The sequence below is a fragment of the Nicotiana sylvestris genome, chromosome 3, assembly GCF_000393655.2.
Source record: "Nicotiana sylvestris chromosome 3, ASM39365v2, whole genome shotgun sequence".
Classification (NCBI taxonomy): Eukaryota; Viridiplantae; Streptophyta; class Magnoliopsida; order Solanales; family Solanaceae; genus Nicotiana; species Nicotiana sylvestris.
This window is the reverse complement of record NC_091059.1, coordinates 174,705,296-174,849,474: the sequence shown is the minus strand read 5'-3', so window position 1 is coordinate 174,849,474 and position 144,179 is coordinate 174,705,296. Positions and strand designations below refer to the sequence as shown.

Below are 144,179 nucleotides of genomic sequence, written 5' to 3'. Positions count from 1 at the left end.
AAATTAGTATGTATTCAGTTTATTTCATTGTTTCTGAAATCAGTAGATATCATGCCTATAGGTTTTCGTCTAACACTTAGGCAAGCCATAGGTAAATTTATAAACTGAATCAGATTTTATTGGCTACAACCAGTAGGCGGGCCTGATTCGGGCTTCTTATCTGAACTATGTAATAAATCAATCTGCCTCAACCTTTAAGTTTTAATCAGACCTTAAACAGTATGTGTAAGTCATGCTAGATTATGTGCTTTCTTTTAAAGGAGGTATGTTTGAGCCTTTTTCATTTGTTTATATGCTTCCCCATACTTGCCATATATGTTTTGTTTATGGCCTTAGTATTTTTACCTTTTGAAACCACAAGTAAGCCCAATATCCCTTCCCTTTAGGATTAGTAGTCCTAAATGTCTCCGGGACTGATAAGGATTGGGGCGGGAAATAGCATGCAATAAGTAAACGAGACCATTCTGCGCTTTAATACCTTAACGAGGTGGGAAAGGGTAGATATGGATATGATGATCACACGATAACATCACGTGTAGCGCCTCACTGAGGAGTGATTATCGGATGTTGGGTGGGGTGATCCATATTATTTATAAACCTAGGACCCCATTCCCTTTGTTTCTTTGATTCTTTGCTTCTTTTTCAAATTTTAAACTATTTCTCTAAGGAAAAATCAGTGTCCTTTTTGTTCTTTCTAACTTTGCTCATTTGTAACCATTACGTGAAAATCCTCTCTTACTAGGAGTTTTATTTGCCTATGTGTTATTTGCACTTAAGTCACAATAATTGTCTGGCCGGGAACCACACTAGTGGATCCTGAGGGGTGCCTAACACCTTCCCCTTGGGATAATTTCAAGCCCTTACCCAATCTTTGATTGTTCAAATCAAACCTTTCTTAGTGTCCTAATGCACTTAAATCATTAGGTGGCGACTCTTCAATTCAAACCTAATTCCCGAAAGGAAATGAGTTGTCCTCCCAAATGTCATAAACTCGATTTTGCATGAAAAAGGGGGCGCGACAGAAGGTCGTTGCCTCGGGAGCGGCATCCTTACTTAGGCCAGACGTAGGGGCCGTTTTTATGGCAGATGCTATTATGGCGGGGAGGTCCCCTAGGGCCGAGGAAGTATACCAAGGCGGGGAGCCTACACGGGCCGCTGAAGGTGGTACCTGGTCGGTGGTCAGAGGAGATGGTGCGGTGTTTGCAGAGGATGATGGTTCAGGCTCGAACATCGATCCCGAAGAGGTGTGGGCCTTTTTAGCGAGAAATATTCACGTGGAAGTGAGGACGGAGGGTCCTAACCGACAAGTAATCATTCCCATGGGTTATGATCTTTTGGCGAACTCTGAGCAGGCAATGTCGTCCTCCGCCCCCTTGTGCCGCTTCTGAGAATGCGGCGCTTTCAGGCGTTGAGTGATGCAGAGCTATCACAGAGTATTTTCGACATGGCCTTTCAAGTAAGTGATTATTCTTTTCCTGTTAGGATTTGTTTCGCATGCATAATCTACTTATGCTGACTTTCTTTCCTCTGCATGTCAGACTTTCATTATGGAGATCAAGCGTAGCCGGAGGGATGAGCAGAGGACGACCATTTTCAAGAAGGTGACCTCCAAGTACGAAGAGTACTGTACCAAGCACAGTGCGTTGGCCGATGTCTTTACTCAAGATAGCGAGTTTCAGCTATTTTGCGATGGGCTTAAACAGAAAGAGAAAGAGTTGGCGCAGAAAGTTGAAGAGCTGAAGGAGTGGGATGATGAGCTGATGAAAGCCATAGGTCGATACAACGAGCTTGAGGCGGCTCTTAAGGCCAAGGATGATGAGCTTGAGGTGAGCAAGATGGTGATGACCAAGAACACTGATCTTCAAGCACGGGTGGCTTCTTTAACTACTGAGCTTGGTCAAAGGGAAGCGGAGGTTGCCGATATGAGGGGCGAGTTGAGCGTTAAAGTCGATGAATTGACTTATGCAGAAAAATCCATGGTGGCAGTTATATCTGAAGTAGCGGCCTTGGATGATGCCCCCCGTGTTTGTAGGTCTGAGCAGGATAATGAGGTGGAGACGTCGGTGCTCAAGGTAGCGAGGTTAGAAGAGCGGATTCAAGATTTGGAGGCGGAGTTGTCCAGATTGAGTGGACAAGTTGTTGCTTTGAAGGTTGAGGAAGTGCGACGGCAGTCGCAACCATCTACGTCTCATACTTCTGTTGATCCCGTATCTGAAATACGTAAAGTAATAACAAGAGGATCAAAATGTGGGAAAGTCAAACCGTCGGTATGTTGTCTCCGAGGTCATTGTATCGTTCATGAGTGATTGACTGCTTCAATTTGTATGTGGTGGTGAACTTCACATTGTTGATCATTGCTTCATCGCCTCCACTGATGATCATTTGGATGGTGCAGGTGGGAGAGGGTGGGCCATGGTGTTGTTCACGTCTTAGCCCGAAGTTGGCTCGTCCACAGTCGCTCATTATTCCCCTTAATGCCCTTGGTTCAACATGTTTACTACTTATTGCCGTAGAGCTATACAGTCCTCAATTTTGTGACCCGCTCTTGGTGAAATTCATAGAGGACGTTCGACTTTCGAGTACTTGGGTCGGACTTCATCTTTTGTGGCCATTTCACCTTTGTGCCAAGTTTCTCTAGTGTGTACACTACTTCTGAAGGGGAAACACAAAAATTATGAGCAGATAATAGTGGTGGCATACCTCTTTCGTTTCGCTAAGTCCCTGTGTGTGGCATGGATGGCCCTTCTATGTGTTGAGGAGACAGTGGGACGGCTGTTCTGACGTAGGGTTGATGTCTTTCTCGGTTGAGACAAGGACCTGACTGATCTCTTCGAGTCGTTATGATGATCTTTTCTCGACTCAATTTAAACTGATGTCAACCGTTGGGTCGGACCGTTAAGGTCGTCCTCGTCGGCCCTCACCTCGGCGCAGTAGGCATTGTGGATTTCTTCCCAAGTGGTGGGAGGGTACTTCATGAGCCTACTTAATAACTTTCTGGTTGCTCTTGACCCATTCCTGTTCAACTCGTTCTTGAAAGTTTCTACCGGCATCCCTTCTGATAGATTTGGTAGGCTCATTCTCATCCTGTTAAATCGGACGAGGAAGTCCCTGAGTCCCTCGCTAGGCGATTGCCTAACGGCGAATATATCATTCACCCTGGCCTACGCCTTTTTATCCCCTGCATGGGCGGTGATGAACTTGTCGGCCATTTCCTCAAACCTTGCTATTGACCGCGTCGACAGTTGTGAATACCAGGTTAAAGCTCCCCCGTTAAGGTTTTGCCAAACTTTTTCAGTAATACTGATGGTACTTGATCCTTCGAAAGGTCGTTGCCCTTCACCATTGTGACTTAGTGTATGATGTGATCTTCGGCGTCTATAGTACCATCCTATATCTTCAGGTACAATGGCATTTTGAAGGTTTTGGGAATGGAACGTGGAGCCGCTTCCTCGTTGTACAGTTGTTCGACAAACCGACCAACGTCTCATTTGGTAGCAACTTTGGGGCGCCTGGTATCTTATCAACCCTTTCTTGATGCTCCACCATCTGGTCGCGCAGTGCCTTATTTTCATTTTCCATTTTCTTCAAAATGGTTGTCAGTGCGTCATTGCCTGCATCAACAGTGGTTTAAGTGTTACCTGTTTGGGGGCGGACTGTTCACCGGTGATCGTTGTGACATATGCTTCTGCGGTGTTTCTATTCTTCCTTTGAACGGGTTTGTCGAGTATGTTGTTTAGAGTACTCCTGAGCCATTCTTCCAATAATTTCCTTACTACTTGTGGTGTTTCCTCGGCCATGGATGTTGACGCTCCTCTCTCGCGTGAAACAGTTACACTTTCATGAGGGAGAGGTGAGTCACTCCGCCTGAGCGTAGCGTTTGGTGTCACATTCTCGTCGTCTTCCCTATCATCCTCGTTGATAGTGTTCAAAATATTGGTAGTGACACCTTCTATGGCTTTCTGTCTTGCCTCTCCTTTTCCTGCCATCGTTAGTTTGTACAAGCGAAGAAGAGATAGGCTATCTTTTTTGCGATCTAGAAGGGACTAAAATTTCAACTAAGACCTCCCTACATACGACGCCAAATTGTTTAAGCAAATAAGTGCTAAACCAATTAATAATAAATCAAAGGGCAAATCTTAGTTGAACTTAATAAATTCTAGACCGAATAAAATAGAGCACATGTGTAACGAGTAGTGCTCAATAGTATTAAATAACAGATTTATTGCACTATGATTGACAATAAATATGATAGCAATAATATGTAATAAATGTTAATAATGACAATGAATGCAATTGGAAAGGATCTACCACCCAATTATTATATGATTGAGATGCTCCTTTTCTCTGTCTGGGACGTGGAAAAGTGAGAAGTCAAGATGGATATGAAATCTTGAGATTTATGGATAAATATTGAACAACGTGTGCTCGAATAAATCATTGAATAAGACAACTTCTTCGTATATTCTTTTGTCAGCCTTTACAATATGTTCATGTTCAAAAACGAAAATCCCCCTTTTGTTCTCTATCTCTTCCTATTTATAAGGGACAATTGCCAAAAACCCTAAAAAGTACATCATAAAGAATATCCAAAGGAATATTCTCTATGTCCACTTCTGAACCTATGCTACTGTAACTCTCTCATCTCGGCTGCTCGCCTTTGGCACCAGCCCTTGTGAGAACGACCTTCAGTCATTATATCATGGTCGACCTCGTCCTTTGTCTTACTTGTCCGTTACCATGGTAACCAGATTTGGACCTATACAACTAGGTCACGACTTCTCTCTCGGCGCATGTTGCTAATATGCGCCAACCATGGCAAAAGCAGTAACAGGCCTAGGATTTTGTACAAGAGGATTCAGTGAGAAATCGCGATAGTCAATTGTATAAGTGCACCAATAAACACCATGTGCGTAATGCTCTTTTTTTTCATCGCATTCTTTTTTTTAGAGTTGGGAAAATTTTTATTTAAAAAAAATTATATTTACTTTAAATGTGTAAAATTTATCTATATAAATTAACAAGTTTTATTTCAAAAAATTCAGCAATATTAACCAAAAAGTGTTTAACCAACTTAAAAATCGTATTATAACTCTAAAAAATATAAAGTACAAAGTTACAAACAAAACACATCAAATAAGAGAACCAAACTAAACTAATTAATCCAAATGATTAAATAAAAAGATATTGTACGCCAAACTAAAATTTTGAGTATAACACAAATTAACAATTTCAATATAAACTAAACTAAGTTAAATTAAAATATTACAAGTAATTTGAATAAAGCACTCTCATTCTTTTAGGAATACTTATGAAAAAGAGAACTAAAATGCAGTTTAATAAGAATAACAAGGAATCATAAAAAGTAGAAAAATAAAGACAAAAAAAGGAACAACAAGGCAACAATAAGAAAACTAATATAACCCCTACGATTATAATAGAAGTGATGAAGTCTAAAATGAATTCAAATGTGTGTTCAAAATACAGGTTCAACAAAAAGGGGGAAAGCTAAAAAGAAATGATGCTTAATTTCAGTGCTTTAGCAGAGGTTCGAACTGGCAACCCTCGGGTTTTTATGAACCCACTTGACTATTTCTCTGCAACTTCTGTTTGTGTCAAGTGGGTTCAAGTCTTTAGTATTTATACATATCATTTTTTTATGAAATTCACAAGTAAAAATAATTATTTTTTTCGACTAAGCGAATTCAATTGAACCCCCTTCGTACAAGGTGGGTCCTCCCCTCTGGGCAAAAGAGCTCGTGTACCATCCCAGAAGGTTCTAATGGCGTCGATGAACCAACCTACAACCTCAAAAGGATTGAATCAAGCTAAGAAAGGATAAGTACCGACAGAAAGTAGTGAAGGAGGAAGCAAAACTCAGACCCAAAATGTGATGGAAACACCATAAGTGAAATTAATGAAACAGTAACCCAAGCTACAGTAATCAATGAAACAATGAATATTAATGAGAAATCATGGACTAATGTGGTCAAAGGAGCAAGCAATAGCCAAAGACTATCCCGAGCTGATGAAGTTGAAGAAACGGAGGAATTTGAGAAGAAAAACTCAATTTGGGACAATTTGGACATAGGGAAAGTCTCAAATGCAGGTTTCAAGCTGGATCATGTTTCGCCAAAGAAGCTAGGTGAGTCTATAGTATGTGAAACTGAAACAGAGGATATTAGTTCGGAGATTAACTATTGGAAAAATGCAGTAGTGTGTTATATATTGGGGGCACACCCCCTTTCGTTGTGCTAAATGGTTATATTTGACATTTATGGGCAAAATATAGTATTAACAAAATTGTTATGCTAAAAAATGGTATAGTGATAGTTCGATTTGATACGAAAATTGGGAAGAATGAAGTCATTCAAGATGGAATCTACCACTTTGATAGCAAACCATTCATAGTGAAAGCTTGGTCACCAGACATGGAGTTTACAAGAGTGAAGTTACTTACACTGCCCATTTGGGTGAAGATGCCAGGGTTAGATTTTAAGTACTGGAGCCCTAAAGGGCTCAACAAGATAGGTAGTGTGATTGAAAGGCCTATAATGGTAGATAAAAACACGAAGAAGAAGACTGATTTGAATTTTGTCAGGCTGCTCATTGAAGTAAAGGTAGATGTTGCTCTGCATAAGAAAATCTGGTTTAGAAATGAAAAAGGGAACTTAATATAATAGAAACTAGTGTATGACTTGAAGCCTACACTTTGAAAGTTTTGTAGTAAATATGGGCATGCTGAAGATGATTGTAGGAAAAAGAAAGCTCCACCAAAGGCACATGAGGATGAGAAACATACAATCGAGGAACCAAAAAAGAGGGATAAACAACAACAGGAAGGAGCAGGTAGTCAACAGAGAACGATAGTACAACAATCTAAAGAGAATGGAGGCACAAAAAATAAAACAGATGGTAGATTGAAGGGAAAGATTACAGAAGTGTGGGTTATACTACAACATACAAATAGACAACAGTCAAATGTAGTGCAGCAGATCATGAATTCTAACAGCTTCCAGGCCCTTGATGATACAGGTCCAAGTAAGCAAGCAAGCAAACTTGATATGGTAAAAGATGGTGATCCAAACATTCCGTCTTCTGGGAATGGATAACCTACTAATATGGAACCTGAATGGCCCTAATAAGCAAACGAATGTGAAACTCCTTTGTAATAGACAAGAAGTTGGCCTAATTGGTCTTTTGGAAACTAAGATCAAAGCCAGTAAAATTGAAAGAATTGTAAAAAAATATGTTCAGTGGCTGGAAGCTGCTTACTAATTTAGAGATGCGTTATAATGGAAGGATTTGGCTAACATGGAGAGCAGACTACTTCAAAGTCACACTTAGAAGTATGAATGCTCAAGCTATTACTTGTGAGGTGCATGACATTACACAACAGAGGACCTTTCTCCTAACTGTTGTCTACAGTAGGGAGGGTGGGAAGGAGTTATGGAAGTATTTGAAGACATGAAGTGTAGGAAATAAGCTACCATAGATTATAACTGGTGATTTTAACTCAGTACTACAGAATGATGATAGATTAGGTGGTAGCCTAGTCACCTTAAGTGAAGTGTATGACTTCCAATAATGCATAGACATGACTGAGCTGATTGAACTACCACAAAAAGGCAACAAATACACTTAGAATGAGAGACAATGTGACAACATGATTTACTCAAAGATAAAATGGGTCTTTGTTAACAAATAATGGCTAGGCCATATGCTTGCATGCACAACCACATTCCTGCTAGAAGGGATTAGTGAGCATGTCTATTGAGCTTAAAACTGTCGAATATGATGAACATCACAAGAAAACTATTTCAGTATTGTAACACATGGTCCCAGCATCCTGAGTTCCTAAACACTATAAGAGAGGTGTGGCAAGAACAAATGGAGAGATGTGAGATGTTTCAAATTGTGAAGAAATTAAAAAGCCTTAAGATGAAATTGAAAATGCTTAATAAGTACCAACATAAGAATATTATAAAGGAAGTAAATGACGACAAAGAAGCTTTAGAACATGCACAAAAAGATCTGCAAGGGAGGTCAGGAGATCCAAACCTACAATCAATTGAGAATGAGAAGTATCAGAAATTTAGGAGGTGTTCCTATATAGCTAAAAAAAAATTGCAACAAAGAAGTAAAGCAACATGGTTGAGGCTAGGTGATGATAATACAAGATACTTCTACTCTGTTATCAAGCACAAGAGACTGCAGTAAGCAATTACTCAACTGATGGACAAGGAAGGAGTACTACAAACTGATCTTAAAACTATAACAGCAGTTCTGGTAGATTTCTATATGGAACTATTGGGGACAAAAGGAGATCATAGGATCAAAGCCTTCATAAATTTTCTCCACAGTGGCCACATACTAACAATGGCACAACAATTGGATTTGGTGAAGCATTTCAATAACAAGGAAATTAAGAATGCTTCGTTTAGCATAGGGAGCAACAAAAGTACATGTCCAGATGATTATAGTAGTGACTTTTTCAAAGCTGTATGGTGCATTATAGGAGATGATATTACATGGGCAGTCTTAGAATTCTGAGCTACTAAAGCAATTGAATGCTAAAATGATCACACTGATCCCTAAAGTTGATGTGCTTCAGAAAGCTGTCCAGTTTAGACCCATAACATGCTGCAATGTGCTATACAGGTGTATCTCCAAGTTGATACGCAAAAGGTTGAGGAAAGCAATTACTCCTCTAGTTGCAGAAAATCAAGCAGCATTTGCGGAAGGGAGATCACAAGTGCACAATATTCTCATATGTCATGATCTGCTCGGACACAACAATAGCAAGACTACACCTAGATGTTTGATGAAGATTGACATTAGAAATGCATCTGACATGGTTAGTTGGGAATTCATTGAGAAACAATTATTACACAAATTAAACAGGAAGTAAAGGAAAGATTAGAACATAGGAAATTCTCTAGAGTACATAGCGGTAATTTTTTGATTCAGAAGTTTTGAAACTAGTTTTTTTTTCTTTTTCCCGGGGCTAGGAATTACTCAACAACCTTCGTATAGAAGGTGGTTGTAAATTTCGAGTGCTCTTTTCGGTGTATCAATTTGGATGGTTTATGGTAATATATTCAGAGTTATTACAAAAAAAATAGTTTTTACTCGCTTCATTTAACGTGAACTTTGTTCGATTGAACACGTAATTTTAGAAGAATTTTTTTTAATTTTTTTAATTTATAATTTGAATTTTTCGAAATTGTAAAATCGTACATCTAATTATTAAGATTAAGATGTAAACTTTAAATTAAATTAATTTTAAATATTAAAAGGTATCGCATAATATGAAACGGAGAGCAATTATCTAAGCGACTTACACGAGGCTCTTAGCATTTGAGAACGTATTCGTCACCAATTAACTAATTTTATGCTACAAATTTTCACCACTTTTATGAATTCAAATTCCTCTAATTAATAAAATGTTTAAACTTTCATGCAGCTAGTTTTCCGTCAAACTAGCTTTTCAATTTAGTTTTTTTTTCTCTCATTATACTACAGTAAGACTTCTCTATAACAGTCATCTTATATAATTATTTCACTATAGCGACTAAGTTTTCTCCGCAACTAATTTTAAATATTATGTTATAATATAGGGAAAAGGTCCAAAATTGCCCCTCTACTATGGTATATTGTATACTTCTGCCACCCGTTATATTTTTCGTCCAAAATATTATAACGTTTCTCCACTAACCCTAACGGGTGGCAGAAGTATACAATATACTGTATATTGTATATTGTATTGTATACTTCTGCCACCCCTAACCCTAACGTTTCTCCACTGTGACAGTCAACCCCTCTAATATTTTGTCCATGTTAGCTGCTAAGTCAGTTGAATTTTCAAGCTTTAAGCCCAACGAATCTAGGTAATGGTGTTCTTCAAAAGTTCTACTCCAAATCTTAGTGAATTTTCAGCTCCACAAATACATAACCACCTGAATTTAATTCCCAATAAACAATAACATATATTTTTCTCCCCAAATTTGAATAATTTTTTTTCCAACCACAACTTCGATCTCCAAGCTAACCTAGCACTAGGTGCTAGTAATGTTCAACTCACTTCCATCCAACAACCGTCAAATAATTCAAACACAATCAATAGAGCCTCATTTGTTCTTATTCTTTATTGAGAAATCAGGCGTTTAACTTAAAATTATCCAAAATAGAAAAATCGTGTCTACTTCATATTTGTTCTTCATGGTTCGCTTCTAAAATCTGATATCTCACTACTTCTTGTTTTTTGTTGAGAAATCTGGTGTTTAACTAAAAATTTATCCTTGATCTATTCTCTTGAAACTTGGATTTGGAAGTTGGGTTTGAAATGCCGTCACTGATATAGCGTTTAGAACTAGGCCACCATTGCCGAGCTTAGAACCTCGAATCTGGGTTTGCATTTTCGGAGGTCTGAGGTATGTTTGTTCTGAATCTGATAAGCAAATCGTCGAAGACCCCTCGAAATCTGGAATTATAAGCAAATTTGTAAAATGCGATTGACGAGTCGAGGCTCCCAAATATGGAAATTCATCGAAGTTATGACTCAAATCAATTGGGTGTTCAAATTTCTTGTGGGAAATACCTTTCGAAGCTTGTACTGATATTTGATTCCGTTTGGAGAAGATTCGAATAAAATAATCTGCTCGGTCTCTTGGACATTCGAATTTGAGGTTTAAAAAAAAAGAACGATTGAAATTGAATTTTGAATAACTCTGCTGACTTGGCAGCATGCATAAGTAAAATATTAGAGGGGCTGGCTGCCATAGTGGAGGGACGTTAGGGTTAGGGGCAATTATGCGAACTTTATTAACAGTAGGGATAGATTTGGACGAAAAGTATAATTGGTGGCAGAAATAAACAATATACCATAGTAGAGGGGTGATTTTGGACCTTTTCCCTATAACATATGCTTTCTATAAATGCACTTCACTATAGTAGTCAAAAATTTCGGAACCACCGAGACTGTTATAAAAATGTTTGTCTATAATATGAAATTAATGAGTATTACATATTTAACAATATTTTGAGTGATATATTATCCTATAGAATGAAATAAATGAAGTATATAAAAGTGAATGCCAAACCACCAAAGGATGTGGTGCAGTGGATGAGACTGCTCCTCCCTTAATCAGAGATCTCGGGTTCGAGCCCTGGTATGGAAAAATCATCTATTTACGGGTTCGAGCCCTGAATATGGAAAAATCCTTGGTAGGAGCGCTTCCCCCCGAATGGGGCCCTACACGACGTAAATCCGGATATAGTCGGGTTCCAATACGGGTACCGAATACCGGGTGAGAAACCAAAAAAAAAGAATGCTAAGTTTTAGGTTTAGGACCATATGTGCCTATTCTTCACATACATAAATATAGAGGACCATAATGAAACAACCCCCAGTACAAAAAGGACCAAACTGAAAGAAACCCAATACATAAAGGACTAATTTGATCATTTTCTTCTATCAGATAAGCCAGAGAACCAAAGATGAGATTTATGCGGCTCCTCCGTTTACTTCCCAACCATCAGTTCCACTGTTACGTGCCTCAGGCGATTTTCACCACCTCCGCCGGCACGACCACCCATCTCCACCGTACTATGGAAACAGCCACCACCGAGGCCATTAACCCATCCAATACTCGTCTGGGATGGATCGGTACCGGTGTAATGGGCCGCTCTATGTGCGCCCACCTGATTAACGCCGGTTACACCCTCACGGTTTTCACCCGTACACCATCCAAGGCCCAGGAACTGATCTCCATGGGAGCTCACTGGGTTGCCTCCCCAAAGGCCGTCGCTTCCCAATCCGACGTCGTTTTCTCTATTGTTGGCTACCCTTCCGACGTTCGCCACGTCATCCTCGACTCAAACTCCGGTGCTCTTTCCGGTCTGCGTCCCGGTGGTGTCATAATCGACATGACTACTTCGGAACCTTCCCTGGCTGTTGAAATATACTCCGCCGCTTCTGCCGCTGGCTGCTCCGCCGTCGACGCCCCCGTCTCCGGAGGAGATCTCGGAGCTCGGAATGCTGCTTTATCCATCTTCGCTGGTGGAGAGGAATCCATTATCTCAAGGCTTAACCCGTTGTTTAACCTTGTGGGCAGAGTTTATTACATGGGTGCCCCTGGAAAAGGGCAGTTCACAAAGCTGGGAAACCAAGTAGTTATTGCTTCGACTATGGTGGGACTATGCGAGGGTTTAATTTACGCCCATAAAGCTGGTTTGGATTTGAATATGTATTTGAATGCGATTTCAACAGGCGCTGCTGGCTCAAAATCTTTAGACTTGTATGGGAGCAGGATACTTAGTAGAGACTTTGAACCTGGATTTTATGTGAATCATTTTGTCAAGGATTTGGGGATATGTTTGAGGGAATGCCAGAACATGGGCCTTGCTTTGCCTGGGCTGGCGTTGGCTCAACAGCTCTATCTCTCCCTTAAAGCTCATGGTGAAGGCAATTTCGGTACCCAAGCTCTCATTCTTGCGCTTGAGAGGATTAACAATTTGCCGCTGGCTTCCTCTTCCTCTGTTGGGAAACCTTAGACAGTGTAATAACTTTGATCCTTGACTGGGGCCAGTATCTATTATGTACTATCTGTTTATGACTGTTACACATACAGACAGTAAGAGTTTGAATAATTTCTAGTGTTTTTATAAGAGAGAGCACTATTTCTTAATGACTGAATTAGAGAATTTTGAGGCAAGTCAAACCTTATGGAGTAAAAACAACAGAATATGGCTCTAAGAGCGTGAGAATACATTTGCTTAGTTGTAAACTAGGACACACAAGTTCCTTTGCCTTAAGATGTCACTGCATTAACTTCCCCCACCGTTGAAAATCAATAAATCCGCTTTTTACAGTTTCTAAACTAGGTGGATAATGAGTCTACCTCTACGCTTCTTACTTGAATACTATACTTGATTCGAAGTCTCACATGCACCCGGTAGAGGCAGAGCTAGAGAAGCAAATACGGGTTCGGGGTCCTATATTTTTATTAAGAAATTTACTAAATATGTATAAATATTTAATTACGAAATCAGTAAATAAACCAGCTATAAGCCTCTGGCACCCACTACCACATTTGAATTATAAAACTTTTACCGTTGAATGAAAGCCTTGGGGGCATCTTGCTTTATTGTAGACGGATCAAACCAAGTACATTGTATGAACTTTGTATTTTGATACATCATAGCTGTTATAAATGGTCCTAACTCTAACACGGGGCTTCGGCGAAAAGTGATTTTCTCATTCATGTAAATTTGAAAAGACTAGAATCCGGTAACTTCATTAGTCCTTTCCATCACTGAGCTTATCATCATTATCTTGGCCGAAGCTTCTTTATATCAAGATTCAGTCCTTTGTGGATCAAAGTTTTGGTGTAGCAAGTGCTCATGTCTTCATTTTCTAAAACTAGCTGGGGCTGTCTCTTCTGTAAAATACTCCTATCTGACATTCTTCGCTGAGCAAAATCTCACCATCCAAATTGCACATACAGAGTGTAAGATGATAACATATCAAATCAGCTGAGAAAATAGAACTATTTATATTCTGCCTGGACATGATGAAGATTATGTAATCAGATTTTGAGATGGTCATTTCTTATCTTGTCCAATTTATTAGTGGCAAAGCATAAATGATTCGAATGATAGAAATAAGTATTCACTGAAAAATAAGAGAAACCGAAGAATAATGCATCGAAGGCGCCAAATCTTATGGATATTTAAATGCTGCTTTAGCTAGAAACTCACTGTATAAGGATAAAAATAGATGTAGCAGACATGAAAAGTGAGGTTACAGGCAGTAAATAGACTATCTCAGTGTGTCCGTCTAAACACAGGCATTAGTAGCAACCATGAAGAGCTGATTCAAAAGGGAAATACCTTCAAAACCTTGTATAACTCTTCGAATAAAATCATAATGATTTGGTTTATTATAAATTGAGAAGATAAGTCGAGCTTTTGGATATAAGCCATGACTCAAACAGAAACAATATACATATGATAAGTCAAAAAAAAATAACTTCTTAATTAATAGCACGGTAGTCTTACCAATGAAGCGTATGGCTTGAGCACAGGTTTGACAAGCTGCCACAATGGTTTGAAGACAAAAGGAGCATCGACAAAAAGAACTTGACCCAATCGTCTTGGATAATAGTAGTAGAATACATCAAACTGTGCCAAAATGATTAGAGCGAAATTAGCATGCAATTTTAAACTGTTCAAGATCTGATGAAAATTACTAAATACTATATAGTAAACACAACGAGAAGGTAGAGAAGATGACAATAACAAAGTCATCTATAGGCCTGTTATCGACCCACTTGACAGAATTGTTGTGAAAATGAAAAGAAGCTGGTTGTATACGGTAAAATCGGATGGTCCAATTTTCCATCGTTATGCTGCCTCGACGGCTCGAAATCACGCGTGAAGCTAGAGCCAACAAAATCTGTCAGGCTAGTCTGAGCCCGTATCGTGGCATTAGTTAGGTGTCCCATCTCCATATCTTTGTAATAAATGCACTTGTACTATGTTGGGATTCCCCATCTTATATAAAAGAGATCCTTTTCATTTTGTAAACATTCGTTGCTCCATACTAAATATACAAAAACATTCGCTCTGCTCTCTAACATATTCTCTTGATCTTATTACTTCATTTATTGCTCATATTTATTGTGTTCTATTCATTGTTCTTCATTTATTGCTTATTATTGACCATAAAGAGCCGCCTTTGATCTGTTTATAACTGTTACTCACCATCGACCACGTCCGATAGCTCTCAATCGAGCTTCAGACTCGACCCCGAGGCCCTCCAATAGGCAAGCTCGAGGCCCCGATTGACAGCGATTCGGTTTGATTAACACCTCGTTCTTAAGCTCTTATTTCGATTCTAAGTCTTTCACATAGCACCAATTGCCTAACAACTAGCATAAAATAGATCACATACTTTTAGAACCACTAAATCAAATTTAATTGTAATTATCATTTTCACGGTAAATAGTTTGGTGCCCATCGTGAGGCTAAAAGTAATAGTGATTATTTTCTTGCTGGTTTAGCTACATAACGCAAGTTATCTTTCACGCTTTTTCTTGCCCAAGATCTTTGATTTCCGGTCAAAATGTCCGACTTAATGAACAACAATCTTGAGAACCACGAAGAAAATGGTGTAGATGTTCCAGGTGCTGGTGTACAATCACGAAACCCTAAGAACGCACCAGAACCGATTCCCGTGGACGCGGTCTCACGCGATGCTCAACACGTCGATGTAAGCTCACACACTAACAGGAGCGTGCACCAAGGAGACCAACAAGAATCTCAGGAAACCCCAGCTAGGGAAGAATGGGAGGTTAGCCTTCACGTTATTTTTGAAATGTTGTAGGCACAACAGCTAGCGATTGCTCAGCTGCAAAGTCACCAGAAAACTCCCAGCATAGTTGCGCCGGGGATGGCTCCCCCGGCCGAGCAGGTACCGGAGAGGTCAAGCAACAAAAAGACGGTAGCCGACCCCGCCATTGTAAAGATGCTCGAGGACCTCACCAAAGAGGATCGAATCGGGCGAGAAGAAGGTAGAAGCCAACGACAAAAAGGTCGAGACCTACAACTCCAGGGTCGACCAGATTCCGGACGCACCCCCGATCCTGAAAGGTGTGGATTCGAAGAAGTTCATACAAAGGTCGTTCCTAGAGGAAGCGGCTCCAAAACCTATTCCAAAAAAGTTCAAAATGCCATACCTCCCAAAATACAACGGGACCTCAGACCCCAATGAGCACGTTACTGCTTACACTTGCGCAGTAAAGGGAAACGACCTAAAGGACGATGAGATCGAGTCCGTCTTACTAAATAAGTTCGGGGAAACACTCTCAAATGGGGCCATGATGTGATATAACAACCTAGCTCCTAACTCCACAGACTCATTCTCTATGTTGGCCGATTCTTTCATAAAGGCACATGCCGATGCCATCAAAGTAGCGACAAGGAAGTCTGACGTCTTCAAGATCAAGCAGAGGGGGAACGAGATGCTGCGAGAGTTCATATCTCGCTTTCAAATGGAACAAATGGAACTACAACCAGTCTCCGACGACTGGGCAGTATAGGCCTTCACTCAAGGCCTGAATGAGCGAAGCTCACTGGCTTTGAAGCAAGTGAAACAGAATCTGGTCGAATACCCCAATGTGACCTGGTCAGAGCCCACAACCGATATCAGTCAAATATCAGGGTCAAGGACGACCAACTAAGAGCCCCCTCGGGCTCGGTATACCCAAGCAGGCTTATGTAAAAGGAGCCGAAGCCAAAGAAAGAAAGGTACCAGCCATATACCGAAGATAGGAGAAACGCCCCGAGGCGTAACATACCCCGCACTGATCAAAGAATGAACCGAGTCCAAAATCCCCAGGGACTCATCTACAGAGCTAGATTCGACAGAAACACGGGGCCAATAGAGGCACCTCGCTTGTCGAAATACAACTTCAACGTAGATGTATCAGACATCGTGTTCTCCATAAGTAAAATCAGAGATGCCAGGTGGCCCAGGCCTATGCAATCAGATCCTTCGCAAAGAAATCATAACTTAGTTTGTGAGTTTCACAACACGCATGGCCACAAGACCGGGGATTGCCACCAGCTCCGAGAGGAAGTGGCCAAACTACTCAGTAAATGTTACCTTCGAGAATTCCTCAATAATCGGGCCAAAAACCAGTTCCGGGAAAGAGAAGCGGCCAAGAAGAACGAAGCGAATGAGCTACAACACATCATCCACATGATCGTGGGAGGCATTGATGCCCCCACAAGAGCCCATGATGAGAAAAACAAAAATATCCATCACCAGAGAAAAGAGAACTCGGGATTACATACCCGAGGACGCCCTCACATTCAACGATGAGGACGCAGAGACCTTGTCTCAGCCCCACAAAGATGCACTGGTAATCTCTTTTCTTGTAAATACATTTCAGATTAAACGTGTACTTGTGGATCCATGCAGCTCGACCAACATTATCAGGTCGAGGGTGGTAGAGAAGCTTGGACTGCTTGACCAAATCGTACCCACCTCTCGAGTCCTCAACGGATTCAACATGCCGAGCGAAACAACAAAAGGGAAAATCACCCTTCCAGTCAACGTGGCCGGCACAATCCAAAATGCCAAAGTCCATATCATCGAGGGAGACATGAGGTACAATGCGTTGCTCGGAAGGCCGTGGATACTCTGCATGAGAGCAGTACCATCCACCCTCTATCAAATGATAAAGTTCCCCACGAAGGATGGGATTAAGACCGTCTACGGGGAATAACATGCGGCAAAAGAAATGTTTGCAGTACACGATGTGGCTCCGGCACCGGTACCTCCACCTTCGAAGGAGCCAAAGGATAAGCAAATAGTAAAATAGCAATAACAAACTACACTCCCAGCTATCCCCAACTAAGCAAAGTGGGAAACCGTACCACGTTCTTATCACAGGCGACTGAAACGTATCAGGGCCCGAAATACCGCCGGCACACTCTACGCTAAGGTATGACCGTATCCTCTCTCTTTCAATTATATTCTATGCTGATCTGAGTGTAGGTATCTGATCGGAATGGCCAAAACACTCTCCAACTTGAAGGCCTTAGGTTTCGAAAAGCATGCGTTGCACTCTTTTCCTTCGATCGGGTTTATATCCCAAAAAGGGTTTTACCGGCAAGGTTTTAATAAGGCAACACCTACATGCTACCTAAGGAATATCCAACAAGTATTCAAGGCTTCTTTTGCAACCAACCTCAAATACTGGGGGCCATGCCCCCGGAAGGTCACCTACTCGGAGAAGCCAAGATACGCCAAACGGGGGGCTCAATAGAAAAGTAATGTACCGGGACAAACGGTCGAATGAACCGTGTCCGCATAGAACAACCGATCCGCAACAACAAAAACATGTATACTTGTACCAAGTGATCAAAGAATAATTCCCAAAAGCATTTTGCATTTCAAGGAAGCTCGACATTTTTGCAAAAAATGGCCCCCAAAGCCGAAAGACGCCCCGAACACTTGGGGACTGACGTCAACTACTTTAAACAATGCGACGTCCGGGTCGGAGCTCCTAACTTATAAGCCCTCGATGAGGCAACATCAAGATCACAAAGTGGCTCCAGAGCCAAAAACGTCTCGAACACTCAGGGACTGGCATTAAATACTTAAGACCACATGACCTCCGGGTCGGGAACTCCGAAATCGTAAGCCCTCAATGAGGCAATACCGAGTCTACAAGTAATGGCTCCAGAGCCAACAAAACCCTCGATGACTCAGGGACTGTCGTCAATCGCCATCTCCATCGACTTACCAAAACTCAAGGTAGTAAGGCTATATGCGGGCAGCCTCGGTCTCGTAAGACCTACATAAGGCAACAACAACATCTGTAAGACTTCGAGCAAGGCATGAACAATGTAAGACTTCGAGCAAGGCATGAACAATGTCGACATCTGTAACTCAATATCTCTTTTTGTGGAGCTTTGGACTCAACAACTTGTCCAGAGTTTGTTCGAGTCATACGACATTGTCGGGTTGTTGTATCCTGGAGGGGACAAGTCAAGAGTACTACTGTTGGACCGGTGAAGATGCTACGCAGTGGGCTTGAATCTCCTTAAAGAGAGCGAGATATCCGCGCCTCAACCCGAAGAATATTTATTTATTTTTCTTCATCTTATTTTTCAACTGTAATTACTTGTAATATCACCAACATATTATAGCATTGCAAATATTCAATTCAGATGCAGCTTTTATGTAATTTCATGATAATTGAAATGAAGAATTGACACAGTGAAGCAAATCAATTGGCAGGCAAGAGGAACGATATTCCTGTTCTTCTCATCACCATGAGGTAATGGAACGTTCGTAGTAATTTTAGCAATCCAGTTATGATTGAGAAAACCTCGTGCAGCGTATAGTAAATATAGCATTAGAAATTTCAAGCTGGTTCATAGTGAACAAGTCAACTGAAAGGCAGAGGAAGAGTAAGTTCCTTCTTTCAGAAACCAGATGGAAGGAGGAAAAGTAAATCAGAAAACAGCAAAAAGAAGAAGATAGCTGAGGCCTCACGGATGCAGATATCATGCCCTGCAATATAATTTAGTATAAGCTACATGAGGTTTTCCTTTCAATAATCAAGTTCTAGTATGGCAGTCAAATTAACGTGATGATTCTAGTAAAATAAACGATATATTCACAATGGCTTTATGCAGCTTGGAAACAGCATCTTCAACTGAGAATTTACAATCCTTCAGGAACCATAAAATCATCTCTTCCATTTATTCCCACCGGGAGATCTGTATATTCCCTTTCAAGTCTCTCCATTACATCCAGCACTAACGAGATGAATGGAGTGAACAGAGTTTCCAGCATTTAACTAAGAGTTTTCAACGAAAAGAGGCTACTTATCCTATCACATTCAGTAGATCATTTCCCTAATCTCATTGAATTAGCAATAGGTATCTCATAATGTTTCATGGAGTCGCTTATTCATTTGAGAACATTTCTATCGCTTGTCCCAAAGTCTGATACACATTCAGAACCTTGCGGATAATTACTCCAAAACCATAGTATATCAAATGCTTTCGAAGACGTTAGACAACTGAGAATCATTACAGAGAAATTTTAGAGCCTAAGAGGCTGAGAATAAGATGAACAATGAAGGTCGAGAAACTTAAGCTTGTTGAAGAGCTCCTTCTAAGATGACATGTTTGTAGTTAGTACTCTTAACTTTGTAACATTGTGAAAGATGGTCTAAATTCTCTAGCACACTAACAATGTTGAATAGATAGTTAAGGTTCAAGTCGTTCACTCAAGAAAGCAAATAAAGGATCAGCAAATTGACTTCTTGAAGAACCGAAGCAGATACCTAGCATAAATGTAAGCAGTCAAACATCACTCCTATCTATTCAGCAACTGAAAAGCCCAAAGACATTTCATATCCTCTAGTGAATTGAGCATATACGTACCAACACGATTTAGATTAGGTGAATTTTGAGAATCTTTTCACTATAAGAATGACTTTTTTAATTTTGACAAGTTAGAATAAATATGAGGTTTATTGGTAATGAGTTGGGAATTCAATCTGGGATAATATTGCATCACTAATTGAACAAGTTAAACACGTCCTTAAATAAATATATACCCGGTTAGAAAATCTTCTATATTATAATACTTCCTACGTAATTTACCTTCTTTTTTTAATCTAATATAACATGGTATCCGGGCCAATTTGCACACATCTCATCTAATTCCAGAGGATATTCGCTACCTCCCACTAACACTAGGTACCCGATAACTCTGCCTATCAAGGTTCTAGTTTGTCTTTAAAAAAAATTGTGAAATTCAATCCCGGAAATGGTTTTGACTAAAGCCAAGCTTGAGCGGAGAAAGTCAACACAGATAAACATTTTGGGATAAAGTACAAGAATAACACGCATGGTAATGCCAAAGTTCTTTATCAAGGGAATTACAGTTATCCACTCTGTTTTTTGAAGAATTGATCACAGTTCCATTAAACCATAATAGAAGTGCCAAATATACAGAACATGAGCATCATCAACTGTCGTTTGGATTCATGTTATTTTTTTAATTCAATATGTACATAAAGCAACCTTTCATGCCTCTCTGGTCTCTATAAGGGATGCTTACAACAACGATCGAAGAAGCTTCAAGCTCACGCTCAAAATCAGTATGCAGCAACTAGATTGGATTCACAACCACTTGCTCTAGATCCAGTGACATCAACCCAAACTTCATTGACACGCCCAATGATCCGGAAGGGAGAATTATACTGCGCTATAGAGTAGGCATATTCACTTGTAGAAGTAGTGGAGTTTGCCCATGGAGATCTACTCAAGCTCAATGCCAGTTTCTGAGCTTCTTTAACGATATTGCCATCTCTTGCAAATCCTGAAAACTTCCTAACAGCAATGCAATGACTAGTCCATGGATCAGGTTGAAGGTTCAGTTCCGGAAGGGGAAGAGGTGGATCAGTTTGGAACTTCACAGGCAAATACAGTTTAACAAAGTACGCTGATGAGTGAAGAGGACCAGCTCCCGGGACAATACTTGTCAAAATTGGCTTTGTCATATAAATACGAGAAAAGTTCAAATTTGCACCTTGGATGAACTGGAACAATCTGTACGACAATGAGGGAACACATAAGAAATTCAAATGTAAGCTTTCAATTCATCTACACAAACTTGAACTCTGCTAATATCATAGCCAGTCCCAAACTTAGATAAAGTAGGAGGGATGTGGAGGTCATTTGCCAGCTTAAAAATAGTTAAATTATGTTAGATCCTCTGAATACTACAGTTGTTGAGACGTATTCACCTAGACACGTCACCTCAAATAGAACATAATTAATATAGAGGATTTATATTGCTGATCCAAACCACTTCGCGAGTTTCTTGTGCATTGGTCATTACAACTGTATTTGTTCGTATTTGCAACCAAAACTGAGTAATGCCAACTAAAAGAATGTCTCTAAATCTTCATATGCCATTAGAAGAGCCACAAACCTACCTCTGCCACCATTTACTAGAAGCAAATATTCTCTGGTGATTAGGTGGCAATTTTTATTTAGCATATATCATTAGGTAACTGGTTCAGAGATATAGATCTGTAGCAGCACTAATGGCTCGAGAAACAGAAGAAAGAACGAAGCATATAGTTGATAGTGTGTTTAGAAGATAATCTAAAGGTCAAATTGACATCAGAAGACCTCAGTAGTCTATAGTATTTATCTGCCAATAAGACGCTCATATACCTCTCATACTAAAACTTGTCACAGCTTGCTAGTCATAGAAAAATGTATTCTTGATTAGATACTTCCATTTTGACACATGCAAAGCCCACAAATATCTTTTTTTTCCCCTTTCCAATAGAGACTTCAAAACTTCTAAGTAGTCTATTTATTACAACAACAACAGACCCATTATAATACCACAGGTAGGGTGTGGGGAGTGGTGTGTAGGCAGACCTTACACCTACCTAGAGGGATAGAGAGGTCGTTTCCAATAGACCCTCGGCTGACAAGGAAGAAGAGGGTTGAAGAAGAAGAAAGAGGGTAAAATGATGTCCGAGTAAAGTCCACAAGGGAAATTGGTGTACAAAATTAGGCATCATACAAGAAGAAGAAAAGGGGAAAGATTGTTAACCCTCAATATAGGTAACTCCAATTGTCGAAACCAGTGAAAATTACCCATTTAATAAGCAATTACAAAAAATTAGAAAAGGGGGTACCTGTGAAAACCATCTCTGGTGGCTTTTTCGAAGGAGATTTCGTTGACGGGTGCCGTCATCCATACCGACTCCCTGTAAAGTCTGATCTCAAAATCTGATTCAGAGTGCACCACTGTATACTCTGGTGATTCGATCGCTTTGCACAAATCCGTTGAAAACGCAATAGTTGTGGCCGATAGGATTATTATTAAAGCATTTTTCAAGCTTGACTTTGCCATTTTCTGGCAGGAAGGTAAAACTTTCAGTGATAATTTACGATTTATCAGCTTCTTTCGAGGAAATTTCACTCAGGACCTCAATGCATCGGTTTACAATTTCTGGATTTATGATTTAACCCCTAAAGTTTAATCTTCGTCAATATTGTGCTAAAATTGTCATCAAGCAGTTTCCTGATGCATTTTGCTCCTTAAATTGGCTGTTTCTGCACAACTGAGTGTCTTCGTGCAAGCATCGGAAAGAACGTCATGTATACGTATAAAATTTATTGCGTCTAATCCATATAAAATTTGTATTAAATACAATTGAGTTAAATAATTAATTTAGGCTTTACAAGTTAAATTAGTTCATTTTATTATTTTCAAGCTCAAGGTCCATTTCATCTTAAAGCCCAGACTCATGTCACGTGTCAAGTGACATGGCATATCTAGTCAAACTGCAAGTCAAAAAGATGACGCCACGTGTTAAATGATGTGGCAATCCAAGTCAAAAAGCAAAAACCAACCACATGCCGCCAAGTAGCTTAAATGACATGATCCAATCAGAATCAAGCAAGAGAGTTCATATGTAGCTGGACTGTCCATCCTCTACAACTATAAATAGAGAGGTTACATAACTCTCAGAAGAGATTCAGAGTTGGAGAAGAGCATTCCGCAATTGGTGAAGGCATCCACGAACAAAGAGATCAATCATCAAGTGCATAGTTCTTCAACAAAGGAGTGATCAACAGAGTTTTTTCCGGAGATCAACCCGAAACAACAAAGTGTTACTCAACGTTCTTGGCGATTAAATACATCACAAGGAGGTCTGCATCGTCTTACATTCAAGAAAGACGCTTCTCAAGCCTTCGAATCATGGAGAATTTTAGAAAGGAGAATCAAGGGATATATAGAATTGTACTCACAAATATTTATCAATAAAATTTCTTTTTCTTCATATTATTTTTGTTGCAGTTTATTTTCCATACAACGAAAAATTTGTTGCGAACAAATTTTGGCACGCCCAGTGGGACTAATTCTGCCATTCATCTCTCCTTATTGCAAGTTGAAAACTACAAACTTCATATCTACTGCTACAATGACCTTCTGCAAGTGTGATGTTTCATGCAAAGATGCTAATGTTGCCGAATCCGCTAAGCTCAGTCATGTTGGCCCAATCACTCGAAACAAGTTCAAGGCTAGTGGCTTGGATGGATCCGAATACTTCGCCTCCTTGGAGATGCCAAAGAAGAGCAGATCTCATATGATGCTAGTGAACCGCAATCTCTGGGGGCAACACCCCATTCTCGCCGTTTGACGAACTTTCTCAAACAGGCTCAAACCTTGGCGAATTTGAGGATTTGGTGGATTCTTCAGTTTCAACGAAAGTCAATGCCTTGATGACTGACGCAACTAACGTGGACGAAAAGTTCACCATGATAGAACAAACTATAGAGGTCTTGAAGAAATCTGTTGAAGATAAAGACCTTCAAATTGCTCAACTCATGAACAAATTGGAGGCCTATGCACCTGGAGAGTCAAGCCATGTCCCTCCTCATTCACCTGTCTTCACCTCCCAAAAAATAGCTGTTGAGGAATCATTTGCAAAGTTAAACATTCAAAAGGAAAAGCAATACACTTCAGTTGCGGCATTATCTGTCCAACAATTGCAAGACATGATAACAAACACCATCAGAGCTCAATATGGTGGACCATCGCAAAGTTCGTTGTACTACTCTAAGCCTTATACTAAGAGGATTGATTATTTAACCATGCCAACCAATTATCAACCACCAAAGCTGCATTAATTTGATGGCAAAGGGAACCCAAGGCAACATATTGCCCACTTTACCGAGACTTGTAGCAATGCTGGAACGCATGGTGAGTTGGTAAAACAATTTGTTCGTTCTCTGAAGGGAATGCATCTGACTGGTACGTTGACTTGGAACCCGAGTCTGTTGATAGATGGGAGCAACTTGAGAAGGAATTTCTCAATCGTTTTTACAGTACCCGAAGAATTGTAAGCATGATAGAGTCGACATGCACCAAGCAAAGGAAGGACGAGCCCATGGTGGATTACATTAATCATTTGAGAAAATTAAGTTTGGACTGCAAAGATAGCCTTCTAGAAATATCTGTTGTGGAGATGTGCATTCAAGGAATGCATTGGGGCCTTTTGTACATCCTACAAGGGATCAAACCGCGAACTTTTGAAGAACTTGCAACACGAGCGCACGACATGGAGTTAAGCATCGCAAGTCATGGAAAGGCACCTTCATTTGCTGATCAGAAGGAGTTCAAGAAAAATGTTGCATCAAAGAACCAAACCAAAGAATCAATAGCGATAAAAGCAACTTTTGTGAAGGTTACTACTAATCAAAAAGTGAAGGAGGATAAGACCCCGAGTCAATATCCCAAAGAGGAGAATCGTCCCACCTTGAAGGAATTAGAGGCGAAGGTTTATCCATTTCCAGATTCAGACGTACCCACAATCCTTGATGAACTGCTGGACAAGAAAGTCATCGATCTCCCTGAATAAAAAAGGCCAGAGGAAATTGGCAAAGTTGGCGATCCGAAATACTGCAAGTTTCATCGCGTCATTAGCCACCCTATAGAGAAATGCTTCGTCTTAAAGGAGAAAATCATGGCTCTTGTAAGTGAAGGAAAAATCATCATAGACATGGATGAAACAACAGAAGCAAATCATGCAAGTATCGCGCTCGAAGAAAAGAAGTGTTCAAGGTTGCAGAACGCGTCAAGTACCGCCTTCTAACAATTTGGAAGTTTCGAGCCCGTTGAAGTTGATTTTCCAAGGAAAAATCTTGAAGGTTCACTAGAGCTGGGCACTCAATTCAAAGACAAAGACGATGAAGGTTGGACTTTAGTCACTCACAAGAAACAAAAATATCAAGTAGTGTTGAGGCTACAACTTCCCAAGCCAAGAGCAAAAATAAGCGATGTGGATAAGCTACAACTACCAAGAATTGTTAAATCTTCTATTAACAAGAAGATTAACGGTGCCTTATCGCTGATGTTCCGAAAATCCATCACATTGCATTAATTCTTTCTTGGAAAATTCCTTCATGGTGGTCACATTGGTCAACTCATATAGTTTCTAGTACTGATGAAACAAAGGAAAGCAACGATGAGCTTGCTCTAATTAAAACACAAGAACATCATGATAATGTAAAAGTTGTCACATGTTGTGCAACAATTTCCTCTACAGATGATGACTTGTTACTGGGGTCTAAGACACATAACAAACCTTTATTCGTTGTAGGGGCCATTCGGGAATAACATCTCAATCGCATACTTGTTAATGACAGTTCGACTATCAATATCATGCCAAAGATGGTGCTAAAACAGCTCGAGATCTCTATCGATGAGTTATCCAAAAGTAGCCTAACAATCCAAGGTTTCAACCAAGGAGGACAACGAGCCATATGTATAATCCGCATGAGATTATCCATTGGTGAGATGAAGTCAAACACGAGATGAAGTCAAACACCCTGATTCATGTTATAAATGCTAAGACATCATACAACTTGTTGCTTGGACGTCCTTGGATTCCTGAGAATGGGGTGGTATCATCTACTTTGCATCAATGTCTGAAGTACATAAAGGATGGAGAGATAGTCAAAATTGATGCAGATCACTACAACAAAAAGGGGCTTTAGCGGCAATAAAAAAGAGCATTAGCGGCAATAACAATAGCTGCTGCATCATTTACCGGCTATTGATGTTTAGCCGATGAAGCCGGGGTCGGTAAAGCCTTTAGCGACGTTTATCACAAAAGCTGGTAAAAGGTGTGACTTATTGCCACTAAATATCATTTGATTTAACGGCAATTGTTTGCGACAATTGTCATGGCTGCTAAATCCAAGCTAAAACGGCTACTAATGCTCTTTTATTGTCCATTTTTATTGTTGCTAAATTCAAAAAAAAAAAAAGTGTCCCTAAAAGTCCATATCTTTAGCAGTAATTATTTTGTGGCAATAAGATTGGCTATAATATCCCTTCTGAAAACGTATTAGTATGCCTTTTTAGCATCCATTTTAATGGCTAGTAAATTCAATCAAATTACCACTAAAAGTCATCTTTAGAAGCAATTATAATGACTACAATATCCCATTAAATCTACTACATAATAATAGCTACTACATTCGTTCAAAATAGTTCCAAATAACATAACATATTAATGTTAATTCATAAAAACATAATGTATCTCATTAAATCTTAACAAACAAAAGAAAGTACTAATCCAAAATATTAATCACAATAACTTAAAAAAAACTTATATTGTTGGAAGTAAATAGCTAATGTCATTATATATGTCTAATCCCAACGAATAATAGTCTTCAAATAATTTTTGCAACTCTTCATCATGTTGAAATCTGTGTCCCCCTAAATTATCGATCATCATAGTGTATGACGTGAAATTATAAAATAACTATGTTAATAGATGAAATATATGAGCACGGTAGATGTACGCATAAGCAAGCAAATCTTCTTCTTCTACTTTGCACACACACTTACCACGGAAACAGTGTTGTTTCACGGCACCATCTGCAGAAAGTGAATGGTCAGACTACATTCTATCATTTCTATTGGTATTAAATCGAGCATAATTGTAGCTACGCCAGTATGCTGCTAATTTCACTTACATTGAATATCACAAGAAGTCTGAAGTATGAATAAGACTTATCTATACATGGTTGCTTTCAAATTTATTTTTGTGCCATCACTTCCTAAATCACTATTTGGTTGGTATTTTGTAATTTGTGTTTCTATTCATTCAAGCGGAAAGGTGAGAGCAAAGCCTCCCAGTGTAAGATGGTAGATGTAGCTGGAAAATAATTTCATGTCACGATCGCAAAGGTCAGAGAATCAGATATAGAGAGGAAAGAAGTCATCAATATGCTGGTCAATACCCGCAACAACACCTTGCAAGACCTCTTCTATAAAGATAAAAAATTTAATCCATTCAGCCACAAAAAAGTATATAATTATTAATTTAAATAGCCAAAAGTTTTCACAGCAGAAGGCAAGCGGGTTAAATCTGGTAGATTTTGAAGTTATTTCTTTAGACTAGCTATATAACAAACAAGCTCCTCTTCTATTTTCAAACACTATCAATCACTATGTTGGCATGCACCGGTAAGCAAATATTTTTCTGTGAGTGCAACAGTGAATGAGTGAAAGAAGAAGACCGACTAGAGAACACAGGAAGAGATGAACAAGGAATTGTAAACATTCAAGATGTCTACCTGGTAGTCCGAGGCCACTTATAAGACGTGGTTTTTCTTCAGGTAAACTATCCTGTCATCAGTAACACCATAGGCCACCAAAAACTTGAGTCTTCCACTGTATGCAAACAAGTGAAACCATTTACAGTGTACCAAATCCAATATAGGACCATTATAAGCATAACTAACAGAAACCCATTTCTCCGAAACTAACATTAGTTAAAATAAAAAGTTAGCATGAACATCGACCTTCAAGTGAAGAGACTGAATGAAGATGAGTGGCAATTTATGGACCTGAAGGAGATCATAAAGAAAATCTTTACACAATACAGAACCACCTATAACTAGATTACATGTATATCAAATGTGGCACTTGAACCGCTTAATGCACTCTCATGACATAAGCATCAGCACCAAACTACTCCAAGAAATGCAGGACCATAGATGATCCACAACTAATATTAAGAACCCATGTTATGGAATCTTCACTTTGGCTATATGCACCCGATTCGAGAGGGATGACGTGGGTGCAGACTATCGATATGAACCTTCAAACAAACTAAAAACCTGATAAAAGTTTGACTCATGCGGCATTTGAGTCAAACTCAGATCAGTTTACACTTTACATTACATAAGGTGCTAAGTAGTCAACAGAGCTCCTTAAAGTATAAGGGGAATAGCACCCAAAGGTTTGGTCCAAGTAGAAGAGCACGAAATATGTGGTAGGCGCATGTGAAGAGTTTGGATTATGCCAGGGAACTAAGTTTAGTATTTAAGTGGAGAATTTTAGAGGAGAGAGCCCATTATCCACTAAGTTTCGAAGCTGGAAACAACAGATTTCTTCATTTGCCTCACCAAAAAATTAGTACACGGGGAATAGATCTAAAGTAAATTGCTTATCAAGACATCTTACGATCAGAATCCTATCTTTATGCCCATTAGGTAAGTTCAAAAACAGCCTATCCTTGCCTTCCACATTCGTTTCAAGAGCAGAACTTCTTTAGAAGCAAAAGTATTTCCTGCCAAAAGAAAAAGAACAACAACAACAACAACAACCCCAGTAAAATCCCACAAGTGGGGTCTAGGGAGGGTGAAGTGTACGTAGACCTTACCCCTACCTAATGAAGGTAGAGAGGTTGTTTACGAAAGACCTTCGGCTCAAAAGAAGTGAAAATGAAGCAATAAACAGACAGTAGCAACAACCAGGTCCAAAAGAAAAAGAACAGAAGCCTGAAATACCATAAGAGAACCATACCATAACAACACTAAGGAGGGGGTTGCGCTCTCCATGCTTTCCCCCAGTCCAAATCCACCGATCCAAAATCCTGCATTGACCAAAAAAAATTCTAAAGATTAATACGACATTTACAAGTGACCAAACAAATAAATATATAGACATGAGTCCTTTGAATATTTAACTAAAGTAAAATTCAGTGCAACAGAATCACTTGAAAAAGATGGCAGATCAGAAAGGACCAAGATCCCCTCTCTGATAATAGTTGTACGTGTTCAATTCTGCCAAAAAGTCTTTACCGTGAAAGGAAATTCATTAGTGGGTGCAAGATATTTTCAAATATAAAGATACACATGAAACAAAAGAACTTTCTCCGACATTATTGAAGATCAGTTTAGGCATGTCTTAGAAAAAGCTTAATACTTTGGATAGTAAAAATTCTAATTGATTTTATTCGTTATTAAGAGGGTTTCACTTATAATTGCCACATACTCTAGGTGTTTTTTGACCTACACTTTGGAATTACTAATAGGATTGGATTTCAGTTACAATTACGAATACAGTGGGAATAGAAGTAAATGTCCTCTAAGAGAGAACAAACCTTCTACATTCCTCCTAGCAACTTCTTGGGCACAACTTCGGCGCACTTCAACCCTAGAGTCTGCAACAATGGATCCAAACACTGCTCCATCCTTCTACTCGTCAGTAGTTACAACACTTCTTGATGAGATTATGTATAGCAATACTGCAATATACTTGGTAGGTCTAACAACACCTGAATATAATTTTTTTTTAAAGAAAAGGAAATAGGAGAAGGAACAAATAGGATGAACATATGTACCCAGTTAGCAAGATGATATGATCACATTCTATTAGTTATATATACATGACCAAGGAAACACCAAAACTACCCTCCTAAAACATATTGCAAGAAAAGTACAGTACATAATGACAATCTGGATGGATGCGCGTTGCTACATGTGACACTGCTTGCTGAACTTTAATAAATATATATGCAAATAATAATTACAAAATGAAATAGGGAATAATTATATTTGGATGACACCACTTGACAAATGGAGTTGTTCCAATCCAGTGTCATGTCCATTCCTTGTCGTATGAAAAGTCAAGGTTTCAATTCCACATACATGCTTCATGATATTTGTTTTTACAATTAACTAAATAAGAACCCAAAATGACACTAAACACCAACTATATCAGCAAAGATATTCCGCTGAATTCCAAGAAAACATGTGAAAAAGAAAACAAATACAATCATGGCTCTAAAGAAGCTTCATTATTTAGGATAATAAAGTCTCAAAAATCAAGAACTCTTTTTTCTTTTCAATTGCTTAATATTATTTCCCTTAAAAAGAAAAACTACATTGATCGCTCATCTGTTCTCTAGCTTTTACATATTTCTGAGGACTCCATCTCAGACTCCACAATCCTTTTTTACCCTCAAGCCACCTATCACGTGTGATTCTCCAACAGAGGGTAGCTTTTTTTTTTAAATATGAAATAAGTATATTTTTAGATATCTGTTGGGATTAGTGTTAGTAATCTATGATTAGGGGTTTTGGAATGTAAAGATTTACTTTACCACTTTGCTTTGGAATGGAATGCGAACGTATATTTCATTCTAAAATATCATAATATGAGCCAGTTAAACAAAGATTAAGAAATATGAGTAGCATTTTATTCTAACCATGTAGTGCTTACCTTATCGGGATTTTAATTTGCAATCAGTTATGTGAGAAAAAATACACGGGAAAAACTATTATTGATATATTAACAATGATACAACAACAACAACAACCACCTAGTGGAATCCCACACGTGGCCTCTTAACTATAATCCCTTCACACCAATAGCCATTCTAATAGTGCAAGGATCAAAAGAGACCAACTAAGTATTCAGATGCTATATTCATAAGTTTTAGCATTACAACTTACAGCCTTGTTCAACAAAATCCTTCTATTCCGAAAGATGTGATACATCAAAGTAAACATAAATATGCGCAAGTAGCAAGTTTATCAGTAGCAATGACATCTCACTTAGATACATCAGATCTGCAACTATACAATGTGATACACAAACCTACTGCATAAAGGCAGTTGGAACTGCAGCCGCAATAGAAGTTTCAGATACTCTGACAACAGTGATAGGGGATATGCAATTTACCACCAGAAGTGAGGAAATCAGATTTCTTGTATGCAACATTGATATAAAAAGTACAAATTATGAACTCATCATACATATTGCATGTTTGAAACAGCTTCAATCATAATACCATTCTAAGAACCCCAATTTGGAATGTGAAACAATTTCAATCAATGGTGAACTTTTCCATTTAATGAAACAAGTAACTTAGCTGTTTGCCTCTATTGACAGATTTTTTGAACAACTATATCTATTTATACTTAAATTGCAACTCACATGTTTGCCTTTATTGAGAGTTTTTTGGAGTCTTAAGTGGATGGTTCAATGGAAAATAAGCTTAGATAATATTGTTTGCTTTGTGTTTTCTTTTTTTAGAGTACCATTCTGTACCCAACAGCGATAGTACTCAAACTTGCTTATGCATATATACTTTAAAAATTATCTATTCTATCTCAACTAAATTTTCAAAAAATTTAATTCTATGTATACATTGCTGTGATTTATTTCCCGCGGAAAATTCCCTAATTCATAAAATAATAGAGGAATAGCGGGGGAATCAATTCAATCAATCGACTATCAATCTAATAACAGCAAGATATCACAATCGATTTAGCAAACACAAAAAAAAACTATTCTTTTACAAATTCCAAAATGCCATAGTTGGATATCAAGAATCATAAATTGTACCTGGGTGAGCAGAATATTTGCGATAAAGACAAAAATGTGAAGGAGAAGAATAATTTTTGCAGCAATCTTGAAACCTACACGAAAAGAGAAGTTGAAGACGGGAAAAAAGTAAATTATAATACACTAATAATAAAGCATAAATTGGTAAATTCGTATGAGGGAAGTAACTTGAGCAACATTGAATAGTTGCAATTATTGTGCAAAAAACGAAGACAAAAGATAGGCAGGCAGTCACGGAATACTCGAAGAGCGCCGAAATTTTCTGGATCAATTACACCTTTCACCGTAACTTGCCTGCAGCCACCATATGTAGTGTTTCTCATTATAAAAGTTAAACCACTAATGTATGAAATTTGGGAAGAGAGAGGGAAAAAATCCTTGAAGAGCAGTTGGCGATTGATTTTTTGGTTAAAAAAGTTATTGTAAATTGATTTCTAGCAACCTGCTGGGTAAGGAAGGAATTTACCTGAAGAAGAAGAGAAAGTTACCAGGGATTTGGGAAGAAGATAGGCGGAGCTGTGGCAGGCCGGAGACTGTGGCAAGCCGAGTCCAGTGATAGGTTTCCGTACAACAACAACAACTCCAGAAGCGGGTGTGGGGAGGTAATATGTACGCACACCTTAGTTCTACCCAAGGGACAGAGAGGCTGTTTTCAGGAGAGTACTATATTAGTACTATCAATATATTCATAATAAAACAACATAAAATACCATAAAAAATAAAGTAACAACAATATAAGAGATATAGGAAATGCGAGAAAGATGTAAGGTATTAATACACAAAAGATAAAGCACATCATCAGTAGTTGATCAATAGCATTCTAAGACTAATTTCTAACTGGCTAGTCTCACTCTAGTGCGCTGTAAAAAAGACATCACAATTTCCCCTAACCTACAACCTTAATGCTCGATCTCCACAATTTCCAGTGATAGGTTTTCGTAATGTTTTCTTTTTCTTATTTTGGTAGAATCGTATTATTTTCTTATTGGAGGGAATAGTTAATTCACGTCCAAAAATATTGGAGGGAAAGATTTTATTTTACTTGTACGGAGGGAAAGTTAAAATAATAAAAAATTGATTTCACTAAGTGATTTTTTGTGGTAATTTTATTTTTATTGCCACTAAAGAATATCTTTTATTGGCTAATGGTCATGTGCCGCTAATATTTCAGCTTACAAAATCTAGTAGCGGCAACTGCCTTATTGCCGCAAAATAATTGCCGCTAAAGTCCACTTTTGTATCAAGCCCTTCACTAAGACGGAGTCATACTTTGCAGATGCAAAATTCTACCTAGATTCTTATGAACCGAGTGTGGAGAAACCATCCTCAGACGATGAAGCTGATGTCAAGTCAAAAGAAGAAAATGAGGCTCAATGGACTACCACCAAGCTGCCTAAGAAGAGAACAAAAGAAGTCTCCATTAAGTTATCATCATCTGAAGGTGATATACATACAAAGACTGAGGAGCATCTGGTTCTTCGCTATGTTCCATATGAGCGTCGAAAGAAAAGGGCAACCTTTGCTACAGGAATGTACTCCAACGAAGCAAATGAGTCACAAAGATATCCAACATTTGAAGGAGCATATGGCTGTCCCAGTTGCACAAATCCAATCCGTGACTTGTGAGTCTTTTAAAAGCAATCTCCAAACTGATAAAATAAAAGAGCACTATGATCCTAAGGCCTTCATATTGCTTGAAAAGTTTGGTTATGACTTCTCCAATCCATCACGACTAGGAGAACTCAAAGACGAAGTCACTGGTGAAATGATACATGGGCACAATGAGTCCCAAATGAAGTTGAGAAAGCAAGGGCACTACGTCGCCATTCCAAAGTTTGGGTTGGGGTTCAGTTTGGCAGAGCCTTTTCGAATTTCATCTAAGAGAAGCAAAGAGATAGCTTCATCACAATACACCTCGGTAAAGGAGATAAAGGAAGTTAAGGGCAAGAAAATAAAACAACGGGCTTCAGTGTTTGATTGCATTGGAGGCTTAACCCCTCCGGTCTCGGTGTTTGAAAGGCTAAGTCACAAAGGTGAACGTGTATCTTCCAAATATATAAAAGAAGTTTCCACTACCCCAAAGACCTCTGTCTTTTGTCGCCTAGGGACCACAAGTAAGTCACCATCTAGAAAAATACTGTCAAAACATAAGGAGCAAGTCCATGAGGAGCGAGATCATTTTGAAGTTGTTGCTAACAAAAAAAACTGTAGTGCTTTCTCATCACGTATGAAGGTGCAAAGGAGAACCATTGTTTATACTTGCCAGCCTCGTAAAGACGCAAAGAAAGATAAAGAAGCCATGCCGACCATCCAAGGAAGTCAAAGAGAAAAGTCAGACTTTGTGGAACCATCCTATCACATAACTGTAGAAGATAGCCCATGCCTTAACGTTGATGATGAAGTACATGAGGCTCCCCCTCAACTAGAACATGGCGGGCAATCAACTGTGGATGATCTTAAGGAACTCAATTTAGGTACTCTGAAAAATCCACGCCTCACCTTCATTAGTGCGCTTCTTACGCCTCATGAGGAGGAGAAATACTCCAAGTTGTTGACTGAGTACAAAGATGTCTTCGCTTGGTCGTATAAAGAAATGCATGGTCTTAGTCCTAAGGTAGTTGTTCATCATTTAGGGATAAAAAGTGGAGCATGCCCTATGAAGCAGTCACAACACATGTATCGACCCGATCTTGTATCACAAATTGAAGTCAAAGTCAACAAGCTCATCGATGCGAGATTTATTCGAGAGGTGAAGTACCCATCATGGATATCGAATATTGTACCTGTCAAGAAGAAGAATGGTCAAATACGTATTTGTGTTGACTTTCGAGACCTAAACAAGGCATGTCCAAAAGATGACTTCCCGCTACCTATTATTGAACTCATGGTTGATTCTACGACATGGCATGAAGCTATGTCATTCATGGATGGGTCCTCCGAATACAATCAAATCAGAATGTCTCCAAAAGATGAAGAGCGTACTGCTTTCCGAACTCCAAAAGGGATATATTACTACAAAGTGATGCGCTCCGGCCTAAAGAATGCTGGTGCCACCTACAAATGCGCGATGCAAAACATCTGTGACGACATGCTTCATAAGAGGGTTGAATGCTACATTGATGACTTTGTGGTGAAGACGAAGAGTAGGAGTTACTACCTTGAAGACCTTCGAATTGTTTTTGAAAGGTTAAGAAAATTCGACCTGAAGATGAATCCACTCAAATGTGCATTTGGAGTTACCTCAGGAAAGTTTCTTGGCTTCATTGTGCGTCATCGTAGAATTGAGGTTGATCATGTAAAGATTGATGCCATTCGGAAAATGCCCAAGCCAAAGAACTTGAGAGAGCGTCTAACTCTGCATTCATCCCGAGGTTCATCTCTAATCTAGCCGGACGGTGTCAACCATTCAATCATCTATTGAGGAAGGATATCCCTTTTTATTGGGATCAGTCATGTCAAAATGCTTTTGAAAGCATCAAAAAATACTTGCTGAATCCACCTGTGTTAGGGGCGCTATTTTATTATTTTCAAGCCCAAGGTCCATTTCATCTTAAGGCCCAGACTCATGCCATGTTAAATATATCTAGTCAAACTGCAAGACAAAAAGATGATGTCACGTGTTAAATGATGTGGCAATCCAAGTCAAAAGGCAAGAACCAATCACATGTCGCCAAGTGGCTAAAATGACATGAGCCAATCAGAATCAAGCAAGAGAATCCATATGTAGCTAGACTGTCCATCCTCTACAACTATAAATAGAGGGGTTACATAACTCTCAGAAGAGATTCAGAGTTGGAGAAGAGCATTCCACAATTGGTGAAGGAATCCACAAACAAACAGATCAATCATAAATTGCATAGTTCTTCAACAAAGGAGTGATCAACGGAGTTTTTTCCGGAGATCAACCCGAAACAACAAAGTGCTACTCAACGTTCTTGGCAATTAAATACATCACAAGGAGATCTGCATCGTCCTACATTCGAGAAAGACGCTTCTCAAGCCCTCGAGTCACGGAGAATTTTAGAAAGGAGAATCAAGGGATACATAGAATCATACTCACAAATATTTATCAATAATATTTCTTTTTCTTCATATTATTTTTATTACAGTTTATTTTCCATACAACAAAAATTTGTTGCGAACACGTTGAAAGAGCAATGACTTAGTTATTATGATTTTACTACTTATTCTTTTTTCTAGGTGCAGAATAAGCAAAGTAAAGAGTTGTGAACTTTATAGATACTCTCGTTGACCATAGATTTTGACTATATTTTAATATAAAAAATAAAATATTATTTGTTCATAAAATATAGTCTTTGAAAAAATTTTAATTTTTTTTTCTTCAAGTTCCCAAAACTACCAGTTTTTTTGTGAAAGTTTTTCTTCCACTTAAAAAACTTCAATTTTTTCCAAATAAAATGCATGTCCAAACACAACTTCAACTTCTAAAGGTTATTTTTCAACATAATTTCAAAAATTCTTTTTTCAAGTTTCAACCAAATCTAGCTAAAAGTACGTCTGAAATAACTGATAAGATAACTTATCATATATCTTACAATATTGAACAGTATTTTTTGTTTTATAAAAGGTTGCACCATTTCCCAATGGCCTTAAGAAGAATTATGGAACTTTAATTTGAGATGGAAAGATTTATTTGTGTGGAAAAGAATTACAGTATATTGGTTATATTCTTGAACCTTAAGGAGGTGAGTAGTATTCTGAATTTTCTGTAAAAAACTTAAGAATTTGGAGTCAAGCTAAATCTTATGGAGTAGAAAAAACAACAGAATGACTCTAGTAAGAGCGTGATAATAGATTTGCTTAGACATAAACGAGGACACACAAGTAAGTTCCTTTGCCCCAAGATGTCATTGCATTAACTTTTTTCCTTTTGATAACCAACAATAATACACTTTTTTACGGTTTTGAAACTGGAGGGATAATGCGTCCATCCCTCTAAGCTTTTCCACTTGAATACTATACTTGATCCAAAGCAAGATTCCAACTCGTGACGTGCACCCACGACACATTTGAATTGTAAAACTTTTACCTTTGAATGAAAGCCTTGGGGGCATCTTGCTTTATTGTATACGGATAAAACCAAGTACATTGTATGATCTTTTAGTTTGATACATCATAGCTGTTGTAAATGGTCCTAACTCTAACACAAGGCTTTGGAGAAAAGTGATTTTCTCATTCATGTAAATTTTGTAAATTTGAAAAGAGTAGAATCCAATAACTTCATTAGTCCTTTCCATCATTGAGCTTGTCATCGTTATCTTGGCCGAAGCTTCTTTATATCAAGATTCAGTCTTTTCTATTCTTGCGTATATCAAAGTTTTGGCGTACCAGATGCTCATGTCTTCATTTTCTAAAACTAGCTGGGACTGTCTCTTCTGTAAAATACTCCTCTCTGACATCCTTCGCTGAACAAAATCTCACCTTTCAAATTACACATACAGAGTGTAAGATGATAACATATCAAAAGCAGCTGAGAGAACTAAATTTATTCTGCCTAGACATGATGAAGATTATGTAACCAGATTTTGAGATGGTCATTTCTTATGTTGTCCAATTTATTAGTGGCAAAGCATAAAAGATTCGAATGACAGAAACAAGTGTTCACTGAAAAATAAGAGAAACTGAAGAATAACGCATCGAAGGCGCCAAATCATATGGATATTTAAATGCTGCTTTAGCGTAGAGGCTCACTGTATAAGGGTAAAAACAGATGTAGCAGACATGAAAAGTGAGGTCATAGGCAGTAAATAGACTATCTCAGTGTGTCCGTCTAAACACAGGCATTAATAGCAACCATGAAGAGCTGATTCAAAAGGGAAATACCTTCAAAACCTTGCGTAACTCTTCAAATAAAATCATAATGAACTATGGTTTACTATAAAGTAAGAATATAAGTCGAGCTTTTAAATATAAGCCATGACTCAAACAGAAACAATATATATGATAAGTCAGAAAAGAAATAACTTCTTAATTAATAGCACGAAAGTCTTACCAATGAAGCGTATGACTTGAGCACAGGTTTGACAAGCTGCCATAATGGTTTGAAGACAAAAGGAGCATCAACAAAAAGAACCTGACCCAGCCGTCTTGGATAATAGTAGTAGAATACGTCAAACTGTGCCAAAATGATTAAAGAGAAATTAGCATGCAATTTTAAACTGTTCAAGATCCGATGAAAATTGCTAAATACTATATAGTAAACACAACAGGAAGGTAGAGAACATGACATTAGCAAGTCATTTATAGGCCTGTTATCAACCAACTTGACAGAATTGTTGATTGTTGTGAAAATGAAAAGAAGCTGTATTTCAAGGGTGTTATGTTAGAGGAGGCACCAAGAGCAACAGTAAGTATTTTTCAAGCAGAAGCTTTCACGCATAAAGTTTCATGATGTATCAGCATCATGAAAAAAGTTTTACTTGATAAAGCAATATAAGTACCCGCATAGTTTATTCACAAATCAAATCATCCTAAGCTAAAACCCAGAGAGATGAACCATGCAAACAATATTACTAAAGAGCAACTACAGTGGACATTACCATAAAAGTAAGGAACTTAAGATCTGCATTCTCCGTTCCAAACCCTCTCAGATCAAATATACCAAGTATATCTTGTTTACCAGGGGGAAGACCGCTCAATGCCTTCTCAATTAGAAAGACACATAACTTCTCATCTTCATCAGGATCCTGCTTCTGTGGCACCAAATTTTAGTGTACACCATCAGAACTGCAGAACAGTATCTACAGGGGAAAAACTTTATTTCATAAGAAATCTCCAGCTTCCAACGTTCTATTGCTTTTCCACCCAAAATCACAAGTTTCGGAAAACAATTTCCTTCTCCTTAAAATTTAGTAGAGGGATAAGTTTTATATTTTCAATTAGTAAAACAGTGGAGGCATTTTGAAAAAAAAAGTACTTTAATAAATATAAAGGATCAGGTCTACCTAAGGTCAAAAGTTGAAAGTTTTCTTATAGCAAAAATCCACTCAAGAATGAAATAACGAAGAGAAAGTACAAATGCATTTCTTTACATACATCACTAACACTTCCATTTCACTTGCTTTAGTTAAAAAAGTAAACCAAAATTTTCAAGTTTTTACTAAAACAATGAGATGTGGCATGTATGACTTAAGAAAGTCTGATCAGTCAAAAAGAGGTGGGTCCAAAGTTTGGTTCTCTGAATGAAAATCAAATGGCAAAAATACAGCCAAAGTTCTGTCCTTTTTTCTCTTAAGAAGATTTTTGAATAATCCTAGTATTCGTAAAAATCTAGCTTTAAGTAAGCTGTGTCACATTATTACCTGTGGAAAATGCTTTGATGCTTCCACTATCAGGACCGGTCTTCCATAGACATCAAAACAGTCATGCACATATGCTTTTCCGGTTTCAGCAACACTTTTAACTGACTCTTCTGACAAGTCTGATACACCAAATTCATGACGCCATCTCTGATAAGGTATGAAATACATCATTGTTAATATCCCTCCTTACTTTTGAAGCTTAGAGTAACTATTATAGCATGGCAATTATTCAATTCAGATGCAGCTTCTATGTAATTTCACGATAATTGAACTGAAGAATTGACACAGTGAAGCAAGCCAATTGACAGGCAAGAGGAATGGTATTCCTGTTCTTCTCATCACCATGAGGTAATGGAAAGTTTGTAGTAATCTTAGCAATCCAGTGTCCCATGTTTTATGATTGAGAAAACCTCCTGTAGCGTATAGTATATATAACATTAGAAATTTCTAGTCGAGTACAGCTAAAGCCACTTCATGAGAATTGGATTTAAAATCTTTGACACAGTGAACAAGTCAACTGAAAGGCAGAGGAAGACTAAGTCCATTCTCTCCATCATCAGAAACCAGATGGAAGGAGGAAAGCAAATCAGAAAACAGTAAAAAGAAGAAGATAGCTGAGGCCTCATGGGCAGATATCATGCTCTGCGATATAATTTACTATAAGCTACATGAGGTTTTACTTTCAATAATCAAGTTGTAGTATGGCAGTCAAGTTAACGTGATGATTCTAGTAAAATAAACGATAAATTTACAATGGCTTTATGCAGCTTAGAAACAGCATCTTCAACTGAGAATTTGCGATCCTCCAGGAACCATAAAATCATCTCCTCATCATCTCTTCCATTTCTTCCCAATGGGAGATCTGTGTATTCCCTTTCAAGTCTTTCCTTTACATCCAGCACTAACTGCAAAGTTGAAATGTGGCCCCATCAGATTCAGTCACAGCATTGTCTGTGTAAGAAGTGCATACATGGTCTCATGAGATGAACATAGCGAATAGAGCTTCTAGCATTTAACTAAGAGTTTTCAATGAAAAGAGGCTATCACATTCAGTAGATCATGATATGCATTTCCCTAATCTCGTTGAATTAGCTAATAGGGATCTGATAATGTTTCATGGAGTAGATTATTCATTTGAGAACATTTCTATACTTCAAATCAATTTTTATAAAATTTCAGGACATTGGTTGTCTTTAAAGAATTCAATTAAGCTTAGGGGAAGATAAGTTCCAAAACTACACTGTATCAAATGCTTTCGTAAACGTTAAACAACTGAAAATCATTGCATAGAAACTTTAGGGCCTAAGAGGCTGAGAATAAGATGAACAATGAAGGTTGAGAAACTTAAGCTTGTTGAAGAGCTCCTTCTAAGATGACATGTTTGTAGTTAGTACTCTTACCTTTGTAACATTGTGAAAGATGGTCTAAATTCTCTAGCACACTAACAATGTTGAATAGATAGTTAAGGTTCAAGTCGTTCACTCAAGAAAGCAAATAAAGGATCATCAAATTGTCTTCTTGAAGAGCTAAAGCAGATACCAAGCATAAAATCTAAGCAGTCAAACATCACTCCTATCTATTCAACAACTGAAAAACGCAAAGACATTGCTCTTCTAAAGGACTGTTGACGTGGGTGAGCTCTAAACTTCAAATAAAAAGAAGGGGTAGCCCGGCGCACAAAGCATCTCGCAGAGTCCGAGGAAGGGCCGCCCCTTGGGTGTGATGTAGACCCTAATGCAAGCATTAGTGACTAATTACACGGCTCGAATCCGTGACCTATAAGTCACATGGAGACAACTTTAGCGTTGCTCCAAGACTCTCCTTCAAGCTCTAAACTTCAAATAATAAGACAAAAACTGCTTGACAAAAACCGTTATTAAGTTAAAAAAGAAACTTGATTACTTCTCCACCGGAAAATTAACAAACAGATTGCAGCAATTAAAAAGCGAGCACCTTTTGGGATTTCTGAGGGTCCATTATAACACAATTCCGAATACATAACCTGGAAAATCCATTGGGCTTATTAGGAACAATCGGAGTAGCTTTGACAAGACGGCCACCCACTGGAGGTCTAAGAACTAACTGGATTACCATTCTGATGTTCTCTTCAAATTCCCAATTCTTCTCCGCTACTCATATGCCAGCTTATATGTACATAGAAATCTCGGGCAAATTGGGTGACTTTTTCTTTTAGAATGTTAGATACAGAGAACAGTGGGAGAAGAATATAGAAATTGAGGTAAAACACAAGTAGAAAAATAGGTTTCGTGTACGTTATGTCGTTATATGTATGGTGGCGGGTAAGGTGCCACCTGTTCTGGCTCACCCATCTAACCAATGTTATTTTACCTTTTCTTCCACTCTAGTATTTATTTTTTTTAAATTCAAAAAATGTAACTCATGCACACACACTACGGGTGTGTTTGGTTCCAGTTTTCTCATATTTGGTTGGCTTTAATGTTTTGGAAAATATTTTTCTTATGAACTCATTTTCCTCCAATTGGAGAAAAATATTTTCCTTGTCAAGAGAAGGGAAAACATTTTCCAAAACTACTTCTCAACCTTCCTCACCCTCACCAACTCACCCCACCCCCCTCTCCAAAAAAGTATTTTTTTTTATTTCAGTTTTTCCGTTATTACTCACCCTACTACCCCTCCACTCCACCCCCACCTCCCGCACAAAAAAAAATTTCTGTTTTAAAATTTAAATTTCTGTTTTTTTTTTTTCGTTTTTATGCCCCCTCCCCAGCCTCCCCTCCCCCTCCCGAAAAAAAATATTTTTTTAATATATTTTTCAGTTTTAATTTTATTATTTATCGGTTTAAAGGCTCAAAATTTTACAAGTTCCAAAATTCTGAGTTCGAAGGTTTATATGTTTGGAAGTTTACAAGTTTAAAAATTATAAAGTTTACGGGTTTGAAATTCTGTGGTTTTGAAAGTTTAGCGGTTTCAAAAATTTATGAAATTTGTGTGTCCGGAAAGTTGTTGGTTCGAAAGTTTATGACTTCATGTTTATTATATCTAAATTACTTATGAATACTCTTGAAAAGTCATTTTCCTTAATTTGCGTACCAAACAACAGAAAATGAATAAGATTACTACTTATTTTCCAAGAAAACATTTTCCGTTATACCAAACACACCCTACATTGTGTTGTTTTGAAGGACTTGAGGATAAGTCAGTGATTTAAAATCAAAGGGCTTTTAACAATTTGGTCGTTCGATTGAAAATAATTATAACTGCCAGTCAAATATATAAAAGATATATATTTATAATATATAAAATATGCATATTATATATTAATGTACAAAAAAATATATTTTTTGACTATTACTTTGGAGGACGACTATACATAGTGGATTTCCCAAAATCAAACCTTATACCTTAAGAACAGGGTATAAGCGCTGTGAATTAGGAGCAGAGGCGTATTCAGCTTGGGCTCCTCTCCCTAAATCATGTATAATAATGTTATATTTCTTCAAAATTATTTAAATATATGTGTGTGAACCCATGCTCAAAGACTCTTATGGTGTAACTATTATTGGGTGCACCTTTAAAAGTGAAATTAGCGATTCAAATCCCACTCTGAATGGTCTTATTTTCAGCATGGAGCATAAATATGCGTGAAAATTACTAAAATTTCAAAAAGAATATAATTTTGAACCTATAATTTCAACAGTGTAGTGAGTTCATGGGAAAAAACTAAAGTTAAATCCGTCAAATATAAATTCTAGTTGCATCTCTTTACAACAGTGTACCCATCCTCTTGAAATCTTGAATATTTTGCTTTCCTTCCCTTCTTTTTCCTTTTCAAATAGTGTTTGTTCTCCACGAATTTGATGACACGAGCTAAGCATTATTTCCAAAAATATGAGGTGCAGATAATTCTCATTTTATATGACAGGCGTTCCTTCACAAGTATTTTTATGAGAAACTCCAAAAAGGAATTATGTTGAGCCAGTAAATTACGAAAGATTATTCTCTTGTGGGATAGAATTGAATGTCCAGACCACTAGCTTAATAGCTTTTACATTCTGAGGGGTAGAGAGCGAAAGAGAGATTCTCAACAGGGCGACATCAGAGTTCCAGATTTTTGTAGGTTGCTTTAGAACAATGTTCGGAATATGAAATTAAATGCATAAAAACCGCAAAACTGATCCAGGACTTGCATTAAGATAAACCAAGCAATGAATTTGTTACTGAAAGATAAGTGGGCAAATAGCAAATGAAAAATGTGTCTCAAATATCTACTCCTAGGGTACAACTGGAGCTTTGACAAATAACTAACAAAAAAGAGTACAACTGGAGCCACAAATTTCTTCTCTTTCCTTCATTTATCTTGCAAACAACTTGCCTCATAACCGTTACATGAATGTAATAGCCTCTAGTGCATTTTATAATCATATGCTGGATCCTTTGCTTTACAATATGGAAATTGATCTAAGAGACAACATGCCCTTCTGCGCAAATATTGCAGAGGGGCAAACATAAACCAGCATGCAGGTGTATCTGAGATCATCTTCATGTAGTAAAGTGTGGCTACGTTGGCTGCCGAAGCATCTGCTGAAGCTGAATGACCTGCTGCTGCTGATCTGGTGGCAGTGAACTTAGCTGTTCAGGAGTCAGACTCAGTACTTGTTGCAGCAAGGCAGACTCAATGTCCGAGGGAAGCTGCACCTGTTGAAAAACAAGAGCATATCTTCATATAACTAAACTACCATATTATAACCACACCCTGCATGATTCCAAATTTAGTACCAAATCAAGACAATTAGTTGTTTCTATAGAGAAAATAAAGGCATTTAACATAATCAGATCCGGAATTTAGCAGACTGTATCAGAGGGTACTAGTTAGACAATCTTTCAAATCAACATGTCAAGCAAGAAAATAAGTGGGAGTAGAATCATCTAAATTCACTTTTCATTTGCAAAATAATCTGTCTTAAGTTTCTGCAATTGATTAAAAAGAAACAGAAACACTCTAAAATTACCTGACTAGCTTGTTTATCAGAGTTTGACACTTCTGCTGCAGCTGAAACTTGAGTCGAGGGTCCTGACAGGGACGTAGATACACTTGCATCAGGCAAGGCATAACTTATTCCATCATTTAGTCTAGGCAATTTCGATGGCCGGCTAAGAAGATCTAGATTATTAGTTGCCCCTCTCTTTTCCTCAGGCAAACCTGCAGGGTAAGCTGGTCTGGTAATTGAAGATGAATTATTTGGAGCCTGTGGTCCTCGAGACCCTTTATTCATATTATCCATGACACCAGAAACTGCTGAAGGGTTTACCTGTTAACAAAAAATTTATACAAGATCATATTTGTGTCCCTTTGAAAGTACAACACCACTGAAGTAAGTCTTGCAAGAAAGATACACACTGTTCCATGTAGCAACTATCCTATGGACTTCCTGTTTTCATTGCTTTTGGGAGTTATTCAAGTAAACGTTCTAGAAGTAGAAAAGGGGTGAGGAGCAGAGCTTTTATTATCAAAGATAAGCGGCCTTTTGCATAAGATTCTAGTTCTCTTCTCGTACAACTAAAAAGCTATTAAGAGAACCTGATATTTAGACTCTCTTCCTTTCTAAGGTAAAACACATTGTTATTTATTCGTCGGATAATTACTTACCCAATCAAGCATGACAATCGTCTACTTGACCAAAGTAAGTTTTACTGACCTTATTAAGTCATTTCCATGACATTTTAAAAATAATACTTCCACATATTTCATATTTTGCCATTGCCGTTCATTTATTTGCACTAATGGACTAACAGTTCAAGAAAGATAGGCACCTGAAAACCTTGTTCCAATAATGGGGGAAGCGTTGATTGAGGAGGATGATAGTTTGTATTTGTAGTCCCCAGCTGACTATTATATGAAAAATTTGTAGATGCAACTGGCCCAGCTTGTTGTAAGAAAGAAGGATGCATTTGCTGCTTTATAGAAGAGGAAGTTCCCATCTGAACTGGCGGATTAATTGATACATTGACCTGGGGTTGCACAGATGGAAGGATTCTAGAAGGCGTAGGCAACTGACTCTGCAAAATTTGGTTCTGTGCTGGTTGGGCAAGCTGAATCTGAGGCCGTGCCTGGGGGAGCAAACTAGGGGGAAGTGGGGGTAACCCAGGGAGAGACTGAGTTGCTAGTTGTTGACTTCGCTGACCATCTAGCAACAATGGCTGCAGTTGAGGTGCAGTAGATTGCCGAATGTTTGGCATCTGCAACTGCACATTTCAAAGATGATTAGGTGTTGCTCTTTCACAACCTGATGCCTCAAAAAACAACCAAAAAAAAAGGAGAGAGAGAGGCATAAAGAGCCAGGCAATGTTATTAAGAAGAAAAAAAAGTATGGAGTCAGTGAACGAACCATTGGTTGGGACACCATTCCCAGTATTAGCTGTGCCTGCATTCATAAACAAATAAAAACTTATAGGCATGGGATAACACAATAATCATGCAATGCAAAAAGGAGCAATAGTGCTCTCTGAAGCTGAGAACTAGTAACTAGTAAATATAGTGAAACTATACAGAAAATGCATATTCTACTGTGTCTTAGGATAATAAAGATTGAAATTCAAATCAATTAAAGCCATATGTTTGATGTCACTCCACTTCCAAACTTTTAGATAGTGATTATAAATTCTGCCCAGAAAACATTAGCAGGTGGCAGAATAAAAGTCATCAAAGTAACAACCATAGCTCTGCTGCTTATCTACTGTATCTTACCTACAAAAAGAACATATACAAAGTGCTGAAAGAATGAAAAAATAACTAGGCAACGGAAGTGAGCACAAGTGAGAGGAACCCACTTTCCACATTCCTCTCCTTTTTTCTAGTAAGGTAAGTAAATTTTATTAAGGCAAGTACCAAGATGGTACTGCCAAAAAGAATTACTACAAATTTACAAAGGTCACCACATAGCAACTAAGCATTTTCCTACATTCCTCTCCATATGAGTACAACACGAGCGACGCATAGCATGTGGTCCTTTGAAGGGCCCCAATATATTAAGTCCAACTCTTACAACTCTTATGCACATTGGCAAACCGTGTGATAAAGCAGACAGATTCATTGTCCTAATCTAGCACAAAAAGTTTTGAATAGTGGTTTTCTAGTAATGATAAAACAAGCAGCCGAGGATAGAACACCATAAATGCAGTTTCAGAAGCCTTAAGTGGCTGCTTGGCCATGCTGCAGTAATGAATAGCACGAGCACAAAAGCCCTATTGCATCTAAGGGGTCACCACCTATGAAGAGTAGATGATTATTTTCATTATTGAGAAGTCAGCAACAGCAAACAGCTAAACAACAGCAGAAATGTGCAACCACATTAAGCATCTACCATAGTTCAATACCTGAAAAAGAGCTTTTGACAAATTTGGAATTGCTAACAGCAGTTGGCGTGTCTGTTCCTTGTTTTGTGTACACATTACCTGTCATCAAAATTACAATAATCATGTCAAGCAGTTATCCATGAGGATCACATGCACTGGTTGACACGATAATTAAAGGAATTACCAGAATACGACTATTTGGCTAAGTCATTTTTATACCACTCAGTCTATAGCTTTGTATTGTTTCAGTTACTTCTAGCTTAACTAAGAAGAGTGTCTTTGATAAATGAAAAGTACTCAAAGTTTTATCACTGTAATATATTTTTGCAGCAGACTTCAATCAGAGCTAGAAAAATCACGAATAGGAGAGGGATTTAATCAACATCCTGACCTTAAACTCAGACATTACATCATTCAGTTGGCTCCTAGACAATTTGGACATATGTAGTGTTAAAGGATCTACTCCAGATTGACTGAATGAGCTGCCAGTCTGAGCAGCTCCAAGAGCTCCTGCCATAACCGCTGCAGCAGTCATAGCTACTGACATGCCTATTGGCTGATGAAGTGCAGAATCCACAGGGACAGCTGGTCCCCCGATGTGTTTTTTGGGATCTGACAGATATTACAGAAAAAAAGTTAGAATCTAATATTCTATAGAGAAAATAAAATGCTACCGAGCACATGAATCTCATGCTCCCCTCTTTTTGCCTATTGGAAAAGAAAGGGCCAAGAGCAGATCTGAAATTGAAACATACCAATATTCGTAGCCATGCCAGGTCCGCCGCGACCCTGTCAGAAAACAGAAATAAGGTCAACTGAATAGATTTTATTAAAATTAGAGAAAGAAGTATCTGACGAGTATTAAGTTCGTTGTCCTTTCCCCTTTTCTCATTGGGCAGGATTAGCCACAACAGAGGAGTTAGTAATGACATGGTGGTGATACGTGATAGTCCACACGTGTTCAATAAATTACTTGCTTCTGAGTTGGAAAAGTTGACGTACAGAAAAAAAATGATAATACTTCAAACATTAAGTTCTCTCACAATATTTATGCTTCCGCCATCTTCATCAAGAGGAGTTTGAATTAGGGGTGTTTATGGTTCGGTTTGGATCGGTTTTTCCCTAAAAAGAAACTAAACCAAGTAAGTCGGTTTTTTAAATATTTGAACCAAACCAAACCAATTAAGTCGGTTTTTTCTTGATTCGGTTTATGTCGGTTTTTCGGTTTTTTCGGTTATTTGTCGGTTTTTTCTTAAATTAAGACATACACTACCAAACACACATTTCGGCGACCACATTTTCAACGTAACACTATCAAATCAATTGCCCTTTGAGAAATTTATTATTTACCAAGATATATTGATGATAATTGGAAAAAATAGTGATGAATAATTTAAGGACTCAATTAAAAATATATTCTTAACATGAAATAGATTCTTACACTTAACAAAAGAAAACTACCAATTAAACTAGAATGTAAAGGTAAAGAACTATACTAAAAGTGCAAACGATTAATATTTACTATAAAAATTTTAAAACTTTGTACAAAAATATACATATATATAGGTGTAACAATAAATTTAAAATAGCTACTCCTATACTTGGTTTGGTTCGGTTTTTTTTAATTAAACCAAAACCAAACCAAATTTGATCGGTTTTTAAATTTCAAAACCAAAACCAAACCAAACCAAAAAGTATCGGTTTTTTTGGTCGGTTTGGTTTGGTTTTCGGTTTGGTTCGGATTTTCGGATTTTTATGAACACCCCTAGTTTGAATATTAAGAAGTGCTCCTTTTATCTTAATTTAAGAACAGTGTTCTGTTTGGGCACAACTGTTAAGGTATCAGTTGAAGTTTTGATGTATTTAAATGAAAGTGAGCCAACAATATAGATAAGTTAACTTTTTAAAGAATTTGGGCTTTAGTATAAAAATGAGGAAAATTGCACCTTTTTGATAACAAAAAGTTGATAACTTGAACATTGTAGCGAATAAGTCTTCATTTCAATCAAAGAATTATATTGCTGGCCGTTGAAGCCCTCTCGGGTTTACACATTTACATGAGCAAGAGCCTTCTTTATCCAGTTAATGGGGTGGAAAATATTCAGTTAGCTATGATTTTGGGGTGCAAAACAGGACAATTCCTGCTACTTACTTGGGTCTACATTTGGTGGCAAAACAGAAAGCATCTGATGTGTGGCAAAATAGAAGATTTGAGAAGAAATTGGATATGCGGAAAAGCAGTACTTATCCATGGGGGAAAGATTTATTGTTTCGGATAGCACCCCCGGCATTGGTCTAGCAGGAAGAGACAGCGCACGATATTTTGACGAGACTTCAGTGCCATTTTCTTTTTTTGATAATGTAAGAGACTTCAGTGACAATTCCAGAGATAAAAAGCTAAATGCCTTTCCAACCATTTTGGTTGGTAAAAACATGGGGACATAAATGGTCTAAATCAGTTTTTGGACTTCATTGACTCCTTGAGTTCTGTGTAGGAGTCACATCCGACTATTGTAATTTACATCTTCTGGATGCCGCTATCAATGTAAGTATCTTTACTTCATCAAAAAAGTCTTTTTTAACCCAACATAGAAAGTAAGACAGTTAATTTGGGATATAAGGGTAACCAAGACTCTTCCAATTGAACAAACTATATCTCTGAAGCTTTGTTATTATGAACACACTACTTCAACAATTTTATGTGCTAATGACTAGTTTAGATGAACGGATCAAGATAAGACTGGATCAAAATACAGAAAAGTTTGAGTAAGATGTGACCCCAAAAAGTCCACGAACGACTACAAAGAAATTCACAGAAGTAAGTCAGATAGGTGATTCACCATAGAAGCAAAAGTAGAAACTCCAGAGGATAAGTGAGTAAATTGTAGGTAGCTAAAATGGTTAAAGCACCCAGGTACCAGTTTTAATGGTCATTAAACAGGATAAAACCAGTGATATTAATGTTGGATATCCTAATAAAGAATAAGTTCATCCCCAACAGAACCTAATGAAATGCCAACACCGGCTTGTATGAAATTTAATCATTTCCATAATTCCACTAACACAATCATGACTATTCTGAAATAGCCAGTCGTTGAGTAGCATAAAAACCAATAACTTTTGATATATATGGACATTTTAGTTGAGACATGCAGCTCAAACAAACTTGAAAATGGCTGCTCAATCCAGGGACAAGAAATTAAGAGACCAGCTAATGAAAGAAACACACTATACTAATTATTGTCAAGGATGTACTCGTAAGAATAATTGACTAAGGACGTCTAAATATCTTACCTGGTCACGATTTCTGTCAGAATTTTTATCATTTTCAGCAAAATCAACTCTTAGCTGCCGACCATTTATCTCGTACCCTTGAAGGTTACGACGAGCACTCAAGGCAGTCTCTTCATCCTTGTATTCGCAGAATCCATAACCTTTTGGTTTCCCAGTTTCTCTATCAATCACTAATCTGAGGAAGAGAAACAGAACGAGTCAAAAGATGGAAATGCTAGGTAGACGCATCCAAATATGAGAGAGTAAAGGGGAATAATCATCTCTTATTAGACTAAAAAGAACCTCCTTCAGTCGGTCATCCTCCACATAACGCCCTCTAGAAAGAATTTTAAAATCATTGCCAGGGAAAAGTTTTTCGACCAGCTGCAGTAGAAAGTTCATGCATTCATTTTTATACTAAAAACGATATATGCTTTTCTAGCTGTCAAGTTCACTCTATCCATTAGTCACCTCAAATCCTCAATCAGCAAACTAACATATACTTGGAACACCAAATTGCGACGAAAAGGTTAAAATAGTATTTCGTTTTACAATCTTTCCCATTTCTTACATGTACTCGAAATATTAGTGCACTTGAAAGTTCAAAACTTGCAATAGGACAAACTCTTCTATGTCCTGCTACGAGAAACTAATTCATCCGCTTTAACTAAATAAAAAACAAAAGATAAAACAACTGCTGTGTTAAATAAGTGAGAGGGCAAAAAGAAAAAATATACTCCACCTGAAGGAAACAACTGGTCCAACCTCCTCACAGATTTGAATTAGTTGCTCCTCAGTAGCATCATATGGTATATTCCCAACTAAATCACCCACAAAAATAAATCCACATTCAGCTAAATATTTTATTCCAATATACAATTATAGTACAGAAGCAACTTAAATTGGATTGAATTGCCAACCCCCAGTATACCCAGTGGGCTAAAGCTTCAATCTTTTCGAGTAATTAAGCAACACTAGGCGGAATTACAATTATCCAAATAGTATTTCATAAACTAATTGATAGATAAAGAGAATTAGGAAGAAAAAAAGAAGAAAAAACTAACCAAAAACGCAGCGACGCTGGGAATCAGAAGAGGCCATAATTGTTAAAAGTAGAAGAAGAAGAAGGTGAAGCTCCAATGACTCAGCTTCATCCTTTTCCTCTTATTATTATTCATGTCCCGCTCATTCACTGAATTTTCCTTTTCCTTTTCAAACTGGGATTAAGCGGAGAGGGCATTGACCGAGCTCGGGGAACCGGCAAAAAGAAAAGACCGGATTTCCAAAACGGGTCAGGTCAATCGGGTCATGATTCAGCCAATTAGTATATTAATCAATATTGGTGTTTCTTTTATGTGGGTTTCTTTTGGGGTTTTAACGGAATAACGAGAATGCTATGCGGCCAAAAATAATTACCAGAAAATTTTATTTTAAAAGATATTATAATGTACATACTACATAGTTAAGAAAAATTATTTATAAAATACTCATCAAGTATGTACATTTTATACCATCCAGGTATAAAATTCACATATTTTATGCCTTAATAATATATTATTAGTATACAATAGTGTGCTTTAACTATTTTTAGTATACTTTCGACGTATACGATTATGTAATTTGTATATCCTAAAGGTATACAACGTACGAAATTGTGTTGTGTAAATTTTTAATGGACGAACTTTGTAAATAAGCACAGGAGAATAGTTTTTTTGCCCTGTTAACTCTGGTATTAATGGAGCAGATGAAAAAGACGTTAATGGAGGAAAAGGTAAAGGTTCCATATATTCAAAGCTGGTTGATTCAACATTTGGGCCTCGGACAAATCAGACAATTGGGCCTCAGACAAATCAGACAATTGGGCCGCCTGCTCATTTAGTGACAATTGGGCCGTCTGCCAATTTGTATAGACACATCAATTAGATAGAGTTAAAATATTGGATCCCATTCTGGATCTTTCTATTCCCACATGATTTTGTTATATAGGATTCTTTAGGTAGTTATTTTGTCAGTCCTTTAGCCAACACTAGTCAGACAAACTCTATGAAGGTTTTATTGATTATTATTTTATTCTCTTAGCTCATAAGTTGTACAAATAGGTACACATTCAATGAAAGAAGCAAGTAGAAAATTGTTCAATACTCTCTCGTTTACTTCACTCTTTTACATGGTATCAGAGCACACTTAGATTCTGGACTTCTTCTGCTCCTTCTAAAGATGGTGTCTTCATCTGATGCTCCTTCTAAGGATGGTGGTTCTAGCACCTCTCCTACTATTGATGCTAGCCATCCTTATTTTCTTCACCCATCAGATTCACCCGGTATGACTCTCGTCTCTTCTGTTTTCGATGGTCGTGGCTATGGAGGTTGGAGGAGGTCTCTTCTCATTGCCCTTTCCGCTAAAAATAAGTTGGGCTTCATTGATGGGAGTTGCTCTGCTCCTGCCTCTGATTCTACCTCTTTTAACTTGTGGACTCGGTGTAATGATATGGTAACCTCTTGGTTACTCAACTCCCTTTCAAAGGAAATTGTTGTCAGTGTTCTTTACTCCAAATCTGCTCAAGCTCTTTGGACAGATCTTGAGGATAGGTTTGTCCAATCCAATGAGGCTAAACTCTATCACCTACAAAAGGAAATAAGTGACTTAATGCAAGGATCAAGTGATATTGTTGGCTATTTCACTAAATTGAAGCTATTATGGGATGAACTTGATGTTATTTACACTACTGTTACCTGTTCTTGTGCCTGCACCTGTGGTGGCTAGGTGAAATTGGTTAAGTCTCTTCAAGATGAAAGGTTGATTCAATTTTTCATGGGCTTGAATGATACATATTCTCCTGTTAGGAGCAACATCCTAATGATGTCCCCTCTCCCCAACATCAATATTGCCTATTCTCTGTTGGTTCAAGATGAGAGGCAAAGGGAAGTATATGTGAATCCTCAGTTTCCTGGTGACTCTTCTTCTTTCCTAGCCACACGTCAAAATATTTTAGGTCAGAAATCTCAATCATCAGACTTTAAAGGGAGGAAGAATAACTTGATTTGTTCTCATTGCAAGAAACCAGGCCATTCAGTTGACAAATACTATCGAATAATTGGTTTCCCTTCAGATTTTAAGTTCACTAAAACAACAAAGATGCAAGGTGGAATAAGGAGCAATGTTGTCCCAAGGAAATGTTTAACTCCCTTTTGCAAATCAAGTGAGAGGAAGCTCTCTTTCACAAGCTCAGTTCTCTCAACTAATTCAACTCATTCAGAATGTCCAGATCAGTGATACTGGAACCTCACCTTCAGAGCCTTCAGATGTGCAAGCTAATATGGTTCAATGTGCTGGTAACATTTTCCACAATCCTGTGGCATACTTGACCTGCGCTAACTCTAACTTTTGGATCATAGATTTAGGGGCCTCGGAGCATATGTCCTTTGACTCTCAATTCTTCATCTCTCTTGCCCTTTTGTCCACGCCTTTGTTTATTAACTTGCCTAATTCATTTAGAGTTAAGGTCACTCATGGGGGGACAATCACTCTTTATCCTAATCTCATCCTACATAATGTGCTTCTTGTTCCTTTATTTAGAATTAACCTTATATCAGTGCAAAAATTCTGCAAACAAATGATATGCAATCTCATGTTTTCTCCTGCTTGTTGTCTTATGCAGGGCATTTCAGTGTAGATCCCTCTGGTTCTTGGTGAAGCAAGGAATGGGATTTACTTTCTCAATTCTTCTTCTAGTCAGCTTCAGAAATATTTCAGCACTTTAGTAATTTCTAAGTCTAAAGTTTTGCATACTAGTTGTACTTCAACTTGTAGTTCTATTTCCGTTCCTAAAGGAAGCAATCCAGATATAAAATTGTGGTATATTAGATTGAGTCACATTCCATTCTCTGCAATGATAAAGTTCAGTTTCATTTCCTCTATTCCTAACTCTAATTGCATTTGTGAAATCTGCCCCTTAGCAAGGCAATCCAGATTACCTTTCCCTCTTAGCTCTATCAAATCTACTACTGTGTTTGAATTTGTGCACATTGATACTTGGGGACCCTATAAATCACCTACCTATGATGGATACAAATACTTCCTTACCATAGTTGATCATTATAGTAGGGCAACTTGGACCTATCTTTTGAGTGCTAAGAGTAATGCTTTCCATTGTTAAAGTATTTTTAGCTATGGTTGAAAGGCAATTTCATTCTAAAGTTAAGGTCATCAGGTCTGACAATGCATTAGAATTGGGAGGAGGTTCTACTATTTCTGATTTCTTTGCTTCACAAGGAATCATTTACCAAACCTCTTGCACTGCTACTCCTCAACAAAATGGCATCGTTGAAAGGAAGCATAGCCATCTCTTGGAAACTTCTAGGGCTTTACTGTAGCAATCTAAACTTCCTATCATTTACTGGGGAGAATGTTTATTCACTGCTACTTTTCTCATCAATAGATTCCCATCTTCTATCCTAAATGGAAAAACACAATATGAACTCATTTTTGGCAAACCTCCCAATTATAGCTTCCTTAGATGCTTTGGGTGTATTTGCTATGCTTCTACTTTACCACACAATAGGGCCAAATTTGAACCTAGAGCTATGCCTTGTGTTTTCCTAGGGTATCCACAGGAAAGAAAATGGTATAAACATTTTAACCTAGAAACTAGAAAGGTGTTTGTTTCCAGAGATGTACTTTTCCATGAAACTGAATTTCCATTTTCTTCTTCATCTTTCTCAAATCCCATCTTCACTAAAACTCCTTCTATTTCTACTGTACAAGATCCTCCTATACCCTCTTCTCCTGATCCCTCTTCTACTATCTCCTCACCTTCTCCTGCCTCTACACCTACTGTCTCCACCCCTACATCTCACTCTCCTATTCCCACTCCCAGAAGATCACAAAGGGAACACAACAGGCCTGCATATTTGAATAATTTTGTTTGTGACTCTATTTATCTCACTAACTTGACTGCTGCCTGTTTCACTCATCCCCTTAGTCTCCCTATATTCCCATTTGCAGCTCTTTCAATTTCAAACCAACAGCAACTCAACACTATTTCTACTATCACTGAGCCACTAAGCTATTCTCGAGCTGCTATGCACCCTGGATAGCAGAAAGCCATGGATTCTGAACTTGCATCTCTGGAGCAAAATCAAACTTGAGAGTTGGTTGAATTGCCACCCGGAAAGAAGGCTTTACCTTGTAAATGGGTTTACAAGATGAAACACAAATCGAATGGAACTCTTGAAAGATTAAAGGCACGATTGGTCATTCGAGGGGGTATTCAGTGAGAAGGCATAGATTTCAACGAGACCTATTCACCAGTGGTCAAGATGACCACAATTAGATGCATTCTCGCTGTGGCAGTGAAAAAAGGATGGCATATATCTCAACTAGATGTGAATAACGCCTTTTTACATGGTGAGTTACAAGAAGAAGTTTACATGAAGCTTCCTAATGGGTTGCCTTTCACAAATTCTAACCTTGCTTGCAAACTCCAAAAGTCATTATATGGTTTGCGACAGGCCTCACGATAGTAGTACACTCGATTAGGGGCTGCCTTAAACTTTAAAGGTTATTCTTCATCGCTCAATGATTATTCACTATTCTTTAAGAGGTTAGGGGACTCAATTTCTATTGTAGCTATTTATGTCGATGACATTTTACTCACTGGAAATGATCCATCAGAGATTGTAAAATTAAAAGATTTCTTGAATGATGAATTTAAAGTCAAAGATTTGGGGGACTTACATTATTTCCTAGGTTTGGAAATACTTCAAGAACCACAAGGTGTCATCATCAGTCAGCGCAAGTTCACTCTTGACCTCCTTTCTGAGTTCAATTGTGATCATCTTCCTCCGGTCTCTTCTCCCTTGGATCCTTCTTGCAAGCTCTCCATTGACACTGGTGGCTTACTATCTGATACCACTTATTATCGTCGCTTGATTGGCAAGCTCAACTATTTGACGCATACCCGACCAGATCTTTCATTTGCGGTCCAACACGTATTTCAGTTTATGCAAACTCCCTGTGTTCCCCATTTTTCAGCTGCTCTTAGAGTTCTTCGTTATCTGCGCACTGCTCCTGCCCAAAGGCTTTTTATGAGCAAAGATCCTTCCTTTTCCATTCTTGCCTTTTGTGATGCCGATTGGGCTTCGTGTGTTGATTCCAGAAGATCCATTAGTGGGTATTTCAGAAGTCTTGGAGGTTCACCCATTTCATGGAAGTCCAAAAAGCAAGTTTCCGTCTCTTTGTCTTCAGCGGAAGCAGAGTATCGCTCAATGCGTCGCCTTATTGCTGAATTAACCTGGTTGAACCGTCTCCTTCAAGATCTATCGGCACCTCCGACTCTTCCAATTCCTATTCACTCTGATAGTCAGGCAGCTTTACATATAGCTCGCAATCCCGTCTTCCACGAACGTACCAAACATGTGGAACTCGATTGTCACTTTGTGCGACAACAATTTCTCTCTAGATTGATTTGTTCCGTCTTCTTCCCAGCTCGCTGATATCTTCACAAAACCTTTGTCAGGGCCTTCTCATTTTTCCATTCTTGGCAAGTTGGGGGTCTCTTCTCTCCCCTCCAACTTGAAGGGGGAGGGGTGTTAACTCTGGTATTAATGGAGCAGATGAAGAAGACCTTAATGGAGAAGAAGGAAAAGGTAAAAGGTTCCATATATTCAAAGCTAGTTGATTCAACATTTGGGCCTCAGACAAATTAGACAATTGGGATGCCTGCTCATTTAGTGACAATTGGGCCATTTGCTCAATTTGTATAGACACATCAATTAGATAGAGTTAAAATATTGGATCCCATTCTAGATCCTTTTATTTCCACATGATTTTGTTATATAGGATTCCTTAGGTAGTTATTTTGTCATTTCTTTAGCCAACACTAGTCAGACAAACTCTACGAAGGTTTCATTGATTATTATTTTATTCTCTTAGCTCATAAGTTGTACAAATAGGTATACATTCAATGAAAGAAGCAAGCAGAAAATTGTTCAATACTCTCTCGTTTATTTCACTCTTTTACATGCCCCGCGTAAATAGTTATGTAAAAGTCCTTTTTTTCAAGCTTTTCTATGGGTTATTGTCTTCCTATTTTTCCCCTTTATTTCATGAATCTAGTTTTACAAATTTTTATAACTCCACTCCCAGAAAATAATGGTATTTCTTTGTGTGTATCCTTGTCATACGCACTCATATGTAGTGTTTTACTTGATCTATTTTAATAAATAAGTAAAAAGACTTAATTTATATAGTGCATGTTCATCCTTAATATGTTTAATCCCTTTCCTTGTCTCTCTTAGTCGATGATTATGGGTTTCCTGTATTTGTACAAACGAAGCAACAGCGGAAGATTCATTCCTTAATTGGCAAGTTGAGAAATAATATTATTGATGAATAGCTATATTTTAATTTAAACCTTCGACTAATGATATGTTGGTTAAACATATAACTATTCTCTTATGAATTGACAAAAGAACATAGTAGTTTTGATTCTTGATTGGAAAAACATGTAGTTATAGCAAATAAAACAAACTGTTTTTTCTTTTCTAAAATGAAACACAATGTCGTTTTAACCTTTTATGGCTGAACTCATTTCACAATGAATTAGATAGGGATTTTTACCTAGCTATACTATAATACAAACCTATTTATTACCTTTATTTAGGTTCCTTATTAATTACTTTATATACTTATATTTACTAGTTTTATACAAAACTATAATAAGGAGGAAATGAAACATACCTTAAATACTGGGTATCAGTTACACATAATCCCCTACATTTAAGATACTCTTCCTTTTTCAAAGGATTACAAAACATCATCTGTTTTTATACTTAACCACCGTAAGAAATCCACTGATACCCAAAATCATCACCTTTCTTTCATACAAATCAATCAGTATCTCTCTCTCCCTCATACAAATCAAACTATTATCTCTCTAAAATTGTAACATCATATATTTCTCTGAATCAGTTCCACCAACAACTATTAAAAAGCTTCAATTATTGACAAATCCATAAAAATCATCTCTGAAATTGTAGGTGGAGGGGTCTGCCATTGACATACCATTAAAAAGTTTCGAAACTTTGAATTAGATATTCAAATTTTACGAATTTGTGATTTTTTTGGATTGGGTGTTCTTGAAAACGATTGAAAATATCCTTTAGAGTTTATATCTCAATTTTAAGGGAGATTCGTCAAGTTTAAAGTTGGTTTTAGGTTGAATTTCTGATTGAAACTCGAGGAAGAAGAAGTTTCGGAATTGTATTACAATTGTATGATAAATGTATCATAATTGTATCTGAGTTGTATTTGATGCGTCAATACCTAAGACAATTTTGATACAATACTAATACTATTAAAATACAATATTGTATCATAATTTAAGTTTAGAGTTGGTTCTAGGTGGATGTTTTGAATTGAAACTTGAAAAAAATAAAGATCAAAGTTGTATCATAATCTAGAATTGTATCATAATTGTATCGCAATTTGTACCTAAAATAATATATCATACAATGCCGATACAAATATAACACTATATTGTATTAGTTAAGTTTAGAATCGGTCTTAAGTTGTATCATAATTGTGTAAGAATACTTTCGGGATTGTATCAAATTTGTATTTGAATAATGAGTAGTTGTGAGTTCATGACGAATTTAACAGCTTATATCACAAATATATGATAATTATATATATTAATTTATTAGTATTGTATCAGATATTATTTTGGATATTAATGTACCATCTACAAGTTAGATACAATTGTGATACAAGTATGATACAATTATGTTTTACGCATTGATATATATGATACAATTCAAATACAATTATGATACAATTATCATACAATCCCTGAATATTTTTTCATTTTCAGTGTTGTCCGGTCTGCCAACAAAAGAACGATGTAATTGATGATTTAATAATATAAAGTTGTCGCCAATGGTGGGAAAAGAGAAGTAGAGATTCTGGGTGTAGATTAAGGGATTTTGATGTAAAAAAAAAAGGAGAGAGAAGAGGAAAGGGAAAAAAGGAAAGGATATAATTGAATCTCTTAATTGAATACACTAATAATGAGATGAGAGCCTTTTAAGGAGAAATCTACACAAATTGTAAGAAAAACCTAGATACTTATTAAAAACTATAAAACATAAAGAATATTGGTAAATAAATTTGTAATATAGTATAGCTAGGTAAAATCCCATTTAGCTATGAAAGTATTCATACAATTAAGCCCAAATCTGCCAGTTGATTTTTATCTCAATTTTTCCGATTCCATATTCCGATTGAGAAAGAAATGAAAAAGTGTAGATCAAAGGAGAAAAATAATAAAGTTGCTCACATATACTTCAATGGAGTTTGGTTATGAAAAGAGCTAGGACTTAATAACAATAAAGGCAAAATACCTTACCACCCTCCTAAACTTGTCACGGATTATTAGTTACAGTCTTAAATTATTCGTGGTCTTAATTACCCCCGTTAACTAGGCCTTTTGAGAGTCATTACCCCATGTATCCATAGAGTAAGTTATTTCTTGTAATTGTTCACTCTTTTTATTTCTTCTTTTGATGCAATGACATTTATTTCAACTATGTATTTTTACTTTTTCAGGTAAAATATGTAAAAAAGTATATTTTTAGAGCACCATAATTTAGAGCTATATAAAAAATTATAGCCAAAATAATTAATTTCAAACTATGTATTTTTATAACTTTTTAGATGCCTTGACTATTTATTTCAATTGTATAAATCTTTATTTTCAAGTCAAATTCAAAAAAGATTAAGTAAAACTTTATTATTTTTAGCCAAATAAAAAAATTTAGCCTAAATAATATAGTTCTATCCAAGTTTTATTATAAATTGTATTCGAAAAAAATTATCTAAAAAAGTAACATACTTAAAAAGGTAAAAATATATTTTATTTTTCAAAAAAATGATATACAGAAAAATCCACGTGGCAAGCAAGTGCACCCACACAATTTGCCACATCAGCGTTTAGGGTGGTAATGACTAGTTGAGGGGGTAATTAAGACCACAGTTTAAGGCGGTAACCAATAATCTGTGACAAGTTTAGGGGGGTGATGAGGTATTTTGCCAACAATAAATAATCATATTATCATGCTACCCTAATTTTAAACAATTATGTAAAAATCATTTCAAATATGAGAACAAATTTAAAATGTATATTATATTTCCCTAAGTACTTAAACTCACTAACCTTAATTAACCAACACACATAATCAAACGACGTACTAATCATTATATAAAACGTACTAATCATAATATATTAGTTGCAAAAGTATAGTCATATATATAAGGCTTGGTACAGAGGCATGATATAAAAATGTTTCATGCTTATAACTTCAAATAAGTTCCAGAAAGAGGCTTGCTTTAGGATGAAGGCCTGCTTCTTTGAGTGTCACTCCCATTTGATCTACACCATACACTTTCCTTGGAAAGTTTGATATCAATCTGTAATTCCCAACTCCAGGCAAACCCAGCGAATCAATGTACCTAAAAATTGCTTGAATCTTGTCTTTACAGGAGAAGCTATGCTCCCTCCTCTCACCATTTGGAAACCGGATTGCAATCTGCACAAATTTATCAAGAAAATAGAGTATTCTCACCAGGTATAGTATGCAATGGATTTATGTTGTATACACTAATATTACTGTAATTCAACCTGTTATAACATGTTACCTATCATTTACTCTATGTGTCATGTTCAGAGGCGAAGCCACCTTTTGTTATGGGTTGTCAATTCGTTGAAATATTACGAAAAATTACATTGTGTATATAAGCAAAATATCAGATTTTAAATGTATATAACATATATCGAACATCCTTTGTGGAAAAATTTGTTTACTTCTTTCAAGTCAGATCACCCTTGGCTAAATTTCTGGCTTCGCCACTGGTCCTGTTATTACCTATGTGTAATCATTTTTAGAGCATAAATGTATAGAACTTATAGTCACGCAACATCAAGAAATATAGTGCTGTAGAAATTACCTGAGTCATTTGAGCATTTTTCCCAGCACTTGCATTGGTAGACTCTTTGTTCTTACTAGATTTGGATAGTGAAGGGTTTTGTATGGTTGCTTTGGGAAAAGTAGCTTCTTTGTTCTTGCTAGATTGGGATAGTGTAGGGTTTTGCATAGTTGTTATGGCAGAAGTAGCTTCTTTTTGCTTACTGGATTGGGACTGTGTTGGATTTTGTTTATGTTTCGCTTGATTTGATTTGTTTGGGGCATGTTCTGGTTTTGAATTTCGCCGTAAGGGCATTATGTTCTCGAGTCTCTCTTTCTCCTGAAAATGTCAAGAAACTTGGTTTGATCTCCAGCTTTCTCTTGATAAGAAGAAATATAGAGCAAGTAATATACATAAACAGAAATGGACCTGATCAATCTGAAGAGATGCAATGTAAGCTACATCTTGTTCTTCCCTCAGTCGACGATCTGCCCTTAACTTTTCTTGCTCTTTGGCCCTTCCACTGCCAAAAGCCAACCCTTGTTCTTCCATTGTTCTATGTAATATCTCCACCAATTCAGCTGGTGAGACTGGACCCTCCAACTATTCAAAAGGAAGTCAAAAGAAAGATTAAGTACACCATCTAAACTTTCCCCTACTTCATAAAACTTTATCACTAAACTGAATACCAGTGGTTTTGTTCAGTGCTAAGTCATGTAATATAACAGGCCAATAGCTTATTCAGATGGGCAATAAATCTCAGAAGGAGTGTTTGGTAGTAGGTTTTGCAACTCAATATTATTACTTCCCAAAGTTTTGCCTCCTACAATATGTTTAGGTGCTTTCCCTAAATTCTATTTGAAATGTTCTATTTGCATAATGAGTCTTATAGTAGAAATCTAAGTCTTATTTCACCAATCCTGAAGCACAGGAAACTTTTATTCATGCTTTTCTATTTATTCAGGTAAGCTGCCTACATCACATCCTTTGGAGTGATGCACTTTCCTACGTAAATGCGGAATACTTCGTGCGCCGATCTGCCCTCAGCCCTTTTAGTTGTGTCTAAAGGGTAGCCTAATACACTAAACTCCTACTATGCACGAGGTCGGGGAAATGGTTGGACCACATTAGGTCTATTATATGTAGCCTTAGCTTGTATTTCTACAACCGGTTGCTTCCAAAATTTGAAGCTTTAATATCCTAGTCACACGGCAACAACTCTTACTGTTGTGCCAAAGTTTCCTTCTTGGAGTTGTGTCTCCTTTATATTTTTATTTATAAGGTTTGACATAATATTTTTACAAATTAGTGGACAATGCAGTAAGAAAAAGATTGAAATGGCAAAACAATAAACTCCAAATAACCTGTTGCAGCACAGCAATGCTATCTCCAGGAGCAGGAGCCACAAGGGCACAAAAAGGAAAGCTTGAAGCTTTTAGAGTTGTAGCCATCTGCAAACCCTCCCCTCTATCAGCAAGTGCACCCCAACATACATAATTTGCATCAAGAAATTCTACCACAACCTCACAACACAAAGTCTCACTGCAGAAAGTAGGGGTGAAAGGGTGTTGAGGGGAATGAAGGTACACAAACAAGAACTTGTGCTCATCTTTGGCTATCTTTAATGCATCCATGAATCGACAGGCATAGAAAAAGGGATGTTCAGTACCATATTGCTGCTCAAAACTTGTCAAAAATGCCCATTCTTCTTGGACATTTGAATGGTCATTTGGGTAATTTTGTGTAGGGAAATCAAATGGATCTTGAAAAGGAAATTCATAGGGGTGTTGATATGGGAAATTTGGATGAGGTAATTGGTGTTGATTTCTTCTTCCTCCAATTCCCATTAGGTCCATTCCTTGATCCATTACTCTTGAAAATCCACCCATAATGTTACGAGGAAGACTCACCATTCTTCTTACAATCCCATTGTAGGATTGTCCTGTAGCTCTTCCACTTCCCCTTATCATTGAATAAGATTATCACTATTCCAAAAAATAGTGTTGTCTGCTTATGAATATGAAAAGGGTCGAATCTTGATTCTCTATTGGCAAGAGTGAGTTTTGTAAGTGTGAAACAAAGCTGCGTTGTTTGAGGGGAATCCAAGAAATAGAATCAATTAAAGTGACAGAACTTGTTGATATTAGTCAAAATTACCCTATCAAAATCACTTTTGGAAATTTTTCTCTTTATCAGACTTTAACAAAAGTAACTCTGATAATATTGTATCAGGAATTTTTCATCTCTGTCCTATTCTACATAGTTCAAGAAATGATTCATTGTACTGAGAATAGATCTAGTGGTGATATTTTGTGACAATGAGAGTGGTTATGTAGTGTTAAAGCTGTTGAGAAGGAAAATAATGCCTCCATAGAATAAATAAAGAATAGATTTTTTGTCTCAGGAATAACTAAAGTAACTCTGGCCTCTGGGAATATTGTCTCAGGAATTTTTCATCTTTGTCCTCTTTTATATGTGACATTTTTATGGTCTCCATATATCAAGATTAGATTTTAAAGTTAGTTCACTATTCTCTTTTCTCGATCAACAACCACAACTAAAAGACTCATTAAAGCAGACTATAATCTTTTTCTTTTTAACTACCCTGATCTTTAACTTATATATTAAGATGGTTACCAAAAAGTGTTCTCATTTACCAAGAGTAGTAGAAATCTGACACAAATTTTCATCCTTTATGGTGAGGATAGGTATGGCGACTAACACATACTTTCACTATTTTTACTTGTACAAGTATTATAAGCTGGTGGAAAGTAGGGCGTGGCGAATAGTTTAAATGGAGTCAAAAAATGATGTACAAGAAATTAGATTGACTAATGTTCTTTGCTAAATGTGTACGTATAAAACTTTCTTTAAAGTTAGAATAAAGTATACATTAGTGAGAAAAAGAATAGAAGATAATTTGAGGAAAAACATCGAAAAGGAAATAGGTTCTGGCACCTGGCTGACACATTGACTATGCATTCTTCATTTTAGTTTGTTGTTTTTTGCCACCTTTATTCTGTTTGGGAATTGTCTATGAAATGTGAAGATGAGGTTGTGTGTCACTTGCAAAACTTCACACGTGGAATGGCAGGAGATTTGCTAGAACAGCAAGAACCATTAATTCAGAACAGTCATCAAAGCCAGGCCAAAAAAGGACATACCAATCCACCTATTTATCAGTGATGAGGAACGTAGATAAAAAGTGGCTAACAATTTTAGAGAAAATCCAGCACTATGAAAAAAGATTTACTTGTTTTAATCCACTTTTCGTCTTTAGATTTTCACTAAATAGTGTGAAGTGTTAAAACGTTGGAGAGTAAGACAATACTTAAACACTTTTCAGAAAAGCAGCGAAGGAAGAGACTACTCTACGAAAAATGATATTGTATAGCCGCAGTAAAAATAATAGTAAAAAAATATATAATTTGTATATTTTTTGTATATATATTCATTCTATATGTTATATACAAAATTATACAAATTTTATATATTTTTTCGGCTACTAGATGTAAATAGTTTCTTGCACGGGCTAAAAGTGATAATACCCCGTTATTCTATTTCATAATTTGGCTTGCACAAAATGACTAGAATATATGTGTATCTGTATACGGGTAAAATCGGGGATAATGTATACCCAGATTTCCCGGTGAAGAAAATGTAAGAAGGGCATGTACGCACGAGATTGAAATCGAGGCTGGGAGCCCTTCGTACCGAGTTCCATGAAAGGTGAGCGATGTGCTCATCATCGGGCCTGATAAAGTGACGCGCCCCGGACCTAGGACGAGTTCTAAGACCTCGGGAAACACGATAAACGGTTACACACGACGGATAGAGGGCCGTGATATTCGCACCCAGCCGAATATCACGGTGCGGATCTCGCTCAATGTCGGTTACGGATCAGTAATTAACGAGAAAGGAAGAATTTTATCTCTTTTAGACTTACACTAAGGATGAAACTCTCATACTATATAAAGAGAAAAAATTTCTTTTGTAAGGGACATTGTAACCACAAATCAAAGCAACACAAGTTTGTTTTTCTGCTTTTAGCTACTGCTAAAGTTCTTGTTCAAAGTGTTTCGTTCTTTATTCACAATTGAGCTTGAACCAAGGGTCCAATCAGGGACGAGGTCACTGTTCAACTTAAGTTCAAGCTAGGCCATAACATTACAACTAGTTTGATCATTTATTTTTTCTTTAACTCATTTATCTAATTTTCTTGATTATTCGTGTTGAATCAAACCACGTATCCTTAAAACCGCGTACAAATTTAATTGTTATCCGATTTAGACAGTTTGGTGCCCACCGTGGGGCTAAGGATAATACTAGTGATTTGATAGGAATCTCCGTAACACACCCTATTTTACGCTTGTTCTTTAAAGTCTTAATTTCAGGCTAGCCCAAAAATGTCGAACTCTCAATCTGTTCACTTGAACGTTGATGCTGAATCTGGCCATCATGGCAAAATAATAGTTTGGTACCTAGCAACGAGGTACCTCCAACTGATCCCAATGGTGTCCCAATTATCGATCCGGTCGATACTAACTCACAGGTGGCCATCGACACCAATTTGCCAACTGATCCTGAAAACAGTGTTCGCGGGGGACCCCGACAATAGTTCGAAAAGCGCCCGAAGGCGAAGGGGATGTGATAAGCCTATAGGTAATCTTCAAAATATTGTAGGCTCAACAGGCGGCATTAGTGTAACTGTAGAATCAAAGCCATTCCCCCAACAGGGTCGAGCCCGAACAATCCCAGGAAAGCACCCGAAAAATGAACAAATCACCTAGAGACCGGTGTAGCCGAGCCTGGGGTTAATCACGAGATAATGAAAATACTTGAAGCATTAACGAAGCGAGTGAAGTCAGGTGAGAAGAAAATTGAGGCTAATGACAAGAAGGTGGAAATATACAATTGTAGGGTCAATCAGATCCCGAGGCTTCCTCGATGCTGAAAGGACCGGAATCCAAAAATTTATCCAGAAGTCTTTTCCTACAAGCGCGACACCAAAATCGATCCTAAAGAGGTTTCGCATGCCCTACATCCCCAAATACAATGGTACGACAGATCCAAACAAACATGTGACCTCCTACACATGTGCAATCAATGGAAATAATTTGGAGGATGATGAGATCGAGTCGGTGTTATTGAAGAAACTTGAAGAAACTCTATCCAAGGGAGCAATGACACGGTATCACAACTTACCCCCAAATTGCATTGACTCCTTTTCTATGCTTGCAGATGCTTTCGTAAAAGCCCATGTCGGGGCCATCAAGGTCTAGACCAAGAAGTCAGACCTTTTCAAGATCAAATAAAAGGATAACGAGATGCTCAGAGAGTTCGTGTCAATATTCCAGATGGAACGGATGGATCTGCCACTAGCCGCGGATGATTGGGCCATTCAGGCATTCACTCAGAGGCTCGACCCCCCTCTCAACAGTTGAAACAAAAATTGGTGGAGTACCCGACGGTAACCTAGGCCGACGTCCATAACAGGTATCAATCGAAGATTATGGTCAAGGACGATCAGCTCCGAGCCCTTTTCCGGATCTGTTTATCTTATTAGATCTAAGAGAGCCATTGATCAAGAGCTAAGACCGGCCTGAGATCAGTATCAGCCATGCAATGCGGACCAAAGAGGAAACGGATTCGAGAGTCATCCCGCAAGGAACAAGAAGAGAAGCGATCGCGGAACCGGTGGGCGAGGCCTGATAAGCAAAAATGGGTTCGATAGGCGGCTCGGGAGTAGGGAAGCACTGAGATTGTCAGAATACAACTTCAACGTGGACGTTGCCAGTATCGTATCGACCATAAGGCACATCAAAGAGACCAAATGGACTCAACCATTGCAGTCCGACCCTTCCCAGAGGGATCCTAACTTGATGTGTAAGTACCATGGTGTTACACCCCATATTTTTGTACGTAAAAGTGCGTCGTAAGTAAACTAATGTAAGACCAAAGATTATATCATCTTTGGAAGTATATAAAGTAATTTATCATGGTACCTAGAATATTACATATATTAAAGATTATGAACAACAAGTACAAAGAGTGTTGGAAGGTTAAGAAGCTAAGGAATTGAAGAAAATAATGTTTCGTCGAAAGTCGACAAGTTTGGAATATTATAACATGTACTTTTGGGGGTGAGACTAGGGTTCTTAGCATGATAAGAAGGTTATGTTATGATTATATTAGTCGTATGATAGTCGTGTGTTATGTTTTGAAGTCAAGCGAGTTGTGGAACAAAAGTCGACGAAAGTCATCACAAGTTGCATTCATAAGTTTTACTGAAAATTTGGGTCAAATGTAACTGCAGTTTTCTCCCAATATACTTAGAGTTATGGGGTGTTCCACCCATCAAATTGAATATCTATGAGTTTATTTTAACGCATTAAACCGTTTGTCAATACGACCTTGGAGTATAAAGATATATACATTTTTGCGAGACTGCGCAGGCTGCTAGGTGACAAGTAGGTGTGTCACCTATTTGGTTAAATGGGAGCCCAAAAGAGGCTATTTCGGGTCAGACAAAGATCCCATTTAAGGGCTTATCTCCTGCAATATAAACCTCATTATATATCACAAATAATCAGACCTAAACCCTTGCAAACTTCCTCCCAAAAATTACCCACAAACCCTAATTGATTTTCTCTCTCTTTCAAGTTCTAATTGGAGGTAAAACCTAGAGTTTGAAGAACCAAGATAGGAGCTGAGTTATCCAACAAATAAGGTAAGTTACTACTCTCTTTCATCGATTTTTTCTGCTGTAAATTCATGATAAGTCGTTCTATAGTTGTAAGAACTCACGGGACGGTGATCGAAAGCCGTGAGTTCCAATTATTCACTTGTAGCAGCCTATTTTGTGGACTGTTTTGTGTTGCTGTTGGGCTGCGTGTTTTACTACTATTTTGGTGGAGTTTTGGAGGAGGAAGAGTGTGTATAAACACCATATAAATGTAGGGTGGATGACTGGTCGTTCGTCGTAATATTTTCGGGATGTTTGATACTACTACAGTGGTAATTTTGTGTATAAAGATATTGGGGTGTGTTGGGCTATTTTGTATTATTTTGTGATGTATATAAGATTGGAAAATAATGTATATATGTTGATATTATTGTGTTCTTGTGTTGTTGGTGTTATCTTGAATTTGGAGGAAGTACGGATTATAGGGGAGATGCTGCCCGTTTTAATACAAAATAAGCTTGTCATTCATCGTGCGATAATTGTACCTTTCATAACTTAATGATAGTATTATTATCATTGTTTTAGATTAAGTTGCGAAGAGGCGAGTTCAACTTGGTGATTGGAAAGATTGTGATAAGGTATGTTAAGGCTAAGCCCTTCCTTCATTTTGGCATGATCTCATAATTACATGTGTTTGATAACGAGGCATAAAGAAAAGTTAATACTCACGAATTTATATACACTATCCTAGTCTCATAAGTTACAGTATTCTACCTTATCGGGACTTTATATTCAATTGAGTATTGTCTTATTCCAGTCAAGAGAGCATAAGGTCCATATATATATATATTCACCACCATCGAGCTATAATTGGTGGGCATGCCCCTATGAGCAACCTCTGATCAGATGGTAAGTTATATACCGAGTCTACTGTGGCCGAGAGCTTATGAGCGAGCCCAGAATGGCCGATATAGAGCCTAGTATAGCCGAGCGCCTATGAACGAGCCTATTACGGCAGAGCAGTTACACGTTCCGAGCCTTATAGGGCTGGGCATTTATTTTACTCACTATATTGAGAGAGTTGATTCAGTATCAGTAGGTAAGTATATCTCCAGATCATCTTTGACTCCCAGTCACTTTCAGTTATCATATTATCAGTTCAGTTTCAGCTTTTAGTTATTTTATTGCCTTGCATACTCGGTACATTATTTCGTACTGACGTCTCTTTTCTGGGGGTGCTGCATTTCATGCGTGCAGGTGAAGACAGACAGACGGGTAGACCTCCTCAGTAGGTGTTGCCCGAGTTCAGCTTGATCGGTAAGCTCCACATCCTTTGGAGTTGCCGGGTCTAGAATTTTGTGTACATCTTCTGTATATATGTATATATGTTATGGGTAGGTTGGGGCCCTGTTCTGATCACAGTACATCCATAAGTAGAGGCTTGTAGACATATCCTATCAGTTAGTGCAGTATGTTGGGCTTGTAGGTCTTGTATGTATATTTTATTGGTTTGTCAGCTGTAGTAGTTATGACAACCTTGTCAGCCCATCATTATATTGATGTTTAGTCAGTGTTAGTTTCCGTTCAATTTTATATTTTACTTCGCAAATTGTCTTGCAATATGGCCTCATGTCCAAAGTATGACATTATATGCTCAGAGTCCCTTAATCGCAAGTTGGTATGCAAAGTTAGGTAAGGCACCGGGTGCCGGTCTCACCCCCAGGTTTGGGGCGTGACAAACTTGGTATCAGAGCACTTCTGTCTTAGGGAGTCTACAAGCTGTGTCTAGTAGGGTTTTTTTTATAGATATGTTGTGCACCATATTATATAAGTAGGGAACTATAGGGAATTTAGGAGTTGGTTACCCTTCTATCAAACCTAAATCGTGCTGTAGAACTGAGTTATAGGAAATTTGAGTTAAACTTATGTATTGGTATTTGTATACACAGATGACAGTGACTAGAAAGACCACGACTAGCGAGAGGAGAGATACAACATTAGGTGAGGGGACCAGCAGGGTACCTCCAATAGATGGGGCCCAGTCTGAGGCCCAGAGCGAGACCCCTACTCAGCCATTACCGGCTCCTCCACCACCTGAGGAGATTCCTAGGGAGACCGCACATCCAGTTCCCCCTCCGCTTCTATCGGATCAGGACTTGAGGAGTACGGTGCATTTGTTGACACAGTTGGTAGCTTCCTAGCAACATGCTAGGGCATCCGCTAGTGTAGGATCTTCTGAGGGGTCTGGGAGTTCAAGGGTTCGAGAGTTTATTGCTTTGAGTCCCCCAGAGTTCATAGGGATCGATCAGAAGAAGGACCCACAGGATTTCACAGATCAGCTTCACAGGATCTTTCAGGTTATGCATGCTACGGAGAAAGAGGCAGTTGAGTTAACATCTTTTCGACTCCGAGATATAGCCATCCTTTGGTATAAGGGATGAGAGAGGTCTAGGGGATGCGATGCACCTCCAGCTATTTGGGAGAATTTTGTAGATGCCTTTCTTGGCCACTACTTACCGCGGGAGATCCGACAGGCTCGAGTCGATCAGTTTCTAGCCCTCAAGTATGGCAATATGAGTGTTTGAGAGTATAGTCTCCATTTGACTCATTGGCCAAATATGAACCATTCATAGATCCTACTATACGGGATAGGATCCATAGGTTTATAGCAGGGTTGGCCCCAGAGTTTACCGAGGCATGTGCCACCGCTGCATTACAAGATAGTATGAATATCTCCCGGATTTAGGCATTCGCCCAGAATATCAAAAGGGGTAGGCGTCGGCAGTAGGGTACAGAGAGGACTGAGCAAGGGCAACGTAAGAGAATGAGATTTCCTAGATCTCAGGAGTAATCTCAGGGTAGTTATAGGCCCCAGTACTTCAGACGGCCACCTAGGCCTCCGCCACCTTAGTTACATTTTTGTCGTGGTATGACATCTGTGGTAGAGGACACTTAGGCTAATGCTGAGGCAGTTCTGATGCTTGTTATACATGTGGGCGTTTGAGGCATATGATGCGAGATTGACCAAATAGAGATTCTGGGGGAATGGCACAACCAGAGAGTTCAGCAACAAGATCATTTATGTCCGTGCATCCTTCAGGGCGCGAGTCTCAGTCTTCGGTTGGTAGAGGCCGAGGCAGAGGTAGAGAATCCAATTCAGGTGGTAACCAGAATCGTATCTATGTTTTAGCGGGTCGACAGCACCAGGAGTCTTCACTATATGTTGTGACAGGTATATTGACCATTTGCTCTCACGATGCTTATACCTTGATAGACCCAGGATCTACTTTATCGTATATTACCCCATTTGTCGTGGGGAAGTTTGGTATAGTGCCTGAAATATTAAGTGATCCTTTTGCGGTATCTACACCGGTCGGAGAATCGATTATTGCTAGACGGGTTTACCGAGGTTGTACGGTGATAGTTTGCAATCGTCAGACCTCAACCGACCTAGTTGAGCTAGAGATGTTGGATTTTGATGTTATCATAGGCATGGACTGGTTGATAGTTTGCTACGCCATAGTTGATTGTCAAGCAAAGGCAGCCAGATTTCATTTTCTAGGTGAGCCAGTCCTTGAATGGGTAGGTAATATAGCGACACCAAGAGATAGGTTTATTTCCTATCTGAAAGCAAGGAAAATGATTGCAAAATGGTCCATTTATCATATTGTGCGAGTTTGAGATGCAGATATTGAGATACCTACACTTCAGTCTATTCCAGTAGTCAAAGAGTACGACAGATGTGTCTAGATGAGCTTCCAGGTATTCCTCCAGAGCTAGAGATTGATTTTAGTATCGATTTGCTTTCGGGACCTCAACCAATATCCATCCCTCCGTATAGAATGACACCTGCTGAATTTAAGGAGTAGTTAAAAGATTTGCTGGAGAAAGGTTTCATCAGGCCAGTACCTCACCTTGGGGTGTACCGGTACTATTTGTGCAGAAGAAAGACGGCTCGCTGAGGATGTGTATCGATTATAGGCAGCTGAACAAGGTAACTATATCCACTTCCAAGGATCAATTACTTGTTTGATCAATTGTAGCGGGCTAGATGTTTTTCAAAGATAGATTTGAGGTCGGGGTACCACCAGGTCAGAGTTCAGGAGAAAGATATTCTAAAGACAGCCTTCAAGACCCGATATGGCCACTTCGAGTTCCTTGTTATGTCCTTCGAGTTGATGAATGCACCCACCGTATTTATGGACTTGTCAAATAGCCTATTCCGGCCATTTTTAGATATGTTCGTGATAGTAATTATTGATGATATTTTGGTTTATTCACGTTTAGAGGATGAACATGCGGACCACCTGTGAGCGGTACTCCAAACCCTCCGTGATCGTAAGTTGTATGCTAAGTTTTCTAAATGTGAGTTTTGGTTAAAGTCTGTAGCATTCTTGGGGCATATTGTATCCGATAAAGGTATAAAAGTAGACACTTAGAAGATTGAGGCCATGAAATCTTGGCCTAGACCTACCACTCCGGCAGAGGTTCGTAGCTTTCTAGGCTTAGCAGGATACTATCGGAGGTACGTAGAGAGTTTTTCTTCCCTTTCGATACCATTGATGAATTTGACCTCAGCGCCAGTTCTAACACTTCCAGAGGGTCCAACAGGAACCGTACCCATAGTCACGATGATTTATTTAATTAACGCGCCTAAAGTAAACTACGACATTCTTGATTGGTTTCCTACGTTTTGGATTATCGTGAGGCTTAAGAATTATACATTCTTCTAACTTAGTACCACTCATGGCCTATTCTTATTACTTTCCAAGAAAGAAACAACTCCAATTTTCATCTAACCAATTTAACAACTCACTTATATCACCCATAGCATATTTAACAACTCAATTTAAAAGTACATAGCATAGTTAACACAAATCGTCCTACCAGACTTACATGTACACGAATTAATCTTAAAACCAATATATAATCCAAGTAATACACAATTGGTACACAACTAATATGAAAGAGATCAAATATTATCCATAGAGCAAATAAAATCTGTCACGAGCAAATAGAAACACTAATATATCAAAGAGAGTGTATACTTAAAATGTAAACAAATAATGAGAAAAATGGATTCGAATGGACCTTTATATTGATGAATAAAGCTAAAAAATTTCAACTTAACCGGAATAAAAAAGCAACAATCGCCGAATTTGCAAACCGGAACCTCAAACAAGACCTCGAACGGACAACCTTGACGTGCGATTGAACAAAGACCTCCTCTAGTTCGCAGAAATAGAAAGAAGGTAGTCGAGTGACAAAACAACAAACAATTTCGATTAACGAACCAGCAACAACAGTAAAATTTTAGCAATAATCAAACCCAGAACTCACGAGCAACAGAAATCGACGATGTGTTTGAAAGATCCCAAACTAGAAGAGAAACTTCAAGAATTTATGTGCTTCTTTCTTGAAAAGTTTTTGCTCAACAAATAGGAAGGTTCAATCCACTTTAGAAGCTCTCTTTCTTTGAGTGGACGTATCCATTCTTTTCAGTGTGTGTGTTTATATAAGTCAAAGAAAATGAAGTGTAGCTCGTTTGTGCAGAGGTGATGGAAGGGATCGTCAGAAGATGAGGGATTGGTCGCTGGTCTCTTTTTGGAATTGGGGATCAAGCTACCGTTTTCTTTGCCTTAGGAATTAGGTTAGGTTCTATAGTGGGGTATTTTATATGGAGGTGATAAGGGATGATGACCTTTGGATTAGAAGGAAATTGATGGCTAAGATTAAATTTTGTATTTTAAGATGAGAATGGGCTAATGGGTTGGGAAGAATGAGCCTTTGTCTTGCTGGGCCACTAAAATCCAAAAATGAGCTCCCAATGGGCCCAAATTCAATTCTTTCTCATTGAAAAAAAATAAAAATAAAAATACTACCAAAATATACTAATTGATCTTAGTTAATAAGAATAAATTATTAAAGTAAACTATATATTAAAACAAAAAATATTTCTGGAATTTTTTAAATGTTATAAATATTATAAAATAGTAATAAGCTAAAAAACCATTACAAAACTATGTTTGTGTTTTTTTAAACTTGTGTTTTAAGATTAAAACTAAAAGTTGACTAAAAAACCATTAAAATAAAAATAAGTAAATATTTTTAAAATACTACCTTTAAAAGTTGCGCGGGTCAAAAATTATGTGCTTACAGTCGCCCTCTTTGCTTGGAAACACGAATTATTTTTGAGCAAAGAACCAAGTAAGCGACGTAATTGGTTTCTGACCCGATACTTATTCAAAACAAAACAAAGATGGACAAAAGATTGTGACTGAGCCCTGGTATCTGAGGTGCCTACATATTCTTGGCTATAAAGGAATCAGACCACGTGTAGTTAAGAAGTGAATGAAGTGATGGATTATGCAGAGAAGATGACGGCGTCGAGTAAGGTACCGTTCGAGGCTCCGGTCCGTGGTCCTGTTATTATATCAAAATCAAAATCTAAAGGAACTACAAAATCCTATCAGCTATAAGTTACAAGATTCCTATCTATAAGTCTTCTGAAACTTGATCTTGAGTTTTGAATGGTTCTTCATGCAGACTTTTGATTGGAACCTTGATGCTTGCTAGCTGCAGGTTCTAGTTCATTCTTTTACGGATTGTTATGATAAAAACAGGGAATGCAGTGCTCGTGACTTCAGTCATGTCTTGAGCAGTCCACGTCTTTTCATCAACTTCTGCATTTTGGGTTCACTTCTTTTCTTTTCTTTTTATTCTAGATTGAGACTTCTTCTTTTGGTCGTCTCGAACCCTGTGCCTCAAGGTAGAACCTGCTCAGACACCAAAACAAACGAACGAACGAAATTTTTCTGCCCCAGTTTTCACTAGGAAAATTTCGTGAGTTATTGTAACAAAATCCTAAACTACTTCTTTATTAAAAGCAGTAAAGTATCGGGAATGGTGTATCCTTGAAAACATGATGATGATTGATTGATTTTTTTTGGATGGTGTTCCTTTATTGTCAATAAGATATCTCAACTAAGGATTGATGTACCTTATATTGGGAAAATGTGGCCAAAGAATGGTATACCCTATGTTGGCAATGATATCAGGGAGTGTTGTACCCTGCATTTAAGATCAAGTCAACTAGGGAATGGTGTACCATATGTTGAAAAACACAGCTAGGGATTAATGTACCATATACTGGTAAGAAGATCAAGGAGTGGTGTACCCTACATTTAAGCTCGCATCAACTAGGGGGTGGAGACCCTATGTTGGAAAAAGAATATTAGAGAATTGCGTAAGACTAGGGAATTGCGTACCCTATGCTAAAACAAACCAAGAAGGATTTTTTTTGTGTGTGGAAGAAAATCATTTTTTAAAACAAATTGCTCCAACGCTTATTTTTTGAGGGCATGAACAAACGACCTTTTTTTTAACCAGATTTTTTTTAATTATCCTAGGAAAAAATTCATCAGACTAGGATTTTTATCTTAGGAGAAAGATTCATCAGACTAAGACGTCTATCCTAAGAGAAAGATCATCAGACTAGGTGTTTTATCTTAGGAGAAAGATTCATCAGACTAAGACGTTTATCCTAGGAGAAAATTCATCAGACTAGGGCTTTTTGTCCTAGGAGAAAGATTCACTAGACTATGATGTTTATCCTAGGAGAAAGATTTATCAGACTAAAATTGTTTATCCTAGGAGAAAATTCAAAAGACTAGGTTTTCTTATCTTAGGAGAAAATTCATCGGACTAAATTTTCTTATCTTATAAGAAAGATTCATCAGACTAAGACTTTTATCCTAGGAGAAAATTCATCAGACTAGGTTTTTTTTATCTTAGGAGAAAGGTTCATTAGACTAAGATATCTATCCTAGGAAAAAATTCATCAGACTAGGTTTTCTATCTTAGGAGAAAGATTCATCAGACTAAGACGTTTATCCTAGGAGAATGATTCATCAGACTAAGACGTTTATCCTAGGAGAATGATTCATCAGACTAGGTTTTCTTATCTTAGGAGAAAGATTCATCAGACTAAGACGTTTATTGGAAGAAAAATCCATCAGACTAGGATGTATTACCCTAGGAGGAAAATGTGAGGAGCAATGACAAGATTTTATGTACACTAGCAAGACAAATAAAGACAAAGATTTGAGAAACTTCCATTTGTCCGCTCTTCTCTTCTCTTTTTTTCTCTTTTTTTCTTGAACCACTTTCCTTGCACTTCTTTGTTCCTGTTTCAACCAAATAAAATTTTGTCAGTTTTGAAAGTGGTGGTCGGTTTGTGGTCTTGAGTCTTGGGCAGCTTGGCTTTTGCTCAATCATCTTGAGTCGGTCTCAAGAGACTTTTGCTCTACATCAACCCTGATTGTTTCACACTCAGTACCATTTGTATTTGTGGCTCAATTAGCCTTATCCCAATTGGAGATCTTTGCTTAGGTGACCTTTTCTGATATCTTGAATAACTTCTTTCTTTTTTCAGCAATTTTTTTGTCAGAGAGAATCATAATTGGTAAGTGCCTTTTGCATGCTGTGCACACTTTATAGTCTTTGTCCAATATTACATAGAATCCCTGATTAACCTTGAGGTTATCTTTGCTTGCACCAAGTAGGCTGGCAAGAGTCTTTTGCGGGGGAGCCTTTGCATGAATCCTCAAGGCATGTTGACAATAACAACTGAGTGTGCTGGCCAAATTTATTTTGTGCAACTGAAAAGCTGGTAGCAAATTTTGAAATCTTTTCTTGCTTGTTTGACAATGACTGACTCAGAGTGAAGGGACACGATGATGCAAAGAAACAATATCAACAAGAAATGCCCCTATTGGGATGGAAAGAAGGAAGAGTTTTTTATCTTTTTTTTCTTTCAATAACTAGCCTTAATGATCATGACACGCATTTTGGACTTAAAGGCCGATCTATCAAACTAATCCAATCTTCCCTTTACCATTCTTATGACCTTTGAAGTCAGGCTTGTTTGTGCCAATTTTTGCATCAGCTTCACGACCCACTCTCGACTAGTAGTGCCCCGAGGGATTTTTACCAACAAGTCTCTCTCATTTATTTTCTCTACTTACCGCCGCCTTACAGTGCCCATGAAGGTTTTCACTAGTAAGATTCTCTCATTTTTCTTTTTCTTTTTTTCTTTCTTGTGTGAGCAACTTAACAGTGTTCTATGTCGCGTGACAACGGTTGCTCATTGCATACTTATCTTGGCATTTTTGAAGGCATATTGGGAGGTCTTTATTTGGAAATTTTTCTGATAGGGTTGGAAAGAAAGGTCGGCATGAAGGCTCAAAGCAGACTCAAAAAGAGGGGGTTGTAGACTTACAACTCTTGGAATCGACTCTTTCAAAAACTAAAACAAACTCATGCCCTAGTTTTGAATTCTGAATTTTTTTTGGATTCTTATTTGGTTTGACCGAATCGTGTAAGGCTGCCTACGTATCCCTTTTCTTTAAGGAATCAGGTCAAATGTAGTTCAAACATCTGACCTAACTATTTTTTTCATCTTTCTTTCTGTTTCTTCTTTTGTTTTTTTTTCAAAACATGTTTCCCCAGCTTCTATTTTCTCGGGGCATGGACCTTCCACTATTCTTTTCTTCTTCTTTTTTATTTGAACTTTCTAAGAGTTTTCCCAATTTGTACTCTTGGGGCATGGATTTTTCCTTTTATTTTTTTATATTTTATTTTTTTGGCGACTTTTGACTCTAAACTTGATTCCAAAAGAGGGTGGTTAAAGAAAATAACACAAGCTCAAAAGGGTAACAAAGGGTATAAAGTGTTTGGGAAGCAGAAAAAGAGCCTCCTAGCCCCGAGAATGCCAATCGTGTTAGCCATTGACAATCATGGCATTGATGGACATGTTGCTTTCTGGGTCTTTTTTAGCGTAAAACTGTATGAGCAATATTTTCTTGGCGGTGAATGACCCTTGTCAATTTGGGTGACTTTTTCTTGGATTTTATCTGGATGTAGAATATGCATTTTGCCACTAAAATATCCATTTCAAGTTGTCTGGAATACACCTTCTTTTGAAAAATACTTTTTATCTCTTAGTGCTAAACAGACTTCAACCCGCCCAGTCATCCTTAAGCCTGATCTTCTCAATGATTCAAAAGGTAGAGATCCTTAACTTTCATAAGCGTGACTACTTTGGTTCCATGTAAACTTGGCTCATGCTTATCTTCCAAATGTTTTATGTCTTTATTCATCTTCAAAAGTGTCTCTTTCTCACTTATCCAATTCAAGACTAATCAGTTTTCTAAGATCTGGCCAAAAATTCCGGATGCATGTCATGTTACTAGAACTAGCGGGACAAGGATTAAGCATAAAATGACACAAAATGATAAACTGTATTTTATTGAGTAAAGGATGAAAAAGTTGGACAATAAGACAAATAATCTAAAATCCGAGTTACAACCCTAAAATAACCCAGATACTGAAAATAACAATAGAATAAATAGGCAAGACTCACACAGACAAAACAGATGGATGGAAGGGTTTGACTAAATAAAATATATGAAATCTGGATCTCAACCCTGAAATAACCCAAATAATAGAAAAACTATCAAAACAAGCTACCAAGATTCCTTCCTAGAGAGGAGGGAATGACTTTTCAATTGCTAAAGCTTGACATTTATCCACCAATTTGCTCATCAGAATCACCAGGGCCTTCTCATGTTTCAATCAGGTTTTCCTGGATCATTCTTTCTATTTCTTTTTTCAAATCCTGGCAGCTTTCAACATCGTGCCCCTGGGCATTGGAATGGTATTCACACCTTTTAGAAGGGTTAAAGCTTCTTGCACGTGGGTCCACATAATTTGGAGGAAGTGCAATCATGTCATAATGCTTTAATTTCTCAAACAAGCTTGTATAGGACTCTCCTATTAGTATAAAATTATCTTTTAACCTTTGTTCCTTTTTATACCCCTAGCTTGGATGTGGGTTATAGGGCACTTAGAAAAAGTTTGTCGAGGCTGGTGAAGATTTTGTGATGCTCGTGCTCACCTTCTGGGATGTTTTGGTGGTTGGACAATATACTGAGGTGGAACAACAAAGTATTGTGGGTTCTGAGGTGGATAGTAGTGCTCAGGGGAGTCATGGGAAACCTAATAAGGCTGCTCATACCTTCGAGATGTTCTCCTGGGACCTCTTCTCGACCCTATTGTCATCATGGTTTCTTCATCCTTCTCATTCGTGTCACTAAAATTATCAGATTCAATTTGGACAACCTGAGTTGCGGCTTTGAGCACTATGTAACTTATAATTTTACATGTCTCAAGGCTATTTTCAACCATTTCCCCTATTTTGATTGCTTCTGAGAAGGATTTTCCCACTGCAGACATCATGTTTTGAAAATAATCTGGCTCTTGAGCCTGAAGGAAGACAATGATTAACTCGTGGCCATCCATTGGTGGCTTAACTCTAGCCGCTTGCTCTCTCCATTTAATGGCATATTCCCTGAAAATTTCTGTTAGTTTCTTCTTCAGGTTTGAAAGGGAATTGTTGTCTGAGGCGATGTCGATGTTGTATTGGAACTGTTTAACAAAGGCCTGGTCCATGTCATCCCATACATGACAGTGAGATGTGTCTTGATCCATAAACCATTCAGAGGCTACCCCTGTCAGGCTTTCCCCGAAATAAGCCATTACTAGTTCTTCTTTTCCTTCCGCACCTCTTAGCTGATTGCAATACCTTTTCAAGCGGGCTATGGGGTCACCGTGTCCATCATAATTTTCAAATTTGGGAGTCTTAAAACCAGGTGGCAAATGAATTTCGGGGAACATACATAAATCCTTGAAGGCAATACTCTTCTGACCTACCAACCCTTGTATGTTTTTCAACTGATGTTCTAAGCTTTTCATTCTTTGGGTCATTTCTTCCTGCGCCACCTTTCGGGCAGGATTCTCAATCTTTGTAGGAAGATCAAATAAGTATGAGTGGTACTCAGGAGAGTGGTACTGTTCTTGCTGGGTAGCAAATTATGACTCACGAGTTTTCCTCTACACCATCGTCGGTTGTGGGATGGTGAAGACGGGCATAACAATAGTGGTTGTCTGTTTGGTTGTCAATGGCACACTTTGGGAGCACGCAATAGAAGTTCCAACTGCACTCGTACAGTTGGGATAAAGACTGAACCCAGGTGGATAGGTTTGATCAGACATTGAGACTGGAGTGGTAGTAGTCAAGATGGATGTGAAGTCTGGGAAACCATGAATAGAAAAGGGTGGTCCTTGGTCATTGGTCCATGCTTGACACATTTCAGTCATTTGTTTCAGTATTCTATTTTCCTCAACCACAATAGACTCTTGTTGAACCCTCTGACCTCGAGTCTCTTGACCACTCGTAACAGCTTCGATGTCAGTTGTCATTGGCATTTTTCTCTTGGATCTTATGAATTCTGGATGTGTTGCCAGCTTACCACAAAGCGACCACATTAAACTTTCTTCACCATTCAAAACAAAGAACATATTAGAATGGACTCAGTCGGTCCTTATTATTATCATAATCACTTTTTTTAACACTTTTTTTAAATGGTCGATCAAACATGATGTGGGTTGCGTACATATCATGTGGGAACATGAATCAGATCTTGCCTAATTCGGGAATATTAGGAATAAAGTAAATAAACTAACTCTTTTATTAAAATTTTCGAAAGAAAGACTTATAAAGAAAAAAGAAAATATTTTTGGATTTCGATTTGTTTTTTTTTTCTAAGAATTTTTAAAAAGAAAGACTTTTAAAGAAGAAAGAAAATGTTTTTTTCTTTTTGAATTTCGATTTTTTTTGTTTTTTTTGGAATTTGGAAAAAAAGCTTCTAAAGAAGAAAGAAAATATTTTTGGATTTTTCGACTTTTATTTTGAATTTATGAAAGAAATACTTCTAAAAAAAAAAAAATACTTTTGAATCTTGAATTTTCTTTTCAATTTTCAAAAGAAGAATGGAAATATTTTTGGATTTGAGAAGAAATTAAAAGAAATATTTTTGTATTTTTAAAAATTGGAGTCTAAAAGAAAGACTTTCTAAAGAAGGAAGTAATGGAAAATATTTTTGGATTTTTTGAAATTTTTTAGGCCGGAACTGTAACGACCCGACCGGTCGTTTCGAGCTCTAGCACATCGTTCAGTAGTTTCAGGCCATGAGCAGTTTCACTTCAGGTATTATGACTTGCGCACAGTCGAAACTGAATTCTGGGAAGTTCGGAGTCGATTTGGAAAGAGAATTCTAATTTCGGAAGCTTTAAGTTTGAAGAATTGACTAAGATTGAATTTTTGAATAAATGACCTTGGATTCGGGATTCGAAGGTTCTAGCAGATTCGTATGATAATTTCGGACTTGGGCGTATGTTCGATTCGGGTTTTGGAAGACCCAGGCACATTTCGACACTTATTGCAGTAGTTAGCATTTTTGGAAGAATTCCATAAGTTTGGGTTGAAGTGAATTTCAATGTTATCGATGTCCGTTTGAGATTCTGAGTTTGGGAATAGCTCCGTATGGTGATTCTGGTATTGGGAGCACTATCAGAAGTGAATTTGGAGGTCCGTAGGTCATTTTGGAGTCATTTGGCTAAAGATAAAATTTAGAAGGTTTTTGAGAAGTTTGACCAGAAGTGAACCTTTTGATATCGGGGTCGGAATTAAATTCCTGAAGTTGTACTAGGTCCATAATGTCAAATATGACTTGTGTGCAAATTTGAGGTCAATCGGACGTGATTTGATAGGTTTCGTCATCGAATGTAGAAGTTTGAAATTCTAAACTTCCTTAAGCTTGGATTGGGGGTCGATTCATGATTTTAGCATTGTTTGATATGATTTGAGGCCTCGAGCAAGTCCGTAATGTATTTTGGGACTGGTTGGTATGATTGGTCGGGGTCCCGAGTGCTTTGGGTTGATTCCGGGTGGTTAGCGGATCGAATTGGAACTTGGAGGAAGAGCTAAAGTTGCTGGTTGCTGGTGTAACTGCACCTGCAAGACTTGGGCCACAGGTGCGGAGCCGCAGAAGAGGCCAAAGGAGCGCATATGCGGTTGATAAGGGAGAAGGCTGGGACCGTAGATGCGGTCAAGTCGCCGCAGAAGCAGGACCGCACCTGCAGAAGGAGGAGCGCAAAAGTGGAAATAGGGGGATTGGGAAGGACAGAAGATGCGGTAGTGGGGCCACACCTGCGGAACCACAGAAGCGGTCAGTTGACCGCAGGTGCGGAAAAGCTGGAGGCAGTGTGTTCTTTTAAAAATCGCGAGATGGTCATTTTTCTCCATTTTTCATTTGGTGTGGGCGATTTTGGAGAGATTTAAGGGGGAATGTTCTTCAAGTTTCTCAAGGTAAGTTGTTCCCGCTCATTACAAGTTAAATACTTGATTTAGATATGGATTTGAATATGGAAATTAGTGGAAAACTTGGGGTTTGAGGGAAAACCTAGAAACTTAGTATTCTTGGATTTTGACCACGATTTTGGGAAAGAAATTGTAAGTAAATTATATATTTGAGTTCGTGAGATTATAGGCAAACTTTATCTTCGAAAAATTTTGGAATCCAGGCACGTGGGCCCGAGGGCGTTTTTGTCAACTTTTCGATCGGGGTTAGGAATTGTTATAAATTGGATTATTATGAGTAGCTGGTCACATATTAATGGATTGGCATAATTATTGGCTAGTTTTGGAGCATTGTGCATCAATTTGAGTCCTGAGAAGGGCGTGGAATGCCGGTCATGGAACTTCGGAGCGAGGTGAGTCTCCTTTCTAACTTTGTAAGAGGGAATTGTCCCCATAGGCGAAATAATTGGTTATGTGCTCCTATTTGTAGGGGCTACGTACGCACGAGGTGACGAGAGTCCGTGCATAGCTACTATTATGCTTAAGTCCGGGTAGTTTAGGGCCCAAAAACATGCTATACTTGGAATATTTATAACCTTATTGACAGATGAAATGCTTAAATCCTATCGAATTGGTAAATGAATTTCGAAAAGGTTTGAACTTCATTTTTATAAAAATTGTTAAAAGAGAATTTGGCTTTTCCATGTATAATTGTTCCCTGTTGACTTCTTGATTAACTGTTTGTATGTGTTTAATTTCGGAAAGGACCGAACGCCTCGACAAATTAAATAGATGCATCTATGGTTCGCGCCATTCGACCCTCTGGCAGTGCACAATTTAAATATTGTTGGATCGGGACGTACGTCCTCAGCATGATTTGCGCATGCTTGTATTGCTTGCCTTGAGATTTATCGATATTGATATTTGCCCTCCCTGGCTTGAGATCATTGAAAATTAATAGATTATGAATCCCTAGATTTTTAATATAAAAAGAAACTTTTACCCGTTCGTGACTTATTTGAAATTATTGTCGTTCTTAATAACTCCATGATTACTCGCATTAATAATATATTACTATTGGACCACTAGTAAGTGTCGAAGTCGACCTCTCGTCTCTACTTCTTCGAGATTAGACGGGATACTCATTGGGTACACGTTGTTTTCGTACTCATACTATACTTGTTGTGCATTTTTGTTGCACAATTTTATGTGTGGCTAGTGGCATAGCGGCATGGTTGATACAGAGACTTATGTGAGTTGCATTTATCGAGACGGTCGTAGCCAGCAGAGTCTCCTTCAGAGTATTGCACTGTAATTTTATTTTTGTCCACTTGTATTTCGGACAGTTACTGTATTTTATTTCATTCCTAGTAAATGCTCATGCACTTGTGACACCGGGTTCTGGTATGTCTATGGGAGTAGTCAGTGTAAGCATTAAAATTTTATCGAATTTAAATCGATAAAATAATATGGACTATATTTTAATATGCTAGTCCAAATAAATATTATTGGGCTAATATAATTGAATTAGTTATATAAGTCCAATATATATGGATTAAATAAATAAGTCTTAATCCATTGGGCTAGCCCATTTAATTGGGCTAAAGTGATGAGCCCACTTCATTAAGCCCAAGATGTCATCTTCCTGGAGGCCCAGTTTGGTGCCACGTGTCAAATGACGTGGCGCACCAAGTCAAGCAGAAGAGCCAATAGGACCATGCCACGTGTCAAAATGACAAGGCATGTCCAGTCACGCTAAAAGGCCAATGAAATCGCGCCATGTGTGCAAGTGACATGTTCTGGCCAATCAAATGCAGTCATGTCACACTTCAATTTGATTGGTCGGAAAGAGTTTGTTCTTATCACAATTCTTCCCTTCCACAACTATAAATAGGGGTCTTCATAACTCAGAAAAGACACTAGAAGTTATAACAAGAAAAAAGAAAGAGCTCGTGGATCAAACGCTGCAAATTTTTCCACAAGTTTCAAGCTTCAAGTTCAAGAAATCAAGTTCAAGTTTAAGAACAAAGAACAAATCAAGGTCAAGTTCAAGTTCAAGAACAAGATCGTCATTTATGGCAACAAATACATATTCAAGATCAAGCTCAAAGGCCATTGAATTTATTTACTATTGAAAAGAAGAATCAGAGGATTCATAGAGATTTTACACTCAAATATTCGAAATAAATTACTACGATTGTTGCGATATTTTCGGTCTTGATTTTATTTCCTCGACCCAAATTTATTGTCTACAAATTCTGGCACGCCCGGTGGGACAATCTCTACCTCTCATCTCAACTTTTCAATCACCAAAGTTCAAGAACATTGAAATGGCTTCGAAGAAAATCAACTCCAGATTAACATCCACCAAGGCTGCTAACTCCAGGTTCTATACTGATGTGGAAAGCATCCTCGATGTCACCTTTGGAAGCTTCGGACCAGTTACGAGGAGCAAAGCAAGCTCTTTTGGACAACAAGCACCCCAAGTGTTGTCCGCATCAACCCCTATTTTCGGATCATTATTCTTAAAAGGAGCAAGATCTTCCACAAACGCATCTGAAGGAGGAAGCGATGCTGCCGAAAAGATCAAGAAAACTCTTGCTCTGCTTGACCTCTCCGGCTCCAAGCACTCTGCTGTGAAGGAAGATGATGATGCTTCAAGCGATGGATCCTCCCCACTTACACCACATAGCGTGAGCCAATCAAGGATCAATCTGTGTGAAAATCCATGCTACTCTTCGTCATCCACGACAATCATGCAAGCCATGGTGACAAACACTTCATCTATGGAGGAGCAGTTGGCAAACTTGACGGAAGCAATCGCTGGCTTGACCAAATGCATGCAAAATCAAGAGGCTAGAATTGACATGCTAACAGACAGGGTGGGAATCTTGATGGAAGAAGAATCTACCCATGCACTCGGTAAGCTCCCAGAAGTTCTAGAGAGTGACTCTCCCCCAAGACAAGCAGCATCCACTAAGGCTATCCCTGTCTCATCTGAAGGGATGATTCCAATCGATCAACTGAAAGAGTTCATCGAAGGAACCATTAAGAACAAATATGAAGTTGCTGCCAAATCCTCCCTTACATATGCAAAGCCGTACACTGTAAGGGTCGATATGTTGAAGATGCCTGCTGGCTATCAACCTTTAAAGTTTCAACAGTTTGATGGTAAAGGTAACCCAAAACAATATATTATGCACTTTGTGGAGACGTGCAACAATGCTGGGACTTATGGAGATTACCTTATCAAGCAGTTTGTCCGCTCGCTAAAAGGAAATGCTTTTGACTGGTACACGGACTTCGAGGCTGGATCTATTGACAGCTAGGATCAACTAGAGCAAGAATTCCTCAATCACTTTTATAGCACAAGGCGCACGGTGAGTATGATAGAGCTTACAAATACTCGTCAACGAAAGGGGGAACCAGTTATCGACTTTATCAATCGTTGGAGGAATGCAAGCCTCAACTACAAATACAGGCTTAGTGAAGTTTCAGGCATAGAGATGTGCATCCAAGGCATGCATTGGGGAATGCACTACATCTTGCAAGGTATCAAGCCTGGCACATTCGAAGAACTTGAAACTCGTGCCCATGACATGGAATTGAGCATGGCCTCCGCAGGAAATGAAAGGCTGCCCATCTATGAACCTCGTAAAGGGAATGACAAGCAAGAAGTCAAGAAGTGGGGCAAGTTCGTACCCAAATCTGAAAGCAAATAAGCTATGAATGTCAACACGTCACATATGAAGTTCACGACCAGAGCAAGAAACAAAGTATGAAATCCACTTCTTTTCACGATAAGCCAAGTGGAAAGTTGACTCTAAAAGAAATGCAAGAGAAAGAGTACCCATTTCTAGATTCCGATGTGCCAACTATCTTTGAAGAACTCCTTGAGTTAAATCTCATTGAGCTTCCAGAGATGAAGCAACCAAATGAAGCTTGGAAAACAAATAACCCAAACTACTGCAAATATCACCGACTTGTAAGCCACCCTCTGGAAAAGTGCTTTGTCTTCAAGTATAAAGTCATGGATTTGGCTCGCAAAAAGAAGATCGTGCTTGAAGATGAGAAAGCAAGCACGAACCAAGTCTCTATCACCTTTGGCTCATTCAATCTAGAGGAGTTATGCAGTTTAAAAGGAATAAAAAATGAAGAATTACTGGAGAACAACAAAGTTGAAGACGACCAACCTGATGATGATGAAGGTTGAACGTTGGTGACTCGTCGTAGGCGCTACAAAAGGAGACCACAGAAAGAATCAGTAGAACAACCAACAAGGAAGATGATGGTAAAAAGACCAATGAAAAAGAATTCAGTTAGACATTTGAAAAAAGCAAAAGTGGAGATGCACCACCCTCAAAAGCCACGACATCTAGTGACCTTGGTGGAGTTCTTACCAAGTTGGTTCCGCACGAAGATTTCCCATGAGGGCATTGATGCCTCTTGTTGCCATGCTGACAAAGGGTAAGAAAAGAGTGATGACCTACCGTTGGCGCCATCTTCGGAAAAAGCCATTGAGTCCACTCCTCAAGAAGTTAATGCTTGTGAGGAAAAGGTCACGTTCACAAATGACGATCTTTTGCTAGGTGACACTCCTCATAACCGCCCATTGTACCTGGTTGGCTATATGCGCGACGAAAGGGTAAATCGAATTTTGGTTGGTGGAGGATCCTCAGTGAACATTTTGCCAATACATACTATGAAAGAACTTGGCATTCCCATGAACAAACTCTTAGAAAGTCGTGTTATGATCCAAGGATTCAACCAAGGGGGGCAAAGAGCCATAGGCGCGATCAGGCTGGGAATCACTATTGAAGATATGCAATCAAGTGCATGGTTGCATGTGATCGATGCGGAGACTTCATACAATGTTTTGCTTGGGAGGCCTTGGATACATGAGAATAGAGTAGTTCCATCTACCTACCATCAATGTTTAAAATACTACGAGGGTGAAGTCAAGAAGACAATAGTAGCTGGTGATGAGCCATTCACCGAGGCTGAGTCACACTTCGCCGATGCAAATTTCTACTTGAAGAACCGCGTTGTGAAGGAGCTGAAAGCTGATGATGGCATGAAAAGCAAGAATAAAGAGACCTCAACTAAAAGAGAAGAGGTGACTACTGGTGAAGCCAAAGCTGTTAGTAAGGAGGTACAACCCAATGCGAGTAAATCTTATAGAGGAATATTACGTCTTATGGCAAGAAAGTAAGCTCGGCGCTCCAATATATCCCTAAAATGAAGAAAGACGAAGGTGAACCATCTAATCGCCAAGCTAACATGCTAAAGGAGTTAACTCTTCTGGTTAAACGAATTAAGGCAGTATAGTCGTTCTCAATGCCACTAGCAGGGTTTGTAGCCCAAAATCGTTTGCAGAATGTGGCACTCCCTACAATGCGAATAGATGAAGGTTTTGACCCTAATGCTTACAAGCTATTTACAAAAGTTGGATACAATCCCAATGAGCCATCAAAGTTAGGGAAGATCCCATCAGAAGCTGCAACGAGGCAACCACGTGAAGGTTTGGGATACAAGCAACCGTCACCAGTGAGCATCTCAATAAGAAGGGCAAGTAGCAATTATATCACTGTAGAAGATGAATCAACCGCTTCTAACAAGCCTTCTATCTTTGATCGACTTGGAAAATCACCTGTGAGGACCTCCATGTTTGAAAGATTGGGTCCACTAAAGAAGGGGAACAAGTTCCGGAGAAATTCTCAAAGCATAAGGACACTCGCTTCACCCAAAATCCATGAGATCTCTAAGGATTTCCAAAGTTTGATTCCTTTTAGAATGAGGCGACAAACAAAACTTGTGGTTTCATGTAAAGAAGTACTGAAGGTAAAGCCATATACTGTGGTCTATACTAAGGAACATGATGAAGACGAAGAAAGTGTGGGTTCTTCGTATCATGTTACTGTACAAGTCGAGAATGGCATTCCATCTTCAATGGGAGATAATGCGAAATTGGACGATGTTTCACCGTGTTATCACATACCCTTCAATGATGGGGACCTTCAAGAAGATGAAGATGCGAAAGATGCTCCACCTGAACTTGAAGAAGGAGTGAAGATGACAGTTGATGCCTTAAAAAAATTTAACCTTGGCACCGATGAGGAACCAAGACCCACCTACCTAAGTGCTTTACTAGAAGCTGATGAAGAGAGCACTTATATTGAGTTACTCAAAGAATTTAGGGATGTCTTTGCTTGGACTTACAAAGAGATGCCTGTCTTGGACCCGAAAGTAGCAGTCCATCACCTTGCAGTCAAAAATGGTGCTCGCCCTGTTAAACAAGCTCAAAGGCGTTTTAGGCCGGACTTGGTTCCCCTGATTAAAACTGAAGTTAACAAATTCATTGAAGCTGGATTTATTCGAGAAGTTAAATACCCAACATGGGTTTCAAGTATTGTCCCTGTAAGGAAGAAGAATGGCCATATTCGAGTATGCGTTGACTTCAGGGACCTCAATAATGCATGTCCCAAAGATGAATTCATGCTTCCTATTCCAGAGCTGATGATCGATGTTACTACTGGTTACGAGGCAATGTCTTTTATGGACGGTTCGCCGGGCTATAACCAAATTTGCATGGCACCAAAAGATGAAGAGCTTACTGCGTTTCGCACCCCCAAGGGTATTTATTGCTACAAGGTAATGCCTTTTGGCTTGAAGAATGCTGGTGATACTTACCAAAGGGCTATGCAGAATATTTTCGACGATCTTCTCCACAAGAATGTCGAATGCTATGTTGACGACTTGGTGGTGAAATCAAGAGAGAATGGCGACCACATGACAGACTTGAGGATGGTATTTGAATTGCTCCGGAGATACCAGCTTAGGATGAATCCGTTGAAATGTGCCTTTGGAGTTAATTCTGGAAAGTTCCTTGGTTTCATTGTCCGACATCGAGGGATCGAAATTGATCAAGCCAAAGTAGATGCCATTTTGAAAATGCCTGAGCCTCGAGATATCCATGAATTGAAAAGTCTGCAAGGAAAGCTAGCATACCTTAGAAGATTCATATCAAACCTGGCTGGGAGGTGCCAACCATTTAGTCACCTCATGAAGAAAGGCGTTCCTTTCAAATGGGATCAAGCTTGTAGCAACGCCTTCGAAAGTATCAAAACCTACTTGATGAAGCCTCCAGTTTTAGAAGCTCATATACCAGGAAAGCCATTGATACTATACATTGCGATGCAGGAAAGTTCTGTTGGAGCACTGTTGGCCCAAGAAAATAGTGAGGGGAAAGAAAACTCTCTTTACTACTTGAGCAGGATGATGACACCTAACGAGTTGAACTATTCGCCAATTGAAAAGTTGTGTTTGGCGCTAGTCTTCTCAATTCAAAAGTTGAAGCACTACTTTCAAGCTCATGTTGTCCATCTTGTTTCTAAAGCAAATCCCATCAAGTTCGTGATGTCAAAACATGTTCTTATGATCGACTAGCGAGATGGTACCTCTAATTTCAACAATTCAAGATTTTGTACATCCCTCAAAAGGCTATAAAAGGACAAGCATTGGCAGACTTCTTGGCAGATCACCCGATACCTGATGACTGGGAGCTAACTGATGAACTACCTAATGAGGATGCAATGGTCGTTGAAGTTCAACCTCCATGGAATATGTACTTTGATGGTGCTACGCATCGTGGGAGAGCCGGGGCTGGCGTAGTATTTGTCACTCCTCAAGGTGAAGTCTTGCCATACTCCTTCACCTTAACACAACTCTGTTCCAACAATATTGCTGAATATCAAGCATTAATACTTGGGCTTGAAATGGCCGTTGATATGAAGCAATTGCCATTGCAAGTCTTTGGTGACTCCTAGTTAGTGGTCAATCAGCTTTTGGGTAGTTACAAGGTCAAGAAGCCTGAACTACGCCCATATCATGATTACGCAAAAAAGTTGATGGGGTGGCTCAACGATGTGACTATTCAGTATGTACCAAGGAAAGAAAATAAGAAGGTTGATGCTTTAGCTGCTCTAGCTTCATTATTAGCCCTACCAGACCAAGCACAAGTTACTGTCTGCCAAAAATGGGTAGTACCGCCGCCAAATGAGGTCGAAGGTGAAGATAACAAACCCAAGCATCTTGTTGTTGTTTCTGAAGTTGAGAAAGAAGAATGGTGACAACCCATTATCGACTACTTATGCTATGGGATACTTCCAGAAAATCCGAGGAGAAGGACTGAAATCCGTCGTTGTGCACCTCGCTTCCTTTAATATAAGGATACTCTATACAGAAGGTCATTCGAGGGAGTACTCTTGCGATGACTAGAAGAAAAAGAAGCTCTCCAAGCTTTGCAAGAGGCACATTCTGGGGTATGTGGGTCACACTAGTCCGGACCAAAGCTCCACTTCCATATAAAAAGGATGGGATATTATTGGCCAATGATGGTAAAAGATTGCTTGGACTACGCTCGAAGATGCAAGGCTTGTCAATTCCATGCGAATTTTATTCATCAACCTCCTGAAGTGTTGCACCCGAGTGTTGCATCCTAGCCATTTGACGCTTGGGGATTGGATGTTGTTGGACCACTGCCAAAGTCCTCTGGTGGGCACCTATACATCTTGGCTGCAACTGACTACTTCTCAAAATGGGCTGAAGTTATTGCTCTTAAGGAAGTTAAAAAGGAAAATGTTGCAAGTTTCATCTGAGTAAACATTATTTATCGCTTTGGCATTCCTCGTTATATAATAACGGATAATGGAAAGCCATTCGATAGTAGGTTGATGAATAGGATTTGTGATCTCTTTGGCTTCAAGCAACGTAACTCTTCGATGTACAATGCTGCCGCCAATGGTCTAGCTGAGGCATTCAACAAGACTCTATGCAACTTGTTAAAGAAAGTTGTCTCCAAATCCAAACGAAATTGGAATGACCATATGGAAGAAGCTCTATGGGCATATAGAACGATTCATCGCATGCCAACACAAGCGACTCCTTATCCACTCGTTTATGGAGTCTAAGCCGTCTTGCCACTTGAGCGTTAAATACCTTCGTTACGACTGGCTATTCAAGAAGGGATCATTGATGAATAAAATGCCCGACTTCGATTAGCAGAGTTGGAAGCTCTTGATGAAAAGAGATTGGAAGCTCAACAGAGTCTTGAATGTTATCAAGCTCGATTGTCTCGCGCCTTTAATAAAAGAGTTCGTTCGAGATCCTTTCTAGTAGGAGATCAAGTCCTTGTCGTACGAAGACCCATAATTACTTCCCATAAACCTGTAGGGAAGTTCACTTCAAAATGGGATGAGCCATATGTCGTACAAGAAGCTTATTCAAGTGGGGCTTACAAGCTGGTTGATGCAGATGGTATAAGAATCGGCCCTATCAACGGCCAGTTTTTGAAGAAGTATTATCCATGAAGTTTCAAGTCATAATGCTCCTCGACGTACGAACCTAAACTGCAAGTCATGATGCTCCTAGACGTACGAGCCTAAACTGCAAGTCATGATGCTCCTTGACGCACGAGTCTAAATTGCATGTTGCTACACTCCTGGCCCGCATGAGTCTAAACTGTGTACGCCCCCCTCCCCCCCCCTCCCCGAAAAAAATAATCCGCTAGGTTGAAAATCTCAAAAGAGGCGGCCTAGGCAAAAGTTAGGACGTAATAAAAAGAAGAGTCTGCTAGGTTGAAAACTTCGAAAGAGGCGGCCTAGGCAAAAGTTAGGACATAAAAAAAATCACCCAGTCTGAACTACGGTATGACTTGATTCTCTTCACTGTGGTACGTAGGCAGCTTAGAGTTTCATTCTAAGTTCAGTCACATAAGTTCAAAAGATACATATTGCCCCAATTGTTGTTCGAGTGAAGTATGGAGGAATGCAAAATCAAGCTGAAATGCCAGTCTCCTGTTAAACTTTGATCTCATTTGATTTAAAGGGGGCAACCCTCCTTGGTAAATTGATATCTTCAATGGGCCGATTTTAGAAGGATGTCAAGTATTTGCATTGAAGTCCAGGGATTCTCTATGTCTTCAGGTTCGCCAAACCTTCAAGTTTGTTGGTCTCCAAGTCTGCCCTCTGCCTAAAAAAAGGGGGGGGGGAGAGAAGTGAGGCGTCAAAAGGAAACACAAGTATAAGGAAATGATTGCTTGGCGCAACGTTTCAAATTCAGTGAGATTTGAACCCCAAGATATTTGTGAGAATATGGCTCTTACATTTTGATTTATGGATATGTTATATCTTTGGAAGTTACGTTTCCAGTAGATCAAACGGTTCATGATTTCGATGTTCCTACTTCAAGATACAAAACTTTTGGCGAAGTCACGCAAATCTAAAATTTTCAACGTGGTGTAACCTAAAGTTGAATTCAAAATATTATCTGGGACGATTATGAAGTTATTTGATTGAGGATTTTTTATATGTTCTAGATTTTGAAGTCTAGTTTTCAAGAAATCAAATGGTTCGTAATTTTAACGTTCCTACACCAAGATATGATTTTTTTAGTGAGAGTGCACAAATCTGGAATTGATAGCGAGGTGCAATATAAAGTTGGTTTCAAAATATTATTTGGGACGATTCTGAAGTTGTTTGATTTAGAATTTTGGATATGCTCTAGATCTTGAAGTCTAGTTTTCTTGAAATCAAATGGTTTGCAATTTCGATATTTTTACACCGAGATATGAATTTTTGGTGAGACTGCGCAAATCTGAAATTTTCAACGTGGTGAGATCTAAAGTTGGATCCAAAATATTATCTGGGGCAATTCTGAAGGTGCTTGATTCTTAATTTTTGATATATTTTAGATATTGAAATATAATTTTCGAAAAATCAAATGGTTCATTATTTGGACTCTCCCACGACAAGATATGAATCTTTCTTTACAAGTGTGTAAAGTAAAAAATTATGCAACTAAGATAAATATCGGGTAATGTAAAGCAAACGAGAAGCAATCTTATCTAAGATGAAATAAATATCCACTAGGTCAACCTAATATAAAGATAAAAGGGGAGATAATGCTAACAGCCTAATCTAAACAAAATTTGTAGTTGATCAATTCTTGACAGCTAGTCTTCAAGTTCTTCTTCTCCTCCAAATTAGCCGAATCATCAACAATCAACAAATTTACATTGTCATATGAAGAGACCTCAGTCTCGATAGTTGAAATTTTTTCCTGAATCTCTTCAACCTCCTTTTGAGTCGCTTCTATAACACCTTAGAGGTTCTCATTCTCTTGTTGTAATGTCTGCAACTTCTTCACGGCTCTCTTCAATTTCTTTTCACTAGAGAAAACTTTCTTGACTTTCTCACTTGCTTCAAGTTTGAACGATTCGAGACACTCTTTAGCTTTGGAAATCAGCTCTAGCTTCTCATCTTCACTCGTCTTATCAGCTATATTGGATCGCTCTTGGTCATATGATGCAGCAAGTTCAAAAAGAGAATTCAGTAAACCTTATAATGGAGAAAAATCCAGAATATTCATCTTCTTCATATCCTCGAAAATCTCAATGATTTGCTCCCTATAAATGAGAGCAATACCGGACGAGTTTTGGAGAACCTATTACAAATATCATCCCAAAGTCCCAAAATGAATTCCTTCTTGCGATTGAAAACAATGCCTTTTCCTTCAAATATAGATACCGCCGTATTTGTCATTGGTCAAATGTGAGTTATCTCATTTGGAGTTTGCCTTTTTAGGGATTCGTCATGAGGAAGAGATGACGCCTTTGACGATGACTTCACTTTACACGTAGGCCCTCCAATAAATTCATCTCTCACTTGCGGCTTGTCGCATGGGGATACCATCGGATGCCCAATGGTGTTTAACTGCATAAAGAAAAGGCAAAGAAATTAAGTAATTTATAATGAAGTTACTCCTAAAAAAAGGGGAATGAGCGAGGCGATTATATTTTACCTCTTTGTTACAAGCTGTATGCGTTTTTGAGGGACTATCAACACTTTGAACCTCTACGATCTCTACTGGGTTTGGCCGTTTCCTTTTCCAATTTTGATCTTCATTGGTACTCTGGCTTGTGTCTTGAGGAACACGCGTGTTAAGTGGAAGAACTAGAGGGTGTTTCTCTATAGCTGTTGAAGTGCACACCACTTCTGTCAAAGCTTCCTTTGAGGATTTAAGCTTCCTTTTTTTAGGTTGCGTAACTATTTTTGGGATTGGAGTTGATATTTTCTTAACTTTTGAGAATGTCTTTCCAACACCTTGATCTTCATCTCCTACAGGAGTTGTAGACTTTAGCCCAACATTGTCCACCAAAGCTTGTAAGTTATTCTCGAGAAACTTCCCATGCGCTTTCTCCCACCAAGAAATATAATTAGTGGAGAAAGGCTTCTCCATAGGATCTCCTGCTGGGGGAAAACCGTACATGACATAGATCTATACAGTGTGCAAATCCTCTAAAATCTGATTCCTTCATCTAGAGAGGTATTACAGATATCGTTCTCCAAAAAGCCGGGGACGTTCTGGTAAAATCCAAATTGATGACCAAACCGATGCGGGCTATATGGCTCGATGATGAATGAATTACCATACCTCAAAGGAAGGTAATTAAAATGTAAGCTCATGAAGTAATTTGATTCCAACTCTTGAGGGGCATCGTTATCCACGTAATAATAAGGACGGGAATTGGTTAACATTGTTGGTGCCCAAACTATATCCTCCCCATTGTGGATGCGTTTTCTTCCATCCTTCTCGTCTAAGTACCTTGCAGCCCCTTCTCCTGAGTATGCCACCATCAAAGGGACAGACAGACCCTTAGCAAGTGGATAGTGGGTTTTGAAGTAATGTGCAAGTCAGCCATAAACATAATGAATGGGAAAAGAAACTTTGACCAGATCGAGTTGGGAAGAATGCAAAATCTTATTCAAACCATGATAAATACTCGCTAAAACTGGGACTGCAAGGCTAATCTTTTGACCGCCTGCAATCATGCTTGCCATCTTAAAAGTCTCAGGACGAATGGAGTTTTCTACCTTGGGGAACACAAAGTCACATAGCCAAATTGATAAGAAAGCCGCTACATATGTCTCATCTTTCTTGTCAGACCTCACCCTAAGCTTAGAGAATATAGTTTTTTGATCACTCGACCACCTCGTCGTCTCGGGAATAACTCTGTTAGGATTATGTGTTAACTTTAGGCGTGTAGATTTCTTTTCCTTTCGCAACGGGGCAGGTCTATATATTAAAGTTTTTTTATACCAAAAATTTGTCCACTTGCTGAAGGAGACCTTTTGGGTAGCACCCGTACCCTCCTTAAGTTGATGAAATGCGGCAAATAAATACTCGCAAGATCGAGGAATAAATCTGACTTGTTTTTCATTCAAACCGATGAGTTCTCTTGTCTCAGGTACCACTTCTTCATATGGATAACCCGCAATGGGCAAAACCCCAAGGATATGTAAGTCCCAAAAAGATATAGATAGCTCCCCAACTGATGTAAGAAGTGTGTTCGTCTTGGGGAACCAAGCCTCACAAAATGCTTGCAAAATGTTCGAGTTTCGATCATAAGTGAAAAGTGAGGCATAGACAGCATCGTAAATCTTTATTGTACTCAGAGTTTGTTGGCTTCCATCAAGTACGTCTTCAGCCCATTCCCAATATCCTGGGATATGACGATAATCACCCTCGATTGTTGTTGTGTTTTCCCAATGTACTTCGCCTTGAATTATGCGACTTCCTAAGTTTGGAAGGGTGCTAGAAATATTTACATGACGATGGATTGGCGCTTGGAGAGACCATATCTTGGATAATGGATTAGAAATCGATTTGTGTTCCAAGGTCTAGTTCTCTACATGAAGGGAGTTCCTTAGAGGAGGCCATGAAGCTGCATATCAGCCGGCTTGTGAGGTGTGAACCAATAGCTTGGTTTGTTCTATGCCATCTTCAGTCTAGATGATGAGATATCTAAGTTTTGAGGAAGGTGAGGTATAGTCCCTGAAATTTTCCATCTCTTCGTGCTAAAAAAAAGAGAAAGAAAAGAGGGGTCGTCAAAGTCCAAATCAAGAATATTAGAATGGGTATAAAGGTCTAAATGGATGAAATGCTCTCCAAGAATCGGGCCATTTTGAGAGTAATCTCTCCAAGAATTGGGCCACATTGAGAGTAATCTCTCCGGTAGTCGGGCCACTTTGAGAGTAATCTCTCCAAGAATTGGGCCACATTGAGAGTAATCTCTCCAAGAATCGGGCCATTTTAAGAGTAATCTCTCCAAGAATTGGGCCAATTAAGAGTAATCTCTCCAAGAATCGGGCCATTTTGAGAGTAATCTCTCCAAGAATTTGGCCACATTGAGAGTAATCTCTCCAAGAATCGGGTCATTTTGAGAGTAATCTCTCCGGTAGTCGGGCCATGAAAATAATCCCTCTGATATTTGGGTAGGGATGAGTACCCATCCCCTCACACCCCAAGATTATCTTCTTCATGCGTGGATCATCTTGTTGAACAAGAACATATCTTTCTCGCTTGACCTACAAAAAAAAAGGAAAAAAAGGACAACAAAAAAGAAAGCACGAAAAAAAAGAAATTACCTTCGCGTTAATGCTTCCAAGTTCACAAAAATAAACTCAAGTGGCTTGCAAATACTGCGAAATGATGCTCACAATTTGGAGAGTACGCACCCTTTATATAGATTTGTCAAGGCAGCATGTTAAGTGGCTTTGTCAATGTGGGATGGTTGTAATCGAACTCCAAAAGGGATTCAGATTGTAAGAATTATTCTTCTAATTGGGACTGGATGTCAATGCGGAGACAGTAAGTTGTTGTCAACATGGACTCGAATTGCAATCTTCCGTATGAAATATTTAGGACTTCTCTCCTAAAGATATTTGGATAGTGGGGGCATAGTGATACAAGTTGTTCAGAATTGTGCTACGTGGCAAACACGTCTCAATTAACTTGCATATTTTGTGGGCTGGGTTGAATTTTTATTTCTCTATTTGCATGTGATGGACGTTTGTAAGCATATGACAATATAAAGAAAAATCTATTTTTGAAGAATGCAAAAGTTCAAAATAGAATAATTAAAACAATCATCGTTACTTAGGAAACTCTAGTGTTTTTGACTGAAGTTTGGAAACTTTAATGTTTCAATCTTTGGAATTATTATTGTTACTTTAAGACAATTTGGCCAAGTTTTACGTGAAAAGAGATAAAGGAAGAAAGGATGTTGCTTCAATATTACTTCAAGCCTAGTCAAACAAATGTGACAAGTCTTGAAGTAGGGGGCATTTGTAAGCATTAAAATTTTATCGAATTTAAATCGATAAAATAATATGGACTATATTTTAATATACTAGTCCAAATAAATATTATTGGGCTAATATAATTGAATTAGTTATATAAGTCCAATATATATGGATTAAATAAATAAGTCTTAATCCATTGGGCTAGCCCATTTAATTGGGCTAAAGTGATGAACTCACTTCATTAAGCCCAAGATGTCATCTTCCTGGAGGCCCAGTTTGGTGCCACCTGTCACATGACATGGAGCGCCAAGTCAAGCGGAAGAGCCAATAGGACCATGCCACGTGTCAAAATGACAAGGCATGTCCAGTCACGCTAAAAGGCCAATGAAATCGCGCCACGTGTGCAAGTGACATGTTCTGGCCAATCAAATGCAGTCATGTCACACTTCAATTTGATTGGTCGGAAAGAGTTTGTTCTTATCACAACTCTTCCCTTCCACAACTATAAATAGGGGTCTTCATAACTTAGAAAAGACACCAGAAGTTATAACAAGAAGCAAGAAAGAGCTCGTGGATCAAACGCTGCAAATTTCTCCACAAGTTTCAAGCTTCAAGTTCAAGTTCAAGAACAAAGAACAAATCAAGGTCAAGTTCAAGTTCAAGAACAAGATCATCGTTTGTGGCAATAAATACATATTCAAGATCAAGCTCAAAGGCCATTGAATTTATTTACTATTAAAAAGAAGAATCAGATGATTCATAGAGATTTTACACTCAAATATTCAAAATAAAATACTATGATTGTTGCAATATTTTCGGTCTTGATTTTATTTTCTCGACCCAAATTTATTGTCTATAGTCAATATTTTGAAATTGTTAAAGATATCATTATTTATTCTGTGAAAATTTATTCCTTATTGTTTAAATGTATAAAAGAAGTGAATTCAGAAATATCTAAAACAAGAAACTGCTAGTATTTTGGTTGGCTTGCCTGGCAGCGGTGCCCGGTGCCATCACGACCCTTAGTGGATTTTGGGTCATGACAACATGGTATTAGAGCCAGGTTCCCTTAGGTCTCACGAGTCATGAGCGAGTCTAGTAGAGTCTTACAGATCGGTGCAGAGACGCCTGTACTTATCTTCGGGAGGCTACAGAGCTGTTAGGAGTACTTTCCTTCTTGATTCCTCCTCGTGCGATTTGATTCCTTGAGGCTTATGTCCCTGCTTTCTTTCCTACTCAATCCTACGCGACGCGAACCACTTGTTATAAATCGAGAATTGAAGAATTGTAATGGTACTACCGATGTGATACGGGATGTTTCCCCCTGCATAGTTGATTGGGCTATTATCGGTGCCTTGTGGGAGGATATCTTATCATTTCAGTTCAATAATAGTATTCCTGAGAACTTTGAGGCTATGCACAGATCGCTGTGATTGCTCATGATTGGTTATCGCACAGTATTGACATGATAGTAGGATACTTGCCTATATGTGGTGTTGTGAATGATTTGGAAGGGAGTTCTCTCAGTGCATGATTCTGAGATTCGGTATTTCATTTCCGGTGGGAAAAACAATTGGCCTATGAATGTCCAGATTTGGATCGATGGAGTAATGAGACTTGGTGTTTTCGAGTGTGGTGGATTTTTCATTTGTGACATGGTATCATCGTCCTTGATTGAATATGTTGAGTTCACCGGTGTTATGGTTTTTTTCCATTTCGCCTTGGGGTAGGACGTTGTGAAATAATAATAGAGAGGCGACTATTAGAGATCGCGGTGTGCAGTGGTTCAGGATTGAATCGATATTTCTAATGTTGTCGGCTTGAGAAAAGTGATCTTCAGAAAGGTTTAAAGTTAGTAGCGATTTGTGGGTTCAAGTGCTACGAAGATAGATTTTATTTAAGGTAACAACTAAGCAGCAAAGGATGAGGAAGGATATGTAGGGAGTGTCAGATGGTGGTTAAAATTTCTAGAAGGCCAGGTATAAGAAGCAAAGGTCGAGTAGTTGATTAAATGGGTGAGTTCCGCCAAAGTGGGAGAGTGGCGGAGTTGCATATGGTTTTAGTGGTAGAATGACCACGCACCTTGAGGAGAGTTTGGAATGATTTGGGACTTTAGAGATTGGTGATTGGGGCCTACGGATTTAATTTGAAGCATGGACTATTATGCGGTAGGAGATTTAATATAACGGAAAGGAGCTGCTTGAAATGAAGAAGGATACAACATAACTTTGAATTGGAAGGATGTTACCGCACATCTAATTGATGTCAATGATGGGTGAATAGACTTGTACAGCTAGAGAGTGAGCTCGGACTCAGGATGGGTTATTGATGTCGTAGTGATTATACCCCGTGCAGTAGCGTTGGAAGGTGTCGAAAAGTGATTTCCAAAGGTGAGTTATTCCCTGTGAGCAGGTTAGCGGTCGCATGGTTGGCGAAGCTTTTGCGGAGGATTTTACTGGCCATTCTGGTAAGAGGTTGAATATGTGAATGTTGATGGAAATTTGGGGTGTTCATGAAGTGCTAATGGAAGGATTTCAAGGAATCTGGCGGTTTAATTGTGTGAGGTCATGTCAATAAGAGATAAAGAATCCTAGTGAATTCCAGAGTTGTGTAATAGTGGCTTCAAGCTAAGTGAGAGAGTCCTACCGCCTACGATTGGATTGCATGGTCATCTATTTGTGAGATTTCTGGTTATTAGCATATTGGTGGGTTCTTTTAGCTAAGGCAGAGTAACATAAGAGGTGATTTGAGCAAAGGAATTGTTAAAAGTGTGCTATGGTTGGCCTTATTGGCTTATGTTCAGACACGGGGAAGGGTTTTTGATTTATGCCTTGTAGGGATGCGGGTTTCAAGGGAAGTGATTCTGTCGGGTGCTTCGTTGAGAGGGTATTCATGTGCTAGAAGATTCATGGAGTTGATTATATTCGGGGCCAAGTCAGAACGGGTGGCTCTCAACAACACTCCTAGCGAATTCAAAAGTTAAAGTGTGGTTCCTAATGATTTCAAGCCTATAGGTACGGTTAAGAATCAAGCTTTTGTAGCAGCTTATGTGAGGAGGCCCAGAAAGTTCTATGATGTTTTGACTTGCAGTGTAGCATTTGGGAGGCAAATGAGAAAAGACTTTGTATTCGTAGAGGGATTACCAGAAGGGGCATACTAGTTGAGAATGTGAATGTGCGCATAAGGGAGGTATGAAATGGTTCGTGGGATTGGAGACAGCTTGGTCTCGTGATTCAAGGTCACTTAGGATGAGTGTGGATGGGGTGTGTTATGTGTTGAATGTATTTATTGTTATTTCTAAAGCAATCAAGGATAAATTGGAAGAAGACAGATTGATTAGCCATAGTTGAATTGGCATATTAGTGGTAGTGATCAGTTCCTTCAGTGAGATCAAGTTATGCAAGTGATTTGTAGCGGTATGTGTGAGGCTTGTCGGCCACCATAATTGATATTATTCAGAAATATTCTACTGTTATGGCATGTGATGTGTAGGCGGATCCCGGACGGGGCTATGGTGGCTAAGACCACTACTTAGAGGTTTGTATATTCTACGGTTATGAGAATTCACTTGTGTGTTGCTATGGCTAAGTGAAATATTTTTATATGATAAAGTGTTAATCTATTAGTGGTTCCGGAGTTATGACAAAAATCGTGTTATATCGTATATTGGCATGTTGGGTGCAGTGAGTAGTATGGAATTTGAAGTGAGGATCAATGTTGCAGTTCGGAGTTGACAAGGATGTCACGATCTCGGATGAGTAGGAAATGAGTTTGGATGTTTAAAGTAAGTTGGTATTGTCTTTAGCGTCACCTGAGATCGGTGTTTTGTGAAAAAGGCTTTGCATCCTGGTTAAGGATTCTTGATTGCTTTCAGCGTTAGTACGGCCGGTGGTTTGGATGTACAGACCTGTTATCTGTTACGGAAGGTTGTGGAACATGCCCCATGGGAAGGTTGTATAAGTGTGGCAGGTAGCCACTTGATTAATTGAAGAGTTAAACCAAGTATGAAGACTGAAGTGATGTCATTAAATTGAGAATTTATGCCTGGAGGGCTCTCGGTTTATTGGATTGTGGACTGCGGAGGATTACTCTAGTCATGATGGTTGTTTCTGTGTGTTATGAGGAAAAAGGGAGTTATTATGGACCTTTGAAAGGTTGATAGACTAGTTCAGTGCGATCAGAATTAGCTTGAGGTATGTGGATGGATTTAAATGTGAATATGGGCTCTATATCAGGTAGATGTGTTCATTTCAGCAATGCGCTCCTTATGGGAGAGTAGTCGGGGTGTTATTTCGTCGTCAGCTATTTCATGTAATGATATATTGCACTGTGTGAGTTATGAGATGGCTTGGTGAATTTCTTATGTGTTGAGGTTCCGCGTAGAGATGATGTTATATGAGCAGAATGGCTCTTGAGATTTAGATTGTATATCACACCTCAGTTGTGCTTGAGTTTTGTTGCTTATGGCGCTATATGTCTCCCCAGGGATGGTATTATGCACTTAGGGTGCTTATGACCGATATTTGGTATTTTGTTGTAATGAACAATCTAGCTCGGTGTGTATCTCCTTCTGTGAATTTTATGTGTGAATCGGGTGGCACGCCGCCATGGGTATGTTATGTGGATAGGGTTGCGCGCCACAATAGTGTGATGTTGAGTACAGTTCCCTATATCTGTTTTATGTGTTTTGTTTCCTTTTTTTCTGAGGAAAGCTTGCACTAGTTGTGTGAGTTGAGTAGTCCCTTCCAGAGTTCATTTTCCTTTTGTATTACGTTCGAATTGGTAGCCTATTGGCACATTGTGGCATCATATGAGACTTTTGATCATATCCGAGGTGGCATATTGCCTGAGCAGTTGGTACGGTGTGAGACGAGATTATTGGATTTAGGATCAGTGCAATCTGATTATATGAAGTATATTAAGGAGAAAAGACCATTATTCGGTTCATAATGAGGTGATAGATCTTGTTAGGAGTATAGACCCAATAAATTGTTGATTCGGCAGTTGGTTATGAATTTCTACACATCTCTTCCATCGTGGCAGTATTGTAAGAGTTAGAGCAAGAATTATATATATCATGATGTGCATTGGGAGCATTAGATTCGGGGAATTTCAACTAATTTGATCAGAGAATGTTATTGTGGTCATGTGGGTAAAGTGGTGCAAGGTGTGAATTCAACAAAGGTATGCATTCATGTTTTGGTGTAGTGTGTAGTGATTGATACGGTGTTCATATATTGGAAGCATGCCTGGCAGAAAATTTCGGATGTTGGAATTGGGCTCTAAGGCTTATTTGCTTAAGTGAAAAAAGGATATCTCCAGATAGATCAAGCTAGTGTGCCCAGCTGAGTTGTGGTAGCACGGGTAGGTGCTCGAGGTATTAAGCAATGATTTCGGACAGCTCCAGCGCAGTTCTTAACATGTTCGAGGATGAACGTATGTTTAAGTGGGAGAGAATGTAACGACCCGACCGATCGTTTTGAGATCTAGCCTTTCGTTCAGCAGTTTGAGGCCATGAGCAGCTTCACTTTAGGTATTATGACTTGCACGCACGGTTGGAACTGAATTCCGGGAAGTTCAGAGTCGATTTGGAAAGAGAATTCTAATTTCGAAAGCTTTAAGTTGGAAGAATTGAATAAGATTGAATTTTTGAGTAAACGACCTTGAATTCGGGATTCGAAGGTTCCAGCAGGTTCGTATGATGATTTCGGACTTGGGCGTATGTCCGGTTCGGGTTTTGGAAGGCCCGGGAGCGTTTCAGCACATATTGCAGAAGTTAGCATTTTTGGAAGAATTCCATATGTTTGGGTTGCAGTGCATTTCAGTGTTATCGATGTCCGTTTGAGATTACGAGTTTGGGACTAGCTCCGTATGGTGATTCTGGTATTGGGAGCGATCGGAAGTGAATTCGGTGGTCCGTAGGTCATTTTGGAGTCATTTGGCTAAAGACAGAAATTAGAAGGTTTTTGAGAAGTTTGACCGGAAGTGGACTTTTTGATATTGGGGTTGGAATCCAATTCCGGAAGTTGGAGTAGGTCTGTAATGTCAAATATGACTTGTGTGCAAAATTTGAGGTCAATCGAACATGATTTGATTGGTTTCGTCATCGAATGTAGAAGTTCGAAATTCTAAAGTTCCTTAAGCTTGGATTGGGGGTCGATTCATGATTTTAGCATTGTTTGATATGATTTGAGGCTCGAACAAGTCTATAATGTGTTTTGGGACTGGTTGGTATGATTGGTCGGGGTCCCGGGGGCCTCGGCTGGATTTCGGGTGGTTAACGGATCGAATTGGAACTTGGAGGAAGAGCTGAAGTTGCTGGTTACCGGTGTAACCGCACCTGCGATACTTGGACCGCAGGTGCAGAGCCGCAAAAGCGGCCAAAGGAGCGCAGATGCGGTTGATAAAGGAGAAATGTGGGACCGCAGATGCGGTCAAGTCTCCGCAAAAGTGGGACCGCACCTGCGGAAGGAGGAGCACAGAAGCAAAAATTGGGGGCCTGGAAAGGACCGCAGATGCGGTAGTGGGGCCGCAATTGCAGAACCGCAGAAGCGGTCAGTTGACCGTAGGTGCGAAAAGGGTGAAGGCAGTGTGTTCTTTTAAAAATCGCGAGATGGTCATTTTTCTCCCATTTTTCATTTGGTGTGGGCGATTTTGGTGAGCTTCAAGGGGGAATGTTCTTCAAGTATCTCAAGGTAAGTTGTTCCCTCTCATTACAAGTTAAATACATGATTTAGATATGAATTTGAATATGGAAATTAGTGGAAAATTTGGGGTTTGAGGGAAAACCTAGAAACTTAGTATTCTTGGATTTTGAATACAATTTTTGGAATGAAATTACGAGTAAATTATATATTTGAGTTCGTGAGGTTATGGACAAACTTTATCTTTAAAATATTTTGGAATCCGGGCACGTGGACCTGAGGGCATTTTTGCCAACTTTTCGATCGGGTTAGGAATTGTTATAAATTAGATTATTATGAGTAGTTGGTCACATATTAATGGATTTGCATAATTATTGGCTAGTTTTGGAGCGTTGTGCATCAATTTTAGTCCTCGGAAGGGCGTGCAATGCCGCTCATAGAACTTCGGAGCGAGGTGAGTCTCCTTTCTAACCTTGTAAGAGGGAATTGTCCCCATCGGTGAAATAATTGGTTTTGTGCTCCTATTTGTGGGGGCTACGTATGCACGAGGTGACGAGAGCCCGTGCGTAGCTACTATTATGCTTAAGTCCGGGTAGTTTAGGGCCCAAAAGCATGCTATACTTGAAATATTTATAACCTTATTGATAGATGAAATGCTTAAATCCTATCGAATTGGTAAATGAATTTCGAAAAGATTTGAACTTCATTTTTATAAAAATTGTTAAAGAGAATTTGGCTTTTCCTTGGATAATTGTTCCCTGTTGACTTCTTAATTGACTGTCTGTATGTGTTTAATTTTGGAACGGGCCGAATGCCTCGGCATATTAAAAAGATACATCTATAGTTCGTGCCATTCGACCCTATGGCAATGCACAATTTAAATATTGTTGGATCGGGTTGTACGTCCTCGACATGATTTGCGCATGCTTGTATTGCTTGCTTTGAGATTTATCGATATTGATATTTGCCCTCCCTGGCTTTAGATAATTGAAAATTAATAGATTATGAATCCGGAGATTTTTAATATAAAAAGAAACTTTTACCCGTTCGTGACTTATTTGAAATTACTGTCGTTCTTAATAACTCCACGATTACTCGCACTAATAATATATTACTATTGGACCACTAGTAAGTGTCGAAGTCGACCTCTCGTCTCTACTTCTTTGAGATTAGATGGGATACTCATTGGGTACACATTGTTTTCGTACTCATACTACAATTGCTGTGCATTTTTGTTGCACAGGTTTATGTGTGACTAGTGGCATAGTGGCATGGTTGATATAGATACTTAGGTGAGTTGCATTTATCGAGACGACCATAGCTAGCAGAGTCTCCTTCAGAGTATTGTATTGTATTTTCATTTCTGTCCACTTGTATTCCGGACAGTTACTGTATTTTATTTTATTCCTAGTAAATGCTCATGTACTTGTGACACCGGGTTCTGGGATGTCTATGGGAGTAGTCAATATTTTGAAATTGTTAAAGATATCATGATTTTTTCTGTGAAAATTTATTACTTATTGTTTAATTGTATAAAAGAAGTGAATTCAGAAATATCTAAAACGAGAAACTACTAAAATTTTGGTTGGCTTGTCTGACAGTGGTGTCTGGCGCCATCACGACCCTTAGTGGATTTTGGTCGTGACAGGAACCGATGAGGTTTTCCTACGTATCTCATATCCGGTGAGAATCAGACCTGCGTATTTGTGCCAGTTTTGACGGAACAGGGAAACATTACTTTTTGAAAATATTGGCTTATTTTCTGTTCTCTTTTTTAAAATTTTGGCAGGGTTTTAGGATTTTTCAAATACCTACCTCTCACTCTTGTTTTTTTCCCTCTTGTTTTTATCTTCTTTCCCTATTCTAGAAGCCAGTCAACATGCAAGCTAAAACAAACAGATGCGCAAGTAGCAACGCAGGATGCATTAGGATGGTCTTTTAGTTTGAGTACACCTGTCCTAGACGGACCCAACCCCTGTATTGAGTCCCCAAAGTAAAATGCACGTGATGCAAACAAGCGTTCCTACTAGGGATCCGGCATGAAGCTATGTTATTCTAGATTTAAAACCTGGGTGTATTGTTCTAGACCTGGCTTACCCGAGCGGACAACTCGAGCCGGGGGGGGGGGAGGAGAGCATACCGGGAATACAGAAATTAGGATATGACTCTAACAGAAAAGAAGCCACGTGAAGCGACCACTTCCCAGAAGATTTAGAAGACTCAAAGAGAAGAAGGGTTTCGTAACAGTTTTATATACAATTCAAACAATATCAAAGCGGTAAAAAGCGACATTTAGCACATTAGGCTCAAACACGTAAAAATAAGATAATAAATAAAAGCCAAATATAACAGTGTTCTAAGCTCGAATTCTGAATCCTGAACCAGAGATTCTGGGTTCGATCCCCAGCAGAGTCGACAGAGCTGTTGCACCTCCTTTTTCTCGAGGGGATAGGTAGTTTTTTCAATTAAAGTGACATTATTTGAAATGGAATTATTTATTTATTTTCAGAGTCACCACTTGGAATAATTTATGGTGTCCCAAGTCAGTGGTTTATTTTAAATCCCAAATCGAGGAAATTGACTCATTTTTATGGTCTGCAAACACAGAAGATCAGATAAGGAATTCTGTTAATCCGGGAGAAGGTGTTAGGCATTCCTTGGTTTTGTGGTTTTAGTACGGTCGCTCAACTATTAATAACTGGCCTAATTATCTGATTTAATACATATTTGAAACTTATTGTGCATTCTTTACTTTCTAACCACTTTTAATTATTTATGGAGTTTATTTAAATAAGTCGCGATGTCGCGCACTTATTGTTCTTGAACACATTGCGAATCGCGTCACATGAAATGCACCCGCGGTTTACAACATGTTTATTTTTATTATTAATTGATTTGAAATTATGGTCGAGTCACGTGAAACGCGCACTCGAATTGGGATTTATGTATCGTGACTATGCCAAGGGAACCGTACTCATAGTCACGATGATTTATTTAATTAACGCGCCTAAAGCAAACTACAAAGTTCTTGATTGTTTTCCTAAGTTTTGGATTATCGTGAGGCTTAAGAATTATACATTCTTCTAACTTAACACCACTCATGGCCTATTCTTATTCCTTGCCAAGAAAGAAACAACTTCAATTTCCATCTATCCAATTTAACAACTCACTTATATCACCCATAGCATATTTAACAACTCAATTTAAAAGTCCATAGCATATTTAACACAAATTGTCCTACCAGACTTACATGTACACGAATTAATCTTAAAATCAATATATAATCCAAGTAATACGCATTCGGAACACAAATAATATGAAAGAGATCAAGTATTATCCATAGAGTAAATGAAATCCGTCACGAGCAGAAACACTAATATATCAAAGACAGTGTATACTTAAAATTTAAAGAAATACTGAGAAAAATGGATTCGAATGGACCTTTATATTGATGAATAAAACTAAAAAAATTCAACTTAATCGGAATAAAAAAGAAACAATCCCCAAATTTGCGAACCGGAACCTCGAACAAGACCTCGAACGGACAACCTTGACATGTGACTGAATAAAGACCTCCTCTAGTTCGCAGAAGTAGAAAGAAGGAAGCTGAGTGAAAAAAAAACAATTTTGATTAACGAACTAGCAACAACAGTAAAATTTCAGCAATAATCAAACCAAGAACTCATGAGCAGCAGAAATCGACGATGTGTTTGAAAGATCCCAAACTAGAAGAGAAACTTCAAGAATTTATGTGCTTCTTTCTTGAAAAATTTTTGCTCAACAAATAGGAAAGTTCAATCCACTTTAGAAGTTCTTTTTCTTTGAGTGGACGTATCCATTCTTTTCAGTGTGTATGTTTATATAAGTCAAAGAAAATGAAGTGTAACTTGTTTGTGGAGAGATGATGGAGGGGATCGTGGAAGATGAGGGACTAGCCGCTGGTCTCTTTTTGGAATTGGGGATCAAGTTGCAGTTTTCTTTGTCTTAGGAATTAGGTCAGGTTTCTATAATTGGGTATTTTATATGGAGGTGAGAATGGATGATGGTCATTGGATTAGAAGGAAATAGATGGCTAAGATTAAATCTTTCATTTTAAGCGGAGAGTGGGCTAACGGGTTGGGAAGAATGGGCCTTTGTCTTGATGGGCCACTAAAATCCGAAAATGAGCTCCCAATGGGCCCAAATTCAATTCTTTCTCATTGAATAAAAAATAAAAATAAAAATACTACCAAAATATACTAATTGATCTTAGTTAATAAGAATAAATTATTAAAGTAAACTATATATTAAAAGAAAAAATATTTTTGGAATTTTTTAAACGTTATAAATATTATAAAATAGTAATAAGCTTAAAAAACTATTATAAAACTATTTTTATGTTTTTAAAACTTATGTTTTAAAATTAAAACTAAAAGTTGACTAAAAATCCTATTAAAATACAAATATGTCAATATTTTTAAAATACTACTTTTAAAAGTTGCTCAGGTAAAAAATTACGTGCTTACATATATGATATCGAGTATCGATCACGAACCACCATAAAATCTCAGATTTTGGCAGACTTCATGGCGGACTTTACGCCAGCCTTAATACCTAAAATCGAAAGGGAATTAATACTAACCTCGGGGACTACTTCAGGAATCTAGATCCTCTTCATGAATGGTGCCTCCAACATGAAACGGTCCAGGCTTGATATTGTAATAAAATTTGCCCATGGGATGTATAATTAGGCAATCTATTAGAACTACAAATTGACTAACAACAAGGTCGAGTATGAGGATATAATTGTAGGTCTAGAATTGTCTAAGAGCCTTGGGGCTGAAGTGATTGAAGCCAAGCGTGACTCCTTCCTCGTGGTAAATCAAGTCAACAAAACGTTCGAATTAAAAGAAGAATGGATCCGGAGGTACTTGGACAAATTGCAGGTAACCCTACACTAATTCAGGGAATAGACCCTGCAGCATATACCCCGAGATGCTTACTTGGGGTCGTTGGTAGATTCCGATGAATTCACCTCAGGAGCATTAATACAACTAATGAATTTGTGATAGAAGAAGGTCATGCCGAAGTGAACTCAACGAGTTTAACTTGGGATTGGAGAAATAAATACATAGATTACTTGAAGACGGGAAAATTGCCTTCGGATCCCAAAAAGTCGAGAGCCCTACGCACCAAAGCTGCCAAATTTACCTTGATCGAAGCGACATTGTTCAGGAGATCTTTGTTTGGTCCACTAGCCAGATGCTTGGGACCGGGATAGAGAAGTTCACAAGGACACTTGCAAAAACCATTTGGGGGCAGAATCATTGGTTCTAAAACTACTTAGAGCTGGCTACTACTGGTCGAAACGGAGAAGGATGCGAAAGACTTCGTACGAAAATGCGACTAGTGCCAAAGACATGCCCTGATGATCCATCAATTAGGAGAAATGCTCCACTCGGTCCTGTCTCTGTGGCCATTTATGAAGTGGGGAATGGACATCATCGGTCCCCTGCCATGGGCACCCGGTGAAGCTCAATTCATGCTATTCATGACCGATTATTTTTCTAAATGGGTTGAGGCCCAGGCGTTCGATAAGGTATGAGAGAAAAAGTCATTGACTTCATCTAAGATCACATAATATGTCAATTTGGGATACCAGACGAGATCGTTTGCGACAATGGGAAACAATTCGTTGGCAACAAGGTGAGTAAATTTTTCGAAGATCACAAGATCAAGAAGATACTATCGACGCCTTATCACCCTAGTGGAACGGGAAGAAGGAATCATCAAATAAAAATATACTCCAAAACTTAAAAAATAGGTTGGCCGGTTCGAAAGGGAAATGGAAGAAAATCTTATCCCCAGTCTTGTGGTCATACCGTACGACTTCGAAATCAAGCACCGGGGCTGCCTCGTTTTCTTTGGTCTATGGAGGCGAAGCCTTAATACTAGTCGAGGTGGGGGAACCGAGCCTCAGGTTCCAATATGCTACCGAAGAGTCAAATAGTGAGGCCATGATCACGAGCCTAGAACTATTGGATGAAAGGCGGGAGGCTGCCATGGTCAAGCAGGCCGCCCAGAAGCAACAAGTAGAAAGATACTACAATCGAATGGTCAATTTCCAACATTTTCAAGTCGGGGATTTGTTATTTGTGAATACCTAATTTTTGCATGCTTTTAATTCTCCGACAAAAAATTAACTTTTGGATGATTTTAGCTATTTAAGTTATTTTTCTTTGATATTATTTGTATATTTTTATGTGAATCCTTAATTAGAAAGTACCAATTTTTTTTTTTACCTTCTATTTGTATATTTTTGTTTGCATATTTAAATTATATATACCAAAAAGATTTTGTTTCTACTTGTACATTTTCTTTGGGACTAAATAAGACTATAATTTCATTAGATGGAAAAGGGATTGAGCTAGTAAATTTTAATTAAAATTGAGCCAAAATTGGACATTTTCATCTATACCCGCTTTTTGGAACACCTTTTAACTTATACCCGTTTTGCAAAAAAATTACAAGCGTACCCACTTTTTGCGTAACTTCAGATATACGGGCCTGAAGTAGCAAAAATTTATGTCTGAAGTTTGAACTTCAGAATGTTTTGCCTGAAGTGCAAAACTTCAGATATTTTTGCATGAAGTTTGACCTGACTTGCAAAGGCAATCACGCAAACTTCAGGTCATAGTGCAAATGGCAAACTTCAGTTTAGTAAAACTACAACATGTTTTGGCTGAAGTTTTTATTTGTAATTGCTGAACTTCAACATTCTAGTAGTTGAAGCTTTGTTCTGTATTTGCTAAACTTCAGCATGTTTTAGCTGAAGCTTTGTCCTGTATTTGCTGAACTTCAGCATGTTTTAGCTGGAGCTTTATTCTGTTTGTGATGAACTTCAGCATTCTAAGGCTGAAGTTTATTTTGTATTTTCTGAACTCCAGTATTGTTAGAGGTGAAGTTCTAAACAACAATGAATTTAATAAATCATGATTAGCAACGATTGATGTTGTTCATTTCAAAGATTAAAGAATGAAAAATATTGTTGACATGAAAACAAGTTACTACAGATAAATTAGAACCAAAAACCAATGTGCATGTAAAGCTAAAATATCTAAGAGGTTAAAATATTGTGAATAAGACCAAACTGAACATAATGGGACAAACAGATATAAATGAATCATCACGCTAGAATGCATAACAATATCTCAAGCTTCAGCATTCAAAAAACGAAGGAGGAGAAAGAGGTCTGAAGTTGTTTAAACAGTAGATATAAGTTAAAACTTTTTTAAAAAGTGGGTATAGGTTAAATGAGGGCGACCAAATAGGACGCCCCGTGCAATTTTTACGCCAAAATTGGCCCAAAATTTGAGCCCAATTTAGCCATACCCGGTCCAACAAATAACCTTCAGAGACTTTGGTCCAAAACGACGTAGTTTTATGATTAAACTACGTTGTTTTATTAAGTGAAACTAAGATCCAATCTCAGCCCTTCAATTCTCAAGATCCAACGGTCTTGATTTAATCTTATCTAAGGTATATAATCCCTTTTAAATCAGATTTTTTGCCTCATTCTCCGAAAACCAAACCCTAGGACTCTTCTCTTCTCTCCATCTCTTATCTGTCGTTGCCGCCTCCCACCATGGTGGAGCCGCCATCCAACTACCACCAAATACACTAAAAAATACATCATTTCTCTTCCCCTTTTCATCCTCTTTCCAAATATATAGACCAAATCCTTTGAATCCCTCTCAAACTTTATGAATAAGTCAAAATCTGAAATCAAAGTTCACTTTGTTTCTCAAATTTGTGAAGTTCCGGACACCACCATTGCTTGATACTTACATAGATGTGTAGAGCTTCACGCGATCTACTATTTTACATTAGTTTTTATCCTAAATTCTGATGGTTTATTTTCGGCGAGGTCGCCGGTTACCGCGGGTCCACTGCCTCCAGCGTCCTTCCCATTCTCATCTCCAGTCGACTCAGACATGATTTTATTGTCGATTATACCGAAATCGAGATTCTGCTCATCGGATTTAGGATTTTGGCATCAATCAACAGTAAAACCATGCCCCGGGTTGAATCACCATCACCACTGCCATTGTTTCATCGCTGATTGTGTGCTCAAATTTTTGATAAATCTTCAATCTGTCTCCCCTTTCCTGTTTCTGATTTTTCAGCTTGTGCTTCGGATTTAGTTTTAAGGATTAATCTTTGTTCCTAATTTTATTAGTAGTATTTATAGTTTAATTAAACTATGGTAATATTAGTTTTGAATCGCTTGCTAGTTCATAGCATAAGAGCTCGTTATTGATTGTTGTCCGATAATTTAGCGATGCTTATCCAAATTCTATTTTGCCCCATGTATCATGGTTTCAGTTGTTCACTATTAGTTTGTAGAAATCACATTGCTTTAAGCTAGTTTGTTTGAATGCTCAATTTAGTTACAATCAAAGTCTTGTGGTTGCTTTGTCTATTTCATAATCGGATTGGATTTGAGTGTTTGAGTTTGTGTTGAAAAAAGTTGAAATTAAAAAAGTTGTACAAGTTGGTTGCTTTTACTGTTCATGCGCTTTTGGGAGTAAAAAACTCCAAAAAGTCTGTCATTGTTTGGTGAAAATACTATCTCTTGGATAAATTTTGAACCAAAAGTCTTTCTTTATGAATAGTTAGAGCAGATTTTTGGTGAAACATATGTCCTTTGGACAAATTTTCAATCATGAAGCCTTGCTTTCTTCTCCTATAAAAGGAACACACTCTTAACACATTTAAGGAGAACAACAGAAAAAAGACAATTAAAAAGGAAAAATTTCAGCAATTATTTTTCCTCTTGGAAACAATTTATAAGTATCTTTAGGCTCTCTTTTTGGATTTTCTTCACAACATTTCTCGTAAAGAGTTTCTGGGTTCAAGTATTTTGAGTTTTCTGATTTTTGTTGTGCGTTGGCTGCTTGTTGCTGATTTACCATAGTCGAGTTTCCAAAGTTTTGTGCAACTTTGAGTCCACCATTGCTGCTTTTTCTTTGAATCTGCAATCTAGGTATATCCTTGATCTTGTAATGTAGAAACTTTATCGTAATGAATCATGATGCAAATTTTTGGTCCAGTAGGTGAAGCATGAAGTTGAGAGTTTATTTGAGTGTTTTGGGCTCTTTTAACGTCTATCTCATGTTTACAAATGTTTGATTTGTCCATTGTGTTAGAATGGTATATTTATGTGTACGTTTGTTCAGATTTTGAAGACTGTAGCATTCCAGTTGGTATATGTCACGACCCGGATTTCCCACCCTCGGGAGTCGTGATGACGCCTACTAGTGAAAGCTAGGCAAGCCAACCAATTGAACTATCTACCTTATTTTTATTTTTAATCCGATAACGGTTAAGAGCCAACAATTAGATAACAACATAATTGAATAAGCGGAAGACTGCATTGTAAAGATTTAATAATACTGCTAATACCAATCCATAACAAATCTACCCAAGACTGGTGTCACAACTTCACAGACTGTCTAGGAGTACTACGAATAAAGGTCTGAAATAAATAAATACAACACTGTCTCTGAAAATACATGAAAGAAACATGAATAGTAGATAGAAGGAGACGCCAAGGCCTGCGGACGTCTGCGGGACTACCTCGGATCGCCTGATGAACAAGAAACAACAATCTCACTGCGGTCCGAAATCTACCACACTGGGATCTGTACACAAAAATGTACAGAAGTGTAGTATCAGCACAACCGACCCCATGTGCTGGTAAGTGCCTAGCCTAACCTCGGCGAAGTAGTGACGAGGCTAGGACCAGACTACCAAATAAACCTATGCAAGATAGCGTACAAAAATAATTGGAAGCAGATAACAATGATGGCAACAATGATCAACCAAGGATATAAATAGCAGGCGACAAGAACACCATAAATGTTTCTCAACAAATAATAAATACAAGTGCAATCAATTAATCAAGTCCTTCAAATATAAATCTTTCGCCTATAAATCCTTCAAGTAATAATCTCTAAGATAATATATTTTTCAATAAATATATTTCGAATATATTTCTTTCAAATAAATATCTTTCATATAAGCAACTTTCGAATATAATTCTTTCGAGTAAAGGTCACCTTGTGACACCTCATTTCATAATCATAAATAATATAGGTCTCAGTCCATTTTTATATTTTCACGACACCTCGTGCCCATATTTATGTCACAACCGCACGGACAACTCACGTGCCATTAAATAAAACCATAATATTTTCCCCGGCATCTTGTGCCCACATATTTCTGTCTCACATTGCACAACAATATTCTCATGTTACTCAGCTCATAGGTTCCATAACCCAATACAATTAAGAATGTTCAAGGAGCCTCCTTCACTTAACATAAAGTAGAGTACAACTTCCAACACAATTAGGAAATCAACAAGAAAAGATGAAGTTATTTTTAGAAATCATTTGATAAAAAAAAATACCATTTTCAATTAAAGTACAATATCGAAGGAATCATTACCTTTAATACGAGAAATTAATAAATCAAAACATAGTAGAAATTCCTTTTTAAGTAAAGTACAACCTCAAACGGTTTAAGGAAACTTTAGTTGAGAAATCAATTGAGTTAAAAATGTAACAATTCTTGAAATTTGAAGTATTGGACATATTAAAAAAAACAAGGCGAGATATTGTAAACACTATGGATTCCAACACAAAGGATCACAACAGTAAAGGGATCTAAACAGTTAATATACTTGAATTGTTAATAACAAGTAAACACAGCAAACAGAAAGTGCATGGCATCACCCTTCGTGCTTTAACACTCTCTCACCAAAACAATACACGGCATCACCCTTCGTGCTTTAACACTCTCTCACCAAAATAATACACGGCATTACCCTTCGTGCTTTACACTCTTCCTCACCCAAGCAACAAACACAAGGCAAATAGGGTAAGGGAATCTATAACATTGAAATAAAATAAAGTAATAACGAAAAATCAGTAAATAAACGTACATGACAACATAACTCAGTTAGAATCAGGAAAAATCAAGGACAAGTGCACGACATCACCCTTCGTGCTTTTACTCTCGTCCTCACCATAATAATCAATATAAACTGCACGGCATCACCCTTCGTGCTTTACACTCTTCCTCACCATAAAATCAATATAATCGGCACGAAATTGTACATCGTGCGGCACGATATCATCCTTTGTGCTTTACACTCTTCCTCACAAAATCATATACGACATCACCCTTCGTGCTTTAACACTCTTCCTCACCAAAACAACAATCACAAGAAATAAGGGCAAAGAAATAAATGAAATCACAATAAAATCCCGGTAAGGGAACAATAGTACAACAATCAAATCCTGGAAAGGGAAACAACATCAAAACAATAACATTCCGGCAAGGGAAACAACATCAAAACAATAATACTTCCACAAGTCATATTCCTCAATAGAAATTATCATATAGAGCATATACACTACGAGACGGAGTCAGATTAATCAAAGTATAAGACTCACGGGCATGCTTGACACCAACGTATAGATACTCGTCACCATGCCTATACGTCGTACTCAACAAATAACACATAACAGATAGGACACAGCTCCTAATCCCTCAAGCTAAGGTTAGACCAAACACTTACCTCGCTTTGCAACCAATTCAAAATTTCAACAAGCCTTTGCCTCGCGAATTCGTGCCCGAAATTCTCAAATCTAGTCATAAATAATTCGATTCAGTCAATAAAAATTATAGGAATTAATTCCATATGAAATTCTACATTTTCCATTAAAAATTCGAAATTGCACTAAAAATTCGCCCGTGGGGCCCACACCTCGGAACCCGACAAAAATTACGGAATATGAAACCTCATCCAACCACGAGTCTAACCATACCAAAATTACTAAATTTCGATAACATTTCGACTCTCAAATCCTCAAATCTATCCGAGAGAGTTTTCAAACTCTTCCAACTAAATTCATAGATTTAATATCAAAACTAGTAATAGATTCGGGTAATCTAACAAAAATTAAGTTAAGAACACTTACTCCGTTGTTTTCTCTGAAAATATCCCGCCTCTTCCCGAGCTCCAATTTGACAAAAATGGAAAATGGGACTTTGTCCCATTTTCAGAAATAAACATTCTGTCCAGAATTCGGGTTATTGTTCACGCGTTTTTACTGTTCATGGGGTACTGTTCACGGGGTATTGTATACGGTACTGTTCATGGGGTACTGTACACGGCACTGTTCATGGGGTACTGTACACGGTACTGTTCATATACTATAAAAGAAAATTCAACAGCCTTTTTATATCTGTTAACCTTCCGAAATCCACCCGAGGCCCTCGGGACCTCAACAAAATACACCAACAAGTCCTAAAATATAATACAGACTTGGTCAAAATCTCAAATCGCATCAAATAATGCTAAAATCGTGAATCACACCCCCATTCAAGCCTAATGAAACTAAGAACATCCAACTTCTATATTCGACGCAAAAACCTATCAAATCAAGTCCGATTGACTTCAAATTTTGCACACAAGTCATAAATGACATAACAAAATTATGAAAATTTTTAGAACTAGATTCCGTCCCCGATATCAAAAAGTCAACTCTCCGGTCAAACCTAAGAAATCTTTAACCTTAGATTTCTAGATTCCGTTAAATGACGATAATTTAATCTAGGGACCTCCAAATTCGATTTCGGGCATATGAACAAGTCCCAAATCACGATACAAAACTACCAGAATGGTCAAAACTTTTATCCGGGTTCGTTTGCTCAAAATATTGATCGAAGTCAACTCAGTTGAGTTTTAAAGCTCTAGTTCACAATTTAATCCATTTTTCACATAAAATCTTCCAAAAAATTATACAAACTGCGCACGCAAGTCGAGGAATTATTGATACCGCTTTTCAAGGTCTTAAAAATACCGAAATAATTATTTAATTTAAAAATGACATTTTGAGTTATCACAGTATAGTAGTTGCTCCACAAGATTCTTTTACCTGAAAGTTCTCACTGAATGTATATGATTGCATAAAAAATAAAAGTGAACTTCTATTCTCAAGGATCCTTGTCTTTACTTTCTTTTTCTCTTTACTTCATGTGCTTAAGCCATTCAAAATGATTTAAGTTCTAATATAGTTTGTTGAGTGTTTAGATTAAGAAAAAATAATAAATAAATTCTCATGTCCTATCAAAGAGTTTGTGGTTATTTTATTTTTACTCATAAATGTTTGAGTTTGAATGAAAGTTCACCATGATGGTCATTAGTTGGGTCTAGCTTTAATTAGAAGTTATTTACGAAATATCTCACCATGGTTTTGTTGATAGCATTAGTTAACTCATGACATTTTATTTTAAATTTTATATTACTTAAAGTATAAAAAAAAGAGGTGACGATGGGAAATTATTTTTGTTGCACTTTTGGACTAAAAGTGGGGTTTTAAAGTGTTAAACGCTAGGCAACTAGTAGGTGCACTTTAATTTTTCATTCACAGATTCGTTTGCGTAGCGTGATATTTAACATTCAATAATTTAATTCAATAATCCTATACCATATCCAGTAGTTTTAACTAATTTCTACTTTAATCCCTTGCTATAATCGCGAATTCGCTTGCATAGTGCGATAGGGGCATAAAATAATTTCCTCAAGTACAAACGTAGTAATTTCTCAAAAGTATTACAAATAATTGATAGTCATGATTTCGGATTCTCTTCCGATGCGTAATTATGATAAATTAATTATTTTTGTTATTTGATCACGCATTCGCTTGCGTAGCATGTTTATGACAATGTAATATTGTCCAAATTATTTTTTTAATAATTCTAATAATCAAGAAATAAAAGCGGATAGGTAAAACATGAAAAATCAAATAAATCATAGTCTATCCAAGATTAATTCAAGTCACGTTTATGTCAGTAAAACGACCGTGCTAGAACCACGAGATTTGGGAAATGCCTCACACCTTCTCCCCGGTCAACAGAATTCCTTACCCGATCTCCTGTTTTCGCGGACCAATAAAAAATAGAGTCAAACTTTCCTTTTGAAATTAAAAGTGACTTGAAATACCCAAAAATCAATACCAAGGGGCGACTCTATAAATAAAATAATCCCTACTCAAATTTGTCACTTTAATTAGAAAAACTCTTTTATCCACAAATATTTCGGGGGTAGAAAAGGGGCGTGATAGTATTGATAAGAGTAACTACGCACCAGGAACCCAGAAAAACCAACAAAGGCTCATACAGACTCGAAACGGAAAATGGTGTACAATTACCAAATAACTATAACGTGACACACTTAAAGTGGTACTACTGCTAAGGTACAAACTTAATTCCTTTTTTTAATTATGTTATAAATCAGACTAACGTATGCAGGCAATCGGCCGAGAACGGACGCGACTATTAGGTTTGAAAGCACGTGTTGTACTCTTTTTCCCTTGAACCCGTTTTGTTCGAAGTGAGTTTCCGGCAAGATTTTTAATGAGGCAATAGTAAAATGTTCTACTTTATATTTGAAGATCGATTTTAAACTGCAATCGATGATCATTTATGTCACGACCCAAATCGATGGGCTGCACCGGGCACCCGGTACCTTGCTCAACCGAGTACCAACATAACACATCTTTTCGTATCATATTATCATAGATAAATGAGCCAGAGAGGCTCTTGTGAGATAGGTAGAATAAAACATGGAGAAATACTCGACATTGGACGATCCAACATGTAATCCAAACTTATACATATGACGTACGGGCCTATAAGACCAGCATGATCCTTTATATACTCAAAACATAGGCCGACAAGGCCATACAAGAATCCGTATATACGATATCTGTCTACAAGCCTCTAAGAATGCATAATATCGTAAAGGTCAGGACAGAGCCTCGCCATACCAAACAATATATATCTAAAATATATTGACCAAACAAGCAACTCTGGAGCAAATGGAGTGCACCAACATCTTCCGCTGAGCTGATCGCCTACTTGGAGGATTCTCAATCTGTCTATCGGGACCTGCAGGCATGAAGCGCAACATTCTCAGGTAAAAGAGACGTAAGTACGAATAATGTACCGAGTATGTAAGGCACATAAATAAGTACATAACAGACATAGAAGAAATATAGAGTAAATGACTCAACCTGTAAGTCTAGATAACTCTGTAATTCATGAAATAATTATATTGTCATGCATATGCTTATGAATGTCATGTCGTGCATAGGTATATATTTCATAACATCATCAGGCCTCTGAGGGTATCCCATCATATCATCTCGGCCACTGTGGGCAAAATCATCAACGTATACCAGCTGATTAGGTGGTGGTGCGTACATAACGCCGTAAACTTTTTTCAGTATCCTATATAATATAATATACATATATACGTGTATATAAGTACATCTGGTCATGGGTCAATGTACATGTATAAATGCATGAAATGCATTAATAAAATTTTCTTGGAACGCCATAAAAATCAATATGTCTTTCGGATAAACATTATCAAATACATATTTTTCTAGGACCCATAAACAAAAGATAATAATAATTCACATGGGGGATCAAGAATATAGACACCCCTAGTATTTCTATGAATAGAATGATTTATGGAAATCGTGTGTTTGCTTGTTTCTTCTGTATAATTTGGATCATGCCAAAAAGAAAGAAGGGTTATCCTTAACATACTTGAGTCAATTCTCTTGACAATCCCTCTAACACACGTCAATGACGACAACACGTAACAGTGGATAAAAGTAGGGAAACATCCATACGATGTTCTTGAAAATGATTGTACCGTGCTTCCTTAGAATCATATTTTACGCTATTGTAGCATTATAAGGATTCACAAAAATTCCCTTGAGAAATAAAGTTCCATCTGCCAGAGTATCAATGTTGTTGGATCTTTGCAAGCAATGTTTTCAATAAGAAACCAAGATAAGAAACGTTGTTGTTGGATCTTTGCAAGTAATGTTCTCAATAAGAAACCAAGATAAGAAAAATGTTGCTGGTCATATCTTCTAATTGACATTTAAGGAAGAAACCAAATGAGGCAACTTATGTCCAATTCTCTAAACTATACAAAGGGGAACATGTAATAAGGCAACCTTATGTCTTTTTGACTCATCATGGACCTTTTGCCACTTTGGCTTGGTTTGATGCCATGTGGCAACCACAAAAGAATATCCTTATCCACATAATCCTTCTTAATACCACAATTATCCTTACCATTAATCAATTATCCCCATAATTAGGAATTATCTCAAATTACTTAAAATACTACATGATTTTAACATACTTTATACACCTTACTATCATGGTCATGCGGTACCTTGTATGGTACTAGTCCATAAATAACGGATATTGTAGATTGGACCGTATTTTATCCCAAATTGACAAACTTCACCGAAACTCATTTTTTTCAATTTGACTGCCCTCTCACCTTCACGAATTTACTTATTCCTTGTTTGAAATAGCATAATACTTATAATTCCAAAATAATCTCATTCCCGAGCTTACATCGATTATCTTACGACGAAATATCAACATACAAAAAATGCGGGACGTAACATCTCACTTTTGAGCTCTCATTAATTTATTTATGGCGTATTTCATGTACGAAAATATGGGGTGTAATATCATTCCCCCTTTTGGAATATTCGTACTCGAATGTTGGCTGATGCGCTTATCATTCTCATATCCCATAGCTCTTGCGAATACTTTAGTACTCTTCTTGTTATCTAGGAAATTATTCTTGTGAATAAATCCAAAGGCCAGGGCATTCTCCCCTTTAGGCCTCTTTCTCATATCACGGCATGATTCTTCCAATCTCGTAACTCTTAGTACCTTTTGTCATGCAGCCTGTATGACTTTTTTCTTGTATGTGCGCCTATGCGACTCTTCCCGCCAGCTTTTATCCAATCTCTATGCTTCACTTTCGGAACATATACATAACTTGATAAGATGTTCCTCTGGGAATCTATAGGTGTACTGAAGTTCTTGCTCGGTACTTTGTCGAACTTATGACTATTACTATATCTTGTTTCATAGACCTAGTTACTATACCTAGTTACTACATCTAGGCAGGTCGTCATATACCAGAACTCCTACTTCGATTTATCGTTGTTGAGGTCTGTTACCAAATTCCAGCTTACTCTTGTTGCTTATCCCATATGTATAAATCTAAGTCCTTTAATGCTTCCTCATTACTATTCATCTTAAGAATGACGACCTAATCTCAGCTCACAATTTGTGACTTTTGTCCATCCATTATGATTTGTCTCAATATTGATCTACAATATATCACCGATAACTTGAAACTTCTTACGTAATACCTTGCCACTAGGGCTTACATTGCATCGAGAAATATTTGAAGTGATTTCCATTATCGTATTTCATAGTATCTCAATGTGATTCACGTTGCATGGGTATTTTAGTCCCTTACAATTCATGAAATACTCTTCAAGTCATTACTCAATCGAAGGCCCAAACGTCATCCTTTATCTATTACAATTATGCCCTTATTCCAATACCAGGGCAGCATTCCATCCCTTATAAGCGCTACTAGTTTTAGACTCATTTGAGTTCATTCTGGCTATACTGAGCCTTCTATAACTTAGAGAATCCATCAGCTCTATGATTTTCATGAGCTTAATCCCATTTCACTTACCTTTTATTACCCTTACTCCTGTCTTCCTTAAACCTTGTCGCTCTACCATGCTTTAGCTTGCGACCTACACATATCTATTCATACTTGTTCACAACCTTCCTCCAACTTGCTTGCGCCATAGATTTCCTTATGTCATTCTAGAACATCAAGCGAGACATCACATCATCTCTAGCTCTTCTTTACTGTCTTAATTAGCCTCCTCGTTACCTAAAAACCATAGGCTATGAGATATGCCACTAACGATGACGCTATCAATCCTGGATATTGAATCCCCACGCTTCTAGCCTTCTATCTGAAGTATGTACTATTCACAACCTTATGCATTTAAGTATCGCGTACATTGTTCACCGTTACCTTACTTACCTTAAAATCTTGCATCACATCTTATATCCCTTTCATGACCTTCCTCCCACATAGATTCACATCCATAACTTGAAGCTTTATTATAATACTTGCACCTCTAGTGTATACATAATCCGGTGAGAGCTTCATACTGACTTCTTATGAGGCTGGTACTCTGTAGTTGTCTTCACCATAGAGCCGTTATAAAATATGGCTACTTTACTATCTCTCGTATACCTCTGCTATTTAATAGTGATCCTGAGGTCTATAAATCTTTTGGTCCACTCCTGTTTTACCTAGTCAATGTAATTCTTTAGTTTCCTATTTTTTCTGATCATCCTTTATGTAGACTTAAGCTATCTTCCAATTTACGGCTTCTGGTATTAGTTATTACTTTAGCCTTTCATAGGCGCTGAAGGATATTCATGATATAATCCTTTAAGCATTCGATCCTTCGTCTATGACCTGGGCTCAATTCTTTCTTTTAACGTATACTAGAATCTTCTACGGTTGTATATACTACAGGTATAAAACTCCAAACTCTTAAGTGCATTCATAAAGTCACCAATCGAATAATTCCTTTCATTCCTTCTTAGCTTTCTTTAATCAAGCAATTGCTTTTCCTGGGCGTTCTGCCACTTGTTGCATGGATACTTGGCTTATCTTAGCTCCCACACACCGGAAGTTTCGTGCGACTCATATGATCTCGAATATCACTTTTGACTTTACTTCCAGTTCATTAGCCACGGTAGGTCCCACTTTGTTTTGGAATGTATACAATTTTGTAGTGGGTCTGTTGTTACAAAACCATTTCTTTTTTAGGTCACTATGCTTTGGTTGAAGCCTTCTTCTTTATTTCCTCAGCTAGTCTTTCATTGTAGTACTTAGAGAGGACCTTCTGGCTCTTGTAAAGTTACCAGCTTGTTATATTGTATACTCGACGGACCTTTTGATGTCCTTCCTTGCCTATATTTATCCGTAGTTACTTACCTCCACACCCTTGGGCATGTAGGGTTGCTTCTGAACTGATATTTTGACTGTCTTCCTAGTGGCACTCTCTTTTTATTTCCGTAACACTCATACGATACCTTTAAATACCCCAACTCCTATTTGAATATATCTCAAGTATTATAATAACATTACTGTGAGGCTGAATTCTTTATGTTGGGGTTTACTACATTTATCTTGCATGATCTGCTGATTTGTCTGTATCCTCTTGTCTAGCCATAACTAGGCTCTTCCTAAATTAACTACCAACTACTCGATGGCCCATTCTCATATCAATATTCCATGAGATTTTTATTGGGTTATTTCCTTTGTCTTATCTTACGTCTCACGCTAGCTCCTTATTAATAATATCTCGGGCATGAACCCTTACTTTCTTTCCTTGACGTCATGTTTGCATAATATTTCGGAATCGTAGCATATTAGTAGGATTTGAGTAAGTGAAATCTCATTGCTTTCTCATTTTTATCGCATTCTTCCTTGACCACTTCATAGTTACCGAACCACTAAATTCTGACTTAATGCCACATAACTTCATATTCCCCCTTTAGGGGAGTGCTAAGATTTAGCGCTACGATGATTTACGTATAGATATTTTACCTCATTGGCATCTTTTCCCATCATCGATGACTCTTACCTGCCTTACAATAATCCTTCTACACTAAGGATAATAAAATTCCTTACTCACGATGGTCACACTTAATGTAACTGGCACATACAGTCACTTAAGCTTAACTTTGCTCACATTGCTTGCTTTAGGGAAGCGTCTTCCTAAATGATCATTCTCTGAATTTCTCACGAATCTTCTTTTGTTGTCAATTCTATTATCGCTGGAACGCAATCTGAAATTCTCATGATGCCAACCGTTATCAAATCACTCAGTCCCTAATTCATGTTTAGTTTATCTTGTTCACCAGCCCATACTGATTTCTATTATTTATGTGGTCTAACTTTTCCTTCTAGTAATCACGTTAGAGTCACGAACTTATTCCTTGAAATGAGGATATGACTTCATGGCCTATACTCTTTGTTTTCTTGAGGTCTGTCACCTCTTGTCTCTTCCTTCACCTGACTATGGACTCATTAATACCATCATCTTTTTTTTATCTATCGTTGTCATCCATGTATCGCATCTTACTCATAATTCTTCCTTATCTCTCTTCTCATTACTCTACTAATATTTCTGCCTATCCCTTTCTTGTGAAAACTTCAGCAAGATATTCTTTTGCTTTTTGTTCCCCTTGCTTCATCCATCGGCTCTTCGGGTTGCTCAACGTCCTTGCTCTACTAGGGACAAAAATCACACTAAGGTAATATTTATCCCTTCCAAGCTTTTAGTGCCTATCTTCTGAATTTTTTTTTGATCATGCTACTATTCACATATAATTGTAATATTCTAGGGTGCACCATCTGGGTGTCTCACAAGAAGATCTATTAGCACATTTGTAATACCCTTCGAAAATGTCAACTAACACAAAAAATTCATTCACCATTTTGGGTTACTCTAACCCCAACCGGATCCTGATGTTCCGTTCTTTTCTTAAACTACACCTGTTAGCCCCCATAGGGTATAACTGAGATAGGTACGGCCAATTATACATACCTCTGTTACTATTGAATATAACTCAAAAGGCTTATATTCCTCTGCCTGAATTATAAACACCGTTAACCTTCATTAACTGGGCGCCTCGTACTCTTCTTCATCTTACTTCTTTTACTTGTTGAAACTTGTATTTATATTCTGAATCTCTCATTGTCTTTCACCATTAGGGTGGATATGTATTCTTGCCTCAAGACTCCTTATGAAGAAGCTTACATGTAAGGTACACACATGTTCTGCTGAAGACCTCACATTTATCCATCATAGGAAAGATGCAAACTCGAGTTCCTCTGACTAAACTCTTCCACAACTATATCTCTTACCAACCGTCTTTCTGGATGTACGCATCTTTGTATTATGAATAAGATAGAGTTTAGGAAATTGAGTTCTTACAACTGAGCTCTACCACACGATCTAGAGTAAGAAGAAAGAGTGATAGTCTTAAATGCCCTGTAGCCTCCTACTAATAAATGTGGTGCATGACATACCCATAAACAAGACTCTACTAGACACGGCTTGTAGACTCCCTAGGACAGAACTGCTCTGATACCACTTTTGTCACGATCCAAACCGATGGGCCGCGACGGGCACCTGGTACCTTACTCAACTGAGTACCAACATAACGTATCTTTTTGTATCATACTATCATAGGTAAATGAACTAGAGAGGCTGTCGTGAGATAGGTAGAATAAAACATGGAGAAATACTCGACATTGGATGATCCAAAATGCAATCCAAACTTATACATATGACGTACGAGCCTATAAGGCCGGCATGATCCTTTATATACTCAAAACATAGGCCGACAAGGCCATGCAAGAATCCGTATACAGGACATCTGTCTACAAGTCTCTAAGAATACATAATATTGTAAAGGTCGGGACAGAGTCCCGCCATACCAAATAATACACATCTATATTATACTAACCAAACAAGCAACTCCGGAGCAAATGGAGTGCACCAACATCTTCTACTGAGCTGATCGCCTACTTGGAGGATTCTTGATCTGTCTATCGGGACCTCCGAGCATGAAACGCAGCGTCCCCAAGCAAAGGGATGTCAGTACGAATAATGTACCGAGTATGTAAGGCACATAAATAAGTACATAACAGACATGGAAGAAATATAGAGTAAATGACTCAACCTGTAAGTCTGGATAACTATGTAATTCATGAAATAATTATATTGTCATGCATATGCTTATGAATGTCATGTCGTGCTTAGGTACATGTTTCATAACATCATCAGGACTCTGAGGGCATCCCATCATATCATCTCGGCCACTTTGGGCAAAATCATCAATATATACCAACTGATCAGGTGGTGGTGCATATATAACGTCGTAACCTTTTTCCCGTATCCCATATAATATAATATACATCTATACGTGTATATAACGCCATCTAGTCATAGGTCAATGTACATGTATAAATGCATGAAACGCATAAGAAATGCGTTAATAAAATTTTCTCAGAACGCCATAAAAATCAATATGTCTTTCGGATAAACATTATCAAATACGTATTTTTTTGGGACGCATGAATAGAAGATAATAATAATTCACTCGGGGAATCAAGAAAATAGACACCCCTAGTATTTCTATGAATTGAGTGATTTATGGAAACCGTGCATTTGCTCGTTTCTTCTGTATAATTTGGATCATGTCAAAAAGAAAGAAGGGGTAACCTTAATATATCTGAGCCGATTCTCTTGACAATTCCTCTAATACACGTCAATGGCGACAACACATAACGGCAGATCGAAGTAGGAAAACATCCATACGATGTTCATGAAAATGATTGTACCATGCTTCCTTAGAATCGTATTTTACGCTATTGTAGTGATATAAGGGTTCATAACAATTCCCTTGAGAAATAAAGTTCCATCCGTCAGAGTATCAATGTTGTTGGATCTTTGAAAGTAATGTTTTCAATAAGAAACCAAGATAAGAAACGTTGTTGTTGGATCTTTGCAAGCAATGTTTTCAATAAGAAACCAAGATAAGAAAAACGTTGCTGGTCATATCTTCTAATTGGCATTCAAGGAAGAAACCAAATTAGGCAACTTATGTCCAATTCTCTAAACTATACAAAGGGGAACGTGTAATAAGGCAACCTTATGTCTTTTTGACTCATCATGGATATTTTACCACTTTGACTTGGTTTGATGCCACGTGGCAACCCCAAAAGAATATCCTTATCCACATAATCCTTCTTAATACCACAATTATCCTTACCATTAATCAATTATTCTCATAATTAGGAATTATCTCAAATTACTTAAAATACTATATGTTTTTAACATACTTTATACACCTTACTATCACAGTTATACGGTACCTTATATGATACTAGTCCATAAATACCGGGTATTATAGCTCGGACCGTATTTTATCCCAAATTGACAAACTTCGACGAAACTCATTTTCTTTGATTTGCTTGCCCTACCTTCACGAATTTACTTATTCGTTGTTTGAAATAGCATAATATTTATAATTCCAAAATAATCTCATTCTGGAGCTTACATTGATTAACTTATGATGAAACATCAATGTATAAAAAATGCGGGACGTAACATCTCACTTTTGAGCTCTCATTAATTTATTTATTGTGTATCTTCACGTACGAAAATATGGGGTGTAACAATTTTCATCAGATCAACAGTATCCGAGCACTCACAAGTTCGACCTCGAATTCCGGGGGCCATCACCCCCAGATTATTGATCTTTAGCAAGGGAAAAAGGAAATTTTATGTGCTAAAAGCTAAGGCTTGTTGGTTAGGATTCATTGTAAGGGTCAAACGGGCACATAAACCGTACCCGCATAGTCCACTCTAGTCGCGACACAAGTTTTATGCGCCTTCGATCATGTACCTTGCATATTAAGCAATGAAAGAAATTTCTACTTTCTTTACACTTTATTACTGCGCATTTTACTTTTTCGATCCTGGATCCTAGAGCCCAGTGATAACTAGGGATTCTAGTTCATTTTACACTCCGTTTTACTTGAATTTTGGTTAAAAATGTATACAAATAGGGCCAAAGGCCTACATGTTGTACTTGTTTTCACGGTTTGGTCAAAAAGGTGACAATTAGTCAAAACCAGCTCAAAAAGAAGTGAGACATGCACATGTACCAAGAACAAGTCAAAGCACACCTGCAACAGACCCACCGCGGCCGCAAGCCATTTAGTGCGGTCCGCATTGAGGAGATTCAGAGAGGTGCACTTTTGGAGCCTAAGGCAATACGGTATGCGGAGGATTTCGTGCGGTCGTAGTAGCTTCTTCGCGGCCGCAACCCATTCTGTGCGGTCCGCAGAGAGGGGGGTTCAGAGAGTTGGTAGTTTGAAAATAAAAGACAATGCGGTCCGCGATCCTTTTTGTGCGGACCGCAGTTGAAGCCACCGCGGTCGCTGTGCATTATTATGAGTAGCTAGATCCATTAGCTAGGGTTGTGGCTCAACCCTAGTGTGGGTATTTGATGAGTCTTTTGATTTAAGGCTTAGATGTTTATGGGTAGTTGATATTTAAATTGATTTGTGTTTTCCATGTTGAATTAGTGGTTGCAAACACTAATTTGTGCCTATTTGACTTGGGTTCTTCTTGCGAAAGAGAGCTTGAGTCTAGGAAAATCAGTTCAATAAGGAATTGAGGTGTAATCAAGAGATTGATAGCCTCAATTAAAGGGTTAAACCTAGAGATAGTAATACCCGACTTGAGCCTATATTGTTTTCACAATTTTGGCACCCAATTGGTCTTGAGAAAGTCAATTAGGGCAAAGTCACTCAAGCTACCGAGAGGTATAGAGTGAGTAATTCCGTGCATTGGCTATATCGCAATCCCCAACATACCTTCTTTGCCTTAGGCTTTAGATCCCGTCAAGTATTCACCTAGGAGAAAGTCAATTCCCTAGTGCCTCTTTAACTATTTAGAAAACCTTACAATCAATCATTCTTAGTTTAATTTAGCTTATTATTAGCATAAATATTAGAAGTAACAACCAACCAAAAGATGATTGGAAGTGTAATTAAGAGTACTACGCATTTCTAGTTTAGATAGGAATCCAATTCCCAATCCTAGCTCCCTATGGATTCGATCCCGACCATCTCGGATAAAAGCTGCTCCGAACGCTCTCGCCACTTTGTAGTGGCGTAGGGTTGGCACCGATCACCCACGAGCTACGACTGCTCGTGTATTATCAAGCCCATGGGCTACCCCTACTCAAGGACTATCTCCCAATGAAAATTCGGACGACCCGGGCTATCGAATCCTGTAGGAACCAAACCCACTAGGCGGTGACAGAATATAAAAGGCTATGACCACCCTAAAAATAGCTCGGAGACATCCGAAGTTCGTAACTAGAAAGTAAGGCCCTTACAAAAAATCGAAACCGACTAAAAGGTTACCCTCAGCAAAAATATTATCTAAAAATACTTAAGCATCTTAAAAATCTTCGGTCTCACCAAGGGTTCGAAGCCACAAATAAATCAAAGTTGCATTGAAGTTGGACACCGTTCGAACCTCCAAAAAATGAATGCTCCAGAACTACATCTGATTTTATGCTAAGGCATTAAAAACAATACACAAATAGAAATTGCAAGTATATGCTAGAAAGGTAAAGACATGATATTGCTAGAAAGGGGAAAAATTTATATATTCCAAAACATATTTACAAAGGCACGATAGAACAACCTAAAAATAAACAAAAAATATACATAATGAAGAACTGAAAAAGTACTAAGGCATCTCTATCTAGACTTCACCGGGGTCCGACTCGTCGCTAGAACCATCGGAGCCCTTGGAACCCTTAGAGTCGTCGGGACCCTCAAGATCATAGAGCTACTTTGCCTTGGCCTCGAGCCTCCTAGATTCTTCAATCTCGACTGATAGGTCAAAACTTCGGGCATGGATCTCTTCGAGGGCCTCTCTCCGGGATAACCACTTTATGTACTTAGTCTTTATCTTTAAGAGGGTCTTGGATACCTCCACATCGACCTTATACTGAGCCACCATTTCCTCGACATTAGCAGATGTTGCACCCAATTTAGACCTCAGTGCGGCATATTCTTGTCCAAGAGCATTCCATTTCGCGACGGTCGAGCTCAACTCTGCCCGGAGATCATCATTTAGCCGAGACCACTTATCGACTTTGCCCTTCACCACCAGAGTAGGTTCTCAATCGATGTCAGCTCCGCTTTCACGGCTTCCTTCTTCAAACCCAGCAGGTCCATTTTTCCCTTCCACACTTCGATCATGGCCTTGGCCTCATCCATCTCAGCCCGAAGCGAGTCGATTCGGTCTATCTTCTCTTGGACCTGCGAAGTTGTGTTGTTATTCACCATGACTAGCTGCTCATTTTTAGCATCAAAGATCTTTACCTTCTCAACCAGGTCGTTGTATTCCTGCTTCAGGGTCGAGGCCTCCTTCTTAGCTTTTTCCTGCTCGACTTAGAAAATCGGAGGTCTTTGAGGGCCTCGTCCTGCTGCTCACTAAGAGCCATGTATATGTCCTTCTTCCGAACCTACTCTTTATGCTCTAACTCGAGCTGGCTAATCTCCATGCGGTATCGAAGGAAGCTTTCATGGTGAAACATTGAAGCCTCAAAAAAATAAAGTTAATAAAAGACATCAAAAACCAAAATGATATTCACAAAGGGGTGCAAAGGGCTGACGCCTTACCTAGTTCAGCGTCTGTTGCACCTCGTTGAAGAGGCTCGGTGTGCCCACCTCGTTCATCTTTGCCTGGTCCTCCGTAGTCACCAGGCATCGAAGGTAGTTGGTTACGCCCACCGGTGAAGATAGGACCCGGGCATCCTCCAGGATTGTAAAAATGACCATTCTCTTGCGCTCGGGGTCCACACTCTGAGCAGGAAATTGCTTCACTAGTTTTGGGCTCGAACGCGCCCCCAGCTCCCGATGATACATCCTTCTTCGGGACCTCTAGGTGACCAAGCCCAAAAAAATCCTCTAGTGCGGCCATATACATTCCATCAAAGAACGAGTTGAGGGCGTCGTCTGGGCCCTGTGCCACCTCGCTTGACTTCTCTTTGCCCTCTTGGGCCTCTTCGAGCATGGACTCGATATAGGAGGGTGTCTCCACGATGTCAATGACACCAGCTACCTCCTTCGAGATAGGAGCGGCTTTCTGGGGGCCGCAACCTCTGTCTCTCCCTCTGGTTCCCGGGTAAGGGGGATCGACCTCATGGTCGTCTTTCTCGGCCGTTACCTACTCCTCCTCATTTAGGGTTGACCCATGTGCAATAAAACGTTTATCGTCCTCAGGCTCGTACCTAAGCTAGTGTTGTATTCTGGGTCGGGCCCGGACCTTCGTGGGCCAAACGGGCCGGCCTTCGTGGGCCTGGGCTCTGGCGGTCCCGGGCTTCGTGGGCTCAACGGGTGGAACCGACCCGTGACGGGCCTAAGCCCACATGGTCCCGGGCTTAACGGGTCGGGCTTCGCGGGCCTAGCGGTTTTTTTTTTTTTGTAAGGCAATTTATTGTAGTATCATGGCTATATTAAAAATATATATGTAGTATATATGTAGAAATCTAATTATTAAAGTGCTTGACGAAAAAGAAAAATAACAAAACAATAGTAAAACACTAAATTGTCATGCATAATAAATTAATAACAAAGTACAACATGAAGCATATTAATATATATATATATATATATATATATATATATATAGTATACTAGTATAAAATGTTATATATATATATTTCATTGTATATTTTCTTGTAGTATATATTGTATGTTATGTATATATATTCTCTTGTATATTGTCTTGTAGTATATATTGTATGTTATGTATATATATTCTCTTATATATTGTCTTGTAGTATATATTGTATGTTATGTATATATATATTCTCTTGTATATTATCTTGTAGTATATATATTGTATCTTATGTATATATATTCTCTTGTATATTGTCTTGTAGTATGTTATGTATATATATATCCTCTTATATATGTTGTTGTAGTATATATTGTATGTTATGTACATATATTCTCTTGTATATTGTCTTGTAGTATATATTGTATGTTATGTATATATATATCCTCTTATATATGTTGTTGTAGTATATATTGTATGTTATGTACATATATTCTCTTGTATATGTTGTTATATATATATATATATATATATTCTCTTATATATTGTCTTGTAGTATATATTGTATGTTATGTATATATATCCTCTTATATATGTTGTTGTAGTATATATTGTATATTATGTATATATATTCTCTTGTATATGTTGTTGTTGTATATATATTGTATGTTATGTATATATATTCTCTTATATATTGTCTTATAGTATATATTGTATGTTATGTATATATATTCTCTTATATATTGTCTTGTAGTATATATTGTATGTTATGTATATATATTCTCTTGTATATTATCTTGTAGTATATATTGTATGTTATGTATATATATTCTCTTATATATTTTCTTGTAGTATATATATTGTATCTTATGTATATATATTCTCTTGTATATTGTCTTGTAGTATGTTATGTATATATATATCCTCTTATATATGTTGTTGTAGTATATATTGTATGTTATGTACATATATTCTCTTGTATATTGTCTTGTAGTATATATTGTATGTAATATATATATATATATATATTCTCTTATATATTGTCTTGTAGTATATATTGTATGTTATGTATATATATCCTATTATATATGTTGTTGTAGTATATATTGTATGTTATGTATATATATTCTCTTGTATATGTTGTTGTATATATTGTATGTTATGTATATATATTCTCTTATATATTTTCTTGTAGTATATATTGTATGTTATGTATATATATTCACTTGTATATTGTCTTGTAGTATATATTGTATGTTATATATATATATTCTCTTATATATTGTCTTATAGTATATATTGTATGTTATGTATATATATTCTCTTGTATATTATCTTGTAGTATATATATATCCTCTTATATATTGTCTTGTAGTATATATTGTATGTTATGTATATATATTCTCTTGTATATTATCCTGTAGTATATATTGTATGTTATATATATATATATATATATTTTCTTGTAGTATATATATTGTATCTTATGTATATATATCCTCTTATATATGTTGTTGTAGTATATATTGTATGTTATGTATATATATTCTCTTGTATATGTTGTTGTTGTATATATTGTATGTTATGTATATATATTCTCTTATATATTGTCTTGTAGTATATATTGTATGTTATGTATATATATTTCATTGTATATTTTCTTGTAGTATATATTGTATGTTCTGTATATATATTCTCTTGTATATTGTTGTAGTATATATTGTATGTTATGTATATATATTCTCTTATATATTGTCTTGTAGTATATATTGTATGTTATGTACATATATTCTCTTGTATATTTTCTTGTAGTATATATTGTATGTTATGTATATATATATATATCCTATATATATATATATATATATATATATATATATATATATATATATATTCTCTTATATATTGTCTTGTAGTATATATTGTATGTTATGTATATATATCCTCTTATATATGTTGTTGTAGTATATATTGTATGTTATGTATATATATTCTCTTGTATATGTTGTTGTTGTATATATTGTATGTTATGTATATATATTCTCTTATATATTGTCTTGTAGTATATATTGTATGTTATGTATATATATTTCATTGTATATTTTCTTGTAGTATATATTTTATGTTATGTATATATATTCTCTTGTATATTGTCTTGTAGTATATATTGTATGTTATGTATATATATTCTCTTGTATATTATCTTGTAGTATATATTGTATGTTATATATATATATTCTCTTATATATTTTCTTGTAGTATATATATTGTATCTTATGTATATATATCCTCTTATATATGTTGTTGTAGTATATATTGTATGTTATGTATATATATTCTCTTGTATATGTTGTTGTTGTATATATTGTATGTTATGTACATATATTCTCTTATATATTGTCTTGTAGTATATATTGTATGTTATGTATATATATTCTCTTGTATATTGTCTTGTAGTATATATTGTATGTTATGTATATATATTCTCTTGTATATTATCTTGTAGTATATATTGTATGTTATGTATATATATTCTCTTATATATTGTCTTGTAGTATTGTATGTTATGTATATATATTCTCTTGTATATTTTCTTGTAATATATATGTATATATATTCTCTTGTATATTATCTTGTAGTATATATATTCTCTTATATATTGTCTTGTAGTATATATTGTATGTTATGTATATATATTCTCTTATATATTGTCTTGTAGTATTGTATGTTATGTATATATATTCTCTTGTATATTTTCTTGTAATATATATTGTATGTTATGTATATATATATCCTCTTATATATGTTGTTGTAGTATATATTGTATGTTATGTATATATATTCTCTTGTATATTGTCTTGTAGTATATATTGTATGTTATGTATATATATATCCTCTTATATATTTTCTTGTAGTATATATTGTATGTTATGTATATATATTCTCTTATATATTTTCTTGTAGTATATATATTGTATCTTATGTATATATATTATAACTTATTACTTATATATTTTCTTGTAGTATATATTGTATGTTAGGTGTATATATTACCTTATATATTTTGTATGTTATGTGTATACAAAAATTATTATTTTTTAAAAAAAATCCGTTGGGCCCGTTAGGCCCGCCAGGACCGGCCCAGGCCCTTATGACGGTCCCGGGCTAAACGGTCCCGGGCTCGTGGGCTAATCTATGAAGACCGGCCCGTCACGGGCTTCTCAGGCCCACCAGGACCGGCCCACCAGGACCGTTAGGACCGCGGGCCCGGTCCGGTTCAGGCCCGGCCCACCAAGCAGCATTAACCTAAGCTGGTAGAGAGCATCGGGGTCCGATACCCTAGACTTGGTGCTCTTTTTGGGCTTCGAGACCTAGATTGTCACTTTCTTCTTCTTCGCCTCGAAGTCTATAGAAACCGAGGACTTTCTTTTCTTCTTCTTCTTCTCCTCCTTCGCAGCAGCCCTGGGCTACCCCAAAACTGAAGGTTTGGCAAGTGAGGACAGATCTTCATCCTCGTCCAATGACCTAAGTTTATTGGTCCTAGCCAAACCAATAGGAAAAGAAAATGGGTTAGCACTATGTAAGTTAAGATCATGGTGGTAATTATTCAAGGAAAAACCTTACTATGAGAACGGGCCTCCCATTTTCCCTTCGAAAGCTTGTGCCATGCACGCTCAGAGTACGACATCTGCTTGCAGATCCCCTCGATCCCCTCCTTGGGGAATTACATTAGGAACTTGGGCAACAATTGCGTATACAACAAACACAAGAAATGAGAGAATGAATAAAAAGAAGTGAATATTCTAGGAAGACAGTACTTATGAGATGCGTTCCACTTCTCGAGGAACGACATAAACTTAGGATGGATCAGGTCTTAGGTTTTCACCAGAACGAACCTCCCCTGCCAGCCTCGGTCTCACTCCTTGTCGATGCTCGAGAAATGAGCCTTGCTTGCTAGGTGAATGAGCTTGATCAGCCCTCCTGGAAAAATTCAAGGACTGTACAGGTAGAGTATATGGTCGAGGGTAAACCAATGGGCTCTGGTATTATTCACGAAATGGCGTAAAAGGATCACGATCCTCCAAAAGGATGGGTGGATTTTTCCAAGGCACACCTCACATTTTTTACAAAAATCAAGATCTATGAGGTCTATCGGGCGAGCGTGAAGGGGTAAGTATAAACACTTAAATACCCCCTTCACATGAGTAGTGATATCGTCATCGGACCCGGGGACGACCACATCCTTACCCTTCCAATTACAGTCCGCTCGGACTATGAGTAGGATTTCTTCAGTGACGGAGCATATATATCTCCATGCTCCTTCGCCTTGGTCCTGTTAACTAGAGGCCTTCTCGATGTGGAAGTCGTTCCCGATAGAGCAACCCCCAAGTACGAAGCTTTTCATGGGGGGATCCTGAGCCACTTTGGGAACGACCACCTCTAAATCTGTGGCCGGATGGAAAGATGAAGAACCGGCATGCTGAGGCCCTAACTTGGAGGTTTTTTCCATTGTGATATGGGAAATATGAAGGTTTGGAGGAGAATAAGAAGGTTTGAAGAAAAATATGAAGGTTTGAAGATGGTACGAAGGTATCAAGGTCTGGGTTGAAGGTTCAAAGAAAATGTATGAGGATTGAGGATGAAGATATGAAGATTCAAAGAGCAATGTATGAAGATTTGGGGAAGTTAGTAGCCATTAGAGATTTTGAGGGTAAAATCTAGAATCGGAAAGTGAGAGAAGTGAAAAAAGTCGAACCTTTTATAGGGGGAAAACAGTCAATGCGCGACGTTTCGAATTCAAAGGAAGCCAGCCGGTGACTGACACGTGTCCGAAGTCATAACGATACAATTGATAGGACGTTTCGATTTACCCGTCAACTTAGTTGTAACGTACGAAGGAAGAAACTGGGGTTCGTCTATTGTTCCCCATCGTTTCGGCAATCCTACTCTCCGAAAAATAAGGGGACTATCTGTATACGGGTAAAATCGCGGATAATTCATACCCCGATTTCCCGGTGAATAAAACGGAAGAAGGGCATGGACGCACGAGATTGAAATCGAGGCTGGGAGTCCTTCATATTGAGATTCATGAAAGGTGAACAATGTGCTCATCATCAGGCCTAATAAAGCGCCCCGGACCCCGGACGAGTTCTAAGACCTCAGGAAACATGATAAACGGTTACACACGACGGATAGAGGGCCGTTATATTCGCACCCAACCGGATATCATGGCGCGAATCTCGCTCGATGTCGGTTACATGTCAATAATTAACGAGAAATGAAGGTTTTTATTTTTAGACTTATACTAGGGATGAACTCTCCTACTATATAAAGAGAAAGTTTTTCTTTTGTAAAGGATTGTAACACGCAAATCAAAGCAATACAAGTTTTTCTTTCTTTTAGCTACTGCTAAAGTTCTTGTTCCATTCTTTATTCACAACTGAGCTCGAACCAAGGGTCCAATCGGGGACGAGGTCACTGATCAACCTAATTTCGAGCTAGGCCATAATATTACAACTGATTTGATCGTTTATTTTTTCTTTAACTCGTTTTTCTAATTTCTTAATTATTCGTGTTGAATCAAACCACGTATCCTTAAAACCGGATACAAATTTAATTGTTACCCGATTTAGGGGAAAACAGTATCTATAGGTGAAATACACCATGTATCTAACGCTGAATACATGCACCTTATAACCAACAAGCTTAAAGTCGTATTCACACGTATCTTTGATGTACTGAGTTACTCTTTTGGCTGCTTTTGAATGAGAATTGGGGTATCTTTTAAGAGAAAAGAATGTTTAGAGATCTAAGTGTTTGGGCTTGAGAATTAGTCAAGCCCAAAGATCCGAGGGGAAGTGCAACAATAGTTATTTTTAAAGGTCGCTCTTTAAAATATATTCATAATTTATAATGTATTTAAAGATTAATCAATTCACTCAAATTCGGGATTAAGTATCTTGAATTTGAAAATTCAAGATTTAGTATCCTGAATTTTTAAGCTGCTAATTTGAAATTCAGGATTATGTGTCTTGAATTTCTGAACTACTAATTTAAAATTCAGAACATAAGATTCGAACTTCTGGACACAATATTCGAACTTTAGGACACAATGTCCTAAAAGTTTTAACTTTGAGGTTTAAACTTTAGAATGTCATATGCTGAAAGTTTAAGCGAAATTGACTAATCTTTAAATATATTGTAAACTGTGAATATATTTTAAACACCATACTTAAAAGTGGCTATTTGGTGTCATTGAAGGCCCCAGGGCCAAATATGCCTTTACGAGAAGGGGAAACACCAGAAAGCACAGTGATCCCGTGACGTTTGGTTAATTTGGTCGGTCTTAATTTTTTATCTATAAATAGGTAAATTAATTACAGGATCAAAGTATATTTTTCCCTATTAAAATAGATTTTGTTGCTGGTTAGTCTCTTAATTGAATGCTTTAATAACAATTCTTTTATTTAAATTTATAGAAATTAATTGGCCAACATTTTAAAAAGCCTTTATCTTGCAATATTCAGATGATCTCTAAAAATATTTGGGAAAAAAAATATTCATTACAAAAAGAATTAAAAAGGTTGTTTAAAAAACTTACTTAAATAGAAAAGACCAAAAAAGTAAAAAGATTTTAATTTGAAAACCAAAATCAACCAAAACACCCAAAAACAAACAAACTGAAAGTATAGTTGATTTTATCGATTAAAAGCAAATGATTCACATCTTTAATCCCTTTACTCACGGTCATGTCCATTTTGAATAGTATGTTTTTCTTAAGCTCTAGCCTATGCAAACTTATCTTCTTCTATTGCATGGCTAGCCAGAACACACAAAGAAATAAAGTTTATTAGTGAGACTTTTGCCAATATGTTAGTTTTCATATTTCAGTGAAGAGTACTGTTGAAAAAACTATACAACAACTTTACATACCAAAAAGAATTGAAGTTGTCACATGGTCACCACATTTAGTTTCTTCCCTTAAAGCTAGACAGCAATGGTTTTGGTGGTGTTAGTGCTGGATTTGTTTCCATTATTTTCTGCCAAACAACTCACTGGGGGTGGGGCGATATGTACTTATGCATAGCTAACTTAATTGACCATACTTTACTTTTTACCCAATTTGTCCTTTCGTTACTTCTAATGGCCCCTATATATGGGGCTCGTCTATTAGAAACTTTGCTCTGGTAAATTTCTACAAGCAAAAACTTGGCAAGTATAATTAGAATATCAGATATACACGTCAACTTGGCCTTGTTTCGGATTTAAGTTTAGACACCTTTCATAAATTTGGCACCTTAAATCATAGCCGAGCATGGTAATTGTATAGGGTAAAATCGGTTCATATTAAAACTCGTATGATAGAGCGACACATGGAGTTAGAGACAGACGAAAAGCGAGACATGTGGAAATCAAGACCGTGGGCAGCAACTTCGATTGGCACCAAGAAGTCCCCCGGAGGGAATATTGCTAATAACGACAAACGAATGTCTGTCACCCGATAACATTCAATGAAGAATATTCTGTAGTATTAAATACATAGTTCATTATAGAGAATTTTGGCATTCATAGACTGCCGTTACACATTCTTCAATGGGCCTCATAATTGTTATTTAAGAGGGATTTGATCCTAGGACCTTGTTGCCTAGATGCAACTATAAATAGTGACTTGAACAACCATTGTAAGGAACTCAAATTTTGTGACAAACTTATGCTACATATTATTCGAAAAGCTCAATAATACTTTATTTCTTGTCTATTGATATTTGTATTACTTCCTTCGAAAGTTTTATGCCAGGAACCAAGCTATTCGACATTTTATCTTGATTTTAACGCTAAATCTTGTATTTTATTTAATTTATTTATCATTTTGGGATCAAATCGATTCGATTGTCTATAAATTACTTTACAAATTCTACTATAATAATTTTTTTTCTTTCTTTCTGCGCAAACAATGTGAATTGTGCTACTTACGCGAATATTTGATTTTGTTGTCCCTTACAAAAGTTGTTATTTATGTTATATGATTCTTTTCGTAGGAGATTAGTAAAAATTAACATAGAAAGTATGTAAATAAATATATGAGATCTTTATAGAATTATTTTCTTCTATTTAAATTATAAGTGGGTTAGAATATTACACTCTTATGGGTTTTATTTCGATAGTGTATCAATTCTTGGTTCTTATATTCATGTTGTTCTCCCAAGAAAGAGAAAGAAAAAGTTAAGCGTAGCCTAGCCATGTGTGATGACCCACCATGTCATCATGCCACATATGTGTCATTTGGCGTATATTAATACCATATGGAAACTTACATAAGAGGAATGCTAGCATTTGTGAGAAGATTCTTGAGAAGTATGGACATTTCCTTAGGAAGACCCTAGATCCTTATGGATTTTCTAGGGAAGTCCTTGGAATCTTCTAGGTTTGTAGAAAATTCTAGAGAAAGCCCTTATCTTGTAAATATTAAGGACTTGTGTAACAATTAATATGTATACAGTAGCCCCTAGGAGACTAGTATATAAAGGAGGACATTTATTTGTAATTCACCAAGAAAAAACAATCAAGTTCTCTCTAATACAAAAACTTCATTTGGCAATTCTCATATGTTCTAACATTCTCTTAGCGATCTTGAGTGTAGTAAGGTTGACTTGGCATAGCAAGAACGTGAGCAAGTTGTGCAAGATCGTGAGCGAGTTGTCAAGTGCCGCACGTATACTTAGTTAACGACTAAGGACGTAACAACGTGGTATCAGAGCAAAGGTTGCAACTAAGGGAATGGCGAACGACGGAGAAATTAACGTTGCCAACATCCAAGCCAACGTCATCTAGGATGCTGCTGGCAAGAGCGGTCGTAGCAAAAAGAGGAATGCCACCAACAAGAGCCAGGAGGTGCCACCCGAGCATGTGTCAACGAAGGGCTTACATCTCAAGAACCATCTACCACAGAGACGAGCGAGGATGAAGTGGAGGTCCTACCTGAGGACGTCTCGCTCGGTAAAGAGTGGATGATGAAGATGAACGCGGGGATGGACGCCGTAGAGATCTTTGTCCAACGCTTGGGGAAGGTGTAAGGAACTCGTAGTGTTCTTGAGGAGCACACTCTTGAAGAGATTGAGAGTATCCGAAATAACTTGGAGGGATGTACACATATCGAGATGGAACTAAGGCAAATCATCGCTGCCTTAAAGTGCAGACTCATGGAGGCTTTGAGTACTATCGATGCTATAAAGGCAAAGATAGAGTCACTCGAGGAGCATGTCAATGCTGGCGTGATCGAGGCAGCCAGCAATGTTGTGGTGACGAGGGAAGCCAAGATTAAGGCTCCCAAACCCCCAGTGATCAAAGGTGTTGGTGATGTACAAGAAGTGGAAAACTTCCTTTGGCACTTGGAGAACTACTTCAGGCACGGAAAAGTGAGGGACGACGAGGCCAAGATCAATACTGGCGTGTTGTACCTCTCAGAGACTACCATGTTATGGTGGAGAAGGAAGATGGCCGACATGGATAAAGGTCTATGTACAATTAGCACGTGGGATCAGTTCAAAGTCGAGTTCAAGCTACAGTTCTTTCCAAACAATGTCTTATACGAGGCAAGGCGCAAGATTAGGAAGTCGAAGCAAATATGGAGCATACGTGGCTATGTCAAGGAGTTCACTACCCTTATGCTTCAAATACCCAGCCTTCCCAATGATGACTTGCTATTCCACTTCATGGATGGGTTGCAAAATTGGGCTAAGCAGGAGTTGCAACGCCGGCAAGTCGCAGATATAGAAGAAGCCATACTGGAGGCCAAATCATAGATGTACTTCAGGCATGACAAGTACGACAAAGGCAAAGTCAAAGAGTCAAAGGTTAATAATATCAAATGTGGTGGGAGACCGTGGAAAAGGCAAGGAGATACAACAACAATACTTCAAGACTCAAGATTCCAAAAAATCGAGTGGCCGTCAGGGCTACGCCGAGAAGAAGGCACAGGCCGAGAAGAAGGGATGCTATATATGCAGAGGGCTCCACGACTTCAGGAATTGTCCCGACCTCAAGAGCCTCAGTGCCATGGTCCGTGAATGGAAGGAGCAGCCGCAAGGAGAGAGTTCGAAAACCGCACAATTGGGTATGATCGGATTATGTTGTGCTGTCATGAAGCAAGCTATCCAACCTACTGAGAATGGTAATCAGTACGTGGATCTCACCATCAATAACAAACCTGCTCGTGCAATGGTAGTTACTGGAGCAACTCATAATTTCATGACTAAGGCTGCCACAAAGAGACTAGAATTGAAGCTTGCTCCAACCAACTCTCGCGTCAAGTCCATGAATGCTGAGGTACAGAATGCTCGTGGGGAAGCTAATGGAGTTGGTGTCAAATTGAGAACTTGGAAAGGTATGACAAACTTTACCGTAACCGCTATGGATATCTTTGATATCATACTGGGGCAAGAGTTCTTTAGACATTGTCATACTTTGATCGACCACTACCTTCAATGTCTCTTGGTTATGGAGCGAGAAGGAGCTTGCATGGTACCTACAATGACTATGCCACATGGATAAAGCCAAGAACAACTCTCAGCTATGCAGGTTGTCAAGGTGATCAAGAAGGGGGAGCCGACATTCGTGGAAACCATCGCAAGTCTGGAGGAAAACAAGAGTTTTCGAGAGACAGTGCTGCCTTGCATAGAGAAGTTCCTTGAGGAAAACCTAAGCACTTGCCTCATAGGCGAGAGGTGGATCACAAGATCGAGTTGGAGCTAGGGGATAAGCCACCCGTATTTGCCCTATATCGTATGGCTCCGCCCGAGCTAGAGGAGCTCAAGAAACAATTGAAAGAGTTGTTAGATGCTGGTCAAATTCGCCCATCAAAGGCACCTTTTGGCGCACCAGTATTGTTCCAGAAGAAGAAGGATGGATTGTTGCGTTTGTGCATAGACTACCGAGCACTTAATAAGGTCACAGTGAAGAATAAGTACCCGATCCCGCTTATTGCTCACTTGTTCAATAGACTTGGGCAAGCCAAGTAATTTACCTAGGTGGATCTTCGCAAGGGCTACTACCAGGTTCGCATTGCGGAAGGGGATGAGCCAAAGACAACATGTGTAACGAGATATGGAGCCTTTGAGTGGTTGGTGATGCCCTTTGGCTTTACCAATGCACCGGCCACGTTTTGCACCCTTATGAACAAGATTTTCCATCCCTACCTTGATCATTTCGTGGTAGTCTACCTAGACAACAGTCATCTACAGCAACGCCTTGAAGGAGCACATGGATCACTTAAGGAAGGTTTTCCAAGTCTTGCGGGAAAACGAACTAACATCAAGAGGGAGAAATACGAGTTTGCATAATCAAAGGTGCACTTCTTAGGCCATGTGATTAGAAATGGCGAGCTATGCATGGACGAGGCTATCCAGGAGTGGGAGGCACCTATAAAGGTAATTGAGTTGAGATCCTTCCATGGCCTTGTTAACTACTATCTGTCACACCTCCTTTTTGCGCGCCCGCCCCGAGGGGTTAAATGCGCGGGTGGAGTTTTTCCAATTTAAGTGACAATATTCGAAATGGGATTATTTATTTAATTCAGAGTCGCCACTTGGGAAAGGTTTGGCTTTTGGTGTCCCAAGTCACCGGTTTATCTTGAATCCCAAATCGAGGAAATTTTCGACTTTTCCAAATGAAGTCTGCGAACCAGAAATTCTAAGTAAGGAATTCTGTTGACCCGAGGGAAGGTGTTAGGCACCCTCGAATCCCGTGGTTCTAGCACGGTCGCTTAAATTGTTATAATGGCTAAATATCTGATTTAACTACATGTTGTGACTTACGTGCTTTTATTAAGTTTAAACCGCTTTTATTATTATCATTTATTTTTATGGAATTGCAACGTCGTGGAAATGCATCTCGAACCACGTCACAATCAATGCACCCGTGATCGTCGACACATTCGGACTTCGTTGAGATTCGGATTTGGGTCACATCAATGTGCACCCGAATTTAAGAATATGATTTAATTAAGCCGCGCCTTCAGAGTCTAACGCGTTATTATCTTTGCAGAAGGCCATGAAATTTATTAAATGACCTGTCTTGAATTCTAAATAATTATCATGGTTATTTATTGAGGGCCCTGCAATTTGCATTTTTTTATTTGACGAGACTCATCTCTATTTTAGAAAAAGGATATCCTAAAGTGGCTACATTTCTAACTATGTTCAATCAAAAATAGAAGAAAGAAGATACATATCAATTCAAGTATATGCTTTGGGCCTAAATCTTATCAATTTCTGATTAGTTATTTGTGAAGTAAAAGACGTCCTACTTTATGAGAAATGTCCTACTTTGATAAAGAATTTACGTGACAAATGCTAGGCTCCTATCCAAAACATCTCTTGACTTGAATTCAAACTAGACTCATTTAGGCTAGGTTAAGGGAATTAACCCACTGAGCATTATTATCATTGGGGGTTCGAACGCGCTCCTATATGCTGCCTAGCGGGTTTTGACGAAAGGAACTAAAATAAAATGGAATATCGTTGTGTAAGGTGGAGTATCCTATCATTATAGCTAAAACAAGAATCTGATCAGTCACTGTGTCAAATATTTGTACATCCTACGTACCACACCATTACTTAAACCATATCAACAAACAACTACAAACTAAGATACAAGAGGCTAAAAACTCAGCTTAAGCATTAACTAACTGGCATTTTACTATTGAATTATACACTGATCAATTCATACAAAAAGGGCAATAGACCACGAGCATTACAGACAGACATTTAAACTTCTCGGAATTCCCTTCATTTCATGCTTTCGAATGGTTACAGTTTACACCCACACAGGATTTGAAATGTGTACCTGGAATGCTGAAATGCCAAGAGGAAGAAGAGAATGACAGAGGAAGGTCAGCAGCAGCAGGAATCAAATAGCAGCAGCAAACAAACAGGTAACCAAATAGAAACAGAACCCCAGTACGAGATGCAGTTATAGCCAATGGGCAAAAGTGACAGCAACAAGCAGGGAAGTGGGCTCAGGATTCAAACGGTCCAATTCCAAAAGAAGGCAAACCAATAAGAAACAGAACAAGCAGAAACCTAGCTGATACTTGGGGGAAATTAGCACTTATATGAAACAGGTTAAGCAAACTGGGAATCGAACAATTAGCAAGAAGAAGAAGACAGTTTCTGCCTTTTTTGTCTATCCACTCTCTATCTTCTTTCTTAAATATTCCTCACAGTGTTTGTATTTTTCTTTTACAGCCCTCAAAGTCCAGTCTCTATATTTTTTTTCCTCCTCCTTTTCTTTTATCAGATGTCCTCCCTTTATAAGCCCCAACCTCAAACCTTTTACAGCCTGTTAGATTAATCAGACACCCCTCCCATGTGCTGCCCCTTTTCAGTTTCCACTCATCTATTTTAAGTATTAACCCCCATCAACATTCCCTGGCAGGCTCATTTTTTAAAAGGTTTAATACTTCTTAAACTAAAACAAAGCATGGGCAGCAGAATATATCTGACAGCATATGCTGTCAAACCATTTTTAACTCAAAATCCCTTTTATGCAGGAAACAGGCTGTGCACAAAGCAC

At 38.0% G+C, this 144,179-nt stretch overlaps 9 protein-coding genes and 1 long non-coding RNA gene across 20 annotated transcripts; 4 read left to right on the top strand and 6 right to left on the bottom strand.

The window, feature by feature from the left end:
• The first annotated feature begins 8,232 nt into the window (after positions 1 to 8,232).
• On the top strand, positions 8,233 to 9,496 carry LOC104215693 (uncharacterized). The gene is made up of 3 exons (XM_009765549.2): positions 8,233 to 8,504; positions 8,659 to 8,854; positions 9,464 to 9,496. Exons 1-3 carry the CDS (start codon positions 8,233 to 8,235, stop codon positions 9,494 to 9,496), a joined length of 501 nt encoding a protein of 166 aa, XP_009763851.2.
• A 1,985-nt stretch (positions 9,497 to 11,481) lies between these two features.
• Positions 11,482 to 12,686, top strand: LOC104215683 (probable 3-hydroxyisobutyrate dehydrogenase-like 1, mitochondrial). The gene has a single exon (XM_009765540.2). The coding sequence runs from the start codon at positions 11,497 to 11,499 to the stop codon at positions 12,550 to 12,552; it is 1,056 nt and encodes a 351-aa protein (XP_009763842.1). The 5' UTR covers positions 11,482 to 11,496; the 3' UTR covers positions 12,553 to 12,686.
• Positions 12,687 to 20,441: 7,755 nt separating this feature from the next.
• On the bottom strand, positions 20,442 to 22,720 carry LOC104215679 (uncharacterized). The gene is made up of 2 exons (XM_009765534.2): positions 22,251 to 22,720; positions 20,442 to 21,141 (listed from the first exon to the last, which is right to left on the bottom strand). The coding sequence occupies exons 1-2, from the start codon at positions 22,466 to 22,468 to the stop codon at positions 20,688 to 20,690; spliced, it is 672 nt and encodes a 223-aa protein (XP_009763836.1). The 5' UTR covers positions 22,469 to 22,720; the 3' UTR covers positions 20,442 to 20,687.
• Positions 22,721 to 26,606: 3,886 nt separating this feature from the next.
• LOC138888760 (uncharacterized) lies at positions 26,607 to 32,411 on the bottom strand. Of its 11 annotated transcripts, none has more exons than XR_011406260.1 (7): positions 32,241 to 32,411; positions 32,010 to 32,068; positions 31,775 to 31,848; positions 29,526 to 29,699; positions 28,946 to 29,015; positions 27,712 to 27,808; positions 26,607 to 27,010 (listed from the first exon to the last, which is right to left on the bottom strand). It is a non-coding gene; the product is annotated as an uncharacterized lncRNA (long non-coding RNA). The 11 variants fall into 11 exon arrangements; XR_011406259.1 differs by having other exon boundaries at positions 31,943 to 32,068; positions 32,263 to 32,411; XR_011406257.1 differs by adding an exon at positions 27,940 to 27,984 and having other exon boundaries at positions 31,775 to 32,411.
• Positions 32,412 to 36,818: 4,407 nt separating this feature from the next.
• On the bottom strand, positions 36,819 to 41,355 carry LOC104215681 (uncharacterized). The gene is made up of 6 exons (XM_009765535.2): positions 41,050 to 41,355; positions 39,849 to 40,001; positions 39,097 to 39,243; positions 38,335 to 38,487; positions 37,788 to 37,910; positions 36,819 to 37,216 (listed from the first exon to the last, which is right to left on the bottom strand). The coding sequence occupies exons 1-6, from the start codon at positions 41,188 to 41,190 to the stop codon at positions 37,139 to 37,141; spliced, it is 795 nt and encodes a 264-aa protein (XP_009763837.1). The 5' UTR covers positions 41,191 to 41,355; the 3' UTR covers positions 36,819 to 37,138.
• A 1,882-nt stretch (positions 41,356 to 43,237) lies between these two features.
• LOC104215682 (cleavage stimulating factor 64) lies at positions 43,238 to 50,926 on the bottom strand. The gene is made up of 10 exons (XM_009765537.2): positions 50,769 to 50,926; positions 50,447 to 50,525; positions 49,726 to 49,900; positions 47,187 to 47,220; positions 46,823 to 47,043; positions 46,453 to 46,530; positions 45,465 to 45,500; positions 44,890 to 45,321; positions 44,088 to 44,387; positions 43,238 to 43,773 (listed from the first exon to the last, which is right to left on the bottom strand). Exons 1-10 carry the CDS (start codon positions 50,803 to 50,805, stop codon positions 43,636 to 43,638), a joined length of 1,530 nt encoding a protein of 509 aa, XP_009763839.1. The 5' UTR covers positions 50,806 to 50,926; the 3' UTR covers positions 43,238 to 43,635.
• A 995-nt stretch (positions 50,927 to 51,921) lies between these two features.
• On the top strand, positions 51,922 to 54,077 carry LOC104215692 (uncharacterized). Its single transcript, XM_070170249.1, has 4 exons — positions 51,922 to 52,416; positions 52,468 to 52,863; positions 52,961 to 53,036; positions 53,863 to 54,077. The coding sequence occupies exons 1-4, from the start codon at positions 51,922 to 51,924 to the stop codon at positions 54,075 to 54,077; spliced, it is 1,182 nt and encodes a 393-aa protein (XP_070026350.1).
• Positions 54,078 to 59,839: 5,762 nt separating this feature from the next.
• Positions 59,840 to 62,732, bottom strand: LOC104215678 (plant UBX domain-containing protein 10-like). Its single transcript, XM_009765533.2, has 4 exons — positions 62,031 to 62,732; positions 61,096 to 61,269; positions 60,709 to 61,005; positions 59,840 to 60,290 (listed from the first exon to the last, which is right to left on the bottom strand). Exons 1-4 carry the CDS (start codon positions 62,634 to 62,636, stop codon positions 60,063 to 60,065), a joined length of 1,305 nt encoding a protein of 434 aa, XP_009763835.1. The 5' UTR covers positions 62,637 to 62,732; the 3' UTR covers positions 59,840 to 60,062.
• A 15,677-nt stretch (positions 62,733 to 78,409) lies between these two features.
• LOC138888392 (uncharacterized) lies at positions 78,410 to 79,177 on the bottom strand. Its single transcript, XM_070170248.1, has one exon. The coding sequence runs from the start codon at positions 79,175 to 79,177 to the stop codon at positions 78,410 to 78,412; it is 768 nt and encodes a 255-aa protein (XP_070026349.1).
• Positions 79,178 to 139,765: 60,588 nt separating this feature from the next.
• Positions 139,766 to 140,410, top strand: LOC138888391 (uncharacterized). The gene has a single exon (XM_070170247.1). It carries the CDS (start codon positions 139,766 to 139,768, stop codon positions 140,408 to 140,410), a length of 645 nt encoding a protein of 214 aa, XP_070026348.1.
• The last annotated feature ends 3,769 nt before the right edge of the window (positions 140,411 to 144,179 follow it).

Coding starts and splice junctions, on each gene's coding strand:
- LOC104215678 (XM_009765533.2), bottom strand. CDS start 62,636: ATGATAAGGGGAAGTGGAAGAGCTACAGGACAATCCTACAATGGGATT. Junction 61,006..61,095: donor CATCTCTTCAGATTGATCAG/GTCCATTTCTGT, acceptor TGACATTTTCAG/GAGAAAGAGAGACTCGAGAA. Junction 60,291..60,708: donor AAAATGCTCAAATGACTCAG/GTAATTTCTACA, acceptor AAATTTGTGCAG/ATTGCAATCCGGTTTCCAAA.
- LOC104215683 (XM_009765540.2), top strand. CDS start 11,497: ATGAGATTTATGCGGCTCCTCCGTTTACTTCCCAACCATCAGTTCCAC.
- LOC104215692 (XM_070170249.1), top strand. CDS start 51,922: ATGGTGTCTTCATCTGATGCTCCTTCTAAGGATGGTGGTTCTAGCACC. Junction 52,417..52,467: donor TATTATGGGATGAACTTGAT/GTTATTTACACT, acceptor TGTGGTGGCTAG/GTGAAATTGGTTAAGTCTCT. Junction 53,037..53,862: donor TAATATGGTTCAATGTGCTG/GTAACATTTTCC, acceptor CCATTGTTAAAG/TATTTTTAGCTATGGTTGAA.
- LOC104215693 (XM_009765549.2), top strand. CDS start 8,233: ATGGACAAGGAAGGAGTACTACAAACTGATCTTAAAACTATAACAGCA. Junction 8,505..8,658: donor GACTTTTTCAAAGCTGTATG/GTGCATTATAGG, acceptor TGTGCTATACAG/GTGTATCTCCAAGTTGATAC. Junction 8,855..9,463: donor TTAGAAATGCATCTGACATG/GTTAGTTGGGAA, acceptor ACTTTCATGCAG/CTAGTTTTCCGTCAAACTAG.
- LOC138888391 (XM_070170247.1), top strand. CDS start 139,766: ATGGAACTAAGGCAAATCATCGCTGCCTTAAAGTGCAGACTCATGGAG.
- LOC104215682 (XM_009765537.2), bottom strand. CDS start 50,805: ATGGCCTCTTCTGATTCCCAGCGTCGCTGCGTTTTTG. Junction 47,221..49,725: donor CTGACAGAAATCGTGACCAG/GTAAGATATTTA, acceptor GTTTTCTGACAG/GGTCGCGGCGGACCTGGCAT. Junction 46,531..46,822: donor ATGTAATGTCTGAGTTTAAG/GTCAGGATGTTG, acceptor TTTTGATGACAG/GTAATGTGTACACAAAACAA.
- LOC104215681 (XM_009765535.2), bottom strand. CDS start 41,190: ATGGTAATCCAGTTAGTTCTTAGACCTCCAGTGGGTGGCCGTCTTGTC. Junction 39,244..39,848: donor CTAAGCTGCATAAAGCCATT/GTAAATTTATCG, acceptor ATACCTTATCAG/AGATGGCGTCATGAATTTGG. Junction 38,488..39,096: donor CATCAAAGCATTTTCCACAG/GTAATAATGTGA, acceptor TTGGTGCCACAG/AAGCAGGATCCTGATGAAGA.
- LOC104215679 (XM_009765534.2), bottom strand. CDS start 22,468: ATGGCAAAGTCAAGCTTGAAAAATGCTTTAATAATAATCCTATCGGCC. Junction 21,142..22,250: donor ACCAGAGATGGTTTTCACAG/GTACCCCCTTTT, acceptor ATTGTCGTACAG/ATTGTTCCAGTTCATCCAAG.
- LOC138888392 (XM_070170248.1), bottom strand. CDS start 79,177: ATGACCCAAAGAATGAAAAGCTTAGAACATCAGTTGAAAAACATACAA.